The 144179-nt window shown below is 42.0% G+C and overlaps 3 protein-coding genes and 1 non-coding gene across 8 annotated transcripts; 2 read left to right on the top strand and 2 right to left on the bottom strand.

The window, feature by feature from the left end:
- Positions 1-42833: 42833 nt before the first annotated feature.
- CDS2 (CDP-diacylglycerol synthase 2) lies at positions 42834-101207 on the bottom strand. The gene is made up of 13 exons (XM_061126634.1): positions 100980-101207; positions 59336-59472; positions 57928-58024; positions 57074-57171; positions 54928-55067; positions 53068-53126; positions 52352-52434; positions 49387-49474; positions 48823-48891; positions 47767-47919; positions 46150-46269; positions 45613-45716; positions 42834-45371 (listed from the first exon to the last, which is right to left on the bottom strand). The coding sequence occupies exons 1-13, from the start codon at positions 101034-101036 to the stop codon at positions 45239-45241; spliced, it is 1338 nt and encodes a 445-aa protein (XP_060982617.1). The 5' UTR covers positions 101037-101207; the 3' UTR covers positions 42834-45238.
- LOC133045339 (small nucleolar RNA U6-53/MBII-28) lies at positions 53446-53547 on the bottom strand. Its single transcript, XR_009690212.1, has one exon. It is a non-coding gene; the product is annotated as a small nucleolar RNA U6-53/MBII-28 (small nucleolar RNA).
- Positions 101208-107107: 5900 nt separating the features above from the next.
- Positions 107108-112085, top strand: PCNA (proliferating cell nuclear antigen). Its single transcript, XM_061126633.1, has 6 exons — positions 107108-107536; positions 108661-108758; positions 108897-108964; positions 109660-109854; positions 111477-111600; positions 111691-112085. Exons 1-6 carry the CDS (start codon positions 107316-107318, stop codon positions 111768-111770), a joined length of 786 nt encoding a protein of 261 aa, XP_060982616.1. The 5' UTR covers positions 107108-107315; the 3' UTR covers positions 111771-112085.
- A 1305-nt stretch (positions 112086-113390) lies between these two features.
- Positions 113391-121238, top strand: TMEM230 (transmembrane protein 230). 5 transcript variants are annotated; one of them, XM_061126628.1, is made up of 5 exons: positions 113552-113844; positions 115443-115556; positions 115910-115988; positions 116861-116983; positions 120168-121238. In XM_061126628.1, the coding sequence occupies exons 2-5, from the start codon at positions 115534-115536 to the stop codon at positions 120306-120308; spliced, it is 366 nt and encodes a 121-aa protein (XP_060982611.1). In that variant the 5' UTR covers positions 113552-113844; positions 115443-115533; the 3' UTR covers positions 120309-121238. The 5 variants fall into 5 exon arrangements, with proteins under 5 accessions (XP_060982615.1, XP_060982614.1, XP_060982611.1 ...); XM_061126629.1 differs by having other exon boundaries at positions 113643-113666; XM_061126632.1 differs by lacking the exon at positions 115910-115988 and having other exon boundaries at positions 113391-113691.
- The last annotated feature ends 22941 nt before the right edge of the window (positions 121239-144179 follow it).

Genomic DNA, 144179 nt, shown 5'->3' with positions numbered 1-144179 from the left:
GCAGGGGGTTCCATCCCTGGCTGGGGAATTAAGATTCCTCAGGTTTCACAGTACAGCTAAAAGAATACAAAAAAAAAAAAAAAGATGAAGCCACAGGATTCTGCATCTCAGCAAGCTACCAGCTTTCTGGTGAGAAGCCAAGTGGAAGAATGTGGAATATCCATGAAGAGAAGCAAGGAAACACCTAGAAATGAGCAGAAGCCCTTGGCTGAACTCTTCTTTCCCAATGACTCCCAATAATCACATCAAATGATTTACAAGATGGTCTTATAAAGACTGAAGGTAGAAGAAAGTATTGATGGCCACTGAACTTATTCTAATGTTTTCTGCTAAGTCTGGCATAGGTATGTGTAGCATCTAACTTTGTAATGCAGATAAACACATGTTGCATCATCTATTCTGCTGGTGTGAATGTGCGTGCTCAGTCATGTCCAACTCTTTGCGACCCCATGGACTGTCAGCCAGCCAGGCTCCTCTGCCCATGGGGTTTCCCAGGCAAGTATATTGGAGTGGGTTGGCATTTCCTCTTCCAGCAGATCTTCCCGACTGAGGGACTGAACCCACATCTCCTGCATCGGCAGGCAGATTCTTTACTGCTGAGCCATCAAGGAAGCACTCACCTATTCTAGTACCTCTTTTTGAGAAGTGAGGGTAACTTTCACCTATTATTCTCATCTTTATGGTTTCACTGAAATCCCATGATATCCAAAAAAGTCCCTTCCACTTCCTATTAAAATCATTTATTCATTCACTCATCCATCTATCTACTCATTCAGCATATTGTTAGAGTACATTATTGAGTGTAGCTGTGAGACACCTCACTTAAGGAATCTAGATGGAAGATCTCACAGGGAGAGGGCATCTGGATCCAAGATCAAACTGAACCGTCAGTAAAAGAAAGGGCTTTAAGTACTGCCTTGGTGGTCCAGTGGTTAAGAATCTGCCTGCCAATGCAGGGGATACTGGTTTGATCCCTGGTCTGGGAAGATGTCACATGCAACAAGGCAACTAAACTATTGAGCTCATGCATCACATCTATTGCAGCCCACACACCCTAGAGCCCTTGCTCTGCAACAAGAGAAACCACCACAATGAGAAGCCGATGCACTGCAACTAGAGAGTAGCCCCTGCTTGCTGCAACTAGCGAAAGCCCACGTGTAGCAATGAAGACCCAGCACAGTCAAAAATAAATATGAAACAAAACAATATAATCAATGGCCACATTAATATGTGTAAAATCTGACCCTAGGGACACAGTGACCAACCACCCTGCACTCTGAAACTCATACCCTCAGATGAATGGGATCCATTTGGAACACCACACTTCCCTGAAGGATGTAGACAAACTGGAGATGGCTGTCAAAAGCAGCTGCACAGGCCTGAAAACCATGCTCTAGGAAGAAGGAGCAAGAGAGTTTACTCAAGAAAACAGAAGGCCAACAGGAGAAGCAAAAGTAGCAGCTGCCTTCTTTGAAGGCTAGCGATGTTAATTGTAACCACACACAAAGAGTATGACCTCAAAGAGTAGATCTACAAACAATAATAGAAGGTTCTCCGAAACTAAGATTTCAGTTGTATATATTAAATCACTTCCTAATCAATCAGTTCAGTTCAGTTGCTCGGTGGTGCCCAACTCTTTTGCATTTGAAATAAACCCTGTGCACTTATGTAAATTATATATTGGTTTTGTTGTTGTTCAGTCACTAAGTCATGTCCAACTCTTTGCGACCCTACGAACTGCAGCATGCCAGGCTTCCCTGTCCTTCAATGTCTCCCTGAGTTTGCTCAAGCTCATGTCCTTTGAGTCAGACATGCCATTCAACTACCTCATCCTCTGTCATCCCCTTCTCCTCCTGAGTTCAATCTTTCCCAGCATCAGGATATTTTCTAATGAGTTGGCTCTTCGCATCAGGTGGCCAAAGTATTGGAGCTTCAGCTTCAGCACCAGTCCTTCCAATGAATATTCAGGACTGATTTCCTTTAGGATGGACTGGTTTGATCTCCTTGCAGTCCAGGGGACTCTCAAGAGTCTTTTCCAACACCACAGTTCAAAAGCATCAATTCTTCAGCACTCAGCTTTCTTTATGGCCCAACTCTCACAACCATTCATGACTACTGGAAAAACCATAGCTTTTACTAGACAGACCTTTGTCAGCAAAGTAACGTCTCTGCTTTTCAATATGCTGTCTAGGTTTGTCATAGCTTTTCTTCCAAGGAGCAAGCATCTTTTAATTTCATGGCTGCAGTCACCATCTGCTGTGATTTTGAAGCCCAAGAAAATAAATTCTGTCACTGTTTCCATTGTTTCCCTATCTATTTGTCATGAAGTGATCGGACCAGATGTCATGATCTTAGTTTTTTGAATGTTGAGTTTTAAGCCAGTTTTTTCACTCTACTCTTTCACCTACATCAAGAGACTTTTTAGTTGCTCTTTGATTTCTTCCATAAGGGTGATGTCGTCTGCATATCTGAGTTTATTGATATTTCTCTTGGCAATCTTGATTCCAGCTTGTGCTTCATCCAGCCTGGCATTTCGCATGATGTACTCTGCATAGAAGTTAAATAAGCAGGGTGACAATATACAGCCTTGACATACTCCTTTCCCAATTTGAACCAGTCCATTGTTCCATATCCAGTTCTAACTGTTGCTTCTTGACCTGCTTACAGGTTTCTCAGGAGGCAGGTAAGGTGGTCTAGTAGTCCCATCTCTTAAAGAATTTTCCACAGTTTGTTGTGATCCACACAGTCAAAGTCACTTCCTAATAGTCAGATTCATTTAATTACTTGCACAGCCTGTCAATGAAGATGTAAACTAGGAACTGATTGACCATCTGTTGAGGAACTCTTTGACAGAAATTTTCTCTACTGCAATGGCCTTCAATCAGCATTAGAAGAATATGCTAAAATAAAGATTTCTAATTCCCACTCCAGGCTTGAAATCAGAATTCTTGGGAGTGGGGCTTAGGTGTCTACATAGTTCAATAAGCTCCACAGGTGATTCTAAAGAGCCAACCAGGACCGAGAACCAGTGCTCTGTGGGGTAGAGAGATACACTATGGCCATTGCCAGCTCCCGGACTGGACAATTTTAAGAAATATTTGGTAAGAAGTGAGTTGGACTTCCCAGGTGGTGCTAGTGGTAAAGAACCCGCTTGCCAATGCAGGAGACATAAGAGATGAGGGTTCAATCCCTGGGTCAGGAAGATTCCCCCAGAGAAAGGCATGGCAACCCACTTCAGTCTTCTTGCCTGGAGAACCCATGGACAGATGAATGGTAAAGACGTTGTGGTACATATACACAAAAGAATATTACCCAGCCATAAAATTAAACACATTTGAGTCAGTTCTAGTGAGGTAGATAAATCTAGACCCTGTTATACAGAGTGAAGTAAATCAGAAAGAGAAAAGCAAATATTGTATATTAACACATATATATGGAATCTAGAAAAATGGTACTGATGAACCTGTTTGCAGGGCAGCAATGGAGGCGCAGACATAAAGAATAGGCTTTGGACACAGTGGGTGGGGGGAGAGTGTGGGAAGAATTGAAAGCATAGCATTGAAACATGTATTACCATATGTAAAATAGATAGCTAATGAAAAGTTTCTGTATAACACAGGGAGCTCGGCGTGGTACTCTGTGACAGCCTGGAGGGGTGGGCTGGGGTGGGGGTGGGGGGACAAATATTTACTTATGGCTGATTCACGTTGCTATACGGCAGAAACCAACACAACATTGTAAAGCAATTATCCTCCAATTAAAAATAAATTTTAAAAAAGTTAATGCCATGAATTTTAAATTTACTGAGATTGATTTTTGTGGGGAGAGAGCAAATTAGCCAAGATGGACCATCCAGGCTTTCTTGCCCCACGTTTTGTAAATAATGACTATGTAACAACTGAGATTTATAGCACTGCACATGCATGTCACGAGGTACTCGCTGGGTCACGGGTTGTATGCTGTAGGGATACGTGAGCTCCACCTAGATAAGCAGCGGCATTTACTGCTGTGCCACAGTTGTATCTGTTGGGTCAGCCAAGGGAGGAGAGACTAAAGCGTGTCTGCTGCTGCAGCTGCTGCGTCAGCCAGGAGAGAACAAACCTGTCTGTAGTTCCTATGGCTCCTTGAGTCTCCTTCCAGTCCCTTAGCTTGCACCTTGCCTACCCTGGGTTCAGTGAACAGTGTGAACAGTGCGACAATTGGCCTCACAAACAGGATGAAGAGCAATACAATTTTTATATATGATGCTTTTGTGTAACTATCACCAGATAAGTTGTAAGATATTTCCAGCATTCCAGAAAGCTCTCACATGCCACTTCCCGGGACTCTCCTCCTCTGCTCAAGGATAGCACTATTTTAATATCTATAACCATAGAGTATTACTACCTTTCTTAAATGTCAAAAAAATAGAATTATACAGCACATGTTATTTTATATGTAAATCTTTCATTCATCCATAGATCTCGAGAAGATTTTTTAAAGGTATAATATAAACCCAAAACAAAATGAAGACAGCAGGAGAGGAAATGACAGCCACCATATTTTGAAAGCTGGGTCACAGTAGGATGTGTGGTAATTGAGTTGGTAGACGTGAGAAAGTGGAGTCCAAAATCAACAGTGGGAAAACCCAAAATGCCGTCTGCTTTGCTCAACAGAAGCCCTAAAAATTTCAGGATTGAGGGTGACACTGAAAACAGAATGAAGTTAAGAGAGTAGTCATGAGAAAACAGATTCTCCTTCTTGGTACCATCCAAAGACAGAAGGACTGTTTTTCCTGGAGAGAAAACAGTACAGACACCAGGCACAGGTGAGGGCAGGAAGTGTTACATTGGAAACTGGAAAATAGGCAAAAATCTGCCTATATACTGAGTGTTGACACTCCAACCCTATTTCTCCTCTAGTTACCTGAATTCTGGCGGCCAAGGTAATACTGCTAGAACTGGGCAGAGAAGTTTTCTCCTCTAAAGTCTGGCCCAGTCCAAAGGGGAAAGACCTAAAGATAATGACACAGAATTTTTCTAACAAAATGGCCCAGCCAGGCACTCTACAAGACCCACAGGTCAACAAAGGTCACTCATGAGTACAGAAATCCCCATCAATATTAGTGACCTGCAATTCAATGTGAGCAGACAAGCAGACATCTGAGGGAATCCAATTATAGAGATGAAAATAATAACTAGAAGGAAGTAACTTAGAGGGAACAAATACACACATATATATCTGATATATATTATATACCAATATGTAAATTTATTAAAATATACAATTTATATATTTAATACATAAATATTAATCCAAGTCATCTGTAACGCTGATGTACTCCTTTTAATTACTGAACAATATTTCATGTGTGTGTGTTAGTCACTCAGTCATGCCAACTCTTCACAATCCCACTGACTGTAGCCCACCAGGCTCCTCTGTCCATGGGATTTCCCAGGCAAGAATACTGGAGTGGGTTGCTATTTCCTTATCCAGGGGATCTTCCCAACCCAGAGACTGAACCTGGGGGTCTCTGGCATTGCAGGCAGGTTCTTTACTGTTTGAGCCATAAGGGAAGCTCAAGAATACCAGAGTGGGTAGCCTATCCCTTCTCCAGCAGATCTTCCTGACCCAGGAATCGAACCAGGATCTCCTGCATTGAAGGCATATTCTTTACCAACTGAGCTATGAGGGAAGCCCAATAATAACCAAGCAATACCCCTAGGGGGGCCAAATTACCCTAGTCATTTAGTTTTTTATTTAAATTGGAGGATAATTACAATATTGTGATGGTTTTTGTCATACATCAGCATGAATTGGCCATAGGCATACATGTGTCTCTTCTCTCCTGAACCCCTCTCCTACCTCCCTCTCCAACCCATCCCTCTAGGTTGTTACAGAGCACCGACTTTTGGTGCCCTGCTTCATGCATCAAGCTCCCACTGGCTATCTATTTTACATATGGTAATGTATATGTTTTGATGCTATTCTCTCAAATCATTCCACCTTCTTCTTCTCCTAAAAATTCCATAGCTCAGAGCTTCATGCACTCCAACCACTGATTTCAGTTTGTTCCTCCTATCTAGCACTAGACACAGTGATGATAACACCTGAAAATATGGTTCTTCTTCATCTTCAGTACATACTTCCAAAGAACTTTTGCCACCAGCATCTGCTTTTTATGGAACCAATGTCGTCTTTTCTTCTATCATTCTATCCCTCACAAAGAAGGAGATGAGGGTCTCCTCAATATACTGATTGACCTTTCCTTGGCATGTGTAAGTTTCTTATATTATGTGAGGTAGTATCTCTATTATAAGCCTTTTGTCTCTAACTGGAGAGCAAACAACTTCACTTGCTGTTAGAGGAATTTTATGTCAGCATTTGAGGATACTTTTTGGAGGAGAAGACTTAACAAGGTAGAAGAGAGAAGTTGAAATCTAGCGGCCACGTACAGTCCAGAGGAGAAAAAGTCTGAGGCTGTCCCACTTGTATTAATGAAAAATAAGCCTAGAGTATGGGATGCACATACTCATAGGAAGACTCAAAAAGAGGTATGCACATCTTCCTGCCTGTAACTTCTGAAAGGAAAAGTAACTTGAAACTATGAAATATAATAACAAACTTACCAAAGTGTATTGCATATACCTTTTGTAGGCATGTAAATTGTGAAACATAAGTTACATTTCTCTTCTACAACAAAATAGAAATTATAAATCTTCCATCAAGGTAGAAAAGAAAATATAAGATCACTTTGATATAACTCAGCCAACTACCTTGTTCAGATCATGCAATCTCTATATCCATGCACCGACTTACTTCTTCATGTGCAGTTCTCTTCACTTCAGGTGCAGTTCATGTTGCTTAGTTCACACATTTCATATTTTCCTCAGTCACTAGACATTTGTGGTATGTTTGGCTATGATTTCTTTCTAACACTGTCTAGTACAGTAGCCACTAGTCACATATGGCTATTTAAATAATTAAATTAAGCAAAATTTAAAATTCCGTTCCTTAATTACACAAGCCACATTTTAAGTGCACACACAGTGGCTACTATGTCAGACAGCACAGCTACAGAACATTTTCTTTTCTACTGTACAGTGCTGTTCTTGAGAATTAGAAAAACTTGAAAGCCATATTAGAACAAAAGTCTTTCTCTTTCCTCTCTGACACCTCTCCTCTCTCCTCCCTTTCTACAACAGCCTCTTCTTATATCTGGTTCAGAATTCCTACAGGAGAATTCTGATAAGATTCTCTGAGGTTTGTGGGTGACGACCTAGAGGGGTGAGATGGGAGTGGGAGGGCTGAGGAGGGAGAGGATATATATAGATAGTTGTGACTGATTCACATTGTTGTATGGCAGAAACCAACACAACATTCTAAGCAATTATCCTCCAATTAAAGAGAAAGAAATTAAAAATAAATCCCTGAATTCTACAACAATGACCCCAAACTTCTTATAAAGCACCCCAGCGATAAAAATACTTGAATTGCAATCAAAGAAAAATTTAAAAGGATGAACTGTGTCAGAGAACGTTTAACAGGAGGGTTCCTGTGTGCTGTTTTCTGTCTCTCATAAATCCTCTGTTCCTTATCAGTTCCTGGTAACAGGAATGAGTGGAACGGCATGCTGCTCCCAGGACTGAGGTCATAGGATGAGACACATACATGGATTTCCTTCAGGAAACATTCTCCTTACGACAAAACTGCTTAGTCACGACCCTCTTTCTTGAGATATAGATCGTCTTCTGACCTTATGACCATTGTTAATTCCTTGTTCCCTTGATAATGGTTGCTGTAGGTTTGGTTTTCTGATCTTTATCATTGTCAAAAGAAATTCCTTGTACAACAGCCTATGTATACTCACAAAAGGATCATTAAAACACCCTTGCTCCACCAGACTTGGGTCCCCGTGTCTGTCTTTCTCTCTCTATCTCTCTCTCTTTCTCCGGCTAATTCTCTGGAGCGTGGAAACCTGCCGGGGCTTTCAAGTCTTCCTCAAGAGGGCGCCCTGTGCCTCCGTGAGCGGTACAAGCCCTGTCCTAGGGCTTTATTGGTTCTCTGCCTAACCCAGGGAATATTAGCTTCTTTGTCTCTTTCATTTTCTTATCGTCGACTCCGGACCACCAGGTTCTAGTACGTTAAAGGACCCCAACAGAACTGCATATGAAATAAATATTTAATAAATAGTTCTATAAATTCATTCATTAATAGTTTATTATAATAAATAGTTCTGATTAAGATAGCGTTAAAATATGCCTATTGTTAGTATTTTGAATTAAAACTAATTTAATCTACTTTTTAAAATGCTGATTTAACATTTTGTGATAATACAGGTCTATTTCTTTCAACACTTGCATTTGATTATTGTCATAGCTGAAAAAACTTCTCATGAATAGTAAATATAGTAATGACATCATTGGATGGACTCTCCCAAATTGCAATACTTATTTTTCCATTAGTGTAATTTCCACTAATTAGGTAAAAATTCTTGTTGACACTTGGCAATTAAATCACCATATTCCTTGATGCTCTTGCAGACTAGCCAAAGGGTGCTGTATTCTTACGTATTTAGCAAAATGGTTCAGTACAAAACCTACCAAAACACTTCATTTTGAAGCTTTTAAATGGCTCAATGGTTCTGTTTCTGTTTCCCCACCCCATTTTTATTGTGGTAAAAAAAAAACACAAGTAAAACATCATCTTAACCATTTTTAAATGTACATACAGTTTGTGTATGTATGTATACACAAACTACTACTGTTATGTATATTCATGTTATTGTGAGTGTATATTCAGAACTTTTCGTCTTATACATTTGAAACTATATCCATTAAACAACTCCTCTTTCCCCCTCTATCTTGCCCCTCGTAATCACCGTTCTACTTTCTATTTCTATGATTTTAACTGCTTTAGATACCTCATGTAAGATCCTCAGGGTTTATCCATGTTGTAACATATGATGGAATTTTCTTCCTTTCTAAAGCTAAACAATATTCTACTGTCTATACACCCCACATTTTGTTTACGCATTCAACTGTTGATGGACATTTGGGTTATCTCTGTCTTTAGTTACTGTGAATAGTGCTGCTGTGAACAAGAATGTGCAAATATCTCTTTGAGATTCTGATTTCAATTCTTTTGAATATATATACTTAGAAGTGGAATTGCTGAATCATAAGATAATTCTATTTTTAATTTTTTTCATTTCATTTTTCCATAGCAATTGAACCAGTTGCACCCAACAGCATATTTGAGTTCTAATTTTTCCACATCCTTACCAACAATCATTATTTTCTGTTGTTTTTGTTTTCTTGTTTTTAATAGTTGGCATCCTAATGAGCATGAGGTAATATCACATTGTGGTTTTGATTTACATTTCTCTGATGGTCAGTGAGCATCTTCCAATATGCTTTTCAGCCATTACTATACTATCTTTAGAAAAATATCTATTCAAGTCCTTTGTTCATTTTTAATTCATTTGAATTTTTGTTGTTGAGTTGTGAGCATTGTTTATCCATGCTGGATATTAACCCTTTATCAGCTACATGATTTACAGATATTTTCTCCCAATCCATAGATTACTTTTTCAGTTTGTTGATTGTGCCCTTTGATTGACAAAGTTCTTTTCTTAAGTTTGATGTAGTTTCCTTTGTTTTTGCTTTTGTTGCCTCTATTTTGGTATCATATCCAAGAAATCTATGCCAAGTCTAATGTCATGAGTTTTCCTCTAGGTTTCCTTCTAGGAGTTTAATAGTTTTAGGTGTTAAGTTTAAATCTTCAACGATTTTGAGTTAATTTTTGTATATGGTATAAGATAAGGGCCTAACTTCACTATTTTGCATATGAATATTCAATTTTCCCAACATCATTTGTTGAAAAGGCTTTTCTTTCCCTGAGGTATTGACGCCTTTGTAAACATCCTATGACTATGAACACAAGGGTTTATTTCTGGGCTCTCTGTTCTATGCTGTTATTCTGCTTGTCTATCTTTATGCCAGCACCACACTTTTTTGATTACTGTAGCTTTGTAATATGTTTTTTAATTTTTTTGTTGAACAATGATTGATGTCATATCAATATTGTGTTAATTTCTGCTACATGACAAAGTGATTCAGTTATACATATATATACATTCTTTTTGATATTCTTTTCCACTATGATTTATCACATGATATTGAATATAATTCCCAGTCCTATACAGCAGGAGCTTACTGTTAATCCCTTCTTTTTTAAATTTTTATTTTGTATTGGAGCATAGTTGATTAGTAATGTTGTGTTAGTTTTAAGTGTACTGAGGTGTACAGCAAAGAGATTCAGTTATGCATATACATGTATCTATTCTTTTTCAAATTCTTTTCCCATTTAGGTTACTGAAGAATATTGAAGGACTTCCCTGGCAATCCAATGGTTAAAATTCTGCACTTCCAATGCAGGGGGTGTAGTTTTGATTCCTGCTTGGGAAATTAAGATCCCACATGCCACACAATTTCATTGCAGTACTATTTATGATAGCCAGGACATGGAAGCAACATAGATGTCCATTGACAGATAAATGGATAAAAAAGATGTGGTACATATACACAATGGAATATTGCTCTGCCATAAAAGAGAACGAATTTAAGCAAGTTCTAGTGAGATGGATAAACCTAGAGCCTGTTATACAAAGTGAAGTCAGAAAGAGAAAAGCAAATATAGTATATATATATATATACACACACACATATATAGAGAGAGAGAGAATCTAGGAAATTGGTATTGATGAACCTATTTGCAGGGAAGGAGTGGAGACACAATGTAGAGAATGGACACAGTGGGGTATGAGGGAGGGAGATGAATGGAGAAAGCAGAATCAACACACATAATACACTATCATGTGTAAAATGGATAGGTGGTGAGAAGCTGCTATATAACACAAGGAGCCCAGTTTGGCACTCTGTGATGGCCTTGGAGGGGGGCTTGGAGGTAGAGAGGGAGGCTCAAGAGGGAAGATATATATATGTATAATTGTGGCTGATTCATGTTGTTATATGGCAGAAACCAACACAACATTGAAAAACTTAAAAAACAAAAATAATAAAAGAAAATGAAATTTGAGATGATCCCACATGCTGTGTAGGGCAGCAAAAGAAAAAAATAATATTGAGCATTGTTTCTGTGCTATACAGTAGGTCTTTGTTGGTTATCTGTTTTAAATACAGTACTGTGCACATGTCAATCCCAAACTCCCAATCTATACCTCCCAATAACCCATCCCCTCTGATAACCATAAATTCATTCTCGAAGCCTATTTATGTTTTGTAAATAAGTTAATTTGTATCATTTTTTAGATTCCACATATAGAAATATCATATGATATTTGTCTTTCTGTCTGACTTACTTTGCTTAGTATGTTAACCTCCAGGTGCATCCATTTTGCTGCAAATGCCATTATTTCATTTTCTTAATGGTAGAGTATGTGTATTACATCTTCTTTATCCATTCATCTGCAGATGGACATTTAGGTTGATCTCATGTCTTACCTATTGTAAATCACACTGTAACGAATATTGGAATGCATGTATCTTTTCAAACTATGTTTTTCTCTAGACATATGCCCAGGAGTGGGATTATAGGATCATATGGTAGCTCTATTTTTAGTTTCTTAAGAAACCTCCATACTTTTCTTCATATTGACTGTACCAATTTACATTCCTACTAACAGTGTAGGAGGGCTCTATTTTCTCCACACCCTCTCCAGCATTTATTGTTTGTAGCTTTTTTGAAGATGGAAATTATGGCTGGTGTGAGGTGATATCCCTTTGTAGTTTTTATTTGCATTTCTCTAATAACTAGAGATTTTTAGCATCTTTTAATGAGCCTCTTAGTCATCTATATATCTTTGGAGAATTGTTTGTTCAGGTCTTCTGCTTATCTTCTGGTTGGGTTGATTTTTTCTTTTCTATGGAGTCTCATGAGCTGTTCATAAATTTTGGAGACTAGTCCCTGTTGGTCACGTCATTTTAAAATATTTTCTCCCATTCTGTGAGTTGTCCTTTTTATTTTGTTTATGGTTTCCTTTGCCATGAAAAAGTTTAGTTTAATGAGGTCCCATTTATTTTTGTTTTTATTTCCATTCCTCTAGGAGATGGCTTGGAAAAGATATTGCTGCAATTTATGTCAAAGAGTGCTCACCTATGTTTTCCTCTTAGAGTTTTATAGTATCTGGTCTTACATCTAGGTCTTTAATCCATTTAGAGTTTATTTTTGTTTACAGTGTTATAATGTTCTAAGTTCATTTTTTTTTATGTATTGTTTTTCAGTTGTTGTGTCTGACTCCTTGCAATCCCATGGACTGCAGCATGCCAGTCTTCCATGTCCTTCACTATCTCCTGAAGTTTGCTCAAACTCACTCCATTGAGGCAGTGATGCCATCCAATCATCTCATTTTCTGTTGCCCCCTTCTCCTCCTACCCTCAATCTTTCCCAGCAGCAGGATCTTTTTGAATGAGTCTGCTCTTCACATCAGATGGCCAAAATATTGGAGTTTCAGCTTCAGCATCAGTCCTTCCAATGAATATTCAGGGTTGATTTCCTTCAGAATTGACAGGTTCAATCTTTTTGCAGTCCTAGGGACTCCAGCACCACAGCTCAAAAGCATTAATTCTTCAGCACTCAGATGATGGACAGGGAAGCCTGGCGTGCTGCAGTCCATGGGGCTGCAAAGAGTCAGACATGACTGAGCCACTGAACTGAACTGAACAGCCTTCTTTATGGTCCAACTGTCACATCCATACATGATTACTGAAAAAAATCATAGTTTTGACTATATGGACCTTTGTCAGCAAAGTAAAGTTTCTGCTTTTTAATGCGCTGTCTAGGTTTGTCATCAGAGAAGGCAATGGCACCCCACTCCAGTACTCTTGCCTAAATAAACCTCATGGACGGAGGAGCCTGGTAGGCTGCAGTCCATAGGGTCGCTACGAGTCCGACATGACTGAGCGACTTCACTTTCATTTTTCACTTTCATGCATTGGAGAAGGAAATGGCAAACCACTCCAGTACTCTTGCCTGGAGAATCCCAGGGACAGGGGAGCCTGATGGGCTGCTGTCTGTGGGGTCGCACAGAGTGGGACACGACTGAAGCGACTTAGCAGCAGCAGCAGGTTTGTCATAGCTTTTCTTCCAAGGAGCAAGAGTCTTTTAATTTCATGGCTGCAATCACAGTCCACAGTGATTTTGGAGTCCAAGAAAATAAAATCTGCCACTATTTTCATTGTTTCCCCATTTATTTGCCATGAAGTGATGGGACCAGATGCCATGATCTTGGTTTTTTTGAATGCTAAATTTTAAGCCAACTTTTTCAGTCTACTCTTTCACCTTCATCAAGAAGCTCTTTAGTTCCTCTTTGCTTTCTGCCATGATGGTGGTGTCATCTGCATATCTGAGGTTACTAATATTTCTCCTAGCAATCTTGATTCCAACTTGTGATTCATCCAGCCTGGCATTTTGCATGATATACTATGCATAGAAGTTAAATAAGCAGGGTGACGATATATAGCCTTGACATACTCCTTCCCCAATTTTGAACCAATCCCTTGTTCTATGTACAGTTCTGTTACTTCTTGACCTGTTTCCTAGGAGGGAGGTAAGATAGTCTGGTACTCCCATCTCTTTAAGAATTTTTCACAGTTTGTTGTGATCCACACAGTCAAAGGCTTTAGTGTAGTCAATAAAGCAGAAGTAGATGTTTTTCTGGATTCCCTTGCTTTATCTATGATCTAGTGGATGTTGACAATTTGATCTCTGGTTCCTCTGCTTTTTTGAAGTCCAGGTTGTACATCTGGAATTTCTCGGTTCACGTAATGTTGAAGTCTAGCTTGAAGGATTTTGAGCATTACCTTGCTACCATGTGAAATGAGCGCAATTTTGATGACCCTTTTTTGGCATTGCCCTTCTCTAGGATTGGGCCTCCCTGATAGCTCAGTTGGCAAAGAATCCGCCTGCAATGCAGGAGACCCCAGTTCAATTCCTGGGTCGGGAAGATCCCCTGGAGAAGGGAAAGGCTACCCACTTCAGTATTCTGGCCTGGAGAATTCCATGGACTGTATAGCCCATGGGGTCACAAAGAGTCGGACATGACTGAGCGACTTTCACTTTCACTTCTCTGGGATTGGAATGAAAATTGACCTCTTCCAGTTGTGTGGCCATTGCTGAATTTTCCAAATTTGCTGGTATATTGAGTGCAGCACTTTAAGAGCATCCTCTTTTAGGGTTTGAAATAGCTCGTGTAGAATTCCATCATCTCCACTAGCTTTGTTCATAATAATACTTCCTAAAATCCACTTTACATTCCAGGATGTCTGGCTCTATGTGAGAGACCACTAGCACCACCTGAGAAGCCCTTTTTACATGTAGCCTCCAGTTTTCTCACTATCATTTATTGAAGAGACTGTCTTGCCTTCTTTGTTACAGATTGTTGTTGTTCAGTCACTAAGTCATGTCCAACTCTTTAGGACCACATGGACTGCAGCACGCCAGGCTCCCTTGACCTTCACTACCTCTTAAAGTTTGCTCAGACTCATGTCCACTGAGTCATAATGCCATCCAACAATCTTATTCTCTGTTACTGCCGTCTCCTCCTGCCCTCAATCTTTCCCAGCATCAAGATCTTTTCCAGTGAGTTGTTTCTTTGCATCAGGTGGCCAAAGTATTGGAGCTTCAGCTTTAGCAATGAATATTCAGTCCTCCCAATGAATATTCAAGGTATTTAGATTTCCTTTGGGATTGATTGGTTTGATCTCCTTGCTGTCTGAGAGACTCTCAAGAGTCTTCTCCAGCACCACAGTTCAAAAGCATCAGTTCTTCTGTGCTTAGCCTTCTTTATGGTCCAACTCTCACATCCGTACATGACTACTGGAAAAATCATAGTGTTGACTATATGGACCTTTGTCAGAAAAGTGATGTCAGATCACTTTGTTGTTACAGATTAATTGGCCATTGGTGCATGGACTTATTTCTGGTTTTCTAGAAATAAATTTGTTCCTGTTCCTTTGATCTATGTATCTGTTTTAGTGTCAGTACCATACTGTTTTGATAACTGTAGCTTTGTAGTATAGTGTGAGATCAGGAAGCCTGATTTCTTCAGCTCCATTTTTTTTTTTTTTTCCTCAATATTACTTTGACTATTAAGGGTCTTTTTGTTTCTCAATATAAATTGTAAGATTTTGTTTCTATTTCTGTGAAAAATGCCATTGATAATTTGAAAGGGATTGCATTGAATCTATAGATTGCTTTGTGCAGTGTAGTATTTTGACAATGTTGATTCTTCCAATCCAAGAACATGGTATATCTTTTCTTCTGTTGGTATCATCATTGATTTTGCTCATCAGTGTCTTATAGTTTTTGCAGTACAAGTCTTTTGCCTCCTTAGGCAGACTTTTTCCCAGGTATTTTGTTCTTTTTGATATGATGATAAATGAGATTCTTTTTCTTTCTGATCTTTTACTGTTAGTGTATAGAAATCTAACAGATTTCTGTGTATTGATTTTGTATCCTACAAATTTACCAAATTCATTGATGAAGTCTAATAGTTTTTTGGTAGCATCTTTAGGATTTTCTTTGTGCAGTATCAATATGAAACTGGTTCTGATGTGGTGTAGCCATGCAATGTAGGCTGTACCCAAGCTCACAGGTCTTGTGAGGAGAAAAATTCACTGAGCCAGGAAAATAAAAGAAACCACTGAGTCTTGCAGTGAGGAAATAGAGTTTATTGAATGGAAACAGAAAAGGCTTCTGACATAGACATCAGAAGAGGGTAAAGGAGAATACCCCTTCCCTAACTTGAGCAGAGCTTTATATACCTTCTAGTGGGCTACTACAATAAGTTAAAGAAACATTTCAAGGCTGTAAAAGTTTTACCAAAGCTCTTTTCCAGGGTATACATCTTGAGATAACATTAGCACAAGATTGACCAAAAGGTACAAGTTCCTGTGAAGGAGGAAAGAACATGCCTTTGGTCAATATATATTGTTGCCATTTAATCATCAGCACAAGAGCAGCAAAACATGCTTTTGAGCAAAATATATTGTTGCTATTTGTTCACAATACCTACGTGACATAAGGCCTAAGGAAAAACATGTCTGTGCGAAAGATGTATTACTGTTATTTAGTAATAGACGTATTTTGTTATTTAGTAATTATCATGGAGCCTATGTGACTAAGGCAAAGAATGTATACCTCCTCCTTAAGGACTCCTTAACAACCTGCTTGAAGTTAACTAAAGTAATGCTCAAAATTCTCCAAGCCAGGCTTCAGCAAAATGTGAACCATGAACTTCCAGATGTTCAAGCTGGTTTTAGAAAAGGCAGAGGAACCAGAGATCAACTTGCCAACATCCGCTGGATCATCAAAAAAGCAAGAGAGTTCCAGAAAAACATCTATTTCTGCCTTACTGACTATGCCAAAGCCTTTGACTGTGTGGATCACAATAAACTGTGGAAAATTCTGAAAGAGATGGGAATACCAGACCACCTGACCTGCCTCTTAAGAATCCTGTATGCAGGTCAGGAAGCAACAGTTAGAACTGGACCTAAAACAACAGACTGGTTCCAAATAGGAAAAGGAGTACGTCAAGGCTGTATATTGTCACCCTGCTTATTTAACTTATATGCAGAGTACATCACAAGAAACACTGGGCTGGAGGAAGCACAAGTTGGAATCAAGATTGCTGGGAGAAATATCAATAACCTCAGATATGCAGATGACACCACCCTTATGGCAGAAAGTGAAGAACTAAAGAGCCTCTTGATGAAAGTGAAAGAGGAGAGTGAAAGTTGGCTTAAAGCTCAACATTCAGAAAACTAAGATCATGGCATCCTGTCCCATCACTTCATGGCACATAGATGGGGAAACAATGGAAACAGTGACAGACTTTATTATGGGGGGGCTGCAAAATCACTGCAGAAGGTGATTGCAGCCATGAAATTAAAAGATGCTTACTCCTTGGAAGCAAAGTTATGACCACCCTAGAAATCATATTAAAAAGTAGAGACATTACTTTGCCAACAAAGGTCCATCTAGTCAACGCTATGGTTTTTCCAGTGGTCATGTATGGATGTGAGAGTTGGACTGTGAAGAAAGCTGAGCACTGAAAAATTGATGCTTTTGAACTCTGGTGTTGGAGAAGACTCTTGAGAGTCCCTGGGACTGAAAGGAGATCCAACCAATCTATCCTAAAGGAAATCAGTCCTGAATATTCATTGGAAGGACTGGTGCTGAAGCTGAAACTTCAATACTTTGGCCACCTGATGTGAAGAACTGACTCACTGGAAAAGACCCTGATACTGGGAAAGATTGAAGGCAGGAAGAGAAGGGGATGACAGAAGATGAGATGGTTGGATGGCATCACCGGCTTGATTAAGTTTGAGCAAGCTCCAGGAGTTGGTGATAGTCAGGGAAGCCTGGAATGCTGCAATCCATGGGGTCACAAAGAGTTGGACATGACTGAGCAACCGAACTTATTTTGTCTAATATGAGTTTTGCTACTCCAGCTTTCTTTCGATTTCTATTTTCATGGAAGACCTTTTACCATCCTCTCACTTTCAGTCTGTATGTGTCCCTAATCTGAAATGGGTCTCTTGTAGACAGCATATATATGTTTTTTGTTTTTGTACCAATTCAACCAGTCTATGTCTTTTGACTGGAGCATTTAATTGATTAACATTTATGGTAATTATCAATATGCATGTTCCTGCTGCCATTTTCTTATTTGTTTTAGATTTGTTTTTGTAGGTCTTTTTTCTTCCCTTCCTACTTGTTTCTCTTCTTTTGTAATTTGATGACTAACTTTAGTGTTGTGTTTGGATTCTTTTTTCCTTATGTATGTGTATCCATTGTAGATTTTCAGTTTATGATTACCATGAAGTTTTGATATAGCAAAAACAATTGTTTTAAGTTGCTGGTCTTTTCATTTCAAATCCACTTATAATATCATGCATTTGTGCTCTCCTCTTCTCACAATTGCTGATTTTGCTATCTTATTTGTGTGCAGATAATTTCCTACCTTTACTTTGTGTTTGCCTTTTGTGCTTCCTGTGGACTCAGTTGTGTTCAACTCTTTGCAACCCCATGGGCTATAGCCCACCAGACTTTTCTGTCCATGGGATTTCCCAGGCAAGAATACTGAGTGGGTTGCGATTTCCTCTCCCACAAGATCTTCCCAACCAGGGATCAAACCATGTCTCCTGTGTCTTCTGAATTGGCAGGTGGATTCTTTACCACCGTCCCACCTGAGAAAGCTGTGCTTGACTTTACCAGTGAGCTTCTCCTTTGCAATTTTCTTGTTTCTAGTAGTGGTCTTTTCTTTTCCACTTAAAGAAGTTCTGTTAGCATTTGTTGTAAGGCTGGTCTGGTGTTGCTGAGTTATCTTAACTTTTGCTTGTTTGCAAAGCTTTTGATTTTCTCTGTTGAATCTGAATGAGAGCTTTTCTGGGTAGAAGATTCTTGGTTGTAGTTTCTTTTATTCCATCATTTTAAATACATTGTGCCATTCCCTCCTGGCCCACAGAATTTTTGCTGAAAAATCAGGTGATAATCTTAGGGGAGTTCCTTTGTATGCTATTTGTTGCTTTTTTCCTTGTTGCCTTTAATATCAGAGAAGGCAACCCACTCCAGTACTCTTGCCTGGAAAATCCCATGGAAGGAGGAGCCTGGTAGGCTGCAGTCCATGGGGTCGCTAAGAGTCGGCACGACTGAGCGACTTCACTTTCACTTATCACTTTCATGCATTGGAGAAGGAAATGGCAACCCACTCCAGTGTTCTTGCCTGGAGAATCCCAGGGACGGTGGAGCCTGGTGGGCTGCCGTCTATGCGGTTGCACAGAGTCAGACAGGACTGAAGCAACTTAGCAGCAGCAGCAGCCTTGAATATTTTTTCTTTGCCTTTAATTTTTATCATTTTGTTTACTATGGATCTCAGAATGTTCTTCCTTGGGCTTATCCTGCTGGGACTCTGCACTACCTGGGTTTGGGTGACTGTTTCCTTTCCCATGTTAGGGAAGTTTTCATTTATTATGTCTTCAAATATTTTCTCAGGTCCATTCTCTTTCTCTTCTCTTTCTGGGACCCCTATAATGCAAAAGTTTCATGTATTTAATATTGTCCCAGAGGTTTCTTAGACTGTCTTCTTTTCCATGTTTTTTTATTTATTCTTTTCCATGGCAATGATTAACATCATCTTGTCTTCCAGCTCGCTTATGTGTTCTTCTCTCTCAGTTACTCCGCTATTGATTTCTTCTCATGTGTTTTTCATTTCAGTTATTGTGTAATTCATCTCTTCTTCTTCTTTTTTTTTTTTTCTAGATCTTTGTTAAACATTTCTTGCATGTTCTCAATCTCTGCCTCCATTCTTCTCTTTTTCTGAGATATTGAGTCATCTTCACTATCATTTCTCTGAATTCTTTTTCTGGTAGATTGACTATCTCTACTTATTACTTGTTCTGGGGTTTTATCTTATTCCTTCATCTGCCACCTCATTTTGTCTGACTTTCTGCAATTGCAGTTTCCATTTCACAGGCCACAGGATTGTAGCTTTTCTTGCTTCTACTGTCTGCCCTCTCTGGTGGATGAGGCTATCTAAGAGATTTGCAGGTTTCCTGGTGGGAAAGTCTGAATCCTGTTTCCTGGTGGGTGGAGCTGGGCTTTGGCCCTTTGGTGATCAGGGCCTTGCTTGAAGATTTCAGGCACCCTGTCTGCTGATGGGTGGGCCTGTGCTCCCACTCTGTTGGTGTTGTTTGACCTGAGGCATCCCAGCGTTGGAGTCTACAGGCTGCTGAGTGGGGCTAGTTCTTGGGAGGAGTGGCAGCCTCTCAGGGTGGAGCCCACAAAAACGAGTACTCACAAGAGCTTCCACTGCTGGTGAATCTGTCACCAGAGTGTGACACAGTCACCCCTGCCTCCACAGGAGACCTTCCAATGCTGGCAGGTAGATCTGGCTCAGTCTCTTAGAAGGTCAATACTTTTCCCACTGGATCCTGGTGTGCACAGGACCTTGTGTGTGCCTCCCAAGAGTGGAGTTTCTACTTCCCCTAGCCTGTGGAATTCCTGCTATCAAACCCTGCTGGCCTTCAAAGCCAGATTCTCTGGGGGCTTCTCCCATTGCCAGACCCCCAAGCTGGGAACCTGATGTGGGGCTCAGGACTTTGACTCCTGTGGGAGAACTTCTGTGGTATAATTATTTTCCAGTTTGTGGGTCACCCACCTAGTAGGTATGGATTTTATTATGATTGCACCCCTCCTACCATCTCATTGTGGCTTCTTTGTCTTTGGATGTAGGGTACCTTTTTCGGTAGGTCCAATATTTTTTTTGCCAATAGTTATTCAACAGTTAGTTGTTATTTTGACATTTTTGTAAGAAGGGGTAAGGTCACATTCTTCTACTCTGCCATCTTGCAGGGAAATATTCATTTAGACTCCATTTTAGATTGTGATTTCAGGGTATTAGGCTATCTATTAGCTTAACAAGGTAATGCTCAGTGCACCAAGCTAGGCTTCAGTAGTATGTGAACTGAGAACTTCCAGAGGTACAAACTAGATTTAGAAAAGGCAGAGGAAACAGAGATCAACATCCACTGGATCATAGAAAAAGCAAGAGAATTCCAGAAAAAAAAATCTACTTCTGCTTCATTGACTATGCTAAAGCTTTTGATTGTGGGGATCACAACAAACTGTGGGAAATTCTTAAAGAGATGGGAATGTCAGACCACCTTACCTCCATCCTGAAAAACCTATATGCAGGTCTAACAAAGTGGACATGGAACAACAGAATGGTCCCAAACTGGTAAAAGAGTACATCAAGGCTGTATATTGTCACCCTACTTATTTAATTTCTATGCAGAGTACATCATGCAAAATGCTGGGCTGGATGAAGCACAAGATGGAATCAAGTTTCCTGAGAGAAGTATCAATAACCTCATATATGCAGATTACACCACCCTAATGGCAGAAGGTGAAGAGAAACTAAAGACCCTCTTGATGAAAGAGGAGAGTGAAAAAGCTGGCTTAAAGCTCAACATTCAAAAAACTAAAATCATGGTATCTTAGTCATAGCTTGGATCTTAGATCATAGTCATGATGTCATAGTTAGTCATAGTTATTCATAACTTAGTCATAGTTATGATCATGGCATCTTAGTCATAGTCCCATCACTTTATGGCAAATGATAGATGTGGAAACAATGGAAACAGTGAGAGACTTTGTTTTCTTGGGGCCCAAAGTCACTGGCTATGGTCTTTTCAGTAGTCACATATGATTGTGAGAGCTGGACCATAAAGAAGGCAGAGGGCTGAAAAATTGATGCTTTCAAACTGTGGTGCTGGAGAAGACTTTTGAGAGTCCCTTGGACAGCAAGATCAAGCCAGTCAATATTAAAGGAAATCAATCCTGAATACTCATTAGAAGGACTGATGCTGAAGCTGAAACTCCAATACTTTGGCCACATGATGTGAACAGCTGACTCATTTGAAAAGACCCTGATGCTGGGAAAGATTGAAGGCAAAAGGAGAAGAGGGTGACAGAGGATGAAGATGGTTGGATGGCATCATTGATGCAATGGACATGAACTTGGGCAAACTCCAGGAGATGGGGAGGAACAGGGAGACCTGGCATACTGTAGTCTATGGAGTCCTGAAGAGTCAGACATGATTGGCAACTGAACGACAAGAACATTAGTGTCAATATTCATGGGAATAGGAGGAAAGACAATATTATTTTTCTTGATATATTTTTCTACTTACAAAAAGTATATGTAAAATACCGTAAAAACACACAAATAGCATATTTCCCCCAAAATAGGGATGTTTTTGGCCATTCAGTGGTCAAGACTCCCCTCTTCCACTGCACAGGGCACAGGTTCCATCTCTGGTCAGGGAACTAAGATTCTACATCCCACACGGTATAGTAAAAAAATTAAATAAATAAAGTGAGTTTTTAAAAAATATATGTATATATTTAAATAAATGTATGATTTATAAATACATTGAAGTGAAGTCACTCAGTCGTGTCTGACTCTTTGCAACCCCATGGACTGTAGCCTACCAGGATCCTCAGTCCATGGGATTTTCCAGGCAAGAATACTGGAGTGGGTTGCCATTTCCTTCTCCAGGAGATCTTCCCGACTCAGGGATCAAACCTGGGTCTCCCACGTTGTAGGCAGACACTTTACTGTCTGAGCTACCAGGGAACCCAAGAATACTGGAATAGGTTGCCATTTCCTTCTCCAGGGGATCTTCCTGACCCAGGAATTGAACCCGGGTCTCCTGCATTGCAGGCAGATTGTTTCCCAACTGAGCTATAAGGGAAGCCCATAAATACATCACACAGTATAAATTGTATATTGCAAGCATGTGTCATGTGTGTGGAATAATTTATAAGTGCATTTATAATTTATATCTGCCTTTAAAATCTAACAAAATCAGGACCACCTGAACATTCTGCTTTGCAATCTGCAATCTATTGTGAATATTTACCCTGGAAGTGAATACTCTTCATCAATCATATTGTCACACCTTGATCATGTAGCTTGATCCTAGGGTTGGATGTTTAGGTGCACAGACTTGCAGTTAGCTGAGTTTGGAGATTTCTTTCCCTTATCTTTGAGGCAAAGAGTTGGTCTGGGGTGGCTGAAAGAAGATGAGGACTGAGAGGAAGGCAAAAACCTCTGTGGCTTGTGCCTTCCTCCTCAAACCTTCTTTTCCCTGGAGCCCTCACAGGGGCCCAAGGTCTTTGAGCTAATTAGAAATGCTAAGGGAGCATGGAGGGACTGTGGAAGATTATCTCTCACGGGTCCATGGAACATGAGGTTGCATGGGATTGTGCCTTTGTCTCTAGGCACACAATTCAGCATTTCCACGGTCTGTCTGTGCTGTGGGATTAATTAGAACATGGAGACTAATATTCGTATGCTAGATATTCAAGGAAAATTATAAATGCAAGTTTATGCTTGAGGCTGATTGGCCATTAGAGGCTATATGACAATTTTTAAAACAATAAGAGTGAGAGTCCTCATTCTTTCTCTTTTAGAAAAATTCCAGGAAGAAGGAACATCAGTTTTTTGTACAATTTGCCTGTATCTCTGCTTGGCATCATTCATATTGCCAAAATATACAGTGTGTCTTACCCCAGATGCTCTGAAGAATGAATAGCACTTTCTAGCTATGACTTTAAGACTTCTTAGTACACCTGGAGCTCACTTTTGCTCATTGTGTCAGATTTAATGAGGAAAATACATTTTTAAACTGCTTGCAGTTTGAACAACAACTCAAATTCAGAAAACTAAGCAAACTGTGCAGGGTGAGATCTATTTTGTTTAACCAGGTGTCTTGATAGGTGAGGTTGGTAGAGAGGGTAAAGATCCCTGAGGGCACAACTTAAGTGAGAGAGGTGAAGATAAGGAATGCTAAATCACTCTACATAATAATTTTAAGAGTTGCATACTGGGGTCTGAGGGAAAAAAAGAATGGAGATTGTGAGAGGGTGGGGTCAGTACTGCAATTAATCCCAGAGAAAGAGGGACCTGTGCAGGAAATTCATAAGATACTCAGTTCCCAGGAGGTCACAGGCGTAATGAATGACTGACCAGAAGTCAGAGAGCAGCATCTCAGGTGGGTCCTTCAGAAGCTGATTCTGAAACAAGAATCTGAGTGCAAGCAAATAAACTAGACTTACCACTGTGATAATTCTGCAATATATACAAATAGTTATTCTATGTTGTACTCCTAAAACTAATATGTCAATTATAATTCAATTTTTTTTTAATAAAAGAAGATCTTTGGGCATAAAGGCACAACAACTTGCAGTAGAATGCAGTCAGCATGTCTTGGGATGGTGAGTGCCAAGTTGGGCTGGTCACTGATGGTGTCTGCTATAAGCAGCTGAGCCTGGGACTCACCAAAGGAACTCAGTTATTACTTACCCTGATAATACAGTCTCACTGAAGACTGGTCACATGAAAACAAAAATGGAAAGAGGAAAAAAAATTAAGATTTAGAAGATTAGGATTTAAGAGCCCCAGATCATCCAGTTCAAAACCCACTATTTTACAGGAAACCACAACCCAGAGGCTTTCATGATATCTTTTGTCCATATAGCCAGATAATTATATGTACAGCAAGAGATTGCAAGGGAAAACCAAAATAGTTAACCTTCCATGCACCAGGAAATCCATGAGAGAAGTGATTTCAGTGACCATTTGGGATGGTTGCTGATAAATTCATAGAATGAGCCCCACTGGGTTCCCATTCTTCATATTTAATCTGTATTTTCAGGGCTCTTATTATGGCCCAGGCACTGCTCTAGGTGATGAGGACACAACAGTGAGCAAAGCAGGCAAAATCCTTGCTCTCAGCAATCTTAGCTTCCACAGGGAGAGATGGGCAATAAACAAAGAATTAAGTAGAATTTGTAGTGTGTTAGATAGTGACAAGAATTTAGGAAGAATTTAATCAGGAGAGCATACTGTTGGATAGGCAGCTTGATGAAACACTGTAAGCAGACATTTGAATGAAGACCAAAAGGAGGTGAGAGAGTGAGTCATGTGGATATATGGGGTAGGGCAATCCCAGCAGAGGGAACAGCAGATGCAGACCTTGAGGTGGGATGTGCCCAGAGCAGCATGCTATTCTGGGGGCCAGCTTGGTGGGCATATGGTGAATGAAGGGAATGTGAAAAGGAAATGAAGCCAGGTCACAGAAGCATTATAAGGACTCTGGCATTTACGGAGTGAATGGAGAGTCCCTGTAGAGCTCTGAGAAGAAGAGAGACAGGGTCTGAAGGAACTGGGTCACTGGCAGCTAACTCAATAATAGAGTGAAGATAGGGACAGAGAAGAGATACCAGTTAGGAGGGTGGCTAATCTAGATATGAGATGAGAGGAGCATGTTCCAAAGTAATACCAAGAGATATGAAGAGATCAGATGAAAAATGCATCATTTTTAAGAGAAAGTGTAAGTAAAGTGTGCATTTGTGCCAGAAGTGATATTTTAGATGTGTGAAAGTGTCTCAGTCGTGTCTGACTCTTTGCGACCCCATGGACTGTAGCCCACCAGGCTCCTCTGTCCATGGATTCTCCAGGCCAGAATACTGGAGTGGGTAGCCGTTCCCTTCTCCAGGGGATCTTCACAACCCAGGGATCCAACCCATGTCTCCCACATTGCAGGCGGGTTCTTTACTGTCTGAGCCACCAGGGAAGCTAGGTATTCTTATTCATACCGTAAAACCGTAATTGGCAAAAAGATAGCCAGCCATGGACACTGCCTCTGTGTGAAGGAGGAAGGGAACAGGCCGAGCTGACTCCATCTTGAAAAAGAAGGAAACTCCATCTTGCACTTTCAGTGACTGTTGACTATGTGCCTGGTAGCAATGGGCATAACATACCTGCAGCCGAACTGGCCTCCTGGACTGATAAACACCAGATTCCATACCAAGATTTCCCATCGCCAAGAATGTAGTGATCCCCAATGTAGTCAATCACCTTTGTATCTTTATGGCAACCACTGGTGTAGGCTACAAAGTATAACCAGCTGAACTTCTGATTATGAATCATGGCTGTAATCTGACTGTATCTCCCTTTAACACTTTCCAGGTTAGGTTTAAGGAATTTGGGGATGTGGGCTTGAGAAATACACTTAAGGTATATAAGGTTTTCACAAAAGTCAGTCGGGGTCCTTGGCTAAGAGGAAACTCTGCCTTGGGCCGCTGGTATAATAAACTGCACTCCACTATCTGCATTGTCCTTCTGAATGAGTTTGTTTCCCAGAACGTGTGGCTACATGTGAAGTGTGGGCTTGGAGAGTCGAGGAGTAGTGTCAATTCTTTCCTACTAGTTCCTTTTCTCACTGTAAAGACCCGAATGCATTTTCACTGTTTTATCCATGTAAGGGTCCATTCCCTTAAAGTGCCCAAAGTTGGAGTTCAGATTGTAACTTTCCTATTGCATTATTTCAGGCCACCAAATCATTCATGTCACAGGATATTGAATTGCAAGGGGCTTGGTGTTAGCATGATCTTAGTGCTTCCACACACCTTCAGAAGCTGGACAGACTTTCTAGAAGCCGCCTGTGTTTCCTTTTGCTTTTATTTGTAGAATGGAGTGACTGGTTATTTAGTACCTGATATTATGTGTTGAAGTAGAAGGTATTCTTTAAGGCAACTGACATGATTTTCCACTTAGTCCCTTCCCAAGTTAACAGATAAATATTCTCAAAAGGGTCAGGGGGTATTTGGACTGATAGGGGAAAAAATATGGCAGCTCCCAGAACTAATTATGACTCATCTTCAGGTCCACACTGAACACTAATGCTATGTCTTTATTATTCAATATATGCAACAGTTGCCCTGAAGACATACCACGGTTATAAATGATTGCTTTCTAAACTCATTTTTCCTATTTGGTGCTTCCATTAACTGATATGGGAACTTGGTGCAAATTAGAAAAGGATACATCCTTCAAACTGGCTGTAGACTCCTCGCAACCAGATGTACCCAGATTGGATACATCTCCTGGCTGAATGTAGGACTAGGAGCTTTAAGTTGTTCTGCCTGTTGGGCCCCATCACCCTGCAGTCCCTGTGATGTTGACTGGAGACAGAAACACACATACAACCTAAAAGTTGAGAATTATGTTATATTTAGCAGACAGAACTGAGGATTTAAGCCTGTCACAGCCTCTTAGCTCTGAAAGACTGCTTCAAAGAGGTAAAGGAGGAGCCTTTATATATCCTATAATGGATATACAGGAGTTTTTGCAACAAAAGCCAGGCAGTTGGAATTTGAAAAGATTACTGTTAAAGAGAAGGAAATGGCAACCCCCTCCAGTATTCTTGCCTGGAAAATCCCATGGACTGAGGATCCTGGTAGGCTACAGTCCATGGGGTCGCAAAGAGTCAGACATGACTGAGTGACTTCACTTCACTTCACTGTTAAAGAAAATTAGACATCTCAAGTTAAGGAACTTAGCTCTTTTCTATGTATGGGAAGATGCCAGAGTCTGGGCTCATGGAAATCATCCCTTTGATAAGCATCTTGACTATATGGGGCCAGGATACTACTTCTCTCCATCCTGAATTCCCTTGGGGTGCACAGTTGGGGGTGACTGCAGTGCTGAGAGCTTGGCAGTGGGCAGCCCCTGTCTCCATCCTGAGTTTCCTCCAGGGCTCACTGTCTGGGATGGCTATAGTGACTTGAGAGTTACAATACCCTTTGTTCACTGATAGGGCAGGCAACATTTTTCATTTCACAGTAGTTTGCAATCTGCTCCATACCCAGCAAACTGAGCCCAAATGAGCCGGTATTGGAACAGTGTCCCACAGGATTAACAAAAGCTGGTGACTATCAGAAATCCTTGAGTTTATCTCACAGAAAAGCAGATACGGGAACAGTTTGTTTTTAAAAAAACAAAAACAAAAGCCTCTGCTTGTAACCTGTCTTTACTGATTAAGCTCACTTTAGTTTTTCTAGGGGCGGATAGGTTAGGGGGTGTTTTTGGTTTTGGGTTTTTTTTTCCTTTAACTAAATAACTGCATACACGCCAAGCTTCACATAGTTTAGGTAATATATCACAAAACTCCTCAACCACCCATAAAGATAATACCTTTGATGTATAGGTTACTGTTAGGTAGTTAGAATAGGGAAAAAGAGTCCAAAATGGCGGTGGCTAAAAGACCTGGAAGGGGAAAGCCTGTGAAAATAGAACAAAGGAAGGTCCGAGGACCAGAGTGAGAACCTCAGGTAAAACAAACAATGCTCCTGCCTAGGCCCAATTTACATAAGACAGGCCCAGGGACAGAGAAACATATAAAAAGAGGAGCCAAAGCCCTCTCTCTCTCCCACGCGATGGGGCGCGCTTCTCTTAGCGTCTTTGGATCGACGTGCCCTCACGCCTCAAAGATGGATTTTCCTGCTATTATCTAAATAAACAGAGCTGTAACACTGAGCTGTAACACTGATTTATTTAAGAGCTATAACACAGTCTATCCTCCAAGAGCTGTGACCCGCCGAGGGGGCTTCAATGTCCATCACCCCAAATTTTTGTTGTGACGAGACAAAGAACCGAGGAGCATACACTCGCGTGACATTACTTTAGTAACAAAGGGCATAAGTTTTTTCCCTAGAACTTGGAGTCAGTTCCAAATCAGCTCAAGCCAGCTAAGACTGGTTGGGACCACTGACCCTAAAACTGGGCCTGCCCAGGTATCCAATGAATGACCTTTTGATATCAGAGGGCCAAAAACTCTAACCTTAGATCATGCTACGTGCCTCAATTATTGAATACGCATCCCATGAAGAAGGATGTAGCCCAGATAAGCCTGTGTAGAGCACAGATTACCTCACCTCTTCGCTACCTTCAACCACCTTTTCCCACCCTAAGACCACCCTGTTTATCCCATAAATGCTCCAACTCTCTCACTATCAGAGAGGTGAAACTGAGACTTCTCCAGGCTTGGCTGCCTTAGTCTGCTGCAGATCTCAGGATCTAAGGATTTGCCTTGCTGTGCATCATGAAAAACAAGCTGTTTCAGCAACAGTATCAATAAATTAAAGCCAGTCCATTATCCTAATAACTTATACAATGAACTCCTGGAAAAGACCTGCCACCCCCAGCCCATATCTTCTGCAGATCTTGCATGGGCTAGGTACAAACTGACCATTTAAAAGGACAGAATAGTTGGATGAAATATCAGGAATTAATGGAATATTTTGGAGATGGAATTATCATGGAAATTATTTTGCTACTGTTTATAAGTTGTTGTGAAGATCTCAAACCATGATATCACCACAAGTGATAGTGGCATCCTTCATGTCATGCTTGGAAAACTCATCTGCATGCCCTCCCAAGCCTTGGATCCAGCAACCCATATATTCCCTAAAAGCTATTGTAGCAGGTGATGTCATTTCACCACCCATCTCTCCCGGGCCTTCACCATTCCTATGCATACAATGGCTTCCCAGAGTAAGCAATTGTGACTCCTTGCCTGAGAGCTACCTCTGGCTGCAAGAATGTTCACAGCCCACTGGCACAGCCGGTAGGATGTGATGGAAGATTTGTGCTCCCAGAAGCTCTCCTCAGCCAGTGACAAAGCAGGTTGGAGGAACTTCCTCACCTGTTAGTAGTGACAACTCTGACCAATATGCTTTCCATAATCTCCTAAATTTCTGCAGCTGGATTAAACACTAGTAGCCCCCAGCAGCAATCTGCTCATTAATACACACTTTTCTGTCTTACTTCACTGTGCCACTAGAGGTTTGTCCTGAGCTCATTTCCAGGACAGACTCGTCTCAGGGTCTGCTTATGGAGAAAACCCAACCTAAAGCAGCAGCTTAATGGATTAGTTTAGCTGATTCTTCCTTTAAGTCTTCAAGTCTAGTTCTTCAGACTCCAAGACAGATAGGAAGTAATTTTCTTTTTCTTTTTTTTTTTTAGGAAGTAATTTTCACAGAAGAACTTTACATCCACAAATGACATTCACATCAATTCCACTCGATGGGCAGAATAAGTAGTTATTTTGGCAAAACTAATTATGCTGACACCCACCTAATGCCAGAAAAAGAGATGCCGTCAAAACACAGGTAACAGAAACAAATGCTGCAAAGCAATTTGCTAGTGTAAGTCGCTAGTTTAAGCAACTCCCAGATGAATAAGAGGAGTTCTGATTTCCAAAGTGGGAAAGGGAAAGTGAGAGCTATTTCAGATGTCTGCACTCTGAAACATCCACCACCTTCACCCAGTTATGGTCCCACTCCCTCAAATTTCGGATGTCTGCACTCTGAAACATCCACCACCTTCACCCAGTTATGGTCCCACTCCCTCAAATTTCTCTCCATCTCCGTAACAACCTCTGTTCTAAACTAAATAGTGAGATCTTACAGAGCAACGATAACACCCTAACCACCTGTTATTGGGTCTCACAGCTAAGACTCATTCCTTATTCCTCTTTCCCTCACCACCTTGCATCCAACTTGTCAGCAAACCCCAGTAGTCCTACCTTTAAAATCTATACCAAGGGTCCCATGCCTCCCACAATCCAGTCCTACCACCCAAGTCCAAGTTGCCATCAGCACTCCCACTTGAATTACTGCATTAGCCTCTTACCTGGCAACGTCTGCCTCAGGAGTCAGTTTTGGTATTTTTTGTCTTTCTAGGAATTTGTCCATTTTATTTACTTAATTTGCTAGCATAAAGTTATTCACAATTTTCTCTTTATAGTCTTTTTTATTTCTATAAAGTTGGTAGTGATATTTTCTCTTCATTCCTGATTTTAGTAATCTGGGTCTTCTTTTTCTTGGTCAGTCAAGATAAAGTTTTGTCAATTTTGTTGACTTGAGTTTGTTGATTTTCTCCATTGTTCTTTTATTCTCTATTTCACTCATTTCCTCTCTAATCTTTATTATTTCCTTCCTTCTATCTGTTTTAGCTTTAGTTTGCTCTTGTTTTTCTAATATCTTAAGGTGGAATCCTTTTTAAATGTAGGCATTTACAATTATAAATTTTCCTCTTTGTTGTTGTTGTTCTAATTGGCAAGTCATATCCAATTCTTTGCAACCCCATGGACTGCAGCATGCCAGGCTTCCCTGTCCCTCACCATTTCCCGAAGTCTGCCTAAGTTCATGTCCATTGAATTGGTGATGCCATCCTGTCCAAGCTCACTCTGCTCACCAGAAGATAAGTCAGTGAATTCAAGATGAGGTGTTGGGATGCGGAAGGGACTTTATTTGGGAGCCAGCTGACCAAGAAGATGGCAGGCTAGTGCCTCAAAATAACCATCTTGTTGGGGCCTGGATGTCAGATTCCCTTACAGATCAGAGATAGGGGGAGGTGAGGAAACAAAGTAAAAAAACCATTTAATTCCTGCAAATATCTGCTAGAATGGCAAGCCTCAGGTAGGGGGATGTGTTAGTTTCATGTCTTTACAGTCATTTCATAGGTGGTGAGAAATGGAATACTGCTGCTGCTTAGTCGCTTCCATCGTGTTTGACGCTATGGACTGTAACCCGCCAGGCTCCTCTGTTCATGGGTTTCTCATGCCCTCCTCCAGGGGATCTTCCTGACCCAGGGATCAAACCTGGGTCTCCTGCATTGCAGGTGGATTCCCTACCACTGAGTCATCAGGGAAGCCCATGAAATGCAATCTCTCCTGTCATATCAACAAACAAAAATGTCACATCTATCTGTGATTCCCTCAGCTTTCAAATAATTGGGGAGATAGTTTGATAACAAAGTAAGAGTTGTTGCCAAGCAGCATCTGATTGAGGGGCCAGGACTTGTAAAGAGGATTGTCCTGGGATCCTTGATAATACCCTTGACCAAGTTACTATAGCTTTATGAGTCTCAACCTCACAAACTATTAAATAAGTAAAATATTATTTAGCTCACAGGGATACCATGAGGATTAAATGAAATAGTACAAAGAAAGTGCCAGGTACAATGTTTGGTCCATGGAAAACTTTCATAAATGTCACTGATGATTAACTACTAATAATCCTCCCCCCAGTGTTGTAATGGTCCATTTTAAATGTCTATCTCTTATAATAACAAAGGCAGAGAATTATTTACTTGCTTTCACATTTTTTTGGTGGATAAATAGAATGATAATTCCAAGCAACTGAATTTTCTCTGACTCCTTTAAGTACTAGAGGTCCAGAGCCCACAGGATTAAAAAAAAGGGAAGGGAGAGGAGGGGGATAAAGAAAAGGAAATATCTCTGAGTTCAGTGAATGATCAGATGGAGGCTCTGTACAGCAAATTTTCTATTTCCCTAAATGCCTCTGGTTATATTCTGAAAGCTACCACACCTGCCCTCACAGTGTCTTATCAGAATCTTAATCATCACCAATTGCCAATTTCACAATCTTAACACTTAGACAACAGAAATCAGCCGTCAGTGATGCAGAGGAGACCTGTTTTCCTCTCTAATCCCATCCCTCAACCATCATACCACCTCTCCAAATCCAGGTGACATAGGCAAGACAAAGGAAAAATATCACTCAGTGAGGAGACAGGTTTTCTGGGAACACTTAGCAGGGCAAATGAGGGTGGTAGCCCACCACACAGGAAGAGCTTGACACAGAGAGAGAGAGGAAGAAAAGAAGGAAAGGAGGAAGGAAGGCAAGAAGGAAAGGAGGAAGGAGGAAAGAAAGGAGGGAGGGAGGAGAAACAGAAAGGAAGAGAAAGGGGAGAGGGAGGGAGAAAGAAGGGAAGGAAGGAAAAAGGGAGAAAGAAAGTAGAGAGAGAGGGAAGGAATGGAGAAAGAAAGGAAGAAAGAAAAAACTATGGACGGGCTTAATCATAAACTTTAGTAGGACTCGAACTAGGTCTTGCTGTCATTGCCTCCCTCTAGGTACCTAACACAGTAGTCTTTTAGTCTTTCTTTTCTTTTCTTTCTTTTATAGTTAGCCCTTTCATATTCTGTTCAAGAAATCTTTTCCTCTCCAAGTCATGAGGCTGTCTCCTATGTTTTACTCAACAGCTTTATTATTTTACCTTCACATTTAGACTTACAACCATCTGGAACTGATCTACAACCCAACTAGAACAGTCTAATGTGAGGTAATTTTTTCCCATGGTTATCCAATTGATGTAGCCTATTTATTGAAAAACCACCCTTTTTCCACTGTAACTTTGTCATAAATAAAGTGACCATATATGTGTGAGTCTATTTCCCAGATTTTAAGTCTTTAATTTACCAATTTAAAAATTGCTACCTATGTTGCTAGTTGTTTCATCTTTATGCTGCAGGTCCGTGATACCAGTGGTATGGTTTAGTTTTAAAAGGCAGGGTAAATGCTTGGTTTTTCCTCTTTGTTTACTATTCTTAGAAATAGATTGGGGTTATTAGCATCATTCAGTGTGATCAACTGCATTTTTAAAGTATTGTTATGAATTTATATATTTAAAACGTAATTAATGTTTCAATCAACTGTGGTTATCCTCATTGATGTTCAAAATGTCCCATCTTTGGGAATATCTTTTTGTTGGCCCTGAGGCATTTTGATATGACCCTGTTGTGGGGGATTTATTGTTTTGACCATGCAGTGGGGTCTTATGGGGACCAGGGATTGAACCTGGGCCACAGTACTGAAAGCCCAGAATTGTAACCACTAGACCACCAGGGAACTCCCAGACCTGTTCTTTTTTAATAACTCCCTTGCTCTGTGGTATGTTTGTGGCAATAGATAATGGACAGGTAGTGACCCTTTGGGTGGGTGAAAATTCTATGAGGTAGACTGGTGGCCTTGGAAAATTCAGTGTGAGCAGCTGCTTGTGTATAACAGATGTGCTCAGGGCAGGTAGCTCCAGGCCTAGAGTAATGTCCCACCCACAATGGGACCATCTCAGGAGTGATCAGGAAGAGGGAGGGAACACTGAAATAATAACTAACACTTACAAAAATGTACTATGTACCAGAAGCTAATCTTAACTCTCTAGAAGTGCTAACACATTTTATCCTCACAATCCATGGGGTGTTAAGTATTATTAGCCCCACGTTGCAGATGAGGAAACTAAAGCACAGAAAATAATTTTCCCAAAGCCACAACATCAAACAAGTAAATGATAGTCACGAGCTGAACTTGGGTGCTCTCCCAACCAAGATAGCAAACAAGAAAAACCATTCCTCCTTCCTAAGATTTGGTGAGAATGGCTGTGGAGGGCGGTTCCAGCAACAGGAGAGCCTGGACAATGCCATGAAATGTTTAGACAGAGTTAATTTTCATTCCAACTGGCCTTGGGGTGCTGAGGTCATTAGACTCAGTTCCCTCCCCTTCCTCCCCAACAGGTTTCCTTTCCCTGCGACCCTGCCTTCACTGGAGTGTTTGTGCCAGCTCCTTCCCCTGCATCCCCCAGAAATTCACTTACCAAGGTGGCAATTTACAAATAAAATTTCTGATGAGTGATTAGTATGTGCTGGGTGCTGGTCAAGTGCTTTCTATATTTTCTCAATTATCTCCATTATATAAAACTAGACAGCATATTAAAAAGCAGAGACACTACTTTACCGACAAAGGTCCATCTAGTCAAAGCTATGGTTCTTCCAGTAGCCATGTATGGATGTGAGAGTTGGACTATAAAGAAAGCTAAGCACCAAAGAATTGATCCTTTGGAACTGTGATGTTGCAGAATCTCTCCTGTTGTACTGCAAGAAGGTCAAACCAGTGAATCCTAAAGGAAATCAGTCCTGAATATTCATTGGAAGGACTGATGCTGAAGCTGAAACTCCAATACTCTGGCCCCCTGATGCGAAGAACTGGCTCATTGGAAGAGACCCTGATGCTGGGAAAGATTGAGGGCAGGAGGTGAAGGGGATGACAGAGAATGAGATGGTTGGATAGCATCACCAATTCAATGGACATGAGTTTGAGCAAGCTCCAGGAGTTGGTGATGGACAGGAAAGTCTGGCATGCTGCAGTCCATGAGGTTGCAAAGAGTCAGACATGACTGAGCGACTGAACTGATAGAGAGGGGCAGGCTGAGTGCTTTGTTCAAGGTCACAGTCAGTGACACCTGAGCCAGGATTCCACCCAAACGTGTCTTACTCCAAAGCCTTGAGCCTCTTGTGACCCACTGCTGCCCTCCGCTTGGCCTGGGACAGCACTGCCCTGCTGGGCTGGGTACCAAGTTTTAACTACAGCACACAGCATGCTGAGCAGGTTCCATCTAATGAAGGACAGGTTGGGGGTGGGGAGGGGGGAAGCAGGAAGGGTAGTTCTGGTTCTCAAAGCCACTACAGAGCCCCTCAAATTGCATCAGCCAAAACTGTATGTATTATTTTGATATGAAGAACACTATTGGGATAATTGGTAACATTTGAATAAGGTATGTGTTCTTAGTTGTTCAGTTGTGTCTGACTCTTTGTGACCCCATGGACTGTAATCTGCCAGACTCCTTTGTTCATGGGATTCTCTAGGCAAGAATACTGGAGTGAGTAGCCATTCCCTTCTCTAAGGGATCTTCCCAACCCAGGAAGTTAAACCCAGTCTCCTGCATTGCAGGAGGATTTTTCACTGTTTGAGCCACCAGAAAGCCCTTGAATAAGGTTACATAACAGTAAAGGCACATGATGTCTGCAACTTTCGATTTTTAAAAGTGTCTGCATGTGTGTGCATTGAGAGAGAAAGGAGACTAATTAAGCAGACATAGTAAAATGTTAACATTTGGCAAATTTGGGGGAAATATGTAGGGATTTCTTTATACTGTCTTATAACATTTCTGTGTATGAAATTACTTCAAATAAAAAGATAAATAATTGTACCTTCAGAAAGCCACCCACCATAGCACCCTAGGTTCCTAGAACTTTCTCTTATAACTGATATAGTCCATGAAAGTGAAAGTCGCTCAGTCCTGTCTCTTTGTGATCCCATGGACTATACAGTCCATGGAATTCTCCAGGCCAGTGGAGTGGGTAGCCTTTCCCTTCTCCAGGGGATCTTCACAACCCAGGGATCAAACCCAGGTCTCCCACACTGCAGGTGCATTCTTTACCAGCTGCGCCACAAGGGAAGCCCTATCGTTCATAGGAGATTGCAATCTACTATCCACAGGGCTCCCTCCCTGGTTCCTCTTCAGGATGACAATCATGACCTTGGTAGGTAGGGGCAACTAGAGACAGAAGCCCAGGCATCGGTCCATTCTCTGGGGCTTTCCGCCCAACTGCCTCCCCTGAATAACCAAATACAGAAGTCACTCCTGCTTTCCCACCCCCAACGTCCCCTGCAAGAAATCAAAAAGATGATATACTTCCTCCTCTACAACTGCAGCCTCCTTCCCCAGGAGGTAGCAGGTCTGCTGTCAGATGGGATTGGAGCCACCAGAAGACAAGCTCCACCCAGGTCCATGTCCTGGCTTAAGAGCTGGATTGTCTGAGTTCCTGAGATAAGAAACTCTCTTTAAGGGGATGGAGGGAGTGGCCCAAGCTGCAAAGAATTGGATCCTCAAGTCAAGAAAAGGTGGCAGGAGGTTGGGGGCTCAGCTGTGGACCTCAGCTCTTCAATGATTTCATCCAGTATCCCGGCTCTTACAGAATAATATCCATACTGTGACCACGCCCCTGGCCTGGACATCCCCAAATGGATATTTCACAGGCACGTCAGACCTACTGCATCCAAAACCAAAATCTTGATCTTCCCTCTGGTCCACCTCACACCCCAATTCTGTCTTCCCACCACAGCCTTCTTCAGCCCAGAAAAACAGTAATTCTATTCTTTAAGTTACCAAGGTCAACAATGTCACAGCCATCCTTGACTACCTCTCTACTCTCCCCAGCCACGTATCCTTCAGCACATTCTGAGGATCTGACAATTTCTCACAGCATCACCGGAGCTCAGCCAGCATCCTCTCTTGCCCGGATTGCTGTTGCTCCCTGCCCCTGCCCTTGCCCATCTGAAATCTAGTCTGAGAACAGCAGTCAAGTGACCCTTTGAAAACAAACATCGGATCAAGTCATTCCTTGGCTCTTAACTCTCCAACAGCTTTTCATGCTGCTTAGAGTACAAGCCAGTGGCCTTGGCCCTGCATAATTACTCACTCTTTGGGACCTCATTCCTTGCCACCACTCCCTCCCTACTCACCCTGTTTCATCCACCACTGCTGCTCCTGAGGGCGAAAGTGTCTGCATTTGTCCTGCACCTGCCTGGGACACCCTCCCCCACCTCCCCAGGCGTGTGTCCACCTGCACAAACACCACCATGGTACAGCAAGGCCCTTCCTGAGGGCCCTGTTTGCAACTGCAGCCTCTTCTCAGCATCATCTCCTATTCCCCTCTCCCAGCTACAGTTTCTCCATCTACACACCTTTTTCACATGCTCGCCACCTTCTCCAAAATGAGCCCCATGAGAGTAGTGATTGTGTCGGCTTTATTTTTTGCTGCTTCCCCAAGATCCAGCCAGGGTCTAGCACAGGGGAGGCACCCCACCAATGTTTGTTGAATGCATGGAGGGCATCAAGATCTGGTTGTGGGGGCCCTCAGGTGGCAGGATACCAGATGCAGACAGTTACAAGGGTGCCCTGGGAGGTGGATGCTGACAGCACTGGCTCAGGAGTGAGTAGACGGACCTCACAGGCCTGGACAAGGAGAACCTTCAGTCAATGGACTGAAGACCAGGGACCTGCTTGGCTCCAGCACCACAAGAGCCCATGAGAGCAAGGTAGTAAAGGAAGACTGCTAACGCTGGGGTTCTCATCAATCATGGAAACTGGGGGTTTGGAGTCAGCTTTAGTTGGATTTAGGAAAGTAAACGCTGTATCTTTTAAACCTTGTGTGCTGGGAATCAATTCATTGCAGAAATCCCACCATTTAGGGTACATATAGGTGAGAAAACAGAGGTCCCTCTCCAAAAGGCAAGCAACCCTGTCCTACTGGCCCAAGGCATTAGCCCCAGGACTTCAGACCCAGGGCAGCCCTTACCCTCCCACCAGGAAAGCAGTCCTGGGGTGGGGAGCACATAAACCTCCCAGGTCAGGTGCTGCTGCTGATGGGACAGTAAGATGAGCAGGAATCAGGCAGCCGAGGGGAGCCAGGGAGGGAGGGACAAGGAATCAGGCAGGGGAAACATCATGTGCAAAGGCTAGAAGACAGAGCAACTGGGACAAAGAGGGGACAGCAGGAGTGTGGCTGTGAGAGGCGAGACCTGAGCATGGGTTCAGATGGGGAGGGGGCGGACTCAGCAGCAAGCCTCAGTTAAGGTCACAGAAAGGCACCAAACAGATAAATCTCACCCCACTATTGTGTAAGGATGTAATGAGCAAAGGCGACTAGGCAGCAGGGAGCCAGCTGGCAGTCAGGATGAATCCGAAGAATACTTAGAAGGCAGAACGGGGCAGGCCTTGGTCACTGACGAGATCACTCCTAGAACAGAACTGATGGTGGTCAAGTAATACTGGACTGGGGCAGGTCCTAGGTTTGGCCATGCAAAGTCCACATGAAGAGATCTCACAGGCCCATGAGGTTAGGGATGTAGACTTGGGAATTGCAGGACGGTGATGACTAGAGCCCTGAGAGTGGGCAAGAACACCTAGGAGAGCATTCAGTGGGGGGTGGGGGGGTTGGGGAGAGAGTCTCTGGCAGAATCTACCATCTCAGGGCAGTACTGGTGGGAGGAGAGATGCCCAGAAAAGCAACTGAGGAGGAGCAGCCAAGGCAGGAGGAGGAAAGGCAGAAAGCTGGAGAGCAAGCGGTGAAGGTCAAGGGCAGAGGATGTCTCTAGAAGCAGGGATTGGTTGGCAGCATCCTGGAAAGTGACACTGGTTCCATACAAACAACCCCCATATCTCATAGCAAGTCAGCACTCCCCCCAACAGATACCACAAACAATCTAGAATTTAACAGGTGTTTATTTGTGTAGTGGGAAGATACAGATATATAAATACGATTACTTTCCAAGGTACAGTTTATCATGATCTGACACTGCACTGAAAGAGAATGAGTTCAATACTATCAGACAGTGCACAAAGAAAGGTCAGCTGTGGCAAAAACACACAGATTTAGTGAAATGCCAGAGGCAGGGCCAGGACCAAAAAAAGTGAAAGTGTTTGTCGCTCAGTCAGATCCAACTCTATGCGACCCCACGGACTGTAGCCCACAGGCTCCTCTGTCCATGGAATTCTCCAGGCAAGAATAATGGAGTGGGTAACCATTCCCTTCTCCAGGGGATCTTCTTGACTCAGGGATTGAATCCAGGTCTCATGGACTGCAGGTGGATTCTTTACTGTCTGAGACACTGCAGTGGGCTTCATTTGACTACAAGGCACTTCCAAGTGGGGCCAGGGAGATCATTTCCATGTTTGGGGAAACCTTCTGATTAAACAGACCTTCAGGGTGAACAAAACTGAGAAAGTGCCTGACTCACCCCACACCACTAGGCTTCCCAACAATCTTCAGTAGAGGGGCCTCTTCTATCACTTTTGTCTCCCTTCCTGTTTTTAGAAAGTATTAAACATCAATAAAAATTAAAACTTGGTATCGTCATCAACTCCAGAAGAGAATCCACAATCCATGAGCACTGAGTCTCCATGGACGGCCTTCTGAGCACAGTTCCTGGTCCCCACACCCGCAAGACACACCAGACTGGTCTCCTCTACCCGTGCTTTTCTTGCCCCCACCCCTTGGGGCTTCTCAACAGTGCTCTGGCTGAACAACAACAAACCACTGTACCCTGCCCCTGCCTTTTTTTCTCTTGGCTCCAAGTCCTTTGATTATACTGGCCCTGATGCCTGCTCAGCTCTTTCCCTTTGTAATCATATCCCAGATACCCAGCCATTGTGACATAAGGCAGTCACACAGAGCTGTGTCTGTGGATCTAAATGCAATAGTACACAAAGGACATCCTTATAAGAAGACGTATGTACCTTCTCAACCCCCTTCCTGTTCTGGCACTCCCTGGCACAAAGCCAGCAAAACCAGCACATGAACTTAATGGAGGTAAGAAATGGGTACTCCAGCAGCCGAGGACAGGGGCTGCACTATGGGTCATGTCAGCAAAGGATTTCAGCAGCTGCTAAACCAACTACAGCCTCTGAGCACTACATAAAGAAAGTGCTCAGGAGGTTTCAAAGAGCTCGGCCCTGCCCGATACCTGGGAGACCACAGCAGAAGCAACTTTAGCCCAAGGCCCAGAGGGTCACTGCCCCCAGTTTGGAGCCATTTTTTTCTCTACAGATAAAAAGCTGCCTGGGTCCATTAGATTTAACAATGAGTAAGGAAGTGCCAGTGCCAGGCCTTGCAAGCACGCATCCAGAAGAGTGGGAGGGCAGGCCCCGGATAAGTCCATCACAGCAGCTCCTCACCATCCCTCCACAACCATGTTCCTGCTTCCTGTCATAATCATTACTTCATCAATTAACTGAAAGGGAGAGACTATCACTTAAACACAATGGGCCCTTGGGCCTGGTCTTCATTCCCACACTAACACTCAGGAAACAGGCCAGTCAAGCCAGTGGTTCTAGGTCATTGTTCTTCTATCCACTCAAGAACTTCATGGATCCCTCCTGTCAATGCCATTTCTTCAATGAAGAATGGTCTACTTCACACATATCCTCTCCCACTCCTCTGTCTGCATTCAGTAAACTAAAAGAAATAGTTTTCATTCAATGTAGTGCCTAGTCTCCATTCATGAATCACTCCTGTGATCCTTTGCTAACCTAGAATCCAAGAGAAACAACCGCCATCATCTATCCCCAAGTGGCCGCCTGCCATCTAACCCTATTATCACTCTAAAGAAAGCAAGAAACACAAAGCCCCTGACTTGTTATATGTAAGGACATAAGTGAAAACTTTTAGGCCTTCCCTCTCTACTGTCATCTGCTACAGAGAAGGTCTTTCTCCCACTCCTCTTGGCCCCCAGCACGTCTACTTGCCCAGAGGAGTGCTGCAGGTTCCTGAGCTGTGTGCACAGGGCAGAGGGGAACAGAGTCAAGTCACAGGGAGGGCGGCACTAGTGGGCGAGAGGAAAGGGCGTCCTTCCCCATGGAAATCAGACCAAGGGCAGCAGGAGGTGAGCAAGACCTCAGGCAAACCATTCCTACTAGGAAGGGAGAATTCAGGAACCTGTCTACATCCTCGTTTCATCAGGCTGGCTTTCTAAATGAAGTGGGAAGCACTCAGATGCTGTAGGCAGGTATTAAGGTCGGACTGTTTCTCTCTGAAGGAGAATGTGGTCACTGTCTAGACTTTGAACACTCAGGCTGTGTACAGGGTAGGGGCAGTGTAGTGCCTGAGAACCAGTCTCCAGAATTACACAATTCTGGGTTCAAGTTACCAGCAGGATTCAATAAAAACTATGTGCCAGGCACTGTGCTAAATGCTTACATGCATTATTTCAAAATCCTCACAACAATCCAGAAAGGGAGGTGCCATGATCAGAGCCAAGTGAGTTGGAATTGTACCTAGTAACCTGCCCAAACCCAGGGCTATTTGAGCCCAAAGTCTATCTTCATAACCACTGCACTTAGCCTGTCATGATGCCTCATTTTCCTCGTGTATAAAATGGAGATAATACCAAATCAAAGGTGTTTTCTGGATTAAAAGAGATAATATATCGTTAGCACTGTGCCTGGCACTTCTAAGCACTATTATTGCAATTATTAATAAACACACTGCCAGTAACTTAATGACTCAAGTAAAAAGGAGCCTCAACAGATAGGCATTTGGTAAGAGGGGAAGCAGAGGCTTCTTTTCAAGAGCCAATGGATGTGAAAGCCACTGGCCATGAAATTCTAGACTTCATCTATTCTGGCATTCTATTCTCATAAATTATCTACATGTCCTAAAACACCAACACTTCAGCACCCAAAGTATACCTCCCAAGCCACCCTCACAGCTGAAATCTCTTTGCCTTTGAAAACATGGTGACACATGTGGACAGGTGAAAGCCTTACTCTGTCAAGAGGCAGTCACAGGTAAGAAGAGCAGCCTCTAGCCCACCTGAGAGCCCAGGTGAATAAGGTCATTGCTGGTCAACCTGAAAGGGTTAAGGGATAGGGCTGGGAGGAACAGAAAGATGGAACCACCTTCAAATAGAAATAGGCAGTCAGCAGCTGGGACTACACTCCTTGCTGAGAATGGGCCCATCTTCTGCAGGGAATATGGGTAAGCAGGGTCCAGGACCAAGAGGAGGTAGGCCTGGATGAGCCCTTAAATTAGGCTCATTATCCCTACTTGGTCCAAGTCCAGCACCCTGTGTAGGTTGTGCCACAAGGCCCCCATCCAACAAGGGGAAACAAGCCAGGAGGTGGGAGTGGGTAATCTCTTTCATAAGCAAAAGCTGGGTAACTGCATGGAGAGTGATCAAGGGAAAAGGAAGTTTGTTTTGACCAAGACAAGGGCAGAATAGTGCCCAAGAGTCAGACTCTCTCTTCAGAGCTGATGGTTTTTTCCAGACACTCTTTCAGAGCCCCTGCTGCAGAGAAGCACAGTAGGTTGGCCCATGGTTTGCTGTCTTGTTATGTGTGTACACGTCACCTAGACAACCTCCTCGTAGCCTTTTCTTCCTACCTTGACTGTGGAAGAATAGGAACCCTAGGCCTAAGGGAAACTATCCCCTCCACACTACCCCCTTTCCTCAGCACATAATCACAATGCACAAGAAAGGTGGGCACAACTTGAGTAACTTCCAAAACAAAAGGCAATGGTGCCTAAGATATCAGTGACCCAAGAAGAAGTTTCAGGTGTGCCACATCTATTAGAATAATGCAAATCTACTTCCTTGGAAACCAACCTTGGGCAGGTTTCTTATGGAGCAAGGCCACTGCTTTCCAGTTTTCTAAGCAATGACGCTCTTTGCCCTGAGTCAGTCACACACCCTGACCCCTGGCAATGTCAGGGATACTCCTGAGCCTGGTAGGGTCTCGCTGACAGTCTGAGGATCTGAACTTAAGGATCCAGTCTCCAGCTAACTCAGCAACTAGTTCACTCAAATCAAAGGGTCTGTTTAGTCTCTCTTCAAATATATTTTTGGAATCTCCTTATACAATATAAGTTACAGGATAAAAAACCCAGTGGGGAAAAAATAAAATACCATAAACTGTTTCAAAGTCTACCTGTGTAAGGTTAAAAATTACATTTTGCCCCTTCTGAAAGAGACATTAGATTTCAAACCTACTAGTTTCAAGTTCCCCCCAATTTCAAGTTCCCCCCAAGCCTTCAGCTTCCTCATCAGCAAAGTGCTCATGCCTTTCACCTGAGATAACTCAGAAGGCTATTGTGAGAATGCATTGAATTCAAACTGGAAAACAAAACAAAACAAAAATCTCTAAATAAGGGCTGCACAAAATCAAGTGGGAAACATAAAACCATACAGGGAAGAAACTGAATTCATGACAAGAGAGGGCATACAATTTGTCACTTTTATTTCTCACACACACACAAAAATGGATCTAGAGCAAGTTATGCCACTCATTAAGATGTGCACAGCTGTGTGTTACAACAGTCTCTGGAAACTTGTCTGTTTGGTGAAAGATTTTCAATAAATGGGAGAAAGAAAACCAATGTGCTAGAAAGACACAAGGTGGTGTCTGTCTCCTGGCTACTTCCCACGAAATTCCCCTATTTCACCAGAAAGCATGTGGGAAATCAGAAGAAGAAAAAGTCCTAGCTGACCCTCGGGCTCTCTGGATGGCAGCTCTGTTGAGCTTCCAGCTGCCATTTCCTGGAACCCTCATCAGCAGCCATGTCCACAGGTACGTGCCAGGCTCCCTGATCCCCAAGGTGGCCCTATTCAAAGGTGGCTCTCTGCTGCTAGGTCCCAGCTGAGATTTCCTGTCCCTAAGGACCCACCTATCTGCCCACAGTGGGGCACCATGAGACAAATGAAGTGCTATTCTATCTTTGGTTTGGGGAACCAAGTTCATTCTTCATTCAGAAAACTAGATTCATTACTGTACTCCACTCTAAGATTTACTGCTGAGGACAAGCATTTTAAGGAAAAGTATTTAGAAAAGGCCTGTAAGCACTTAATTTTTGCATGCCCAGGACATGACTCAATACCTGTAAGCAGCCTCTGATACGTATACTTGCTCAGCCAGAATCATGGAATATGGGAATTAGAAGACAGCTCAGAAAATGAGAACCCACAGAATGGTGTGTTCTGCCCAGTGTCACATGGCGAGCACTGAAAACACATTCTGTTTTTCAGGGGGCCTTAGACTTAAAAAAGAAAAGCCATTTACTGAAACGGAAATAAAAGTTCAGAAGAAGCTGCTGTATGTAGAAGGTCACACAGTGATTGTGAACAGAGACATCAAGAGGGGTCTGGCCTGTGCTGGACACTTCAGTGATTTGGGCTGGGCTGCGAGCGTCCACAGATACAGTAAGGTTGAGATAAACACAAACAAAGAAAAGCAGCTCCAGCCCAAGGTGCTGAAACAAGCTGTTACACCCCCGTTTGGCAATGAGAACCACCATGGCACAGAATAATGACACACATTCGGGCACCAAGCTGTCTCTCCTCTACCCCCTTGCTTATTATCCTGACAAAGAATGTATATTCCAAAAGTCAACCTCACTCTTCTAATTAAAAGGAAAAAATAAATAAATCACAATTTAAAAAGAAAAAGGTCCCCCTGTAAAATACAAACTACATTTAAACTGGTCACATTATACAAGTGCACATTTAACCTTCAGAAGCTTCAAACCTCTGGATTGGGTTATGCAGAGTTGTAAGCAGGACTTTGTGGTTTCAGTGAAGAAGTCATGGTACAATTGAAATCACTGTAAGAAATAAGTGATTTTTAAAGCACACACACAGATATACACTTGCCTTAAGAGTAATATATATATATATATATATATATATATATACAACACAGCAGCTACATGGGTGGTCAGCCAGGTCAAGGGCATGGGTGTGTGAACGAGAAGCCCTCTGCTCCCTGCCTCATGAGGAAGCCCCCAGAAAGGATTCAGCAGCAACAAGTCTATAGCACAAATGTGAACAGCATCATCCCTGAAAAGACCCAGTTAGCCGACTGCCCTATAGGAGCCACTTGAGCCTAAACCCTGTGGGAAAAGACCTAGTTACAGTACATCCTACTGCATACACTTGAAATAGAACAGTGTGGCTTTTTTCCAGACTATTATAATTTTTCATGCTTTTTGAAAAAAATTAAAACTGAAGACTGCTTCAGTCTGTGATGAAGTGAGGTGAATCCATATCAAAAAGCAGAGCTCATAGTCCACAGGATTTCGTGAACAGAATGCTTATCTGATTAATAAGCCTTCATCCTTCTTCCCTCAGAAGGCAACCCTCCTGTAGCTCCAAGGCAGGGATCATTGAGAAGTCCAGGAAAAGCACTCCAGTGGTAAAGACATCCAAGCTGTGCACCTCTTCCCTGTTGGGGGTCAGCTACGAAGACAGTTGGTGGTGGGGGGCCTAAACTAGACAAACACAGATGAGTGTCCACTCTAATCAGGCCCAGAAATGGAAGCTCCAGCTTAGGAGCTAGAAGCCCCAAGCAGGCACTCCAGAGCTGGGCAACACTGTCTTCCAGGATGTTAAAAGCTTTGGTTTTAAAAACAAAAATTGACTTCTTTCCAACTCAAAGCTATAATAGGTTACTCACAACCCAGATCATAAGCATATGGACTGTATACACAGATTTTTTTTTTTTAAATCCACAAATAGAAATACTGGTTTAAAAAAAAAAGTGAGTTGAAGCTTGTCTTTGTCCAGCTAGGCTTGCCTGGGAGCCCTGCCCCTCACTCAGCCCTGTTTCTGCTCTCCTGGCCCTGGGTGGCCCCTATTTGTCCTCCGTGGCAGCTGTCAGCATCCCCTTGTCGGTCAGGTGAGACTTGAGCGTGTTGAAGATATGCAGCTGCTGATCTGGCCTCAAGGTCAGGAACTGCTGAACCAGCTTACTTGGGTTTGGGCCTCTGCAAGAGGATGAAGAAACAACAGTGAGCAAAGCAGGAGCCAAGCAACTTCAAGGGCCTGATTATTTTAGTGGTTGTTCCCTTCCTGGATTCTCTACTAATGGAGGGTAGGGGACCTCAGAGAATCCATAACTAATAGCAACTGAAAACTGCATTCATATTTGGGATTTTTTTCACTTAAACTGAGAAGTAGATGAAATTCTAAAATCTGCCAATTTGGTTCAGAGGAAAGGTACTATACCTGATAAAACTAGCAATATACACATTGACAAAGGTGGCCATCAGATACTGGCAGTCAAAGCGATCCATGATGCCTCCATGGCCAGGAATGGTATTGGCAAAGTCCTGTTAGAGGAAGGAAAGGATTGGTAAGCCTGGCTTCATCCAAGTCAAAACCTTGTCTATGGTCACACCTCAGTGTCCACCTACTGTACTCAATAGCTAAGGGCAACAGAAAGTGAAAAATATTGATTCAGGTGCTGAAGCTATAGTATACAATCTTATTAAATTATAAATATCTCTTCTGAAGAAAGATTAACATAAAAGAGTATCATAAAACTGAAACCCAACCACGGAATTTTCTTAGAAACAATGTATCTTCCTTTATCCTACTTAAATTCCATGCATGGGTGAAGAGCACACATTAACAGTCAGGGTTCACAGCCTGGTATTTTGAAGGGGGTGGTAGTTGATGAGGTGAGACAGGAGGAGGAAGGCAGAAGATGGTGAGAAGGGGCCTGGCTGGGAGACAACGAGAGAACAAAAAGCGTTTTCCTACTTTGATTTTAAAGGCTCGTTTGAATCCACTAGCGAAGAACCCTCCGAAGGGGCCGATGAGCGAGGCAAAAGTAGAGAGGGCAATGCTGTGAATCTGGAAGGGGTACATCCGGACTGTTTTCTAAAAAGAATAAATGAAATCAATTCAGATGCCTGCAAGCCCAGGCTTATTACTTGTTACCATTAAAAAAAAAAAAAAAAAACACCTCTTTATGAATTATATCTACCCCCCCCCAAAATTAGAAAAAAGACTGGTTTAGGAGTTCTGTTTCTGCTAAATCTCTAATACACTGCTTAACAGAGGACATTAATATATTATGCATTCAGACTACAGCAATATGTTTTGTTTGAAGTATATGAAGAAAATCCAGTCCTATAAGGATACATCGTTGAAAAAAGGAAGATTATTTTAGCAGTCTTTTCAGATAATTACAGGGATTCTTTTTTGATACTACACCAAAACTTGACAAGTGATAGGTTTCTAAAAAATTGGTGCAATGTGAAATCTGAAATCCTATCAATAATTTTTTTGTACTCTCACATTAAAATCCATTGGTCTATATCGCACTTTGAATAGATCATTTTATCCATGTATGACTGTGTAACACCATGCATTGGCCATTTCAAAAATACTGGTTCAATGAGTTACATAAATCTGCCATATGTAGACACATTTGCCATACAATGTCAAAATGTCATATGTTAAAATCACCACAGATCCCATGAGAAAAGCCTTCAAGTATTACAAAGTTATCAAACTTACGTGGCAGGTATATACTTTCCAAAATTCTAATTTTTACTTGAAAACCAAATTTTATCATTGGTAACAATTACTGTCAGTTGTTTTCTGGAAGTGACAAATCTCACTTCATTTCTTTTTAAGAAAAATGTCTGCCAAAAACCCATATATGAAAAACTATAGTTTCTCAGTTCTTTTCAATTAAAATTTATGTCCCCATAAAAAAGCCACCAGTACAGCTCAGAACTCAAACAGGTGCACACAAACTCTTCCTTTAGGTAAGCACTGTCCTGCAGCATTCAGCAGAAGTATTTTATGTATACTTTCCATTTTGGCACCAGAGTATTAGGAGATGTATAGTCAAGGGTCAAGATTTAATAAAATTAATAATTTTACTATTTCATCAAAGACACTGTTAAGATAAGCTGGGCAGGTCTTCTTGTGAGTGTGTGGCATAATGAACCCAATGACAGTCCAGTTTGGTGCCACTGCCTTCACTCATGCTAAGGTGTCAGCAGGCTTGCCCACCACTGCTTTTGCACCACCATGGCAAATGATGACAAAATGAAAAGCAAATGATTTCATTATGTTATGAAAAAAAAACAACTCTGATCTCACAGATACCCTCAAAGCATCTCAGGGTGCCCCAGGAACCAAAAGCACATTTTCGGAACTCTGGTCTTAATAATTTGAGGTAGGAGGAAACATCTCCTCCTGTCCTCACCCTGAACTCACTTAAGCAATTCTCTTCCATCCTGGGGTTTACAGCTTTGGGGAGGAAAGAAGCTAGGTTCTGGGGGGAAGGCAGTGGTAGAGAGGGGGCTCTCTTTGTAGTCACTAACCAGCCGAGGATCATTCGCCCATGTGAGCAGCACATACCCATCCAATGATCGACTGGATCACCCCAGGAATGTTGTACTCCTGCAGCCGAAACAGGCCCGAGGGCTCACAGTCCACAGTGAAGCTGTTGGTATCATTGTTGTACTCCACAGGGCAGACGAAACATCTGTACCCGGACATCACATAGGACAGCTGAGGATAAGAACAGACAGACAAAGGAGACAAGTTCCAGCCATCTTGCCTGGGCAGTAGGCACCTGGTTAGGCCATGCTCCTCATAGTACCTAGCACCCTAATTGCAATAAATCAGAGGTTCATGTGTCACCATATGTGTTATTTTACCTGAATTCTGGAAAAAAATGAAAAAGAGACTTATGGTCTACTGAGGCCTCACATGTACTTGCTCCAACATCCAGGTCCTGAATAAATCCAGGAAAGACCTAAAGGTATCTGGGCAAGAACTATAAGAAGTTTTGTTCTATTTGGAGGACCTATGGTTCATTTTTCTCAGGATCTCTTAATTCGAAATGACAAGTGGTGAGGGGAGCGGTATAGTGAGAGGGCGACAACGAGGAGGAAAGAAGCAGAAGACCACTAAAGAGGGGAGTGAGTCTTAAAGGATAGCTAGACAGCTCTGAAAAGGGGAGAGACTGGCTTGAAGGTCAGAGGCAGGGAATGGTGCTCTAGAAACGGGTGGTAAGTCACTTCCCTCCAGGCAAGGCACACGCAGGAGAAAATCTGGGTTAGGATGGCATGTCCCACCTCACCCCTTAATCTCAGGCCAAGTAACAAACGCCTGGACACGAACGCCATCTCCTGAGTGTCACCAGACCTCAGCATGAGAGGAGTGCAAGTTGTACATGGCCTCTGCTCCTCTACCGCCAAGACCCTGCTTGAAGACTGGCAAATAGAGGTTTACAGCTCTGCTGTATGCTGTACAGCTGATGCTGCCCATGCCATGTTCACGCCCTGCTACAGGGCAAGGTTACCATTCAGCAGGACAGAGTCCTTGGCCTTGGGAGACAAGCTCATTAACCCGGGATGGGCTCTGAAGGTGGGTGGGAGGCCTCTACCCAACCCTCACCCAGCTACCTACCAGAAGGCCAAAGACCACAGTAGCAAAGAAGCCTCCAATGAAGCCTTCCCAAGTCTTCTTCGGGGACAGCTGTGGACAGAGAGCAAGTTCTTAACAAAATGCATTTTGATAACTCTGGCTTTGGGAATAATGATTATTTAAAGTCTTTCTACTATTAAAAAAACCTCATTCAATTAACCACTTCACTTTCTAAAATACCCCATTCTTGGTTTCCTTGTATAGCCTGACAGCCCTCAGTTTCCTTTCTATTTCAATTGGTCAAATAATTTAATTATAAAACAGTAAACTAATTAAATGACAACATTCAAATTCAGATCAAGGCCCTAAAAGTGTACCTACACGGTCTATAAAATATTTTCTCTATCAGCTCTTTATTTTTTAACACATGAGTAACTGTTCAGTCTTCCTTTGGCTTTTCTCTTGAATCTAATTTATTACTAGCCTTTCTCCAGGACGACATGAAGATGTACACACCATGCAGATCTCTTCTGTCTCCAAGCTGATCTACTTGAAAGCACTACCCCGGCCTCACGGTAATGGTCCATGTTAGGGTGATCCGTTTACCTTGATGAGTGGGGTCCGACCAAAGAAGAAGCCAAACATATAGGCCATGATGTCATTACAGATCACACAAGAAATGGGGACAATGAACCTAGGAAATTAAACCAAAGTAAGAATCAACTCTACCAAGATGATACCTCCAAAGTCCACAAAACAATGCTATTCATAAATTTCCGTACCAAAATAACCAAACAGTACTTATTACCCATTAACGAATAAGTTTAAAAGAACAAAAATGCTACCGAGTACCTGGCAGCAGACTGAGCGACTTCACTTCACTTTCACCTTGCACACAGCAGCATGCGAATGTTTACTGAATGACTACTGAATAAATGGAGGTGGTATTCTATATAAAATGCCATGTTCTTTTTCACTACAAAGTAATATAAAATTTTTAAGTATACAGAAAAGAAAAAATTAAAAATTGTCCTTGTTTCCCCTATTCCTATCTCCATTCTCCAAAATAACTACTTTTAATCATTTCTGACTCTTCTTCTTCTAGTAGTTACCTCCATTATTCTGTTACATTTATTATCTATTTCATAATTGATTTGTTTTGTTTTGTTTTTTACTGTTTATTACTAGCTCTTATGAGCCCAATTTTCCCCCAGGACTACACAGACAGCAAGACCAAGATTTGATACATAAGTGCATATAGCCAGATTTCTCCTCTGCCTCCTTCTGCTAGTGGTCTGACCATCTCTACCACAAAAAAAGAGGGGGGACAATTTCCACACTTGTACCATCTCTCTCTTCTCCTCACTCTCTATTCTCTGACAGTCACTTCTTAAAATTTTTAAAATTTCCTCTATAGTTGAACATAATATACATAAATCCTAGCCCCTAAACTACAGGCTTTATTTTTCTGACTCCCTGTTTGTTAAGGGAGAGATTTAAAGCACCTGTATCCACCCAATCACCCATATTATTTACTTTGTTGAGGCTTCCACATATTCTCTGCTCTACAACTGTAATCAAGTCTTGAAGGTTCCATCTAAAAACCAATAATTAAGAGATTTTAATATGATTCACTCTAGAACAAAATCTATGTCTAGCCCTAAAGATAAGAACTTAGCATGAGCCTCTCTTTGGAATTATTTAACAAACACTCTGAAAGAGAGGAAGAATATGCCTTCCCACTGTTTTAAACATAATAATGCCCTCACAGTATGCCATTATCATTGTTTTAAACATGATAATGCCCTAAGGCTCTAAAGAACCTCTTGATGAGGGTGAAGGAGGAGAGTGAAAAAACCGGCTTAAAACTCAATATTAACATTTAGATGAGCTAGTCTTTATATATTCTAAGCTCTTTATATATTTTCACTAATTTATTCCTCAGGCAGTAGGTATGACAGCATCTTCATTCTGAGAACAGGAAACAAAGGCATGGTCCGGGATCTTAATCACAGTACTTTAGTATCTCTGTTGTTGTTGTTCAGTGGCTAAGTCATGACCAACTCTTTGCGACTGCAACATGCTAGGCTTCCCTGTTCTTCACTATCTCCTGGAGTTTGCTCAAACTCATGTCCATTGAGTCGGTGATGCCATCCAACCATCTCATCCTCTGTCGTCCCCTTCTCCTCCTGTCCCCAATCCCTCCCAGCATCAGAGTCTTTTCAAATGAGTCAGCTCTTCACATCAGGTGGCCAAAGTATTGGAATTTCAGCTTCAGCATCAGTCCTTCCAGTGAACACCCAGGACTGATCTCCTTTAGGATGGACTGGTTGGATCTCCTTGCAGTCCCAGGGACTCTCAAGAGTCTTCTCCAACACCGCAGTTCAAAAGCATCAATTCATCTGCACTCAGCCTTCTTTGTAGTCCAACTCTCACATCCATACAGGACCACTGGAAAAACCAGAACCTTGACTAGACGGACCTTTGTTGGCAAAGTAATGTCTCTGCTTTTTAATATGCTATCTAGGGTGGTCATAACTTTCCTTCCAAGGAGCAAGCATCTTTTAATTTCATGGCTGCAGTCCACCATCTGCAGTGATTTTGCAGCCCAAAAAAATAAAGTCTGACACTGTTTCCACTGTCTTCCCATCTATTTCCCATGAGGTGATGGGACCAGATGCCATGATCCTAGTTTTCTGAATGTTAAGCTTTAAGCCAACTTTTTCACTCTCCTCTTTCACTTTCATCAAGAGGCTTTTTAGTTCCTCTTAACTTTCTGCCATAAGGGTGGTGTCATCTGCATATCTGAGGTTATTGATATTTCTCCCGGCAATCTTGATTCCAGCTTGTCCTTCTTCCAGCCCAGCATTTCTCATGATGTACTCTGCACATAAGTTAAATAAGCAGGGTGACAATATACAGCCTTGACGTACTCCTTTTCCTATTTAGAACCAGTCTGTTGTTCCATGTCCAGTTCTAACTGTTGCTTCCTGACCTGCATACAAGTTTCTCAAGAGGCAGGTCATAAGACTCGCCAAAACTAGAGAAAGCCTGTGTACAGTCAAAAGTAAATAAATAAATACTCAGTTGCTATCACTGCTCATTTTTTCCAGGTGTGGATTCTTATGGAATTTTCAAAGCTCTTTTATAATTATTGATCTGTTCAAGTTTTCTTCTTTGTGACTTTTACTCGGTGTCCTCTTGCCAGGAAATGATTTTTTCCTTCTTGATTTCCATATTTGTTGCCATACAGTTGCACTGTCCTGGACTCTTTAAATATCCCTATAGCTGTTGGTTTAGAACAGCGGTTCTCAAAGTGTAGGTCCTGACCAGCAGCATCAGCATCACCTGAGAATGTACTAGAAATGGAGTTCTCAGGCTTCACCCCATAGCTACTGAGGCAGAAAATCAAAAGTGGGGCCCAGCAATCTGTGTTGTAACTAAGCCTGCAGGTGCTGCTGATATGCTCAGGTGAGAACTGCCAACTTAGCAAATGGGGTTTCTCAGTTCTCCTATACATAAGAACACCCACAAAATAAAAGGAAAAATGCCCCTCACTAACATCACTCACCAGATCATTCCTTCAAATAGGTTGTGGATAACAAGATGTGACTGTGTTACAACAATCAGTAATGTTACATGGGTCCAGCCAAACTGCAAAAGAAGATAAAGGATAAATGTTACCTATCAGTTTACCTTGAAAGAAACTTCAAATAATAGCTAATACCAAACAGAAAATTGTTGAGAAACAGGTAGGAAAGATATCTGCTTCTGTATCTGTCTTATTGGAAATGAAAAGCTACAGAACAGGCCTCGAGAAGAACTATGTTTCCCAGTTACAGTTCCCAACAAAAGGAGGGTGCACGTGGCCCACTAGTTAGTCCTTTTATGCTCCAAAAGCCTGGGTACTTCTTGTTTTCTTAGCATTTACTGAGAGATTAGGACACTCAGAGAGGGGGTGTTTTTAAGTTGAGGGAGCAATACAGCAGGTAGGCTATCTATGGTCTATGTCTAAGGTGTCACCTAGAGCCTTACCTAGAGGCCACACTCAGATCCAGATGGGAGAGACTGCTTACGGTATATAACAGTGATTAGGTCTAGGTGGATAAGAAGCCACCAAACTTCACAAGGGATGCCTCTTTCACCCTCCAGGTTTCAGATGCACAAGAACAGACTACATTCCAAAGTTCTGATTTATCACCGAAAGGTGATAGGCCTGTGGGGTTTCCGCAGAATTTCACTTATATCAAGAGTTTTGACACTGACACATTTTGACACTACCCTTACCATGTAGAACTGCAATCGATAATGCTTCTTGACCAGACTCAGCACAAACATGCAGAATCCTAGTTTGAGAAGGAAGGAAGAGAAAGGGCAAAATGAATCACATTCTGCATTTATCTTTGTCCTAGTCATTTCCTTTAGCTGTGTCATATGGTCCTTTGCTAATTTTCTGGCAACAGCTAGCCAGGGCACAAATCCATTGTCCTAGGGAATAAAATCAGTTATTCAGATAGACAGTCAGAAGGGAAAAATGACTACTTCAAGACAATCAAAGGAAGACAATATTTTAAAATTTTACAGATTACACTCAACTTAGGATACTGTTCACCAGACAGAAATGTTTTGATTCTAGAACAGGGGCTGATAATGGTCAGGCCGGCTGCCATTGTTTTGTTGTTGTTGTTAAACTCACTGGCACCCAAAGCACGGCAACACTGCCCTAGCTGGTAGCTCAGTTATTAGCATGGCAACTCATCATCGAGGTTAGCTGCCTGTTTTTATAAACAAACTCGTATGAGAACACAGCCATAACTATTTGTTTACGTGTTATCCAGGGTTTCTTTTGTGCTACAATAGCAGAACTAAGGAGCTGCAGGAGAGACTCCATAGCCACCAAAACCTGTAATATTATTATCTGGACCTTAAGAAACCAATCTCTATCCTAAAGAACAGGTCTGGCAGAATGGGGATCCGCATGGTATAAGGCTAAGGTCATCCTTGCATTGCTTTCCTACTGACCCACATGACTAAAACCTCTAGCAAGAGAATGGATTTTACCCACAAGTGTGCTGGGTCCCTCAAAAGCCCTGCCCAGAAGAGAGCATATCACTGTTCTAGACCTCTGGCCTCCCTTTGTGGGGCTGCTTCCAGGCTCTGAGGCATGCTTTCTGACTATCCTCAACACATCAGACCTCTCAGCAGTAGACTTAATATTCAGTAGCCAGGTATCATTCAGAAAGCCAAGTATCACTATCAAGTTGATGAAAAAATAGGTCAAATTGAAATTTAGGTCAGAGTCAGAACAAATTTCCCATATGCCTCAAACTGGTTTTCAGGGTAACCATGAAGAACATTAGCATTATTTGAATTCCTGTATTGTCTCAACTGAGTTTAGATTGACGGAGCAGTTTACCGTTTGTCAAATTTCAATATAGCTTATCAAATCCTCATAGTAACTCTGCCATTTTAGCTCTAGGTTACAGGAGAGCTAACTGAGACTCAAAGTAAGTTCCTGGCTCTTCTGAAGTCACAGGTCTTTTTAAATCCAAATCAATAAAATTTCTAATGCACTACAGTGTCCCTTTTTTAAAATTAATTTTTATTGGAATATACTTGATTTACAACGCTGTGTCAGTTTCAGGTGTCCAGCAAAGTGAATCAGTTATACATATACATACATCCACCTTTTAGATCCTTTTCCCTTATAGGTCATTACAGAGTTCCCTATGCTAGACAGTAAGTTCTTATTAGTTATCTGTTTTATATACAATAGTATGTATATGTCAATGAAAAGTCTTTTTTTAAATACAAGTTTCTGGATGGTTTTGTTCTGGTCACCCTGCAGAGTCTCTGCCAACAAGAGAGTCAGGACACAACAATGCTATGGGGTCCTTCAACAGAGGCTGAAACACATGGACAGGTGGCACAGACTACAGCTCCCGCAACCACACAAGCCCCTCAGCCTCATTTCTTTTAGTAGAGAGCTCCTACAGCTCATGGAAGGCAGAGTCCTTAGTTCTGCTTCCCTGTGTGGTCAGTTAAGTCATCAAAACTTTATATGAACCAAGAAAAGTCCCAACTCCAACTCAGCGGATATGCAAAAACAAGACATATGCAACAACTGGCAAGCCGCTTAGCACATACCTGTTAGATAGAGAGTGAAGGAAATGAACCGGTGGTATTTACTGAGAATCCGCAGAGGCTCCTCTCTCTGGACCAGAGTGAAGAAGTAATCTGTCACTGTTTCGCCATAGAAGAAATAATTTACACACAGCAGAAAGTACCTGTTAAGAAGACAGATCACTGCCGAAGGGAGCACACGTGGCCCCTCCCTTACAGCAAGGCTGTTAGGACCAGAGCAGCAGTCCACCCAACCCCTAGGAACCCCCCAGGCAGCCCACAGCAGGACAAGCAGACCACAGATCCCTGTCCTCTAGTGACCCTGAAGGTGAGGTATTTATCTAGAAATTTGTGGCTTTCATTCACTCTCCATTTATCACAAACTTGGGACCCAGTTTATGCCCCTTCTATAGCACTGCCAGGTCTAACAACACTCAGTCTATAAGACAACCCCCAGAAAAGTACCTCATTCCACTCTTCCTGATAGGAACTCTGCATGCTTATCAAAATGAAATTTCTCTGGCTTTCTGTCTGTCTGCTTGGTTCCTTTCTTCTCCCTGCCTGGAACATCCTCTTCATTTACCCACTTTATCACTCATTGCTCAAATACCACTGTCTTCATAAAACCCTGCATGATGGAATGTGGTATCTGCCTCCCCTGCCTTTATTTCTATAGTGCGAAATACTTGCTCTTTTCACTAAGCAATTAATTATGCTTCATCTCAGACTGTCTTCCTCTCTGATGCCTGGCTCTGACACACAAATCTTTCACTAGCATTAACTCATCACTTGTTTACAACCCCTCTCCTCAACTAGAGGGTGCTCCAAGGAGGGAGAAGCCATGGTCCATATACATGTGCAGCCTCACTAGTGTTTCTGAGTATGAGAATGAGCAACCCAACTCTAAACACTTAATAAATATCCAGACATCAAAGAAAGGGGAGAGCTTCTCTTATCTCTTCCATTTTTTTTTTAAATTGTGGAAGTTTAAGAACTCCCAAACAAGCTTTGTTTACATGAAAAACACTTCCTTTGAACAGTGACCACAGTCAGGGGTCAAACATCCTGAATGTGTTAATAAAATTCCTAACATTGCTTTCCAGCTATAGGAGACCCACAAGAGAAACCTACATCTTAACCCAGGGGGGCAGGCACAGGCCCTGTGGTGACTGCAAGGCAGCTTATGCTGCTGGGTGACAAGGAAGCATCTCTGAGAAGGATGTGTCCAGCCCAAATATGAGCATGTCAGCTCCCTTGGCCATAACCAAGTTGCTGGGGCCCAAAACACTACTTTCTGGCCTGGTAAGTTATGAAATCAATGCCCAAGACCCAGCACAGCAGAGTGAGAGGAGTCTCTATCTGCCCTAAGTCTTCTCAGGACTACACAATGCTCTGTTCACACATCACCACCTCGGAAGAGTGTGGTCAATACAGCAAAGGTTTCAGATCAGGAAGGTGTCTTGGACATCATCTGCACTACAGGTTTTGTTTTGGCTTCAAGATAGACAAGCCCAGAATTCTTTGGCAGTCCAATGGTTAGGACTTGCTCTCACTGGCCAGGCCCAGGTTCAATCCCTAGGCAGGGAACTAAGATCCTACATGCCACATAACACAGCCAAAAAAAAAAAACCTAAGGACATCCAAGCCCTTTCTTAGGAGGAGAAAGCTGAGCTCCTCTGAGGAGCCCAGATCCCTTGCATTCAGTCTCATGCCTGCCCACTGGCACCCAAGGAACCTCCAAGGAACTAGGACTCCAAAACCACAGGTTGAAAAGCACTGACTAGGTCACTACTATCTGTTTTAAGGATGAGCAAGCCAAATTCTAGAAACAGCAACACCAGCGTTGACAACTCCCAGATGACTATTGTGGGATGCTGGGATACCAGAGCACAAAAAATGTACTGATTTAGAAAACAGGGGCCATTGTGCAGTCTAAGGAATCCAAATATTGATGCAAATATGGTCACAGATGCAGCTGGTCTGGATTCTTCTAAGGAAGAACCACTCCTTCCAAGCCAGCCACTCAGTCTGGCCTAGGCAATACTTTGGTCTCAAAGGTGCTATGAAAGTCCATGGCCATCAACCCCTCCCTCCAACCACAACTGTAACTACCTACCACAAAACCTTTGTCCAAACCAGTTAAAGGTCTCTGTGGGGCTAGAGAGCTTACCAGCTGAGGGTTCTGAACCAGGGCAGGTCATAGGAGTGGTACACATTGTAGCCAATAGTGATAATCTCATGGAAACACTTAATCTGAACACACATCACCTGCAGGACACAAAAGAATTAAAACACTTGCTATCTCCTCAGTTCTTATCATCTGTGGAAACAGAAACCAACAGGTCAAAGGCCTTCAAGAAAAACCATTATATTTAAGAACAATGTCAGTCCTCCAGTGATTTCTGCTCCCCTCCTTTCTCTCACATCACTCAACAGGGTTGGGAGGCCCTTTATGTCACACAGAGCAGATCCAATTTCTCACAATAAATACATGCTTCTGAAACTCTGATTAACTTTTTATCGTAGAATCCCCCAGGACTCAGTCTCTTCCATTTTTGACTCTGAATAAAAATACATACTTGAAAAGTCCCAAACTGCTCTGCTCAGTCGTCAGTTGTATAGTCATTTGATGCTGTCTATGACAATGGGAAGACTCAGAACAAAGTACTGTGGACTGGAATTTTGTATCAAAAGTCCCAAACTTATGAGGGAGGCCCCAGGAAAACAAGAAACAAAATCAAGAGTCACACCAAATCATAGCCAGGTTCCCAGTTTGACCAAAGAGCTGAAGTAATAAAATCAAATTTTAAAGTGATCTTTAATCACCTACAACTGGCCCGTGCCAATGACCCTCCAGTTGGCTGTTGGAAGGTGAGAAATCATAGCTATTCTAAGGCGGATGTGGTCTGAGCAGCCAGGACCCCAAGTGATTCCCAGAACCAACCCAACACCTGGCACTTAAAATGACTAGACGTGCAGGGAAAACTGAAGGTAAAACTAAAATAGCAAGTAAATGGCACTTACAATCATCATTAAAACCATTGGTCCCAAGTAAATGATAATGAAGAAAAATGCAATCATCGCCAAGGTCAGGATGCCTCTCACCCACCAGTTCTTCCATCTAAGTTAGAGAGGAAGGGAAGGAGAAAACATGTTAGGAGCCCGAAAGAACTGAAGCACAAACTCAAGGTGGGTGATAAGAGGGCTCTTTCACTCTTATCTTTTTTTTCACTCTTATCTTTCTGGGATAAGAGGGCTCTGAGGTCAATGCTTTCCAGGAGTATGTCTTTCATCTTGACAGAGGCAGTAGCTATATGCTGGAAGAAGCAGATCACCTCACCTCATCAGAGCCATGACCTTATCTACACTAAACTCAGCAAGTGCTCAAGGCTTGCAATAAAAATACACCCAACTTGTTTTTTAATGAAGGAATCAGGCAAAAATCCCAAGGGAAATGTAATGTCTGCCTGCACCCCCCTTATGTATCTATTTACATGGCTTCTATGGGTGTCTCTGAGAAAAAACTATTAACATTTTTGCTGCAGCAGAATCCTACATTTCTCTGCTCCTGCATCACTATGGTAATAGAAGTATCAAACACAGTGGTAATAACAGCTATCACACCTGGCACATATGCACCTGGCACTTCTACAAGGACTTTCATGTGTATTAACTGATTCAACCCTCAATACTACTAGCTCTTACAGATGAGGAAGTGGATGTACAGATGATACCCTGTGAAGTGCTTAAGCTGGGAATTGAATCCTGGGAGCCAATCTGGCTCCAGAACCCGTAATCCTAATCACTGCACGATACAGCCTTTCAAAAGGACAAATGTGTGGGAGGCATGCCCAGGCACACTTTTATATAATGTTTTGGGGTCTTAGAGTTTGCCCACTTGGCTGGAATTAGAAGGACCAGAATCTCAAGGGACCAAAATTTTAACTCTGAATTCACCAAAGTTGAGATGTTTCTTAATTCCTACAGGGGAATCAAAGGACTGTCCAAAACAGACGTGTGGGGAGAAGGAAAACTGAATTCTGAACTAGAGATTTAGGCTCCACAGTGGAAAGCAGCCTGCCCAATAGTCACAGACCCCAAGGACCATTTATCTTCATGTGCTCTATCAGTGACTACTCCTATGGCCATGTATTCCTGCTCTTTGGACAGTACCTCCCAGCCAGCCTAGGGTACCCTTCAAGGGCCAGATCCACTCAGGCTGTGCTTGTAGTCACTGCTAAGTACTCAATAACACTCAGTGGAGCCTTAAGCAGAGGCAGGGGAGACTATAACCAATCAAAGTGGCAGGTCTGGGCCTCACAGATGTGGGCTCCTGCTACAAGACTGTGGGCTCTCTAAGGGCTTCAGGTCTTCCATGACACTTGGAGACCCAGAGCCCTCAGCAAGCACTTGCATGAGTAAGCCAAGCTACCTTGAAGACAAGCTGGAAAGCGCCCTGTTGAGAACCTCTGGGGTATCATCTGCAGAGGGTGGTAGGGAGACAGCTTCCACTCTGCTTTCACTGTCCGATGCAGTCTCTCCATCTACCTTCGCTTCTGACTCTGACTCCTGCACAGCAGAGAAACAGAAGAGGGAAAGATCAAAAACGCTGAGTAGGATACTGGGTGTAAACATCCAAAAGGACCCATCTACCTTTGAAAAAGCCTCTCCACCAACACCTAAGTCACACAGGGAATAGCTCCTGCTCTGCCACAAACCACAATAAGCTGGGGACTCTTGGAGCCACAGGACAACTAGTAGCTCTGGACAGGCTCTCTCAGGGGAAGCTGGGTGTGCAGGCTACTGTCCCCTGCAACAGAGCTCCCGAAAACCCATGGTGTTACTTCCAGGCTTCACAAGACCACCACGTGAGGAGGCCAGCCCCAGTCAGGTATGGAAGCCCTATGGGATCACTAACTCTAGTCAACACTTCACCAGGACTGGTGTGTACCACTGCCCTCCCCCTGCCACCAGGCCTGGGTGTCAGCAGACACTTCAAGGTCACTCACAGAGTTGCCACCAGGTCACAGTCATGTAAGGAAATGCCTGCAGGAACTCACCCTGCTCCCCAGCCTGTATGAATGGACCAGAGCATGCCAGCAACAGGTCCTCCATCCAAAGTACCAAGCTTTTATTTCTTAGGGGAATTTAGAATAGATGCCGTGAGAAGAGGTGCAGGAGAAATCAAATCACTTGAAATCAAAGTCATGATACTACACAGTATTTGAGTAGCCCTTCAGAATTTTGAGAGTATTTCCCGTACCTGTGAACATTTGAGCAGTTATGGAAGGAAGGAAAGGCAGATAGAAAGATCACTATTTATAAACGAAGGAACAGGAGCTCTGAGAAATTCAATAGTTGGCCCCAAATCTCCTATAACAGGTCTCTGACGGTAATGTGTTCATTCCACTACATTTCCTTTTATTTAAGCATCTCAGAATCCATTTTATTCTTCAGTTAAGTGATTCAGAACAAAGTAAACTGGTAATGGCAGCAGGATGTTTCACCAAATCATCCAAGATTTCATTACATACACGAAAAAACAAAAAGTTGTATCTTTTTTTCAAATTGAACAATGTGAATTTCTTTAGTGACTAATAAATATATGAAATTGAGCACCATTTCACACATTTCTTGGCCATTTTGACGTCTTCTTTTGTGAAGTGCCTGTCAAGTCACTGGTCAGTTTTCTACTGGGTTTCCTTGCTTTTTTTTATGTGTAGGAGTTTTTTTAATATGTCCCAAATTTAAGTACTTTGTATCACTAACATGTCCCCCCAGTTTCCTCTAAACCCTAACAACCCACCTCAGTCCTCCTCTCACCCACAATCAGACCTCTTCCCTCTCACTCAGCACTGGCCACAATGGGGAGTTGGTGGGAGATTTTGTAATTGTCTGCTGCCCCAACTGACCATAAGGCCCCTAAAGACAAGATATCCTCATGCCTGGCACACAGATGCTGACAAATACATGGAAGATGGTGGAGAAAGAGAGGAATTTTTTCCAGCTATGGTAAAGCAGCCCTGCTCTCATAGAGACAGCTGTTTCTAAATTAACTTACAACTGAGATAACACCACAAAACAGAAGGCTTAACTACTACAGGATTGCTGATACAGAAATGGGGGGCTTTGGTAAAGAACTTAGGGAGTCACTCTGCTGTACAGTAGAAATTAACATAACACTGTAAATCAACTATACTTCAATTTAAAAAAACAAAACAAAAAAAAAACGACATTATGGAGGTGTCCGCATCAGTAGCACCTGAGGGAAAGAGCCACAGCTGCTGCTGATGAGGTCAATGCTCCTTCCTCCACCAGGCTGAGCCAGTGGACAAGTCACGCAAGTGCTGTATTCCACTTCCTTACCTAATAAGAGGAGACCAGAAAGGACCCTCCTCATCTGTGTAAGGGTTCTCCGGAAAGACATAACCAGACACACACCCAGAGCTGTGTCCTATTCCACTGCCCCACAAGGTTCTGAAATGCAGCAATGCCCCGAAGTGTAACTGAGATTCTCTCTCTCCAGTCACACTTAGTGAAGACGGAGGCATTCAGAACAGATTTCCATGCTGCAGGCTAACATTATCATCCTTTTCCCATCAGCGACCATCAGGGATATGAGGTAATGATGCTATGGGATTATCTAGATCTGACCTCTAAACCAAAGAATTGCAAAGAGCAAGTAACAGGGCCCCACCAAGGCCTCCCACAGATGTTCTCCACGAGTATGTAGAAGCCACAGAGACTGAGTTAACAACAGCAGGCAAAAGGGTATGTATGTAGGCACAAATGCTTGCGAATGCGTGCCCATGCGTGCGCGCGCGCACACACACACACACACATACACACACAGAAGCTCTAGCACCAGCTATTTTTAACTTATCCATCTTGTTGTCAAGGAAACTCACAAAGGCTGCGCGTTCCCCAAGCTAGGAAGGGCAGGAAGGAGCCCTGGCAGAGCCCCTGCAGGGGAGGGGCAGGGAGCTCTGGCTTGGGACTAAGTCTCTGGACCTTGCAGACCCTTTTACAAACGTCAGCCCAAAGAACGCTGTATCTGACTCCTCTCCTTCCTTACTAGGAAGAGGTGCAGTAAAGAGAGGTATCCTGAAGCAGAAAGCAGTAAAGGGACATAGAGAAATGTCACAAAGACACAGTGACTGTTGTTATTGTCAAGACATAAGGCCTGGGATGAACAACTAAGAAATGAAGTAAACTAAAGAAATAAGCCTGAAGGAGATTAACTTTCCAGTTGTCACCTGCCTTTAAAGCAAGTAAGGGCTTCCATGGTGGCTCAGATGGTAAAGCGTCTGTCTGAAACGTGGGAGACCCAGGTTCAATCCCTTAGTTGGGAAGATCCCCTGGAGAAGGAAATGGCAACCCACTCCAGCACCCTTGCCTGGAAAATCCCATGGAAAGAGGATCCTGGTAGGCTACAGTCCACAGGGTCGCAAAGAGTCGGACACGACTGAGCAACTTCACTTTTAAAAGCAAGTAAGTAATGCCAGGGTCCTGGGCCTCAGCCCAGGCCACTGAATAAGATCCTCAGAGCCCTTCACTGGAGGTGTCCTTGGAGAAGGAGACAAACACCTGCACAGATAACCTCTCTCCCATAAGCTGAAACAGAGTCGAAAAAGGCAGAAGGGCAAACCCCTGCGCAGGAGGAAAGGGCACAACCTGGGAAAACATGGATCAGGGTGAGGTAAGTCAGCCAGCTCTCAGGGCTCCAGGTGTGGCTGCCAAGAGAGCAGACGAAGGAACAGAAGCCTCAGAGAACCTGGAAACCCTGCGCTGTTCTGGCTACTCCCTGTGTGGGGGCAGGGCCTTCCACTTGGGCTGCTTAGGCCTCAGTGAGGAGGTGAACGCTGGCAGCAGCTTCTGTCGTGGACCCAGGAGGAGTCAAAAACCTGGAGCCCAAGGTTTTGCCCAGGAGAAAGTGGCACGTGTGAGGACCAAGAATCAGAGATGTCAAGCGTTTCACTGGTTTGCTCCTCCAGGGGATGGAAAGACAGACAGATGCCAAGAAAGACCTTCTGCAGGAGGCAGAGGCAGCCAGTCAATTCCCAGCCCTGGTGTTCATTACACTCAGCACAGGCCTCCCATCCCTGGTCTTCCCCCTGAGGAAAGCGCCCCCTACCTCACTTGGTTGCTGGAATGATCAAATGCAACAGCAGTGAAAGTCTATTAAAACTATAAAGGGACTGAAGAGCAACAGGGACCTGCTGAATTCCATCCTACCCCCATTCTCCAGTACGCTGACCACAGCACACAGCACAGGAGCCCAAGAACCTTAAACACCCATCCCAGGCAACCTGGGCATCCTTGCCAAGGACGGTGGAGTGAGAAAGAACAGTGCTTATCAAGTCTTGCTGCGGCCCGTGTGCTAATCAATTCTGGGAACTCAGCATCTGCCTGCCTTGCTTCCTCTTTCCTGTCTTCCATTCCAACAGGTGGTCCCAACTCAGAAATGATCCACTTTTCAACGTTCCCATAAAGGTGGAAGTCTGAAACACAGGCAGCAGACCTACCAACACTTCCTGACATGGGATGTGTACAGCACAGTTCACTGAGCTGTGGAAGGAAACATTAGAACTTACTTCTATTTACCTCGTTCATCTTTTCTTTCCTGTGCCTGCTTTATGAGGAACCTATCAAAACATGTATATAACTGAGGCTGTGCCAGCTGGGGAACGTGGTAAAAACGTCACATACATGTCAGACACAGTGGTGGGTCAGTGACCCTGGAATTCTTGATTCCCACCACACTAAGCTGTGCCTGGGACACAGTCGAACCCAAAGATTTACTGGACTAATAAGCGAATTAATTCTTCTTAACCTACCACAGTGTCTGGACTGCACTGAGCATATGACAAAATCAGCTCAGATCTCCAGTTCGTGTGCCAGGTCTGACAGGCCCCTGCCTCGGCAGCAACCCTTGTAACAAAGCCAGAGCAGTGCCCACTCTCATCCCCTCTCTCTGCTACCTGAGGGTCTAAGGATCCAGCTCAGGAGCTCTGGGACCAGCACACGGTAGCGGGGAAAGGCTGCCTTGCTGCTGCAAGCTCAGCTCAGCTCCCAAGCATCCCCTCCTCCTCCCTTTCTTTTCAACCAAGAAGCCAGATCAGAGGTTGAATAGAGCAGACCCTATCTCTCAGATTCTATCTCAATCACCGCCCATCCTCCCACAGTCCTGCAGCCATTTCCCAAGTGGGCTGTGGTGCTGGTGTAAACAGGAAATAAGAGCATTGCTTTAAAAGGAGAAGAAAAAAAAAAGTTACCTCTGAGGCCTCCTTCCTTCTGGTTCACTTAAGACTCTAAGGGAGAAACACTTAGGTGATATGATAGACACATGGAGAGTCTTGCGTACCAAGGGTTCAGATAAGACCTGCTAACATTTTTAGAGGAACTCGTGCATAAAAAGCTTCCCCTACCAGCCTTCCAGGTCCCTTCTACCTCCCACAACTGCCCAGACACCAATGAACCAGGGCTCAGATAGCACAGAAGCCTTCCTTCAACAGAAGCAAGAGATGCCAGTGAGGGAGGGCCAGGGAGCAGTAATAAGGGGAGGAGGGAGGTCCGTGTGCTCAAGGCCAGGCTTTCTGGCCTGAGAAGGGACCTGGCTTGGCCCAGTATAGCATATGTAGGACTCATTTTCTCTGCTATAATCTAGGTAGGAAACCCAGGAGAGAACCCTAGCAGTTTAGGGCATATTAAGCTGCATTAAAATTTGTAAGTTTCATTTACTGAGTGTCTTCACACCTTACATAAACTATTTTTCCCACTGCTTTAGATGGAAATTATAAATCTTGTGTTGGAGGAAAATCAGCAGGCTGAGCCTAATCTTTCTATTAAGTATCATGCCAGCCATCTTTTTTGCTTTTTTGGATGTGCTGGGTCTCCACTGTACAGCACAGGGCTTCTCTGGTTGCAGCACGCCGGCTTAGTTGCTCCACAGTATGTGGGATCTCAGTTCCGCAACCAGCGGTCAAACCTGCGTCCCTTGCACTGGAAGGCAGATTCTTAACTACTGGACCACCAGGGAAGTCCCACCTGCCATCCTCTTAACCAAGCTGTGTGGCCAGATACCAGGGCAATCAACTCCCCCACTTACACACACACCTCCATGAAAGAAATTACCAGAGACAGGTTTATCCCTAACGAGTGTAGGAGACCTCTGTGTCCCTGTCACTGAAAAAAGCCAAGTAAGCTTTCATCTGAGTTCCTATTGGAGGGAGAAAAAAGTGTACGTGTGCATGTGCATGGTGATTGAAACAGCAAAGAAAATATTTCTAGCTTTTTCTAATGCTCACCTCATCTGACAAATTCAGTTGTCTGAACAAAGGATCAAAGGGGAGGAGCCTGGCTCTGAAAGTTTAGAATCATTCCCCAAATGTCCACACCCTGCCTTCAAAAGCCTCATATCAATAATGTGGTCCACAGAATATGCATTCAATTACTCCAGATGGACTGCTTCCTTAAAGTACCTCCATGGGTAACTGCTCTCCACACCAAAGAGCTCCAGAGAAAGGACGTGGAAAGATGCCCGTGCAAAAGGTTCGGGTTTTAAAACCCAGCTCTGCCTCTGAACTATTTTACCTCCAGACAATACTATTTCCAAGGAGCCACAGGGTTCTTTGCAGAGAATCTACCACTGCCAGTCTTGGGCCTAGAGAGGGTTCCTGTGGGAAGACAACTGTTTCCAGAAGAGCCACAGTGGGAACAGCTCACATGCAGCCAACCCCCATCCTGCCCCCTCCTCAGCATCTTGCTCCATTGATCTCCCCTCCCTCCCCTCTGTCCTCCAGCCTCCCCCTCACCCCAGGCCCTCATATTACACCACTTAAGCAGGCTCATCCAAAGAAAGCACTTTTTTCTCCACTTCACAGGTGAACCTTTGGGAAGAGTTTTGAACACCCCATCCCTTTCCCTTAACTGACCTTCACCCTTGACTGACCTTCATTCCTCAGGCCACACCAAGCCACCTTCATCCCTGGGCATTCCCAGTTCTCTGCTGCCAGCACGGCCTTGCAGCAACTTTTGATGTTATTAGCGAGAAATACTCCTCTCTTGGTTTCCAAGCAGCACATCCTCCTGGTTTCCCACCTGCCTATCTAGCCAGGCCTTCTTTAGCCAGTTTCTCCTTGGCAGCTTCCTCTTCTTCAGCTTGCCCTTTAAATTGAGGGGCTCCGAGAGGTTCCGTGCTGGGTGCTCCTTCTGTTCTACTACACACTCTCCTGAGTAATCTCATTCATTCTGATGCCTCCAACAGCCTCTTCTTGAGCTTCAGACCCACATATCCAATCATACTTGATGTCCCCCCCTTGGATGTCCCACAGATACCTAAAATTCTCTAGGTACTAAAAAAAAAAAAAACAAATTCATTCCCTTTCCCCTGAATACTCAAGTGAAAAGGTGGTCAATCAGCCTTCGTGGTTCCTCCCTCGGCTCCTATCACCTGGTCTCTGATCACTACCTCTGAAACAGACTCCTGAGAGTCTCTTGGACTGCAAGGAGATCCAACCAGTCCATCCTAAAGGAAATCAGTCCTGAATACTCACTGCAAGGACTGATGCTGAAGCTGAAACTCCAAAACTCTGGCCACCTGATGCAAAGAACTGATTCACTTGAAAAGACCCTGCTGGGAAGACTGAAGGCAGGAGGAGAAGGGGATGACAGAGGATGAGATGGTTGGATGGCATCACTGACTCAGTGGACATGAATTTGAGTAAGCTTTGGGAGTTGGTGATGGACAGGGAGACCTGGCGTGCTGCAGTCCATGGGGTCGCAAAGAGTTGGACACCACTGAGCGACTGAACTGAACTGAACCCGTCCCCACTGCCTCTAGAACTCCTAAGCAAACACTGTTCCCTCCAGGTAACTGTAACGCCCAACTGGCCACCTTATCTCCAGCCCTGAGTCTGTTCCTACCTCCACTCTACTCTTTACATTGCACCAGGAAGGTCTTTCTGGAAAGAAAACCTGACCGTATCACTCCTTGTCCAGTACTCCTCCTGGAGCTCCCTAGACTAAACAGAGGTGATTCTTCCTCCTCTTGCCATCTAAAGGCTAGATCTCGACTTTTAAAATGATCTACAAGCCCCTTTGGGATCAGAGTCCTGTCTACCCTTCCAGCCTCCTGTCTCTCCGCCATTCTGACCTACAGTCAGTTCCTAGAACAGACTGTACTTTCTTACTTTAGGCTTTTTGCTCATTCTGTTCCTTCCTAGCACAGTCTATGCAGATTGCCCTCTTTAGAAACTCATCTCTCCTCTGGCCAATTATAATTTACTTCAGATCTCAGCTAACAGATCTCCAAACCTTTCCCAGCTGCCCTGTGTCCCAGTGGCCCCCGCCTTCCCTCAAGAATGCACTCCACACTGTATGGTCTCCTCCTGCAGACACAATCTCGGTGGGGGAAAGGGGGATATGCCGACTTCCTCCCAACATCTGGCACGGTGCATACAGAAAGGACACTAAATCTCATCACATATGCCTAAGTAGCCACAGTCAATCATTCAGAGAGGATCCTGGGTTTACTAGATTTGCAGAGCTGGGCAACAGGTAGCATTTCAACATCTTCCACACTCTTAAAAGCACCATATGAGGCATTATAGGGTTGCAGTCCATTGCCCCACTGTTGAGCTCCCCTTCTTTCTTAGAACAGAAGCCCTGATTTTTAGCTGGGCTTAGAACCAAGAGTACATTTTCCAAATCTGGTCAATGAGATATTAGCAGAACTGTTGTGAGCAATTACACCTTTTTTCCTCCATGTCGACTGAATTGTAGAAAGGCTAGTTGGAGCTCCAGCAACCATCTTGGCCTATGAGGTGAAAACCATCTATTACCAATGTCTAAGCAACCAGATAAGAAGAGGAGACCATCAGGAAAAACTACCTACAGAGGACAACTATGTAGCAAGAACAAAGTTGTATGGATCCTGGACTGCTTATTACATGAGAAATAAGGGCAATTCTATCTTGGAAAACTACTGTTATCTGGGTTTTCTGTCATTTGTGGCCAAATAAATAATAAGTGATACAGGGGATTAAAAAAAAAAAAAACACAGGTATGTCTGAGAAAGAGGTCAGAAAAGTAAGCAGCAGCCTACCTGAATACAAGCCTTTCTAATCCAGATGGACACTGTTGGTTTAGGTCCCAACCTCCTCAAAACTGCTACTCCCATACATTAAACCAAGAGTTTGGATGACACAGAACAAACAGGTATTATCCTTTCTTCACCTTCCCCGTTAAAGCCTCCCTCTGGAGTAAACACATCTGTTTACTAAAAGAACAAGCATACAAGTCTAACCTAGTACCAGTCATCATCAGAAGACATTATTTAATTCAGGACAGAGACTCCCAGAGCTCAAAAAATCACCTGTTTCTTGGGAGGCTCTGCCCACAGTTCTGTTCTAATGATACCACTTGTTTTCTACTGTCCTCCAGAGTCAAACACCAAAAATCAGAAGCCCTGCTGGAATCCAATAGGTCCTCTTATCATCAGATTGTCAGGCATCTCTATTAGTATTTAAGAAAAAAAATGAGTCCATCCTTACTGGGGGAGAAAGTAATTTTAAGTTTCTTCATTATTAGAACAAAGCTCATGCAAAGAAGAAAGTTTATCAAATATTACCAAGAGTTAATAAGATGGGAAATAAGTTAATAAAAAATAATAAGTAAGAAATAAAAAGAGTTAATAAGATAAGAAATATATTTGCAATCTCAAAACTGGGCTCAAATGTACTCCCTGGACCTTAGGAAGAAAATGGAACCAGGACGAGCTACTGGATTCATCCGATGAGCCCCTAAATCATAAATCAATATCCAGTACTTGCCTCAGTGTCACACATCTCCAACAGCTCCTACTACAAAGATTACTAGACAAAGTAAATGGTTAAGAATCTGCTCTTGCAATGCAGGGATCACGGATTCCATCCCTGGTCAGGGAACTAAGATCCCACATGTCTTGGGGCAACTAAGCCAGTGTGCCACAACTAGGGAGTCTGTGCACCACAATGAAAGGTCCTATGTGACACAAGTAAGACCCAACAGCCAAATAAGTATTTTTTTACAAAAAGGAAAAATGTGTTTTTTTCACACCCCTTGTGGCTCAGCTGGTAAAGAATCGTTCTATAATGTGGGAGTCCTGGGTTCAATCCCTGGGTTGGGAAGATCCCCTGGAGAAGGGAAAGGCTACCCACTCCAGTACTCTGGCCTGGAGAATTCCACGGACTGTATAGTCCATGGGGTTACAAAGAGTCGGACACAACTGAGCAACTTTCACTTTCTGTACAATGGGTACAAAGAAACTGACTAAACTATTCTCTTTTGTGTTCGAAAAGTTCCTTTAATACAAAGGTTTAAAAAAAAAAAGAGTGCCTGGTCAGCTGAAATTCATGTGACTTTCAGATACCCCGAACCTCAGCAGAGAAAAACCACTGGGGCCTCAGTCTGATGTCCCAGGCTCTGAGCACAAAAATGAACTTAAAATTTCTTAACATGAAGTAAACAAAACAGCCTCGAAGACACAAAACCAAATGCATGTTCCAGTCTTCATCTTATGGTACCTCTTAGCAGTATCAGATCTAGTTGAACACGTCTTTCCTGAAACACTGTTCTCTTGGCATGCATGATATATACTTTCCAGGTTCTCATTCTACCTGACCAGCTGCTCTTAGTTCCTGTGCTATCTTCCCTCTACCTGTCTTCTAAATGTTGGACTGGCTTTAGGCTCAATTCTGGACCCACTACACTCACTCCCTTAAGTATTACCATCCAGCACCTTGGCTTTAATTACCAACTCCATGCCAATGACTCTGATGATTGTATCACCAACCCCAACCTCTCCTCCAGCTCCAGACCCAAATGCTCTATTTCTAACTGCTTACTGACATCTCCACCAGAAAGTTCTCGCAGACATCTCAAACATATCTAAACAGAACTACTGACATTGCCCACAAAACCCTTGATCCTCAAGTGCCTAGCTAGCCAGTTGATGGCACCACAATCTGTATCCAGCATAAGCCAGAAACCTGGGTGCCGTGTGTGCTCAGCCGCTTCAGTCATGTCCAACTCTTTGTCCAACCCTATGGACCATAGCCCACCAGGCTCCTCTGCCCATGAGATTCTCCAGGTAAGAATACTGGAGTGGGTTGTCATCCCTCCTCCAGGGGATCTCCCTGACCCAGGGATCGAACTTGCATCTCTTACGTCTCCTGCATTGGCAGGCAGGTTCTTTACCACGAGCACCACCCAGGAAACCCAGGAGTCATGCTTAATTTGCTTAATTCCTCTCTCATCTTTCCCCAAGTACTGGACATGCAGCTGACTCCCTTCTAAAATCTACCCCCTTATTTTAATCCCATGCCCTTTCCCACAATGACAAGTTCATGAACAGGCATTTTAACCCCAGTATAACTCAATGTGGCGGGGTTGGGTGGGGGGCCGCATAACTGTTCTGGAGTAAGTACTTGGCCCAAGATGGCAAATTAGAACTCTAGAATCCAATTATATGACTGTGGGACAAGACACTTGAGCTCTCTTTCCCCCAACATCCTGAGGAAAAAGGGAACAGGTGGAGAGGCAGAGCCCCAGCTGCTAAGGCACTGGCCTGCATCTTCATGGGAGTCTTCAGATGATGCCAACACCTGAAAGGCGCAGCAGCGTGAGGACAGAGGATGGTTTTAAAGCCAATGAATGGCATGAATTCATTCATTCATACAAAATGAATTTGCAGTAAATTTACTTTGATTTGCAGTAAATCAAACTGCAAATGATTCATAGTTGAAAAACAATTCAAGTTTTGTTGGTTCTATGCCCAAAAATATATCTCAAATCTATCCTTTCTATCTTCACAGTCACTAGGCTCATACCAGGCTTCCCAGGCGGTGCAGTGGTAAAGAAGCTGCCTGCCAAAGCAGGAGACGTGGGTTCGATTCCTGGCTTGGGAAGATCCCCTGGAGGATGAAATGGTAACCAACTCCACTATTCTTGCCTGGGAAATCCCACGGACAGAGGAGCCTGGCGGGCTACAATCCATAGGGTCACAAAGAGTTGGACACAACTGAGCACACACACATGCACGCACGCAGGCTCATCCCAGCCCCCATCATCTCTCGCCTGCAATGGTCTCCTAATTGCTCCTTTCACCATCCATTCTCCTCACAAATAACCAGTGATCTTCCTAAAATATGTATCAGTGCATTCAATTCCCCATTTAAAATCCTTTAATGACCTCTCACTACCTTAGCATAACTTCCCAGCCTACCTCTCATATTTCTTTCCTATACCAGTGATTTCCAGGGAGGACAAACTCACAGCCTTTCTGCTGTCCCTCTGTACACTGAACTAATTCCTCATTCAGAGCCTTCACATTAACTCTGTAATGTTCTCATTGCTCAATCATCCCACCTTACTCAATCTTCATTTAATGTCCTCAAAGAGGGCTTTCCTGACCACCCTACTTAAAAAAATGGCCCACCTCCATCTCCATCTCCATCATTCTCTATCTCCTTAGAATGCTTTCTTTAAAAAAAAAAAAATTTATTTTTATTTTTATTTTGGTCATATGGCATGCAGGATCCTAGTTTCTGGACCAGGGATCAAACCTGTACCCCCTGCAATGGAAGCACAGAGTTTTAACCACTGGACCGCCAAGAAGACCCAGAATGCTTTCTTTTCTTTATAGCACTTACCAATGCCTGAAATTTATTATCAATATCAACTCTGTAGGCACTAGGGATATGTACCACTTCAACCCTTAATAAAATATTTTTCCTGAAGTAATATATATTCCTTAAAGATAACTGAGATACACACCTTTAGAATGCCCAGATTACCAAAATGCAGTGATATATTTCACACTAGTCTTTTTCTATAAATACATGTATTGCGGGAGGATAACAGCTGTAATCATCCTGAACACCCAATTTCTGTTTTGCTTCCTAGTCACCTCTGTCATTAATGACTTAAATAAAACCACTGATGGTAGACTGATAAAACAGGCAAGTGACACAAAGCTCAGAAAGACAGATAAACACTTAAAAATATTAATGTGGGACTTCCCTGGTAGTCCAGTGGTTAAGAATCCACTTGCCAATGCAGGGGACACAAGTATCAGTTGATCCCTGGTCCGGAAAGATCCCACGTGCTGTGGGGCAACTAAAGCCCATGCGTCACAACTACTGAGCCCGAGTGCTCTAGAGCCTGTGCTTTGCAACAAGAGACACCACTGCAACGAGAAGCCCGTGCACCACAACTAGAGAGTAGCTCCTGCTTGCCGCAACTACAAAAAAAACTGTATGTAGCACCGAAGTGCCCATGAACTGCAATGAAGACTCAGTGCAAACAAAAATAAATTAAAAGTAACTATTAAAAACAAAAAAAATCAAAGTGCTAGAAACATGAGCTAAGTAGACAAATATAAAAATAGCAGTTAACACAAGAGTTTAACCACTAGTCTCTCTTCTGTGGACCTACCTTCCATAACACTAGTTATACCCTCTCTCCCTAGCTACAGCTCTACATTTCAACCTGCCAACAAGATACCTCCCTGTCTAACCAGCATTTCAAAACTCAGTATGTCCAAAATGAATCAACCCCTTTACCACCCACACTAGCTCTTCTGTTTTCCAACAAGAACCCAAGCTACCTGAGATGTGCTCCACAGGGAACACTGACCTCATCACCATCTCCAAATCCCCCTCATCAGTACTCCAACTGTATGATACTAACATTCCAGGGTCTCTCATTCCATTCTCACCCCCGGTATACTTGCTAGTGTCTGCATGTCAACACTTCTCTACGATACTGGCCTCCCAACTGATTTCTCCACTAATCTCTCCCTTTTCAAACATATTCCCCAGATTAATCTTCATAAAGCACAGCTCTGATGACACCCCTCTTCCACTCATTTTCACCTAGTCTGCTGCTGCTGCTGCTAAGTCACTTCAGTTGAGCCCAACTCTGCGTGACCCCATAGACAGCAGCCCACCAGGCTCCCCCGTCCCTGGGATTCTCCAAAGCAAGAATACTGGAGTGGGTTGCCATTTCCGTCTCCAATGCATGAAAGTGAAAAGTGAAAGTGAAGTCGCTCAGTCGTGTCCGACTCTTAGCGACCCCATGGACTGCAGCCTACCAGGCTCCTCCGTCCATGGGCTTTTCCAGGCAAAAGTGCTGGAGTGGGGTGCCATTGCCTTCTCCGTTCACCCAGTGTATTAATGACAAATAGTCTCCCACTTCAGGTCCTCCAATATTTGTCCTCTACACCCTGCACAAACCTCATGCTCCAACTAAGCATAGCTACTCATTGACCCTGATGACCTCCCCCCTTGCTCTCTTCTCCCACTTTGTTCCCAGCCATTTTTCCTTCCTGCTCATTCATCAAGTCCCATCTTAGGAGCACTAAGACTCCTTAAGGAATGTCGTCTCTGATTTCCATCTACAGTAAACAGGAAAAAAAAAAAACAAACACGCCTCTCCAAAATAAATTGACTTCCTAGAAATCTGTGAATATTACATGGCAAAAGAGTAAATATTACCTGACATGGCAAAAAATGTGTTAAGGATCTTGAAAGGGGGTGTTTATCCTGATTATCCAGTTGGGCCCTAAGTGAAATCACACGTACCTATAAGAGAGAGGCAGGGACTTCCCTGGTGGTCCAGTGGCTAAGACTCAAGTTCCCAATGCAGGGGGCCTGGGTTCAGCTCCTTAGATCCCACATGCCGCAAATAAGACCCAGCACAGCCAAATAAATAAAATAAATATTTTTTTAAAAATAAGAGAGAAACAGAGGGAGATATGATGCAGAAACAAAAGAGAAGACAACATGAAGACAGGCCAGAGAGAGAAATGTGGCCACAAGCCAAGAGATGCCAAGAGTCACCCAGAAGCTGGAAAGGGGCCTAGAATGGATTCTCCCCTAGAGCCTCTGAAAGGAATGGTCCTCTGAATGGTATGGTCCTGCCAATACCTTGACTTCAGCCTTCCAGTCTCCAAAAATTGTGAGAGAAAAATTTCCCATTGTTTTAAGCCTCTGGGTTTATGGCAATTTGTTAGAACAGTTCCAGGAAACTAACACCCCACGCTTCTCACCAGTTTTCTTTTCCAATAAAGTTCCCACAGCACATTATGCATCCCTCCTCCTACTCTTCACTGCACTTTGTAGTTATGTTAAGAGGCACTTTCCATAATCTAATTTAGATTTCAAGCTCATCAAAAGCAAGGACTGCCCTATTCATCTTTCTTTACCTTGAGTGCTCCTTGCCTAGAATCTGGTAAAAGCTCAATGAGTGTTTTTAAAATTACTAAATTTTAATCAAATTCATCAACCTTTATCTACAAAACCGAGAATAATGGCTACCACCATTTGGGTAGGAAAGATAACTCTAGAACTATAGTTACACAATTGTAACTAATGACAAAAAGGACTACATTTTCAGCCCTTCCCAAAGATTAAAACTATTTGGGGAGGGACACTGATAAAAACTCAAGTGATAATGAGCTGTATTCTGGACAGCAACTAATGTGTTGCCAAGGAATAAAGAATAAGTTGGCAAAGTGAAACCTTTAGACTCAAAATGTTTCAATGCTGCCCCAAAGAATGTATAGGTCTGTGTACATTTCCACTCATTTCCCTTGAATGACAGGAAATATTCCAGGCAGAATCAGAACACATCTATCCTTTAAGCCAACTAGACTGCATACTGGAAGGTCCCTTTGAATGCTCAAACTCTGAAATGCTACTTCATATTAAGAAACACCTGCTTTATTCTTCTTTGTAAAATCATTACCACCTGAAATTATTACACATTTGTCTGTCTCCTCCACTAGAACATGAACTCCATGTGGAAGGGACTTTGTTTATTTACTGCTATATCCCCTTGGTCTACAATACTGCCTGGCAGAAGGTCCTCCATAAATGTCTCTGTACAAAGGGAGGAAGGGAAGAAAGAAGACAGTTTAAGGAATGACTAAGAAATTATCCACTTCTGAGTCTGTAGGTTAAAATGGCAGGCATAAACATCACCCTGCAACAGTCAACCACTTTGCACAAAATATCCCCATCTCAATGTATTTACATAGATTTGCAGTTTCTATGTGGAAGGAATGTGAAATTCTTGAGAATGTCATAAGGATGAGCTATCAAACAAGAGAACAGAGGTGTGTAGTAAAACCCAGAAGACAATTTTAAACAGCTGCTTACTGTTTTCCCCTCCACGTATTCTTGCAAAAAGAAAATACCTGCCTCCTGCAGCTTGGGCTTCCAGAAGTTGAACTCTCCAAGCTAGTTTCTGCTCTAAGCACAGACAGACAGATGCATCAACCAAAAAAGAAATTACTCACCACCTTAACAACACAGGCAATAGTGCTGGCCACTCAATCTTCACACTGAACAGTCTGGCTATCACCTCTACCCAACTCCAACTCAACTGAGGACTGAGGTTGATGAACAGAATAAACTAACATTTCTGTTACCTGGTATTAAGGAAAGATCTGCTAGTCCACAGTGAAATTTCTAGATAACAAAATATACCTGTTTGATCAATTAAAAAAATAGCCTTCTTTTAAAGCCATTTAAAAGCACATCTACCCAAAAATGATTACGCACTTCACAACACAGATGCTTAACCTGATAATTATTCTACATTTCCCTTATTAAAAAAAAAAAAACTAAAGTATACTTTAAAGATCTTTTGGGGTTTCAATCATGATCAGGCAACATCTAACCTAGCAGAAAGAAATGAGTTCCAGGAGTTGCACAAAATGAAAGACTTTGATACACAGAAAGGAGTAGGAACAAGGAAATTATACTAGCAAAAAAGTAGACTGGGAGAATGCCCTGGTAGTCCAGTGGTTAGGACTCTGCGCTTCTACTGTAGGGGGCATGGGTTCAATCCCTGTTCCAGAACGAAGACCCTGCATGCTGCACACGGTACGGCAAAAAAAAAAAAAGAAGTAGATTGGTGATTGAAATATTACTTTCCTTCAGGGAATGGCAGGAGTCCATCAGGCAGATTACCCTAAGTAGTGCTGATTAGGTGACTCCTGAGTGAGTGCTCTAAGATTCAGTTTCTGGAAGAGTAACTAAGTCTTGGTTTGGTGATGTGGAACTTAGAATAAGTGACTCCATTTGGGGCCTGTTGTCTTGTTTTTAACACCTTGAATCTCCACTGCTTTTCCCCCTGTGCAGACCTCAGGAGCTAATGAATGAAGAGAGGCTATCTTCCCCAATAATACAGACCCTGTGCTTTTATGCTCAGGTTAATGTGGTCCACTAGAGAAGGGAATGGCAAACCACTTCAGTATTCTTGCCTTGAGAACCCCATGAACAGTATGAAAAGGCACAAAGAGAGGACACTGAAAGAGGAACTCCCCAGGTCGGTAGATGCCCAATATGCTACTGGAGATCAATCGAGAAATAACTCCAGAAAGAATGAAGAGAGGGAGCCAAAGCAAAAACAACACCCAGATGTGGATGTGACTGGTGACAGAAGTAAAGTCCAATACTGTAAAGAGCAATATTGCATAGGAACCTGGAATGTTAGGTCCATGAATCAAGGCAAATTGGAAGTGGTCAAACAGGAGATTGCAAGAGTGAATGTCGACATTCTAGGAATCAGAGAACTAAAATGGACTGGAATGGATGAATTTAACTCAGATGACCATCATATCTACTACTGTGGGCAGGAATCCCTTAGAAAAAATGGAGTAGCCCTCATAGTCAACAAAAGAGTCCGAAATGCAGTACTTGGATGCAATCTCAAAAACGACAGAATGATCTCTGTTTGTTTCCAAGGCAAACCATTCAATATCACGGTAATCCAAGTCTATGCCCTGATCAGTAATGCTGAAGAAGCTGAAGTTGAACGGTTCTAATGAAGACCTACAAGACCTTCTAGAACTAACACCCAAAAAAGATGTCTTTTCATTATAGGGGACTGGAATGTAAAAGTAGGAAGTCAAGAAACACCTGGATTAACAGACAAATTTGGCCTTGGAGTACAGAATGAAGCAGGGCAAAGGCTAATAGAGTTTTGCCAAGAGAACGCATTGGTCATAGCAAACACCCTCTTCTAACAACACAAGAGATGACTCTACACATGGCCATCACCAGATGGTCAACAGTGAAATGAGACTGATTATATTCTTTGCAGCCAAAGATGGAAAAGCTCTATACAGTCAGCAAAAACAAGACTGGGAGCGGACTGTGGCTCAGATCATGAACTCCTTATTGCCAAATTCTGACTTAAATTGAAGGAAGTAGGGAAAACCACTAGACCACTCAGCTACGACCTAAATCAAATCCCTTATGATTATACAGTGGAAGTAAGAAATAGATTCAAGGGACTAGATCTGACAGACAGACTGCCTGATGAACTATGGACAGAGATTCATGACATTGTAGAGGAGACAGGGATCAAGACCATCCCCAAGAAAAATAAATGCAAAAAAGCAAAATGGCTGTCTGAGGAGGCCTTACAAATAGCTGAGAAAAGAAGAGAAGCAAAAAGCAAAGGAGAAAAGGAAAGATATACCCATTTGAATGCAGCATTCCAAAGAATAGCAAGGAGAGATAAGAAAGCCTTTCTCAGTGATTAGTGCAAAGAAATAGAGGAAAACAACAGAATGGGAAAGACTAGAGATCTCTTCAAGAAAAGTAGAGATACCAAGGAAACATTTCAAGCAAAGACGGGTTCAATAAAGGACAGAAATGGTATGGACCTAACAGAAACAGAAGGTATTAAAAGAAGAGGTGGCAAGAATACACAGAAGAACTATACAAAAAAGATTTTTATAACCCAGATAATCAAGATGGCATGATCACTCACCGGGAGCCAGACATGCTGGAATGTGAAGTCAAGTGGGCCTTAGGAAGCATTACTACAAACAAAGCTAATAGAGGTGATGAAATTCCAGTTGAGCTATTTCAAATCCTAAAAGATGATGCTATGAAACTGCTGCACTCAATAAGTCAGCAAATTTGGAAAACTCAGGAGTGGTCACGGAACTGGAAAAGGTCAGTTTTCATTCCAATCCCAAAGAAAGGCAATGCCAAAGAATGCTCAAACTACCACACAATTGCATTCATCTCACACGTTAGTAAAGTAATGCTCAAAATTCTCCAAGCCAGGCTTCAACAGTACGTGAACCGTGAACTTCCAGATGTTCAAGCTGCTTTTAGAAAAGGCACAGGACCAGAGATAAAATTGCCAAAATCCGTTGGGTCATAGAAAAAGCAAGAGAGTTCCAGAAAAACATCTATTTCTGCTTTATTGACTATGCCAAAGCCAAAGTTAAACTGTGTGGATCACCACAAACTGTGGAAAATTCTTAAAGAGATGGGAATACCAGACCACCTGACCTGCCTCTTAAGAATCCTGTATGCAGGTCAGGAAGCAACAGTTAGAACTGGACATGAAACAACAGACTGGTTCCAAATAGGAAAAGGAGTACATCAAGGCTGTAAATTGTCACTCTGCCTATTTAACTTACATGCAGAGTACATCATGAGAAACACTGGGCTGGAGGAAGCACAAGTTGGAATCGGGATTGTCAGGAGAATCAATAACCTCAGATATGCAGATGACACCACCCTTATGGCAGAAAGTGAAGAACTAAAGAGCCTCTTGATGAAAGTGAAAGAGGAGAGTGAAAAAGTTGGCTTAAAGCTCAACATTCAGAAAACTAAGATCATAGCATCTGGTCCCATCACTTCATGGCACATAGATGGGGAAACAATGGAAACAGTGACAGACTTTATTTTGGGGGACTACAAAATCACTGCAGATGGTGATTGCAGCCATGAAATTAAAAGATGCTTACTCCTTGGAATAAAAGTTATGACCACCCTAGAAATCATATTAAAAAGTAGAGGCATTACTTTGCCAACAAAGGTCCATCTAGTCAAGGCTATTGTTTTTCCAGTAGTCATGTATGGATGTGAGAGTTGGACTATAAACAAAGCTAAGCTCAGTAGAATTGATGCTTTTGAACTATGATGTTGGAGAAGACTCAGTCATCCTAAAGGAAATCAGTCCTGAGTATTCATTGGAAGGACTGATGTTGAAGCTGAAAACTCCAATACTTTGGCCATCTGATGCAAAGTACTGACTCGTTTGAAAAGACCCTGATGCTGGGAAATATTGAAGGCTGGAGGAGAAGGGGATGACAGAGGATGAGATGATTGGATGGCATCACCGACTCAATGGACATGAGTTTGAGTAAACTATGGGAGTTGGTAATGGACAATGAGGCCTGGCGTGCTGCAGTCCATGGGGTCGCAAAGAGTCAGACACGACTGAGCGACTGAACTGAACTGAACTTGAATCCTAGAGTTCATCCTCCCTACCAATCAGTTCTTGCCTTGAGATCATTTCCAAGCTGCATCTCTTCCGGAGAACTCAATCATGGGTGGAGCCTCTATCCAAGGCTCTTAGAACTGGGCCTGAGCTAAGAATGGACAGAGCCAGTAAACTTTTACAGCCTGAGAGAGCCCTCAGGCTCGGTGCCCAATGAAGAACTTCTGGGCATAGACTGTGGACATCAGTTCCAGCTATTCCAGAGCATTTATTCTGAGAGGTCCTGGCTGGGAGCAACAATCTCTTAACCAGAAAGGCTTGGCCAATGACAAGACAGCTCAGTATTCAGGCCTTACAGGTAGGTATTTCAGAGCCTGAGAAAGACATGGGAAGGGAAGAAATCCATCCACAGGCTTCCTTAGGCAGGGAGGAAAATCACCACAGTGTTCTGTTGCATAGTGAGAATGAAGCCGTGTTCAGTCTAAGCCATTTGTCACACCTGCATGCCATTACTGAAACTCAGGCAGGCCACCCTAAAATATGCCACAACAGTATACTAATTATTTTGAATTAGTTATTTAAGAAACGGCCAATGGAAAAGGGACACTCCAACCCTTTTTTCTGTCTCCCTGAAAGTAAGAAATAAATCTCTCATGTGAAAGATGTACTCCCTGCACCCGGAGCTTTAAGAGAACACCCTTATATCCAAGAGACAGGGAATGTATCCAAGAAGCCTACATAAACTAACCTTATCACTTCTTTAATTTACTACGCCAAGGCCAAGCTCCATTTAGATTCTTCACTAATTGGGCATCCAAAACCTAAGTTTCTTCATCCTGTCAATTCTTCACAAATAGTCTGAAAAGCATAAAGCTACCTGCTGTGGCCACTTTTTAGGTCCCGTTCCTATGGGGGCTCCATGCGCTTGAGTTAAAATGCTTCTTTTTCTCCTGTTAATCTGTCCTCCATCAATTTTATTATTAGTGCAGCCATCAGAATTTAAGAGGAGTAGAGGGGAAAATTTCCTCCTCCCCAACAATAATTTTTAGTTTAGCCTTTTTATGCATTTAAATTGTACTTTATATTCTGTGGCAAGTCCAAATTTTGTGCATGTGAACCGTTTAGTTTTACTATTTTTTAACTTAAAAAATTCCAAACACTTTTCAACAAACATTGGGATTGATACTAAGCACATCATATGTTAATGCAGCATGGTACTTCAATACTAAAAATAAACACTCATCTGCCAATGTTTTCTTTTTGTTCCACAACCCTAATCACTAAGCTCAACAAATTCCTCCTGAAACCAGAGGCCTGGTTCAGACTGCTCAGCCAGTTGCTAAACTTCACAGCTGACTCAGCACCACTCAACCTCCCAGTCACTTTAGGTCCACGAACAGCCAAGTCCAATAGCAACTGGGAGTTTACGACCAAGACATAAAGGAAAGCTGTGCCTTCAGGCTCACCAGCAACACCCATGGTAGATCAACCTTCCTTGACCGAGCTCATAGGAACTGCAGAAATCCAAGACAAGGAGCCCAACTCCAAAGATTTCATCTGCTGAGGAGATAGGACCTAACCAGGATTTGGACAATTTCCACAGAAAACTGGAGAAGGGAGGAGAATGAAGAAATAGGGTGTAGTAGTCAAAAGGGTTCCACAGAGGAGACTGGGGCAGAGCTGGGCCTCAGGGGACGAGGGCTCCATGCCTCACAGGCCTCATACCAGTGTAGCCTCCAGTCTGCTTGCAGTCTCCAGGGCCTGTGCTGGCTGAGATGTCCCTGCTTCCAGTCTGCAGGCCCCAAGGAACTCAACGGCCACTGTCACCAGCTCCTCTCTCACAGACTGGTGAAGAGTGAGGCATACGCTCCCCCACTGCCTTCCCCTGGGCCCGCTGGCAAACCCTGAGATACTCATAGGTCCTCCTGTGTTAGGGATTTTCTGGACACACGATGGAAGAAAAATGACTAGGGAAACAAAGAGGCCCAGGGGACAGAAGGCTAAGGCAAAGACAGAGAAACTAACATTTAGCCCTGCACAGTTCAGACTATAACTTGAATTTTAGGCCTTTTTGCTCATCCCTATAAAATAGGAGCCAAAGCTTCTGATAATCCAGTAAGCACACCTCTAGAAATATATACAAGTCACCAGCTGGTCATGGCATGACAGGCCATGTAATAATATCACAGCCCTACTGAACACCCCACTGCCCCAAATCTCCTCTAGACTATCCTAGTGGCATGTCTGTGAAAAATGGATAATCATTTCCAAAAATCCTTTAAGAACAATACCACAGTTTAGATCTTTCAACTTCATTACTTAAAAAAAACAAACAAAAAAAACCTTATAATCAGTAAGAAAAATGTGAATATGCCAATAGAAAAATCAGCAAAAGAGAAAGACAATTTGTTAAATACAAATAACCTGTATTTATAAATGACATAAATAAAATGGCCACAAAAAAACATTTTTCTCACATCAGACTGAACGAATAGATAAAAAGAATATTCACTATAGACCAAGGTTGGCAAAAAACAGTACACTCATTCAGTACTCCTGGAAATGTATATCAGTACCACCTTTCTGAAAGGCAATTTGGAAATATGTACAAACAGCCTTTTAAAGGTTCATATCTCTGATCTAGTCATTCCATATTAAGACACTATCCTTAGTGAATATCCAGAGAGACCCAATTTATGAGGATGTTCATCATAGCATTAATTATAGGAAGAAATAAGCTATATGTCCAACAATAGAAGATTCTGCCATTACCTGTTTAACAAAGATAGGAAAGAATGCCAAACAGCCATTTTAAAACCACGGGGAAAAGATTAACAGGACAAGATGAGAATGTTAACAGCAGTTATATTCTGGGTAGTTTACACACAGTTATAGTTTCCTGTCACCTCCACATTTGCCACAAGTATTGCTTCCATAATTTAAAAATTATAGGGCTTCCCTAGTGGGCCAGTGGTTAAAAATCTGCCTTGCAATGCAAGAGACACTGGCTCAATCCCTGGTCCATGAAGATCCCACGTGCTGTGGAGCAACCAAGCCTGTGCACTGCAACTTCTGAGCCCATCGCTGCAGCTACTGAAGCCGACGTACCTTAGAGCCCGTGCTGGGCAACAAGAGAAGCCACCGCAGAGAAGCCCACACACATCGCAACAGAGTAGCCCCTGCTCACCACAACTAGAGAAAAGCCCAAGTACAGCAACAAAGAGTCACCATAGCCAAAAAACAAAATAAATAAAAATTAAAAGTACAAAATGAATATATCTAAGCCTCTCACTCCCCTGTGCTGACACCTTTACTGCCTTTCCCTAGGCTCTATGGCAGGGCACTCAAGGCCTCCCCGTTGTACTTTGGGACCCCTGACTCATTCTTGCTCCTGCAGAGCAAATGTAACCCTGTAACAAGGTCTTTCCTCTGCCCCTGACCAGATGGTGCTAAACACCTCAGAATGATGAATGATCCCCAGAATCACACACAGATGAACACATGAGGCAATAAGAGAATCTTTGAAGCAATCAGAAGAATCAGTCCTAAGATCAGCTTCCACAACCACATTACCTGTGCCCAACTCGTCAAAGTCAAGAGATATTAGTGGACAACAAACGCTGGAAATGCTAGGCCAATTTCCCTGAAAAATCTCAAACCATCCTGGCTTTCTATGCCCTGTTTGATTGCTGGGACAATTAAAATCTGTTTTTTCAATTTCAAGTGGTGGTTCATTCTAGTGTTTTGGATATCCTAAGACCAATAAGAAATGTAACAGCCATGTTAGAACACCAAACTAAATAATCAGGATAATTCTTCCCTGAGATCTAGGAAACAAGATGTCTAACCAAAGCTCCTAGGGCTCAAGCAGGACCCTACAAAAATATGAGGTGTCACCTGTCTGATGAAAAGTTCCTAGAAGAGCCCATACCTGAGGAAGAAATGGTTCTTTTGTCAGAAGTTCTCAAAACTGCTATCCCCCCGGGGGCTCCTTTTCCCTAGACCACTATGTGCAAACTGAAAAGTCTCTGGACAAAGAAATCTGCGGAACAAACAAGAGTTAGTAATAGCAACTGTTCAAGAGAAATTGGAAAAAAAAAAAAAAAAAAAAGAGAAACTGGGTGTTTGACTGACAACCTCATGAGAAGATAAAACTCATGTGGGATTTGCTCTCCCAAAACTACAGGAGGGCACAGACCTGGGCCCAAACAGCACAGACAGGACCATGGTGGGAGATTCTATTCAAAGTAGCCAAAGATCAGCAATGAAGGAAGGAGCTTCTAAAAACACCTTCACCTCAAAGCAGGATGAGACACTATAAACCTGCAACTGAAGGGAAAAGAGAGTGTTAAGCCCATGGCAAAAAAAAAAAAAAGGCCAGAGGCAATGAGAACTTGAGCCAGCCAGTCTTCACATGCAATATAAGACTATTTCTTAATCTCATCCTTTAGTTATTTTTCCACCAAGGACTTCTCACTTTGAACACATTCTAATATTATTTTGAAGACTGTACTTATTAAAAACTGATTTGTTTCCTCAAAGATAACTGCCACATTGCACATCGTTGTTAGGCTCTTCAGGCAACAGGACAGCTGGGTTTCAATGGCAGCCCTGCCAGTAGCCCTGTCTAGCAAGTTACTGTTCCAACATCTAGGAAATACACATTTCTGCTGCAATAGTGGGAAGGGGGTACATGGGCAATAACCTCTATCCAAAGTCATCTCATTAAAGCCGCACCATTTCTGGCTATTTCCACCACACCAATTTGTGAGAATTTAAGCACATCATTTAAAACAACAATTACTGCTCCATCCTATGGAGAGATCAAAAGATATACATTAGATGATGATGGACAGGAACTGAGGGCCTGGATTTTCCTCTATTTTTAACAAAGCGGTACTAGACATCCATCTTGGGAGATTCAAGGATGCAGGGACTTTTCTACATGTTATTCCTTTGTTTGCCAAACATTTATGTACTGCACCATCCAAAAGATGCTCAAAGGCCTGTGCCTCAATAGCTCTCCCACTGAGGAGCAGGCAGCTCTCAGCCGCCTTCTTTCAGCCCCTTCCTTCCCATCCCCAAACCTGCAAAACAGTCCCCCCTTCTTTGCTGCCTCACTGTCCATGAAATCAGCTGCCTGCCACCACTGGAGAAGACCCTCAGCCATCAGGAATCTCTTCTACGCTCTGCCCTCATCTTCCCCCACCTTTTCTTTTTCTTTGCTTAGCAGATCTCCTGCCCATTTTTAACAGGCATTTTCAGGCCTTTGGAAGTGCTTAGAGATCACTAGTTGCCCCAACGTCTATTCTCATTTTTTCCCCATTGTAATAGAACCCCAATGCTTAGCCAAGTGCATGGCCATTTCCCAGCTTCTCTTACAACCAAAGGAAGACATGTGACAAAGTCTGGCCAATAAGCTGTAAGCAGAAACAGTAAGTTTTTCAAAGAAACAGTGACCATTTTCAAAGAAACAGTGAGTTTTTCAAGGAAACAAAGAAACAGTGAGCATTTTCAAGGAAATGGCCTTACAGGAAAGCAGTAGCCCTCTTCTTCTGCCCTTCTTCCTTCTGAAATATGGATGCAATGGTTGGAACTGCAGCAGCCATCCTTTATTAGAGGCAGAAGTCACATACTCAGGATGGCTGAAGAGCAAGAGTAGGAAACTGAACCCTTGACATTATGAAGCTGCTGGTCTACTGACCTCTAACCTTCCTTTATGTAAAGGAAATACATTTCCATTGTGTTTAATCCTCTATCATTTTTGGTTTTCAGTCACTTGGAGTTAAACAGGGCAAGGGCTACTTTTTGGCAAAGAAGCCTGAGATTTTGCTATGTTTAAAGAAATAGGTTATAAATATACATTGCTAGTTGTTTTGAAAAGCTATATAAGGGCTAAAAAAAAAATCACCAAAAGAGCTTAGCAAAATCCATAAAATGGCAAATGTATGTATAAAGAGTTACTGTTCAAAAAAACTTAGGTCCCATTACCTTCTGAGATAGCATCTTCCATAAGTTGATTTGGGGGTCATTCCAGGAAAATATAGGGGCAGAAGATAAACCACGTTTCACTTCTTATTCTACTTGACATCTCCAAGGCACCTGACACTGACCTTTTCTTTCTTCTCAAAAACTTGTTCTCTCAGATGCTGGCAGCACATCACATTCTCCTTCATTGGCCTCTACCCTGTCTCCTCTCCTCCATCAGAAAACTCCGACCAAACTTCCCAGGGTCAGTCATTAGCTCTCTGTCCTTCTTGTGTGTCAAAAGCAGAAGCCCAGAATTCAGTTTTCACCAGTCAGGAGGAACCATTTTTATTTTCACTACACGCATCAAACAGCAACAAGAACAGTGTTGCAACTACCTGCTTCTCATGTTGTAAGATGAGCTTGGTCTCTCAAAACTCAAAACTACTGAAAAGTGCAGACAGGGCCCATTCCCTTTAACCTCAATATCCCTCTGAAATGCCAATGGGTACAATAAGTAATAAAACCATGACCTCAGACAGAAAAACGAGGGGACAGAAATCATCAGTGGATGAGATTTCAACAAATTTCTGGATGACAAAGTAGACTGAAGAGCTAAGATGGATGGAATAAAACAAGGGAAAAAAAAAAAAAAACCACATACACAACCAAGAATATATACAGAAGAAAGGTTCCAGGAAAAGTAGGAGCCCTCTGCCCTCTGAAACCCTGGAAGAGCTCTGGGCTGAGATCTGATATATGAGATGGTAGATGAGATTTAGGAGGCTGTGCTCCCTAACCACTCAACCTAAAATGAAGCCTTTCAGGCAAAAGACTCCAGCTAACCACATAGAAGTCAGGCCAATTCCAACTCAGGACAGAGATGAACCAAGACACTGCTATGTGTCTACCCCATTCTTTCCATGCCAGAATGGGGTCTGTCCTGCCCACCTTCATCCTGTCACTTTTTCACAACTGTACTTGAAGGGGCAAGAGATGACAGATAATAACTCTTTCATATGTAAGTTGTCAGACCCAGTGAGGAGACCACTGGACATCAAAGTGTGATGCGGACTATCAGTCACACATAACTGGTGACTAGACGGAGCTTTGTGTTGTCTGCCTTGGGAGGAGGCGATGAGTTCTGCAAGCCAGAAGAGAAGCCCAGATCAAGCAACACATACTGCCATCCCTCCCCAGCTAATGCTTTCCTGTAAAGACATATGAGGAGTAATACACACTTCATAGAATGCACATGATCCTCAACATGATGTTACCAACGTTTATAGAAGGAAAAAATGTCCCCCAAATATCTTATGTCCCAAAGATCCATTCAGCATTTTCAATAGGACAATGGAGAACTTTTTTTTTGCGGGGGGGGGGAGGGAGATGCGCTGACTCTGCGTTGTTGGGCATGGACTTTTCTCTAGTTGCAGCAAGCAGGGGCTACTCTCCAGCTGCAGTGCATGGGCTTCTCCCTGTGGGGGCTTCTCTTCTTGTGGAGCACAGGCTCCAGGGTGTGAGGACTCAGTAGCTGCATTGCACAGCTTAGCTGCTCCATGGCATGTGGCATCTTCCAGCACCAGGGATCGACGCCGTGTCCCCTGCACTAGTTGGTGGGTTCTTAACCACAGGATCACCAGGGAAATCCAAGGGGAGGAATTTTTGAGTTACATTTCAAATAGTACTGGGAGAACATCAGAATTTTTAAATAGTATATTAAATTTCTAAAGATGTGTGGTCTCCAAAGGTACTTTTGAGAGTCATATTGTCAACACATGCCTTGTGAAGATATTATAATGAGAAGTTTCCTTTTATTTTTTGTGACCATGCCACAGAGTTTGCAGGATCTTAGTTCCCCAAGCAGGGATTGAACCCAGGCCCTCAGCAGTGAGAATGTGGAGTCCTAACCATGGCAATTCTAGGGAATTCCCAAGAAGCTTCTTTTAAAAAATGGCCTGACACATATCATATAGCACCACACAAAGAAAAATTTAATCTAACTACCAAGAATATAACACAATTTCATTCTGCAGTTTTTCCATCGTAAAGCATGGTCCAACATAGTCCACAGGAAGATGAAAGCAGTTCAGCAAGATTTACAGCAGCACAAAAACAAGATACTTGATTCCTGAACCTGATAATTCACTTGATGTGAACCCCATCATTAGGATGACCTAATGTATCCTCCAAACTGAGACACTTGAGAGCAAAAAGAGTGTCTCACCCTTTCCATCACCCAACTCATCGACACCTATCAACAATGACTGCTTCAACCCTCGCTGACCATCTGAAGTACCCATTTTCCTACTGAGTTATCTTTTTTATATTTGTTTTGTAGGAATTACTTATAGATTCTTAATAAGTCCTATATCAGAAGTGTTTTTTATAAGTATCTTCTCATTGTGGGCTTCCTTTCTATTCTCTTAACAGCTCAATTATCAGAATTTCTTAATTTTAATGTAGCTCAATTTGTCAACTGTTTCCTTCATAGTGACTGGTTTTTCACAGGGACGTTTAGACATTACTAACATTATATCACATCTGAAAAATTAACAAATCCTTTAAATATCCAATATTCAAACTTACCCAATAATTTCATTTTTTTCTTAATAGCAGTTTGATTGAATCAGGATCCAAATAAGGTCCAGAAATCATTAATATGTCTTAAGTCTTTTAATTCATAGGTTTAATCCTCCATATGTCTATCTCCATTGCTTTCCTCTTGATTTTTTTTTTAAGTGGGGGAGGTCGGTTTCCTTGCCACTTATTTTCTAAAGCAACCAGGGCACTTGTCCAGCGCTGTTTCTCACTATTCCTTGGATTTCCTGTAAACTAGAAGTTAGCCTAGAGTCTTGAATAGTCTTAGGTATGATTTTTTTTTGAGAAGATTTCTCCATCAGTAGTACTGTACAATATACTTTTATCAAGAAATACACAATATCTGGTTGTGTGGTGGTAGTAGCCCTGATGGTTATTGCTTCGTTCTAGTTAACCCAATGGTTGTAAAAATATTAATATTCTATCACTCCTTTCTCAATTATTCTATACAGAGAAACTTCCAGTCAACTATTTGGTTACTCTAAGGTACAGTGCACGCAAGAAAGGCACAATAATGCCTCAGAACAACACCATGGCCTCAATAAAATCACACACAGCCACTAAAAATGATAACGGGTTAAAAAGTTTAGACCCGAACAATGTTTAGGGCATATTCTTCACTTATTTACTTATATTTATTTTTAATGCACACAGGAGCTACTCTTCTTGTAGTACACAGCTTCTCATTGCGATGGCTTCTCTCGTTGCAACTCACGGACTCTAGAGCATGGGCTCAGCAGTTGTGTTGTACAGGCTTAGTTGCCCCACCACATATAAGATCTTCCAGGACCACAGACGGAATCATATAAGATTTTCCCGGACCAGGGATGGAATCTGTGTCCCCTGCATGGCAGGAGGATTCTTAACCACTGGACCACCAGCAAAGTTCCTAGAGCATATTCTTATAAGTTACAATAGTACATTGTAAGTTACATTGTAAGTTACAATTGTACATTGTTAAGTTACAATAGTACACATAATGCAGGAATGTGCAATGTGTATAAAAAGAAATATTAAAAATGGTTATCTCTAAGTAGCAGGATTAAGGTGATTTCTTTTTCGTGCTTTTAAAATGAATATATTTTCATCTATGTCATAATTTTAAAAAAAAGTTTGAAATACTATTTACAAAAAACTTTTATAAACCTTAACAATGTGGGAAAATGCTCCTGACAGCATAAGGTTACCATCTAGGAGTATCATTTTAGGTGTCATGTCTTATATTTAAGTCTTTAAGCCATTTTGAGTTTATTTTTGTTTATGGTGTGAGTATGTGTGTGTGTGTTTGCTTTGTCGCTCAATTGTGTCCGACTCTTGCGATCCCATAGACCATAGACTGCCAGGCTCCTCCGTCCATGGGATTCTCCACGCAAGAATACTGGAGTAGATTGCCATTTCCTTCTCCAGGGGATCTTCCCCATGCAGCAATTAAACCCAGGTCTCTTGCATTGCAGGCAGACTCTCTACTGACTGAGCTATGAGGGAAGCCCTATGGTGTGAGAGAGTGTTCTAATTTTATACCACTTGCTGAAGAGACTGTCTTTTCTCCATTGTAAATCCTTGCCTCTTTCCTTGAAGGTTAAATGACTACAGGTGTGTGGGTTTATTTCTGAGCTCTTGATTCTGTTCCACTGATTTATGTGTCTGTTTTTGTGCTAATTCGTGCTGTTGCATTATAGTGGCTTTGTAGTCTAAAGTCTGGGATGGTTATGCCTCCAACTTTGTTCTTTTTCTCCAGGATTGCTTCAGCAATTCCAGGTCTTTTATGTTTCCACACAAATTTTATGATTATTTGGGCCTACTTCTGTGAAAAATGTCATGGGTAATTTGATGGAGAACATAGGCAAAAATTCTCTAACACAAATCACAGAAATACTTTCTTAAATCAGTCTCCCAAGGTAAAAGAAATAAAAGCAAAAATAAACAAATCAAACTTAAAAGTTTTTGCACAACAAAGAAAACCATAAACAAAAAGACAACCTACAGAATGAGAGAAAATATTTGCAAACAATACAACTGACAAGGGCTTAATTTCCAAAATACTCAATCTCAAAAGATGGCAATATCAAAAATATTAGCTTGATATCAAAACACAAACAGCTCAGTCAAAAAATGGACAGAAGACCTAAATAGACATTCTTCCAAAGAACACAAACAGATGACCAACAGGCACATGAAAAAAGTGCTTAACACTGCTAATTATTAAAGAAAAGGAAATCAAACTACAATAAGGTATTACCTCACACCAGTCAGAATGGCCATCATCAAAAAGTCTAAAAATAGTGCAGTTGTTGAAAATCTGTCATGCAATGCAGGGGTTCAATCCCTTGTCAGGGAGCTAAGATCTCACATGCCTTGGAGCAACTAGGCCCATGTGCCACAATGAGAGAGTCCTTGCACCACAGTGAAAGATCCCACATGACACAGAGATCCTGAGTGCCGCAACTAAGACCTGACGCAGCCAAATAAATAAACCAACCAGTGGCTCATTTTTTTATATACAAAAAAATGATATAAACGAATTTATTTATAGCAGAAACAGGCTATTTAAAGCAAAAACTATTCTATTTAAAACAGAACAGACTCACAGATATAGAAAATAAACTTATGGTTACCAAAGGGGAGGAGGAGGGAAGAGGGATAAATTAGGAACTGAGGATTAACAGATATACACTGTTATAACAGATATCAAATCCCTTATGATTATACAATGGAAGTGATAAATAGATTCAAGGGATTAGATTTGATAGAGTGCCTGAAGAACTATGGATGGAGGTTCGTGACACTGCAGGAAGCAGTGATCATGACCATCCCCAAGAAAAAGAAATACAAAAAGGCAAAAAGGTTGTCTGAGGAGGCCTTACAAATAGCTGAGAAAAGAAGAGAAGCTAAAGGCAAAGGAGAAAAGGAAAGGTATACCCATCTGAATGCAGAGTTCCAAAGAACAGCAAGGAGAGATAAGAAAGCCTTCCTCAGTGATCAATGCAAAGAAATAGAGGAGAACAATAGAATGGGAAAGACTAGAAATCTCTTCAAGAAAATTAGACACCAAGGGAACATTTCATGCAAAGATGGGCTCAATAAAGGACAGAAATGGTATGGACCTAACAGAAGCAGAAGGTATTAAGAAGAGATGGCAAGAATACACAGAAGAACTATACAAAAAAGATCTTCACAACCCAGATAAGCAGGATGGTGTGATCACTCACACTCACCTAGAGCCAGACATCCTGGAATTTGAAGGCAAGTGGGCCTTAGGAAGCATCACTATGAACAGAGCGAGTGGAAGTGATGGAATTCCAGCTGAGCTATTTCAAATCCTAAAAGATGTGCTAATCCTAAAAGAAATCCTAAAATCCTAAAAGAAAGTGCTGCACTCAATATACCAGCAAATATGGAAAACTCAGCAGTGGCCACAGGACTGGAAAAGGTCAGTTTTCATCCCAATCCCAAAGAAGGGCAATGCCAAAGAATGCTCAAACTACCACACAATTGCACGCATCTCACACTCTAGCAAAGTAATGCTCAAAATCCTCCAAACCAGGCTTCAACAGTACATGAACCATGAACTCCCAGATGTTCAAGCTGGATTTAGAAAACACAGAGGAGCTAGAGATCAAATTGCCAACATCCGTTGGATCATAAAAAAAGCGAGAGTTCCAGAAAAATATGTCCTTCTGCTTTGTTGACAATCTCAAGCCTTTGACTGTGTGGATCACCACAAACTGTGGAAAATTCTTAAAGAGATGGGAATACCAGACCACCTGACCTGCCTCTTGAGAAACCTGTATGCGGGTTTCAAGAAGCAACAGTTAGAACTAGACATGGAACAACAGACTGGTTCCAAATCGGGAAAGGAGTACATCAAGGCTGTATATTGTCACCCTGCTTATTTAACTTCTATGCAGAGTACATAATGCAAAATGCCAGGCTGGATGAAGCACAAGCTGGAATCAAGATTGCTGGGAGAAGTATCAATAACCTCAGATGTGCAAATGACACCACTGTTATGGCAGAAAGCGAAGAAGAACTAAAGAACCTTTTGATGAAAGTGAAAGAGGAGAGTGAAAAAGTTGGCTTAAAGCTAAACATTCAGAAAACTAAGATCATGGCATCCAGTCCCATCAATTCCTAGACAGCAAATTAAAAAACAGAGACATTACTTTGTCAACATAGGTCTGTCTAGTCAAGGCTACGGTTTTCCCAGTAGTCATGTATGGATGTGAGAGTTGGACTATAAAGAAAGCAGAGTGCAGAAGAATTGATACTTTTGAACTGTGGTGTTGGAGAAGACTCTTGAGAGTCCCTTGGACTGCAAGGAGATCCAACCAGTCCATCCTAAAGGAAATCAGTCCTGAATATTCATTGGAAGGACTGATGTTGAAACTGAAACTCCAACACTTTGGCCACCTGATGCGAAGAACTGACTCATTTGAAAAGACCCTGATGCTGGGAAAGACTGAGGGCAGGAGGAGAAGGGGATGACAGAGAATGAGATGGTCGGATGGCAACACTGACTCAATGGACATGAGTCTGGGTAAACTTCGGGAGTTGGTGATGGACAGGGAGGCCTGGCATGCTGCAGTTCACGGGGTCGCAAAGAGTGGGACACAACTGAGCAGCTGAACTGGACTGATACAGCACAGGGAACTCTATGACATATCTTGTAATAACCTATAATGGAAAAGAATCTTAAAAAGCATATTATATATGTGTGTGTATATATATATATATATAAAAAACTGAATCACTAAAACGGACACATTATAAATGAACTACACGCATGCTAAGTCGCTTCAGTTGTGTCCGACTCTGAGCGACCCTATGGACTGCAAGAGACTGCCAAGTTCCTCTGTCCATAGAATTCTCCAGGCAAGAATACTGGAGTGGGTTGCCACACCCTCCTTCAGGGGATCTTCCCAACTCAACTACATTTGTATTAAAAGAAAAAAAAAAAAAGGACAAGCGACCAGACCATGAGTGGCAGCATTACAGCCACATGTAGCAATATGCACAGGAGGAAAAGGCATTTGAACAATGGTTGCTTTCCTGCACGATGAGATTATAGGTGGATTTCATCCCCATTTGCATACATTCCTGTGATTTCTATAATACATACATGCCTGATGAAGTATTGAGATGTTGTTCAGTCACTTAGTCATGTTCGACTCTGTGACCCTATGGACTGCAGCATGCCAGGCTTCCCTGTCCTTCACCATCTCCTGGAATTTGCTCAAACTCATGTCCATTGAGTCAGGGATGCCATCCAACCACTTCATTCTCTGTCATCCCCTTCACCTCCTGCCTTCAATCTTTCCCAGCAGCAGGGTCTTTTGAAATGAGTTAGCACTTTGCAACAGTTGGCCAAAGTGTTAAAGCTTCATCTTCAGCATCAGTCCTTCCAATAAACATTCAAGGTTGATTTTCTTTAGTACTGACTTGTTTGATATCCTTTAGGATTCACTGGTTTGGTTTGCTGTCCAAGGAACTCTAAAGAGTCTTCTCCAACACCACAACTTGAAGGCATCAATTCTTCAGAACTCAGCCTTTTTTACTGTCCAGCTCTCACATCCATACATGACTCCTGGAAAAACCATAGCTTTGACTATTTGAACATTTGTCGGCAAAGTATGTATGCATGCATGCATGCTAGGTCACTTCAGTCATGTCCGACTCTTTGCGACCCCATGGACTGTAGCCCTCCAGGCTCCTCTGTCCATGGTACTCTCCAGGCAAGAATATGGGATTGGGTTGCTATTTCCTTCTCCATGTCGGCAAAGCAATGTCCCTGCTTTTTAATATGCTGTCTAGGTTTGTCACCGATTTTCTTCCACGGAGCGTCTTTTAATTTCATGGCTGCAGTCACCATCCATAGTGATTTTGGAGCCCAAGGAAATAAAGTCTGTCACTGTTTCCATTGTTTCCCCATCCACTTGTCATGAAGTGATGGGATCAGATGCCACGATCTTAGTTTTTTGGAAGTAGAGTTTTAAGCCAGCTTTTTCACTTTCATCAAGAGGCTCTTTAATTTCCCTTCGCTTTCTGCCATAAGGGTGGTGTTATCTGTATTTATGAGGTTATTGATATTTCTCCCAGCCACCTTGATTCCAACTTGTGGTTCATCCAGCCCAACATTTCGCATGATGTACTCTGCACAGAAGTTAAATAAGCAGGGTGATAATATACAGCCTTGACGTACTCCTTTCCCAATTTTGAACATCAGCTGTTCCATGTTCAGTTTTAACTGATGCTTCTTGACCTGCAAACAGGTTTCACAGGACGCAGGTAAGGTGGTCTGGTATTCCCATCTCTTTAAGAATTTTCCACAGTTTGTTGTGATCTACATAGTCAAAGGCTTTCACATATGAAAGCAGAAGTCAATGAAGCAGAAGCAGAGGTTTTTCTGGAATTCTGTAGTGTTTTCTATGATCCAACCCATGCTGGAGATTTAATGTTTCCTCTGCCTCTTCTAAATCCAGTTAGCACATCCAAAAGTTCTTGGTTCACATACTGTTGAAGCCTAGTTTGAGAAAGAAGAGAATCGAAAGGCAAAGGAAAAAAGGAAAGACAAACCCATCTGAATGCAGTTCCAGAGACTAGCAAGGAGCATACTGAGATGAGGGAAGATCTTAAATGGATTTTGAGAAAACAGGACTTCAACAGGTAGAGGTGGAAAGAGGGGTGACAGAAAACAAGCATATTTCCTAGGGTTAGAAATAACAAGAGGAAAGATCCATGTCACAGAGGCCCCAAGCAGGAAGGGGGTTGCTTAAGAGACAGGGTCATAAAGGACCAAATTTAAGAGATCTGAAAAGATGGTCAGAATTTTTTTCTTCCCTTCTGTAACTCACAGAGTAGTTTCAGAGCTGTTCAAAGAAAGGTCAGGAGGACTAGAAGTGGCTGACAGTAAATCCTGAAGGAAGGAAACTCAATTAGAAGGATTTACAACTAGTTCAGGCATCAAGTCCTGAACTATCTTACATAAACAAAAGCAATAGATAAGGAATCCAGGTATCATCTGATGTGAACATCTGGCCTGGAGTAGATGAGGGAGCAGAGACATGGAGACTAATGGATTCCCAGCTGGAGCAGAGCAGACAGGAGAAGGAAGGTCAATGTCTAAAAGGAAAAAATCAGACTTGAGACAAAGTAAGTTTGTGCTGAGGTATACATATACCTAGGAATTTCATGCAGATCACTAAAATCACAGGACTAGCAGGACACAGACTGTGGGTACAAGGCTTTGAGAGTCACCCACTGAGGGATTCAGGTCAGTGACACATATCCTCTCAATGTCAGAGACCCAAGAGCAGAGAATGCTGCCAGTAAATCTCAAATCTCAAGGGCTCTTTCAAAAACGCAGCAAGGTCTTCACAGAGAAGTCCCAGGCTGGTCCTGGGGTGACTCTAATACAAAAGAGCTGCTGCCAAAGAGCAACAAATTCAAAGGACAGTTGGGGTCCTTCCAGGCCAGCAGCAGGGGCTCACGAGCACCACTTCCTGGCAGGGGTAGGCTGCTGCTGGGGAAGAGAATCAGGGAGGTAGGAGGGAGGCACTCCCAGTGTACACCATCACCTTTCAAATTCTGAGACATGCACACACTGTCTAGTCAAAATAACAAAGTTTAACCTTCCTTAAAAGGTCACTCTAAATAAATAAATAAAAGGTCACTCAACTGAGTGGGCCCTATGCCATCCCCACCGCTGAGGCAAACTTGAGCAGAAGAACAAAGACCAGGCAGTGGAAGGGTGAACTGTCTAAAGGGGGCCAGGTCTGCCCTGGCTGGCGCCGCACCACCGCCCCAACCAGGCCACTACTGCGCAGCAAGGCTTGGAAGGCAGGAACTCAACCCAACCCTAGGAACAAATCAGCATTCTTCCAAGGAGAGGCTGGCAAAATTAAGTCAAGAGTCTCTTTTCCAAACCAGACACAGTCTGTTAAGTGGAAAGCTGTGTTTTGTTACCCCCACAGCCTCCAGCACCAGGCAGGAAGGCAAAGCACAGACAGCACGCTAAAATCCTGTGTGCAGGAGAGATGCTTGGCAAGCCCTCCGCCACACTAACAAGTTCAACACACTCCATCTGTGTGGACCTTAGAAAAGATAGCAGAGTGCACAAATCAGAAATAATGACGCGCTATTTTTTTCAAACAGCTTAAAGGCTGATTATGTGCACTGTGAAATTAGGAGAGTCATTTCAAAAGCTTCCCAGATACATTCAAAATTATAACTTCCTTGAAATCAGTGGAGAAAGAATGGATTATTTGGAGCCACAAGTGATATAAAATCCTGGATGTTTTCCCCAGGAGCACAGACACCAGCCCTCTCTCAGAGCTAGTGAGACTGTATAACAGCAGACCTTGGGTTCAGTGAACATTCTAAAAGAAAATGTGTAAATGGTGAATGACATTGTTGCTAGGACAAATAGTTCTAATACTAAGAGCCACCAACCAGAAAGCATTTATTCTGAGTAGGTTCCCATGAAGCTCAGAGTGAGGAGCTGACAACCTGCTAGGAGTTCCTTTCAAGGATACCGGAGTGGGTGCTCCCAGGGGTGAACTTAAAATATATAAATCACCACTTTTCTAATAACCAGGAAAACAGGACCTAATCAACTTTTTCTACCAAAAAAAAAAAAAAAAGTTTTCTCAGAGTTTCAACGTTCACTCAGGAACACATACATACGTTTATATACATATATATATATTTGGCATTTTGAAAGATTTTGCTATTTTTGTGAAAAAACAGGAGATACTGGGGTTTTTTTTTAATCAAAGTCAATCAGTGCAGAAACTTTTAAAGTCTATAAATTAAGTCTGTATCCTAAAAGGCAACATTATGCAACATAATGAGTAAAAAGGAATCAGAAAACCTTCACACTATTAACAACTCTGCATCTAACCAGCTGTGAGACATTGAGCAAGTAACAAGCTCTCTGGGCTACTCTGCTATAAAATAACTAACCCTAAAATCCCTTCTAGTTCTAACATCTGATAAGAGCAATTTAATATTTTTTAAAATGTTAAAGGCTAACGAAATATCACATAAATGTACACAAAACATTTTAAACAAAATGTTTTTTGAAAAGAACTAATTTTAAGTAGCCATAAGTTGGAACGTAACTGAGTTTTTAAAATAAAATTATACTGTTTGATCAGCAACTTAAAATACTGGGTTATATGACAAACTAATCTTTCATCTTCTCTTTCTATTTAAGTCTGGGAGCCATAGTTAAGGTTTACTGATTATTCAAAACCTAAATTATTTCTCAATGTAAAAAAAAAAAAAAAATAGACTGAAAGAATAAAGCATTTCTCCTGCATCTGAAGTAGTCAGAGATCCAAAAATAAGATTTTATTATTTCAGTAGTTCACTTTTGAAGTCTAGCAGAAAACCATGTTTAATTATTTACCACTATTCTAAAATATGCTATGAAAGTGAAAGTCTTTCAGTCATGTCCGACTCTTTGCGACCCCATGGATTATACAGTCCATGAAATTCTCCAGGCCAGAATACTGGAGTGGGTAGCCTTTCCCTTCTCCAGGAGATATTCCCAACCCAGGAATCGAACCCAGGTCTCCCAAATTGCAGGCACATTCTTTACCAGCTGAGCCACGAGGGAGGTCTGAAAAAGCTATTAGGGAAAGACAATTGCATGAAGCAATATTCCTTCTACAGCTGAAGTTTGACTGTGATTCTGAGCAATGAAAAATTCAGTAAGAAAATGAACTGAAAAGGTGGGTCATAGAAGGCCAAGCTCTGTCTATAAAATTTTCTTTAAAAGGTGATAAATAGGAAAAGACTACTCTGAACACTTATAACTTGAAGATTGAATCATCTTCCAAGAGTAGAAGGTGAATATTAGTTTTTTCCTGTAAAACTACATTTCAACCAGAAACAATTGCTTAACACAGTACTATGTGACAACTTCTGCTCTACATATGTAACATGCATACTCATTTAATCCACATGAATATCCTCTGAAGCACATGCTACTTTTTATCACCCCTCATTTTAGAGATGGACAAGCTGAGGCTTTTATGCAAGTTAAGTGATTTGCTCAAAGTTACACAGCTGGTATGGAGTAGGAAAATGGCAACCCACTCCAGTATTCTTGCCTGGAAAATTCCACGGACAGAGGAGGACATGACCGAGCAACATGGACTGAGTGACATCACACACACACACACACACACACACACATACACACCCCTAGTAAGTGTACACACACACACACACACACACCTAGTAAGTGTACTGTCCAGGCTGATGATAGCTCTAGCTGACTGTTATGCCCCTGCTCTTAAAACCACCATCTTCAGTTAAAATCTAAACTCCTCTTTCTAAATGCTGCCTTTATTTCATCTTTATGCTGGTTTCATTGATGTAGAAAGAAAGCCTTGAATGAGTAAAACTCTAGTTTAAACAGCACTCTAGCACCTAAGGACAGTAGACAACTCCACATCCTTCCTTCTAACCTCCAAAACAAAGTCTCCTGAAATGCCAACCCAATCATAAATATTAAGATGCCAATGTTTTGGCCCAAGTTCCATTCTCTCCTTTCCCAAGCACCAATGGAAAAACATGCAACTATGGGAGGAAGATCATTTCCAAACCTTAAACTCCAAGTTTCTTACTTTGGCAACAATACTGTGCTTTGGGACTTTAAAATTTTGAGCACGGTTCCCAGAGGAAAAATTTCCTTTATTAGCAACTGGTTTGACAATTCCATTCTAGGATGCTAAATATAATACATTCTGACTTTTATAATAATAAACACATTCCCCAGATTATTTTGAAATGACTATTTAAATTTTGTCACACCAGTTAGGCAACTGTAGCACTTTTTCCTAAATCTTTCTAATTTGTTTCAGTTCTTTTGATGAATTGACCTGACACTGTTTTCTGAATTCTACTACAAAATAAGAAAGCTGGAATTTAGCCATTTATTTCCCTTAAAAGATATCCTTGTTTTACTATTTATTTTCTTAAATTTTAACCCAAGAATATCAGCAAAGTCAGAATCATGGGAGTAAGTTTTATGAACCATGAAATAAAATAAACCTAATTTTAATACTTTATATACATTCATGTGATGGCTCAGATGGCGGTGAATCCACCTGCAAGGCGGGAGACCCCGGTTTGATCCCTGGGTTGGGAAGATCCCTTGGAGGAGGGCATGGCAACCCACTCCAGTATTCTTGCCTGCAGAATCCCCATGGATAGTAGAGTCTGGCAGGCTACAGTCCATGGGGTTGCAAAGAGTCAGATATGACTGAGTGACTAAGCACAGCATACATTCATCAAAGACAAATAAAGCATTTCACAGTTTTTAAAAGGAATCTTTATTATTAAAAACCCCATGCATGGTAATCCAGAAATATTGGCAACGGAGCAACTGCCTTGTTCTGAGCTAATGGACTAAGTGTTTGTGGAGCAACAAGCGTTCAGTGAACCTCAAAGCCCCAGGCATTCTCTCATCATAGGAGCAGTTTAAGCCAAGTTGTAAAAAAATGTAAGTACCTTTAGCTGACTAGTTCTTCATACCCTCCCTACCTAAAACAGGGGATGGGAAAGTACTTAATCAGCTGGTACTTTTGTCTGGGAAATGGATCCAAGCAGTTGGATGGGAAGGGTAGAAATTTTGTTTTACCTCATAACCTCATGGTTTTGGGGTATGTGGGTTTGCTTGTTTTTACCATTAAGTCTAATTCTTACAAGTAGCTTTTTAACATACAGACCACTAGGTATCATGCTTTCTTTTTTGACTGCTCTTTTCGCACCTAAAACCACAAAGTCCCATTAACATCAAGACTGATCTCTCACCCTATACAGGGCTATACAGCCTCAAAACATACTTCCCAACAGGCAAATGCATGGTGGCAACAGAGCTCTTCCAGGCCAAACTAGGGTATTTAATGGGAAGATTAGAAACTTCAAAGTACCTTGTCTCTGTAAGCGACTCCTCAACTTGCAACCAAATTTTTCTCCAAAACATATTCTAGAAATCAAATTTCATTATCTTTCACCCTTCTAGTGTAACTGCTGTTGCCAAATCTTGGCTTCCTTCCTTCCTGATATCTCCCTAACGTTCCTTTCCTCCAGTTTTCTAAAATGGAAAGCTACATAAATGGGTATTGAGGGCCTGGTGTAGGGGCAACAGGGATTGGTGAGAGCAGCTGTTCCTCAGTTCCAGCCAAACATTAATCAGCTGGGAATATGATGGCAGATCTTCCAATGATCCAAAATAGGTAATAAATTCAAATGGCTGGGAGAAACATTCTGGTTTCTTAAAGCAACACAGGGACCAAAGAAAACAACTGCAGGTCACCAGTTGGCAACCCGCGAGTCAGACACTCTCTTTCATTCTGGTCCAGGCTCCCTCAGTCCAGTTTACACATCACTGTCATCAATCCACCCAATAACACTGCTCCTGACCACGACTAACTCCAGGCTTGAAATACTACCACGAAGTTTGCGCTGTCATTTAGCGTCCACAGTAACAAGGCCACGCATCACCTTCCTCAACTTTCCCACACAGACCTTTCACTTCAACCAAATAAGTCTACTCACCTCATCCCTCACCCCCCCAAGATGGCCTCTGTTCTACCCTCCTCTCTACCCCAACAAAGCCCACATCTGAAGCAGGAAACAAGTCCATCTTTGGGGAATATACCTTTCAACACCTAATGATTGCATGACTTCTCTGCTTAAAGCCAACAGATTTAACTTTCGAGAAGGGGTTTAAATCTCCTAACAGGCAAATCTCATGGCCTTGTCTTGATACACCTTCAGCCCTCAACAAATAACGGGAGATCGGAAAGGCTAAGTCACGCTCTGAGGAATCTTTGCTGGGTCTCGACGTCTTCACACCCGGGAACGACTGGGGAGGTGGACTAGAGTGGGACACCCCCCCGCCCCAATCAGCCCTGCGAGGCTGGCGGACGTGCGCAACCTCCCGCGCTTTCCTTCCTGCGCCGCGGAGATACCACCCCAACCGGACCCCAGAGCCGTGTCCTCGGGACCTCGACCTGCTGAACCCTGCCGCGAGCTCGGCGGGACCCCGCACCCAAGGACCCTCTGCCCTAGTCAGGCCCGATGCTGCCGGCGACCGGGCCAGAGTCAAATGGCGAGACGACCCCTCTGTGCGCGCCCCCCATGGACTTCTGGAGAACGCCGCTTCCGCAGCCGCGCCCACCCGGTGCCGCCGCTACCTTGTCCTCGGGCGGAGCTTCCGGCTCGCGGGCCACCCTCTGCCTCAGCTCCGTCATGCTGGAGACACCAGCGCTTAGTCGCCGCTGCCGCGTAGCGCAGACGCCGGGGCCGGCGCGCGGACTCTGCTCGGCCAGCCCCGAGTCGCCAAAGCAGGGCGCAACTACGCAGCGCCTCGCTAGCCCCACCGCAGCCTAGCCGCCAAGCCTGGAACTCAGCCCCGCCCGGCGCAGCCGCCGCCCTTTCACCCGGGCGGAGCTTGACCAGCCTTCTCCAGCCTCTGCCTGCTAGCTCCTTTTCTGGTAAAGGCCAGGAGGGAGGGCGCAGGCGCACCACCGCCATCACGGCCCGGGAGATCCACCAATGGCGCGAACCCGTTAGGGAGGCGGGGCGGAGGCGGGGCAAGTGAAACGTAAAGGGGAGGCGTGTATTTTAGCTAGTAGCGTGAGGGGGTCGGGAAAAGGCGTGCGTTTCGGAAGGAGACTAGCCAATGGGAACTCGAGCACTGGCGCCCAGGGTCTTACAGGTTAACAATTTGCTGGAGATAATAGACTACCTCCCCAGTCTCCAGCCTACCTAGTCAGTCCTTTCCCTCACACGGAAAAGTATCCGCTTAGTAGGCCCTGAGCGGAAAGGCCTGGGGGGCCCACCTGTGTAAAGGAGATTACTGATAAGGAAGTGAAAGTCAAACTTCAGTCTGTATCGTCTGCTTTATGTGCTGGTCACTCAACTATGTAATCTAATTTCTCTCATTTAAACTGCACAACACTTGGAAGTGGATATGACTTTCATTTTACACGTAGGGTTTTCCACGATTATTCAGATTTCTTTTCTGCCTTCTGAACTACTGGAAGACCTTTTAGGTGGGGAGGAATGCTGCCTACTTTGTTCGCAGCTGTATCCCCTCTGTACCTGACACATCCCAAGTCCCTAATGAATGAAGTTTCTCCTAAAAGAAAATGATTTAGCCAAGGTCTCACGGCTAAAAAGTGCCCACTAAGAATTAGAACATAAATCTGTTTGCCACCAACGCCCGCTCTAACATACTCCCGGCCTTCTTAAATTCATTGTTAATATCTGTGTTACTCAGCATTGCCTTCAGCAGTTCCTGTTCGCTGCCTTTTAAGTGATGTAAAACAAGTATAAAATGGGGCCCCTTCCCTTAGCATCTTGTAATTTAACAAGGAGAGAAATTTGCACACATAGGAGATGCAATTTTGTGTTAGCAATTTTGACCTGAACTGTGAGGTTTGGGGAAAATAGTGAGAATTCTGAAAAGGATGTTTTATTTTCTTGATTTCTGTGAAACTAGATCCCCAAATGCCTGTAACATTGCTTACAGTCTACAGTAAAGTAGACATGACATCCGTGCTAGGTCGCCTCAGTGGTATCCAACTCTTTGTGACCCAGTGGACTGTAGCCCACCAGGCTCCTGTGTCCACCGGATTCTCCAAGTAAGAATACTGGAGTGGGTTGCCATGCCCTCTTCCAGGGGATCTTCCTGACCCAGGGATAGAACCCACGTCTCCCTCCTGCATTGCAGGCGGATTCTTTACCGATGAGCCACCAGGGAAGCCCAAAATAGGTGTGGAGGAACACTGAATTCAGGGTATGCTTTGCTCCCTATTAACAACATTGCACAAATACTTGGTTTTGTTTTTTGAGAGAAACAGACCACTCCATTCAGGCCATTATTTATTTAGAGAAAGCCTTGCTTTTGTGTTTTATTTTGTCTTAATCTTATTTATAAAAGTAAATAACACACTGATTGTAATTTTTAAACTCTTTTAATCTGTTGGGGGCTGTGTGACCACTATTTTGACTGTTAGTGATCACCTCTTGAACTGAAGACTAGACACTTCTTGGACAAATTATACAAGGTTTATTAGCTGTAGGATGTAAAAGGATGTCAACAGACAGCCACAAGTTCATCCTTTAAGACAAGTGGAAGTGTTAGTAACTAGATTCTCACCTTTGGGAAACATGTGAGAGGTCACATCCAAGTAAGCAATACATCAGTCCTCCTGGAAGCTCAGCCGTTTGCTTTGAAACCCAGCCTAACTGGAGAACCAGTGCACACAGTTTCAGAATGCAAACCATTTTTCATACATTTACGAAGACTGGACCTTAGACACTGAAAGCCAGAGACCTTTGATTTTTATTCAGATACATTGAATTGGGTTTCTCTATTGTGGAAACTTCAAATATATTAACCAACACAAGTTTTTAGACATATGGAAGTTTTGAAACTTATGTAGTCATTCCTTATGTTTTATGGGGTATTTTTTCCTTTTATGCTTAGAAGTCCACAGCAAGCTCTGTTAAATATTTACCAATATATTTTTCCATTTCTTGAGTTTACACGTATTTGAATTTTAATTAATCATCAAATTTATTTCAATAAACAATTAGGAAGAGTCTATAGCTTTATTCTTTCCTAAAAGTTTAATGCATTTTTTATCATAATTTAATTCATTTTTCTCACTGTTTGGAATAGCACCTTTACTAGATGTTAAAGTAATCCTCTTAAAATAGAAGTCTCATGTCAAAGCTCTCTTTGATAACTTTTTCACTTATAGAAGGCTTGCAAAGTGCTGTAAGATCTCAGCCCTGCCTCTCTTTGCAACTTCTCTCTCCTATGTTCAGTGTGCTCCAGACATATCAATCTTTGAGTTCTATCATGTCAATTGTTGTTGTTCAGTCCCTAAGTCTCGTCCAAACCTTTGCAACCCCATGAACCACAGTCCAGCAGGATCCTCTGTAGCCTTTTACACAGAGATTTTTTGATGGGATTTTTCCTGGCGAGAATACTGGAGTGGGTGCCATTTCCTTCTCCAGGGAATCTTCCCAAACCAGGGATCAAACTCGTATCTCCTGCATTGGCAGGCTGATTCTTTACCACTAAGCCACTAGGGAAGCCTATATGTCAATTATATCTCAATAAAACTGGGGGGAAATATTTATTAAAAGGCTTTGAAGTTTTTCAAATTTATTTACTTATTTTTGGCTGCACTGGGTCTTCGTTGCTTTTCTTGGGCTTTCTCTAGTTGCAGTGAGCAGGGGCTACTGTCCATTGCAGGGTATAGGCTTTTCATTGTGGTGGCCTCTCTTGCAGTGTACAGGCTTCTCAATGTGGTGGCTTCCCTTATTGCCCAGCGCAGGCTTTAGGTGCTCAGGCTCAGTAGCTGCAGCTCGTGGGCTCTAGAGTATGGGCTCAGTAGTTGTGGCACATGGGCTTAGTTGCTCATGGCATGTGGAATCTTCCTTCCTGAACCACAGATCAAACCCGAATCCCCTGCATTGGCAGTGAATTCTTATCCACTGTGCCACTAGGGAAGTCCAAAAAGCTTTGAATTTTAAAACAAACTACTATCTGAACACCTTCTAAGCATGCTGACCTTTTAAACATGTTATTTTTTTAGCCAACAATACTCTTTCTCCCACTCTCCAAACAGCTAGTTTCTCTGGTAAAATGCTAACTACTCAGAAAGGCCATATCTGACCACAGTTCATGCTGCTGCTGCTGCTGCTAAGTCACTTCAGTCGTGTCTGACTCTGTGTGACCCCATAGACGGCAGCCCACCAGGCTCCGCCATCCCTGGGATTCTCCAGGCAAGAACACTGGAGTGGGTTGCCATTTCCCTCTCCAATGCATGAAAGTGAAAAGTGAAAGTGAAGTTGCTCAGTCGTGTCCGACTCTTCACGACCCCATGGACTGCAGCCTACCAGGCTCCTCCATCCATGGGATTTTCCCGCCAAGAGTACTGGGTTGCCATTGCCTTCTCTGACCACAGTTCATAGCCATTCTTAAATCATGAGTGGAGTTTAATTGCCATTTAAAATACCTTCAAATTAATAACACTTTGATTTGGCATTAAACCAAAATGCGATTAAGTAAGCAGAAAGCACAGAAACAGAGTAACAGAGTATACATGTTATTAGTGAAGCAAATATTTCTCACTGGAAGAATAAATGCATTCCACACTTTGCAAAGGAACTCAGACACCAAAATGACCTAGAAAGAAAAATACCCACAAAAGATGAAACTGTTGTGTTTTGATATAAAGATATATGCAAAAGGATAGTTGATCATACATAAAGGAAGTTAGTGCTAGCATCAAAATGTACAAATGCGTGACTGAGTCTTGGAATAAATTCCAGAAACAACCAAGTAGCACTCTTTTTAACATCATTTTATTTATTTATTTGTGGCCATGCTGGATCTTTGTTACTTTGTGCACTTTGTTACTTTCTCTCAGTGCAGCTAGTAGGGGCTACTCTTGGCTTCAGTCTCAGTGCAGCTGGCTTCTCACTGTGATAGCTTCTCTTGTTTTGGAGCATGGGATATAGGGCACTCAGGCTTCAGTAGTTGCGGCTCCCTGGCTCTAGAGCACAGGCTCAATAGTTGTAGTGCATAGATCATTGTTCCAAGGCATGTGGGATCTTCCAGGATTAGGCTCGAACCCAGAGGTCCTACACCAGTAGGTGACTGCATCACTGAGCCACCAGAGAAGCCCAGTATCACTCTTAAGAATGCTGCATCATTCACAGCCTTGACAACAGTGATATATGGAAAAACAGCAGTTATCAGCAACTGACTGAGAAACTGAATGTTAAGATATATTACAAGAGCTTTTATATATGTGTGCATCACATGCACAAGAGTGATATATGATACAAATGTTTGGAAAAGTCAAAGTTCTATGATAATAACAAAACAGAAAATCTAAATGATAAATCAGGATAGTCTCATATTTTATTTTCTTGTGCTACAGCTTACAATTGAAGGTATCTTAAATTCAATTAAAGACACATCTAATAGAAATACTAGAGGGAGAGCATTGAGTAGGGAAAGGCAATTTTTGAAACCATAATGGTTGACAATATTCTAGACTTGATGAAATGCGTGAATCTTTTGGCTGAGGAATACAAAAATTCCATGAACAGGATAAATAAAACCAAATCCACACCATACATGGTAGAAAGACTAAAGAATTCTACAGACCAAGGTAAAACATAAGAAGCAACTAAAAAGAAATGCTGTAAACAAAGGAAAAAACAAAGGGAATATTTATAATAGGGAGATGGTTAATATATGAAATGCTTTTAATCAATAAAAAAAGTTTAATAGAAAAAATATAAACATGCAATGGTCAAGAATTGTATGAAAGATATCCAATTTGCGCCAGTCTTTTAATATGCAAATTGAAATTTCCACACAAATGAGCCCAGATTTAAAAATTAGATTGCTAATAACTAAAGTTAGAAAAATTAGGGGCAAGGAGCATGCTCATAGTCTTGGCTGGAATGTAATTTACAATCTTTTAGAAGTCAACTTAGTGAACATTTATCAAAAATTTAATGCGTATGCTCCTCTATCCAGCAATACTACTTCAAGGAGTTGCCCGAATTACAAGAGATTGGCAATTAGGTTAGGTTACATTTGTAGGATATGATGCCATCTTTTTAAGAGGTGCTGATAAACAAAACATGAACCTAGCATAAAATTAAACATACTTTAGTAAGCACTTTGCTCTATTCTTTATGGCATGAACTCATTTTTGTTTTTTTAAATATATAAACTTGTAGAGGAAAAAAAACTTATAAAGTTACATACAATAAATGATATCAATTTGTGTGTAGGTGGCGGAAGAGGTTTAAGAGCTGGTGGTGAGGAGCTAACTGTCGGTTTTTTCAATCATTAACTGTACCTCCCTTAAAGCACCTACACTCTTCAGGCTACAAGGTGGCTTTTCTTCCTAAAGAGTCAGACAAACTGATAAGACTGAGCACACAGGCTGGATTTACGTTTCACTCACGGCTGTAAATTTTCTACCCCTCAAGCGGGAGGCTGAGGAGGCACCAGAGTCGCCGCTCATCGACCATTCCCGCCAAGTCTAGGACTGATTTTCACACTCACAGGGACTCCTCTAACGGGTGCCGTAACAAGACAAAAAGGCCCGGACTCCAGCGCACGCCTATCTGCGGGGCCTCCGAAACGCTCCGCCCCTGCCCCGCCCCCATACCCGCATCCTCCAATGGATGTTCGGGGTGGGGCGGGTTTCGTGCAGTGCAGGGACAGGACTGGCTCTACAGTCTCTCCGCCCAGGCAGCGGGAGGGCAGCGTGATGACGTATCAACAAGGGGCGCGGGGGCGTAGCGCGCTAGCAGACGCGGCAGTATTAAACGGCTGCAGGCGCGGCGAGTTGTTAGTGGCTTCCTTCGTCTTAGGCGCTCGTAGTCGTGTTCCGCCTCTCGCTCTCATCCTGTGAAGCCTAAGCCGGCTACACCTTCCTCACTCCTTCTACCTGTAGCCGTGTCATTGCGACTCCGCCACCATGTTCGAGGCGCGCCTGGTCCAGGGCTCCATCTTGAAGAAGGTGCTGGAAGCGCTTAAGGATCTCATCAACGAGGCCTGCTGGGACATCAGCTCAAGTGGCGTGAACCTGCAGAGCATGGACTCGTCTCATGTCTCCTTGGTGCAGCTAACCCTTCGCTCCGAGGGCTTCGACACTTACCGCTGCGACCGCAACTTGGCCATGGGCGTGAACCTCACCAGGTGAGCTCCAAAGCCTCGGGCGTCCGGGCCTTGGTCCACTCCTACGTCTGGCTCTTGGCGGGAGCTCCTACGAGCCGGGCCCCCATTGGCTGGCGTGGGCCATCTGCGTCTTCTCATTGGCCTGCTGCGGAGTGAGGGTGGTGGCGGGACCCAGCAGAGCGCGCGGTTTGCAAAGCCCGCGCTGGCTGCAGCGCAAACAGCGAACCGGCTGTTTTCCGCGCCAAAGTCACAAAGCGGGTGGTGGCGGGAAAATGATGGACTTTGCGGTGCCAGGAAAAGACTGTTGCAGAACGCTTTGGTCATTAAGTGCAGGCGACTTGGACGAGAAACCTTGGTCCTGGTTGACTTTATAGTGTATCCTAGTTCTGTCACCCTATCTAGGGACCAGAGTATTTCTTTTTTTACTGCAAAGTTGCGGTGAGCACCCTAAGATCCTGGACTTGAAAACTTTCTCCAGGGCAGTGGCGTTCAACTTTTGAAATACACATATTTAAATCTTAAAGCTTATGATAAATACCATGTTGACAGCTTAAAGCTTATGATAAATACCCATAGTACATGCAGTGTACTTTAATAGGTGTATTAGGTCATTTTTAAAGATAGTTGGCCCGATAATTTACTTCACCCACCATAAGGGATTTGAAATTCATAAAATATTGTTCTTTTATTTATATCCAGAAGTGAAATTGCTCTCGGTATGTTGTGGGCCTTTGGGATATAAATACTGCCAGATTGCATTCCAAAATGCCTGGACCGGCTTGCATATCCCCCCTGCAGTACGTTTTCCTAACTCCCCAGTCTGACAGATGGCGTACTGGTTAAGGGTTTCCCTGGTGGCTTACTGGTAAAGCATCCCTTTGCCAATGCAGGAGATGAGGTAGAGAAGATCCCCTGGAGAAAGAAATGGCAACCCACTCCAGTATTCTTGCCTGGGAAATCTCATGGACAGAGGACCCTGATAGGCTACAATCCAGGAGGTTGCAAAAGGGTCGAACACCACTTGGGGTCTAAACTACAGCAGCTAAATGGTTAAAAATGGTAACTCCTGATTTTAATTCCATTAGAAAACTAACAATCTTGAGAAGCTGGTGTTGATTTAAAACCCTTTGTCTTCTCTGTTCTAGCATGTCCAAAATACTAAAATGTGCTGGCAATGAAGACATCATTACCTTACGGGCTGAAGATAATGCAGACACCTTGGCACTAGTATTTGAAGCTCCAAGTAAGTTTACCCTTCTACTGAGTTATGGTAGAGGAAACTAAAATGCAGTGTCAGTATTTCCCAAGTCTGATGATTGTAAAATATACCTCTTAGTTTTAAACTTACATGTTTTTCTTCAAATTTGCTTTCTTTTGGTAGATCAGGAAAAGGTTTCAGACTATGAAATGAAGTTAATGGATTTAGATGTTGAACAACTTGGAATTCCAGTGAGTATCAGAAGTTTCTAATTGAGCATGCTGTACACAGTCATGATAGTTATATAACATATATCTATATAATAACTTAAAGCCTACTTCCTAACAGAACTTTTCTATATATCTGCTCATGAATATTCCAGAATAGGGTATTTAGACTGACATATTTGTCATTTTATTAAATTATGGTATTCTACAGTGGCTCATTGCTTTGAATTCATTGCTGCCAAGGACATATTTGCATTAGCCCCTGCATCTTTTAAAAAAATTATTATTCTTAGAGTGCTTGATTTTTATTGAGGGGAGATTTATCAACATCAAAAGATGTGTTCAGATGTTTACAATGCCTAACATGCTCTTGTTTTGGAAAGCAAACCTATTTGCGCTGTTAGCATTTGTATGCCATATCCTAATGTCTTCTTGATTTAGACCTCCTATAGAGTGATAGGTGGAGGCTCTTGTTCCCTGGATAGTGCATTTACTTTTAAAAGTTTTAAGTTCTAATTGGTTTCTTAGTGTGATTATTCTTATACTTTTTTATATCTGCATTTTTTTTTAGTAGAATGTTAAGAAATTGCACAATGAGTGATATTTCAGAGTAATCAGAAAATCTTGAATTCTGAGTTCTTGGTTAGATGTTGAATCTTCAGGAAGTGAGGGTGCCAAATCTTTCATTTCCATGACCTTTACATTTCTTTGTTTTATAGGAACAGGAGTATAGCTGTGTAGTAAAGATGCCTTCTGGTGAATTTGCACGTATATGCCGAGATCTCAGTCATATTGGAGATGCTGTTGTAATTTCCTGTGCAAAAGATGGAGTGAAATTTTCTGCAAGTGGAGAACTTGGAAATGGAAATATTAAGTTGTCACAGACAAGTAATGTTGATAAAGAGGAGGAAGCTGTAAGTAGTTTTTAAGTAAATAAAATACTTTGAAGAATTAAACTAGATTATGTCCTGGTCTGCTAAGGCTACTATAACAAAATACCATAGACTGAGTGGCTTATAAACAACAAAAGTTTATTATTCACAGTTCTGAAGCTGGCAGATTTGGTGTCTGACGAGGGCCTGCTTCTTGGTTTAAGAAATCAGCAGCCTCCTTACCTGGTGAAAGGGGTGGGGAAGTTCTCTGGGGTCTCTAAATGGCACTAATCCCATTCATGAGGGCTCTACCTTCCTAACCTAAGCATCTCCCAAAGTCCCCTCCAATACCATCGTACTGGAAATTTGGTTTTAATGTGAATTTGATGTGGGGTGGACACAAACATTCAGTCCATAGCAAGGTAATTGCTAAGATTAAAGAAAGCTCTAAAGAAAAACAATTTTCATTTTCTTTTTTTTTACAATTTGCATTTCAAGTAACTGATTTGTGAGAATTAAAAGACACTTTTGAAATCTGCAACTGATCTATAAATGCCATCTTACTTAAATTTGTGAGAAGGGAATGCAAATTCAGTGCAGCCTTTATAAACTACAGAACAATGTGTTTGTGTATCAGTCCCACACATACTCTTAAGAATATGATTGGAAGGCTACCTTTGACTTTCTGCGGGTATTTACTATGTTTTTACCAAATAATTGAGCAACTCAATAAAGGGATCAATAAAAGGAAAATCTAGCTCTTAAGTAATCCTTATATATTAACTTTTAAATAAAGAGTTTAAATATATATATGTAATAAATATGTATTAGTAACAAAATTCCAGGAGCTAATTCTTTTATTCTAAATTACATCTCATTTCCTTGCCAATCTTGATTTTTCTTTTTCTCTCAATAGTTCAGTAGTTAGGACTCCATGTTTTCACTGATGAGGGTATGTGTTCAATCCCTGGTCTGGGAACAAAGATCTTGCAAGCTGTGAGGCACAGCCAGAAATTTAAAAAGTTCACACATGAATATCTTACTGTTGCTATAGTATAAACATTTTATGACATCTAAGAAAATTAATGTTAAGGAATTTTTCAGTGTTCCTGCTTCCCTTGTTATTTGTTTATTTGAATCAAGATTTTTAATACGGTCCATACATTACAGTTCACTGGGATGTGCTCTTCAGGTTTTTTTTAATCCATTGTTAATCCAGTTTGTTTCCCTTTCTCCATTATAATTTCATTTGTTGAAGAAACTAAGTCATTTGTTGTCAAATTTCCCAAAGTCTGGATTTTGCTCACTGAGTTCCTTATGTCAGTTAATATGTTTTTCAGATCCTTATTCTGATAGATACAGCTCTAGGGGCTTGATGATTTTCAAGGTGTTGTGTTTGGAGGTGGGAGAAGGAGAATATTTTATAGATAGTGGTGTGTCCCTCTATAGGAGACATGAGGTATTTGGATATCTTTGTGATTTATCAGCCATAGTAAATTTTGTCTATAATCATTAAGTCATTAGGGTTTGCAGAATTGTAATATATTAATATATTTTATTCCTTTATTTATTAGCTGATTATTTGTTAATGTATACTATAAATGAATGGATTGCAGTTTTCTTAATGTCGTTCAGTATAATGAATCTTGTGTTTTCTCCCTAAGGTTACCATAGAGATGAATGAACCAGTTCAGCTAACTTTTGCACTGAGGTACCTGAACTTCTTTACAAAAGCCACTCCACTCTCTCCTACAGTAACACTCAGTATGTCTGCAGATGTACCCCTTGGTAAGATAATAAACTTGTTGAATCTTGGTTTTGTAGGTAGTGTATGTGGTACTTCTCAATAATTAACTATGTTCTCCTGTTTTCTTTCAGTTGTAGAGTATAAAATTGCTGATATGGGACATTTAAAGTACTATTTGGCTCCCAAGATCGAGGATGAAGAAGGATCTTAGACATTCTTAAAATTCAAAGAAATAAAACTAAGCTCTTTGAGAACTGCTTCTAAGATGCCAGCACACACTTAAGTCTTTTTTGTCTTTGTACCTCTGAATACATATTGTAGATACTGTTTTCTGTAAATAATTTTTTTTTCTCCATCATCTACAACTTGTTTAAAGAAAAGTCCAAAGTCAAATCTGGTCTTGTTAACCGAGTAATACTTCTGCGTTACCTAGGAATAATCCTTATAGTTTTTATAAACAAGAGTTTTGATCCTAAATGTGTTTTAAGTATCATTTTCAATTTAAATAAAAGTCATTTGAATTTAAGCATCACAGGACAGTGCCTTCATTTGGACTACAATGATTGCAGGTATCCTAAACAAGTTACAATTCAAGCAACTCTTTCATGTAACAGCTCTATTTTTTCAGTCTAAAGTATTCCGAATACAGCGAGTATTTTGGGGTGATTCATTTGCCAAACTAACTTTGGTATTCTGACTTGAGCTCAAGAAATGAAAAGAGAGTAGAACACATATAATACTTAGTATTAGCAGAAACTAACACTTTACAGAAGCTTAATGTTTGTAAAGTTCAGTGGTATAGCATTGTGGTAGGGAAGTGTTTTTTTAGCCTAGGGAGCCTTGTACAGGAGTCTTGGAAGTGTTAGCAGATCTGTGATAGGTCCCAAGAAGTATGTTTGTGCAAAAATAGTTTTTCTAGTGTAAGTAGACTTTTGGGAGGGGCAAGGGGGACTTATTCCCCTGAAGGATGAAAATAGTTTCCATGGGTGTCGGGAGTCAACCAAGAAAGTGAAAAAGGCCCAGCAGTAATTGTGCTACAAAGTCACATATTACATTCTAGTTATCCGGTGGTAGAACTCACTGTATCCAGTAGATAAATTATCTTCCGGGCGTGTTGGGGAAGGAGACTGACAGCAGAGGGCCTGGTGGAAGTTTTTGGAGTGAAAAAAATATTTTATCTACACTGTGGGGATGTCTCCACTGCATTTGTCAAAAAAACTAACCCAATTGTACTTTATTATATGTAAATTATACTTTAATAAAGCTTGACATTTTAAGCTTTATGTATTGCAAAATGTCCCTTGTGGGCAGGCCTCTTAATGGAGCATGGTCTGAAGATGTGCAGGAAACAAGCACGAGAATGCAGGGTGCTACTCGAGAGCAGTGGGTGAGGTAGACGGCGGCAGAGACTGCTGCGCAGACCCCGGGTAAGGCGGCCTTCCCTGGGCATACGGAGACCTGACAGCGCCAGCTTTCTGGAGCTTCATCAGCTCGGCTTCCGCGTTTCGCAGCGCCACTGAGCTCTCTACACTGCCCGGGCGGCCGGAAAGAAACACGTGGCCGGGCAGCCCTGGGCCTGACTGTGACCCAGGCGGCGCCGCTGCCTAGGAACCCACCGGCCCAGGCGGAAGTGGCGGACAGCCAGCCCGGACCGCAGAGCCTTAGAAAACCGCACGGGGCGCGCTCCGCTTGCGGAGCCCTAAGACCCGACGCCTTCTGCGGGCCGCTGGAAAGAAGGCGGGCTTGAAACCGGAGCAAGTAGAATGAGAAGGCGTCGCCCCATTGACGCCACATCCGGCCCGTAGCCTCCTAAACACACGCCATTTCCGGCGTCCAGCCGGTCGAGGAAGGGTGGCAGTTGGGGGAGGCCTCGGGCGCTCCAGCTGCCAACCGTGAGCGAGCTGTCGGCGCTCGGGCCTCGGATAAGGCGTGTGTGCTCGCTGGGCGGGAGCGGAAGCGGAAGCGGAAGCGCTCGCCTCAGGCTTGCGGCGCGGCCCAGACTGCGTTCTCCGCCGGTCAAGGCTGGAGTCCTCGGTGTGGAGCATTTACCCTCCCCGGGCACGGCTGGCCGCTTTCCTGAAACCAGATTTTTTCCATCTAAATTCACGTCGGTTCTTATTTCTCCTGGCTGGGTCTGTAAGCGGACGGGGAGGTAGTGTGGAGAGGCCCGTAGTGCGAAGCTGTGTGCTAAGTGCTTTTCTGATGCTTTAAAAATTCTTGCAACATTCAAGTGCTGAAGAAATTTTGGGATTCCGGTGAGGCTGGTAAAAAAGCCTGTTGGGCAGGTACTCAGAAAACATTGCTTTACGTTTTTCCTTTTCCCTGTTTTAGAATTCTTACTCAGCTACCAATAAGCAGTCGTCTGGTGTTCCTCACGCCATGCCCATTTTTATATTTTGATGCAGTGTATGAATAGTTAATGACAGTATGTAAACTTTTTTAAAGACTGATACAAATCACAGGTGATTAAATGCTCTCAAAACTCCCCACTAATTGGTAGTTTGGACTTAAAGTTTTGTAGAATTAAATTTAGATTATCGTGTAATCAGGATCACAACACTTAAAAACATAATTTTTGACATAATTTGATCTAACCATTCTTGAAAAGCTTATAAGAAAGCACACTCATTATTTTTTCAGTACTTGATTTCTGCATCATTACAAAATTACTAAAACGGAACAGGAGCGTTTAGCACCAGTTCCTTTATAATGCTAATTAGGTTGACTGCAGGCCACTTAAAACAGCTTATTAATATTCAGAATTAAGTATATATAAAGCGCTTAGATATGTTTCACTTCTAGAAATCAAGTAACTTCATGATCAAAATAGGTTTACTTGTTTCATTCGCATAACTTTGTGATTTTATGGAGGAAAAGTACACGAATTACAAATGTTTTTCAATTTAATCTTATCTACTGTCTTTTAAGCTGGTGAGGTAGTAGCCACGATTTCATTATGGGAGTCAACTTTGACTAGTTTGAACAAAAACCAGAGTTTTTTTGTTTTGTTTTTGATGTAGCTGAAGAAGTAACCTGGAAAGTGAAATTGCTACTTTCAGTGCTTGGGGTGAAGCAGTGCATTCATGCTCAGTCATTTCAGTCATATTGGACTCTTTGCGAACCCATGAACTGTAGCCTGCCAGGCTCCTCTGTTCATGAGAGTCTCCAGGCAAGAATACTGGAGTGGGTTGCCGTGCCCTCTTCCAAGGGAATCTTACCAACCCAGGGACTGAACCTGGGTCTCCTCCATTGGACTCTACCACTGAGCCAACTGGGAAGCCCTCTGGGGTGGAGCAGAGAGACAGGCAAATCAGAGGACACTGGTATAATACTGGTAGCCAGTAGCTTATCCAAATGTACAAGAACTTTTACAGAACTTTAGTGTTAAACGGATGATATCCATCAGAGGGAAATAGGCAAAATGCTGATGTGAATGTATTTCATTTCCCACCCTCTCTCCTCTGCCCTAGTGAAATAAGAGAATCACTTGAGTATATGCTTCTCTTGCTTTTTCTGGAAGCCGGGACAGGGGGACAGGCAGTACTGTAGCAGAATGGTTGAAAAGTCAGATGGATCTAAGTGACCACTGTTTCACCTACTCTCTTGTGACTTTGAAAAACTAGGAAACAGAGAAACATTAATGGAAAAATAAATATGAAGTCTGGTTCTTGGCAAATGTCTTGATTCTTATTCTACCAGGAGAAACTAGAGGAGAGGCATAATGAGAATGTTTTCATGTCAAAGGAATATCAGGCTCTAAGAGCAATGGAGCTTCAGTCGCCAATTGCTAGTATAACATGGCAGCCCGGAACTCCAGTGTGTATAACAAACACATTGTTGTAGCCTGCAAACAATAATACTTTTCTTTGTTTTCATACTGTAGCTGTGTCAGCGTGTTATGATGCCGTCTCGTACCAACCTGGCTACTGGAATTCCCAGTAGCAAAGTGAAATACTCAAGACTCTCTAGTACAGATGATGGCTACATTGACCTTCAGGTAAATGCAGAAAGAACCTAATGACATTAGCTGGCTCTGTTGATGCTGAGTTAGCAGGGAGACCTTCCAGGTTTTGCTGATTGTTCCTAGGGATTAGAGGGAGAGGCAGGAAAGAAACTGCTGACTCTTTCAGCCATAGCCTGCAGAAAAAGGGACCTTGGCAGATTAGTTTCAAACCAATATAAATATTGTCCATTTCTGAGAAATTTTAGTTGTGATGCCAGAGTCCAATAGTTGCAAATTTTATTTAGTTTATCTGGAAATAATCAGATTATTTTTTGTTAAGTAGAATTTTTTAAAGACTATGTTACCAGTTTGTTTACACTTCAGTCAAAACCAGTTCATCTTTTAAGGGAGAAACTCACTGCTAAAGCCAGCAGATTGTGGGAATCTTCCTTCTTTCCTGATGTCATGAGATCCAATTTATTAAAGGTATTCTTTGTGGCAAACAGTAAGTAAAACAGAGAATATTTTTTAAATGTGTGTCCTTCCTGATCATTGTTTATAAAGTACTTAAGGGTGTAGCATCTCCTTTTGCCCACTTCCCTTTAGACTAGACTATTTTAGGTGGAACTAGGATCAAAGAAGTAGCAGGAACCCATCCTTTTAAATAAGTAACAGTATAAAGAAATCAATTATTCTTTGTACTTTTGGGACCCACACTTGAAGGAGAGAGATTTTTTTTATAAAACAGGTTGGAAAAGCTTCCAGTCAGTTTGGTCATACACAAACAGGAGCCAAACCTTAGAAATTTGTCTTTGAATGTTAACCTTGAGTTGAACTTGTTAATAAGGCAGGTTACTTGCTCTGTGGGGCAGCAACTAATGCTTCAGAAAAAATTGTTTTTAAAACCTTTGACCAGATGCCAACTTAACTTTGAATGCCAGAAATCATTTTTTTCTTTCTTACTTTTCCAGAGCTTAATGTTCACTCTTAATCCCTGTAGATTAGTACAGCCTTCCATGTGCAAAGGCATGTTTATTAAAAACATGTGTAACATGAAGTGTCCTGTTTTTGTAAGAAAATGATTTTTTTAGCAGTACAATGAGTGGTCTGTGGAATGAGACTAGAACTAGAAAAAATAACATTCTGCTGGGATTTCCTTACTCGAGTTATTGTTAGAGCAGTAACTGGAACTTCATCTCCTGCAGTCCTTTTCCTTTCTTTCCCAGAGCTGCACTGGGTGGTAGGGCTTATTCAAGACACACTTAGATTGATTCTTCATATCCTCCCTGCCTTAAAGTATCAGTCCTGGTATATTCATAACGCTCTTCCTTGTCTTTTTTTGTTTGTTTCTCTTCCAGTTTAAGAAAAGCCCTCCTAAGATCCCATATAAGGCCATTGCGCTTGCTACAGTGCTGTTTTTGATTGGCGCCTTTCTCATTATCATAGGCTCCCTCCTGCTGGCAGGCTATATCAGCAAAGGGGTAAGCTGAGGGGCTTGTGGGATTTCCATAAGGTGTTTAAAATGTGAGCCACTCTGTTGTCTTGTATCTAGTAGAGCATATTTCACCAGAAAGAGGAAAAGGTTGTTTTTGTTTTGTTTTTAAGATTTTGTTCTCAGATAACAAGATGTTTCTTCCTTTGAGCCTCAACAAACTTTTCCCACAGTTCCTATGAGGTGGGTATGGCAGGTGGGCAAATTTTCCCTTTGAGATGTGGGCAGTTTTCCTACCATCATAGTTTGGAACAGCACAGCTGAGTCTAGCACTGAGGATTCCTGAGTGGTAAAGTTTATAACTGGAGTGGGATGCTATTATTGTAACTTTGCAATGCCACAGACATACAACTGTAGTTAGTGTTTGGGCAAAAGCAGTGAGGCTTGTATAGGTCTGGGGCCACTGACCAAGCCAAGACTTTTGGCTCATGGACCAGATCTTTCTTAAATTGGATTTGAAGTTCCTGTTGAGCTTCAGTATGATACCTTAGAAACCTAAAGTGGATTTTGGTGATTCTCTCTCTTGGATTGTATAGTAGTGGTAGTGTTAGTCGCTCAGTCGTGTCCAACTCTTTGTGATCTCATGGACTGTAGCCCTCCAGGCTGTTCTGTCTGGGGATTTCTCCAGGCAAGAATACTGGAGGATATTCTTCTCCAGGGGATTTTCCCAACCCAGAGATTGAACCGGGGTTTCCTTCATTGTAGGCAGATTCTCTACCATCTGAACCACCAGGGAAGCCCAAGACAGATGCTTATACACAACATGTAAACTAATATTGACCATAGTTCACATCTGATCTTCAACACACACCAGACCAGGGGATGATGGTCATATTGCTTTGTATAGGGAACACAGCAAAGAGCTAAAACTCTGGGCATCTTGGAATTAGGAATAGTAGACTGTCACAATAAAATGGCTGCATATGGCTTTTGAGATGTATATAAATTTGCTTTAGCTGTGTAGCAATTTGTCTTTAGCTATTTTAAAAGTATTATGTGGCTACCAGAGGCTTACTTAGTGCTGTCTAAATTTGAACATTGAACTTCAGGACTGCCTTCAGTTAACTTTATTAATGATGTAAAAGTTGAGAATGGAGGTGAGATCACACCTTGTGTGATTTATAAAAGACTACTTTATAAGTAAAGATAAAGGTATTAACTAAGAAAATCAGTTATTAGATTGTTTTGGTTTTTGGTTTGGTTTGGGGTTTTTTCACTTCTTATTGCAGACATTTCAAATAAAACAGAAGCAGATGAAATAACATAATGAACCCACAGTACATATCCACAGCTGAACATCAACAGTTAGTGACCTTTTGTTTCATCTATACCCCCAACTTTTTTTCCTGTGTATACTAAAGCAAATACCAGATTTACATTTGCTGGTAAATTATTATAAGTGTGCATCGTCAGTATGCATCTCTAACAGTTTTTACCTAAATCTAGGGGTATTGTCTTAACACAATTTACCTTGTTTTTCTAGTCCCCTTTTTCTTGCGCACTGATAAATTTAGGAACTTGCTTAGATTTAGATCTACTTTAGTTTTGTTTTAGAAAGAATATTTCATAGGGATGCTGTGTGTTTGCTATTACACATGGGTTCTCAAAGCCTTTAATAGTTTTCTTGCCTTCTGGCTCAGTACATTATCCCAGGCCCATCTGTATATTCCCTGTCCCACAACTTGTCAACAGCCATTTCACTAAGGAGCTCTGGTTTCTTTATGGGAAGTAGATTTAGAACTCATAAACTGGGCATTAATGATGCCGTTACTATTGGTTTTCATTTTTTCCAGGCTTTTTCAGAGACAGAATTAGGAAATAAGTACCCTTTAGAAAACAAGGAAATATTGTATAGACATTGACCTGACCAAAAAGTTCTTTTGGGGTTTTCCAAAACATCTTACAAAAAACCTAAATGAACTTTTTGGCCAATCCAATATGTCATAATAGCTGTAGTATTAGATATTTCCCATACAAGTTTAAGATTACAGTTTGAACTTAATTTCTTTGCTTGTAGGTATGTATGTGTATCCCAATGATATTGAAATAATTTCTTCATGCCTTATTTGACATTAAATAGTTTAAAAGTAATTGGAGAAGGAAATGGCAACCCACTCCAGTATTCTTGCCTGGAGAATCCCAGGGACAGAGACGCCTGGTGGGCTGCCATCTATGGGGTCGCACAGAGTTGGATGCAACTTAGCAGCAGCAGCAGCAGTTTAAAAGTAATAGCAGTTTAATGCTAAGTAAAAGAAGGCTGAATGCACTGTAAGTTTTCTTAGCAACTCTTTTAATCCTTAGGATATATCTCCTTAGGGATGTACAGTCGAAATCCAGAAAAAAATAAACAGAAAAGTAGAAAATGTAAAATAAGATAATAGAAATAGCACCAAGTATGTCAGTTGTGAAAGTTGTAGACCATCATTTTTAATGTTCAAATAATCCCCTTCAAGTTCTCTTCGTTTGGTTTTAAGCTTGCTTTTATTGTCATTGTGTGCCAGCTGAGGCTACTTGCTTTACATGTATCAATCACCTCATTTAATTTCCACTATAACCATGTGAGGTAAATAATCCTATTTCAGTTTTGAATGAAGCAGCCTGTCAGTATATCAATACATTGCATGTATAGCTCTGTTAAAAGCAGATCTTTATAGATTGTGTTGTGGTGGTTTAGTCGTTCAGTTGTGTCCGACTATTGTGACCCAATGGACAGTAGCCTGCCAGAATCCATGGGATTCTCCAGGCAAGAATACTGGAGTGGGTTGCCATTTTCTTCTCCAGGGGATCTTCCCAACCCAGGAATCAAACCTGGGTCTCCTGCATTGCAGGCAGATTCTTTACCAACTGAGCTATGAGGGAAGCCCAGATTGTGTCATAATAAGGGACAAAAAACAAGGCACAGAGTTTGGTATATTCACAACTAAAAACTTTAAAGGAGTAAAAGTTAGCCAAAATATCTGTGAATGAACATGAATAATTTCTTTATAATTTTAGTACTTTGCAATTTTTCTGCAATTGTTAAAGAGACAAAGAGATGTAAACCTTTTCTCTTGGTAGTGTACTTCCCAAAGCTCTGAAAAGTATATGATAACTGATTTATGAATTGGACCCATGACTTTATTTTAAATTTTAATAATTTGCATGTAGTAATATTTGCTTCCTTCTGCCACCAGGGGGCAGACCGGGCTGTTCCTGTCCTGATCATTGGCATCCTGGTGTTCCTGCCAGGATTTTACCACCTGCGCATTGCCTACTATGCATCCAAAGGCTACCGGGGATACTCCTACGATGACATTCCAGACTTTGATGACTAGCACCCACCCCAGCCCTGAAGAAAAGAGTCACAGATGGAACTGAGCCCAGCTTTAAGACATTGAGCAGAAACTATGACTACGGGCTAAGGAGTTCTGCAGTTTGCAGATGTTAACAAAACTGGCCAAATTTTATGGGTCCATCCTGAAAGATGTTAACTAAGCTCACAAGTAACTGTCATTCGGGCATTCTCTTATTTTTCATTTTCTGGCCCTGGCAAAAAGCTCCTGACAAAAGTTTTTCTGTATGAATATGCATCATGGGAGAGTAGCAGTATTAATTGTATGGGAAAGTGGGAGGTTGTTCTGTAGTGGAAAGTGTTCTGCCACCACCCTTTTTAGAGTTGAGGATTCTTTTAAATAGTCCTCATGGTCAGAATGTTCTTATGGCAAATGGAAAAATGTGATATGTCAGATTTCTTATTACTAAGAAATTTATTTTGAAAATATCTTAAGTGTTTTCTCCCCATACTGTTTAACTTTGTGTTCTAGTGGAAGACCTTGGCACAATCAAATATCATTGTGGTGCATCTATATTTTTCACTTGGTTTCTTATTAACAACAACCAGAAATTTTTTAAACCTCAAAGCAAATTTTCAAAATGTAAACACTTTTCTCTGTACACCAATCCTTGGCCAGCTCTGATCTGGCTCACTGATAGGTTGGCCAGCATATGATTTGGATCATTCTGTCCTGTGTAGATCAAGATGTTCTTATATCATACCTTTTGGTTGTTTCCTAAGGAAAAAATGTAGACGAATGGTTATTATTTAGAGTTTATAACCCTGTTAGCACTTTGTATTAATGTCATTCTGCTGAAGATATTAAGAATTGGCCTGGATCTCAGAGGACTGAACTGCCTTAGCTTGATCTGCCTCCTAGCTTGCAAAAAATGACTTGTATTCAAAAGAAATTAAAATGTCAAAATCTAAATCCTATACTTAAAAATTAATTTTAACCTATTTTAGAAAACAGTTTAATGATTATATGTCTTTGATCCCAATCCCCAGGGCAACCTTCAGTTTCGGTTAACTAGCATTGTGGTTACTTTGCTTTCTAGTCATTGTTTTATTCTGAAGTCAGAGCTATGGTTTTTCCAGTAGTCATGTATGGATGTGAGAGTTGAACTGTAAAGAAAGCTGAGCACTGAAGAATTGATGTTTTTGAACTGTGGTGTTGGAGAAGACTCTTGAGAATCCCTTGGACTGCAAGGAGATCCAACCAGTCAATCTTACAGGAAATCAGCCTGAATGTTTATTGGACTGATGCTGAAGCTGAAACTCCAGTATTTTGGCCACCTGATGCGAAGAACCAACTCATTGGAAAAGACCCTGATGCTGGGAAAGATTGAAGGTGGGAGGAGAAGGGGTTGACAGAGGATGAGTTGGTTGGATGGCATCACTAATGTGATAGACACGAGTTTGAGTAGGCTCCAGGAGTTGGTGATGGACAGGGAAGCCTGGCATGCTGCAGTCCATGGAGTCGCAAAGAGTGGGACACGACTGAGCGACTGAACTGAATGAATGGATTTGGATGATTATAAGGCTGGAAGTGCCATTGGCTGAGATTTGAAGGGCTATAGGTAGAGTGGTGTTATTGGGGAGGATGAGTTCAGCTTCAGATGTATTAAATTTAGATGTCTACTTGACATCCAAGTGGAAATACTGAGTAGGCAATTGCAATATGTAGTTTGGAGTTTGGGAAGGAAGTCAAAACTATAGTTAGAAATTTGGGAATCAGTATTGGGGTGGTATCTAAAAGCTGTTACACCCTCACAGTGGGCACAAATGGGGAAAAATATCTAGTCTAAGACTCAGGAAATGAGGGACAGTGAGAGGGTGACCTGAAGCAGCCACCAAGGTTAGGTGCATTTGGTAATTGGAGAATAGGTTGGGGAGTATAGTAGTCTAAAGTTCCTGGGCTGTGACAGTGAAAAGGTGAGGAAATATATAAAGCTTAGTATCCTTGGCAGTGTTTGCAAAGCTAAGAACCAGAAGGCTTTGGCCAGACTAAATTATTTGGCCATTTTTTAAGGGTAATGATAACTACTAATAAGGGGGAAAAAATTAAAATGGAATGGTGGGGGGAGTAAATAGCCAGTTCCCAAGGTTGTCTAGGTAAGTTTCTTGTATCCCTTTCTAGAAATGTTCTAAGCACTATCTGTATCTGTTTTTCAAAAAAAAAACTGACTCACATTCTATAGTTCTATAACTTTTTTCCCTACATACTCAGTTTTGTGTATCTTTCTATATCCCAGAGATTAGCCACATTTCTTTTTAATGCACATCATATGTATAGTTTCCCAAGTTGTGCATGTAGTCATAGGGTCCTAAGAACAGAGACCATAAAAATCAGATTCCTGGAATGGTAGTCATATCTTCAATCCCCTGAGGAGTGGCCTTTGCTATTGTATTTGAACAGTCAGGTTCATAATCTCATACTGTAGTTGAAATTGTTAACAGAAGTATTTTTTATTAAGCCAAAATCATACTTTATGTAACTATGCAATGACAGTAGTGGTATATTCTTGTGCTTTCTAGAAAACGTATAAACCTCCATAATAATGGTCAGTGTTTCTTGAACGCTTTGCCAAATGTTGTGCCAGGCAATTTCATTACATGTTTCTACTATATTTTAATATTTAGGAAAACCCTGAATTGAGAAAGATTCTTAGATAAAAAGTTAATATTTGGGACTCATGTTTAAGCAAAGTGTGCCCTAGATTTATAAGGATTTTCTTATTTGCAACAGCAATTATGCCTCTCATTAGTCATTTCCAAGGCTAAAAATCTTCCCCAGTTGTGTCAGCTGTTCTGTTAATACATATGATGGCAGTTTCAGGCCCATTCTCTCTGGATAAGCGCTACCTGGTCTGTGTGCCAGAAGCATGTTGGTTGCTTCCTTTCTGCCAAGAATTTTTAGGTGCTGAGTATTATAGGAAAAGATAAGTCTTAGTCAGTGAGAAGCAGAGGTTGGCCAGAATTGTTTTAAAAATGGAAAAGTTCAGCTGAACCTAATTTGGGGCTTTTCTTGGAAAAAAAAAATCAATAGATTTTTATTGCTCAGAGACAACCAATTGGAGCAAAATAGTAAGTGAAGCAGCTTTGAGCAGAATTGTCCAATTCACTGCAGTCCCCACCATTGCTTGGTTCCTTTTGTATCAGACCTGTTAGTTTTCTTCATTAAGGGCAAAAAGTGTATCTTACAGTTTCACAAAGTCTAATACAGTGCTTGTGGGCATTTAGGTTTATTGAATGAAGAACCAGTGCATTTCTGCACTAGGGTGCAGTGTTTTGAGGTACAAACAGATGGGCTGGTATTGTTTCGTTCAGTTACCTAAATGACCCTCTTCAGCTGCCGGCGAGGCCGGCTGCTCTGTAGACAAGATTTGATACTACCTGGTGAGTCAAGTCTGCCTGACACCCTCTGCTCAGGCCAGTGAGCCCAGTTCACAACCACCTCCAAGTCGCCACCTCCAGGTTGTGCACAGAGGAGCCTCCATTACTGGTCCAGTGAGGGAGGCAGGTAAGGGACAAGAGCGGCTTTGACTGCTGACCTTCAGAGGGTCATGAACCGAGTCAGTTCAGCTTACTTGGTTTGCTCTGTCATCTAAATTCCTATCCTAAGGCTTCTTTCCTGGATTCAGTCCCACAGGCTCTTAGCCTCACAGTGTGTAGTTCAATTATGGTTGAATGCCAGCGTGGGATGGGTATAGACTGTGTCTTATTTGCCGCAAGGTATTGCACAAGTTTTTTCTGGACCCTGGGTTTCCTTATAATGTAGGGATAAACCAGTTCCTACCCCATAGGGTAATTGTGTTGCCGTTTAGTTGCTAAGTCCTGTCCACCTCTTTTGCGACCCCGTGTACTGTAGCTTGCCAGGCTCTTCTGTCCAAGGGATTTCCCAGACAATACTGGAGTGGGTTGCCATTTCCTACTCCATGGGATCTTCCCAACCCAGGGATCAAACCTGTGTCTCCTGCATTGACAGGTGGGTTCTTTGTCGCCAAACCACCAGGGAAGCCCAGGGTAATTGTGAGGGTTAAATAAAACAATGTAGAAGGGTGTTTCACACAGCCTGGCACCCAGTAAGTGGAAGCTGCTGTTTGAGAGTGAAGACGTTCACTCCTTTGGCTTCAGGGAGTAGTGCTGGGAATGAAGCAGAGAGGAGAGAGCCTATCTGTTATCCCTGAGGCCAGCCTGGGAAAACTGCCTTTCCGTGGTGGAGTGAACCCACAGCCAGGGGGCAAAGCCAGCATGGCAGTCCTGCCTCCTTCCCTGACAGCTGCCTGTGGGAGGGGGTGAGGAGGTCTCCAGCCCCTACCCTTCTCCAACATATAGCTGCTCTGGTCCTGCTCTCGTTGAACACAAGGGGAAGGGAAGGACCATGGCATCCCACTGTAACCAACACACGGACCGCCAGAGGCCCCGCAAGGAAGGCTGTGCAGCTGAGGTGATGCGGCTGGAGAGCACCATCGAACCACCTCTCCCTAGAGCCTGTGGCCTCTTCCTCCCATGGTCCCTGTTGGACCTCGTTTCTTCCTGCACTTTCACTTCTCAGTCTTGCCCCCTTGTTATTCCAAGTGGGCTCTGTGGACCAGCAGCATCAGCAGTGTCCTAGAGCTTGTTGAGTATAAAGAATCTTGGGCCTGCCCCAGACTTCTAAATCAGAACCTGCATTCCAACAAGACCTCTGGGGAGTCATTGCCTTGTCAGTGCCTGAGGACCACTGATCTGGGGTGTCCCGTGCCCCAGTCCATTCCCTCCCTTTAGGACTGGACCTCCTCTGGTAGTGCCAATAGTTAGCAATAGAGGGTACCCAGGAGGGTAGCCCCTCCTCCATCCACCATTATTCTGTAGCCAAACAGTAACCCCCAGGGTCTTGGGAAAGCTTCACAGAAGTGGTACAGAAAAAATGCAGGACAGCTTTGTGAAGATTCGTTTTTGTGAGCAGTGAGAAATCGAAACAGAAAAATTCCCACAGATGGGGAAGGTCCATGGCAGGAGTGGAAGCACACTTTGGTGCTCTGAAGGCCAGGAGACGGGACAACATATACTTTATGACCTAATTAGAGACAGGATGTTTTGTCTTGATGTCTGGGGGAGGCTGACCTGGTGGTTAAGAAATTTACCCTGGGGAAAAAAAAGAATAAATAAACAAAATAAGAAATTTACCCTGAACACTGAGTTGCTGGCTTTCCTCCCTGTCTCCCTGGGTCTCTGATGCCTCCAGTCTTTTCATTGCTGTCACTAACTTGGAAAGAGCCAACTAGAAAATGCTCCAGTCTGGGAGATGAAAGTTCTTGGCCAAGATGCTAATCCTTCAAGAGGGTTTTCTCTTAGATTGATGTCCACTGAGTTTGCTCTGAGATCACCACCCACAGGACCACCATCCCCAAACAACTGAAAAGATGGCAGCAGCAAACTCACCATCACAGCCTAGGAGGGTTTATGGCCTGGCTAAGCTGAGACAATAACTCATCGTGGGTGGGAGGGATGACCTTGTGGAGCTGGTGGTTAGTTAGATCTCTCTGGACATAGATCCCTGCTCCTGCCCCTGGACCATGATCTGAACATTTTAGCTGAGAGCTCTAAGTTTTTGCTTGATGGAGATGTCAGAAAATGACAAGTATTTTCCCTATCTAATGGAGAGTGAAACCACAGTGAGACCAAAAGAGCCATGGAATGATGCTGGCACTAAGTCAAGCTCATTCTGAATACTGACTCAAGGTGGTATTCCATTGTGTTGCTCTCCCGGGTGTTTGCATCCTGCCTCCAAAAAGGAGCCAGAGAGTCTTCTCGTCTCATCTCATTAATTGGCAATAAAGGAAGTTAACTCCTCAAAATACAGAGATATAGATTTTGCAATCTAGAAAAACAAGGCAGGCACAACGTCTGTGAAAGTCACATACAGTGTTGGCAGAGTGAAACCACATTTACTAAGTAAGTCTCAGGTCACCAAAACTTGAAACTTAAAGAGTACTTTGGAGGCAAAATATGTCATTACTAAAACAACTCTAACGTTAGCCAGAAAAGTAGACCACAAGCTTTGAAAACAAATCTATCATTTTTTTTTTTTTCTTGGCTGCACCATGTGACTTACAGGATCTTAGTTCCCCAACCAGAGATTGAACCTGGGCCATGGAAGTGAAAGCACTGAGTCTTAACCACTGGACCTCCAGGGAACTCCCAAGTCCACCTTGATACAATTAGGTCTTCCATGAGTCTTATTGGTTAGGGTTAACCTTCATTTTATCTCCAGACTTTGATTTAAATTTGCCTATTAATTCACCATGAATTCTAATTTTAAGTTTATCCATGAAATATTTGGGGACATCTACTATTAACAACCTAGATAGCATATTAAAAAGCAGAGACATTACTTTGCCAACAAAGGGCCGTCTGGTCAAGGTTATGGTTTTTCCAGTGGTCGTGTATGGATGTGAGAGTTGGACTGTGAAGAAAGCTGAGCACCAAAAAATCGATGCTTTTGAACTATGGTGTTGGAGAAGACTCTTGAGAGTCCCTTGGACTGCAAGGAGATCCAACTAGTCCATCCTAAAGGAGATTAGTCCTGGGTGTTCATTGGAAGGACTGATGCTGAAGCTGAAACTCCAGTACTTTGGCCACCTGATGCGAAGAGTTGACTCATTGGAAAAGACACTGATGCTGGGATGGATTGGGGGCAGGAGGAGAAGGGGACGACCGAGGATGAGATGGTTGGATGGCATCACTGACTCGATGGACATGGGTTTGAGTAAACTCTGAGAGTTGGTGATGCACAGGGAGGCCTGGCGTGCTGTGATTTGTGGGGTCGCAAAGAGTCGGACACGACTGAGTAACTGAACTGAACTGAACTGAACTATTAACATTTGCCTAGACAAACTAGGAATGTCCACTTCCTCCAGAAGTTTTCAGCTTACTGAGGGAGAAAGAGATCCATACCTGAACTGGCTAAATGCAATAAGTACTACTAATGAGTAATTTAGAAAATGTTTGCTCTTCTAAGTAGATCGGAGAAGAAAGGAGGCTCAACAGTCTCTGAAGAACGTCTGGCTGAGATAAGCCTCAAGGGCGGGTGGGAGGGAAATTTGGGCTGGTCCCAAACTGATGATGGGTACTGTGGTCTGGGTACCCAGGCTGAGCATTGGGAAAGTTGGGAATTAAGGTAGCCAGAGTGACACAGGTTGTGACCACTAGGTTGTGACCAGCTAAGGAATGAAGAGCTGACAATTTTCTTTTTAAATTTTGTTTTCTTTTTCTCAAAATTATCAGTGTATATATCTGACAAAGTCGTGTGGTCGCATCAGGCTGGTCATGAAAATCAGTAGTCTTCTGCAAGGGGAAAGGAGCCCTTTTCCCTTGCTCCCCTCGAAACACTCACCTTCAGTTCTTCTAGCTTTAACTTTTTATACTGACTTCAATATCACCACATGAAATATTTATATTACCATTTAACAGTGTTTCAGTATTAGGCCAAGTCAATTGATTTTCTCCAGTGGAAGATGGAGATTTTGCTCTGTTCCCTCATCATCCCCTGTGATACATACTTCCAGGCCCTCCATTTTCTCCATAAAATTGTGTCACTGTGATCAGATCAATATTAAATGTTGACATTACCAAGAATATATACGCCCTATTTTACAGATAAGCCAGGACAGATATTTATGACTTCGGCTTTAAAAGGAAACAATTTTGAGCTTTTCATGGAATTAACCATCTTGTTTTGTTTGTTTGCATAATTTTCCATATCAGTTAGGTTCAGTTCAGTCACTCAATCATGATTGCAAACTCTTTGCAAATCCAACTCTTTGCAAACCCATGGACTGCAGTACTCCAGGCCTCCCTGTCCATCACCAACTCCCGGAGCTTACTCAAACTCATGTCCATCATGATATCCATGGTGATGTCATCCAACCATCTCATCCTGTGTCGTCCCCTTCTCCTCCTGCCTTCAATCTTGCCCAGCATCAGGATCTTTTCCAGTGAGTCAGCTCTTTGTATCAGGTGGCCAAAGTATCAGAGTTTCAGCTTGAGAATAAATTCTTCCAATGAATATTCAGGACTGATTTCCTTTAGGATTGACTGATTGGAGTTCCTTGCAGTCCAAGGGACTCTTAAGAGTCTTCTCCAACACCACAGCTCAAAAACAACAATTCTTCGGTGCTCAGCTTTCTTTATAGTCCAACTCTCACATCTATATATGACTACTGGAAAAACCATATCTCTGACTAGATTGACCTTTGTTGACAGAGTAATGTCTCTGCTTTTTAATATGTACTCTAGGTTAGTCATAACTTTTCTTCCAAGGAGCAAGCATCTTTTAATTTCATGGCTGCAGTCACCATCTGCAGTGATTTTGGAGCCCCAAAAAATAAAGTCTGACACTGTTTCCACTGTTTCCCCATGTATTTGCCATGAAGTGATGGGACCAGATGCCATGATCTTAGTCTTCTGAAGTTGAGCTTTAAGCCAACTTTTTCACTCTCCTCTTTCATTTTCATCAACAGGCGCTTTAGTTTTTCTTCGCTTTCTGCCATAACAGTGGTGTCATCTGCATATCTGAGGTTATTGATATTTCTCCCAGCAATCTTGATTCGAGCTTCTGCTTCATCCAGCCCAGCTTTTCTCATGATTTACTCTGCATAAATGTTAAATAAGCAGGGTGACAATATACAGCTTTGACATACTCCTTTCCCGATTTAGAACCAGTCTGTTGTTCCATGTCCAGTTCTAACTGTTGCTTCTCTTTTTTAAATTAATTTATTTTTTATTGGAGGATAATTGCTTTATAGAGTTTTGCTGTTTTCTGTCAAACCTCAACATGAATCAGCCACAGGTATACATATATCCCCTCCCTTTTGAAAGTCCCTCCCATCTCCCTCCCCATCCCATCCCTCTAGGTTGATACAGAGCCCCTGTTTGAGTTTCTTGAGCCATATAGCAAATTCCCATTGGCTATCTATTTTACATATGGTAATATAAATTTCCATGTTACTCTTTCATATATTTCACCCTCTCCTCCCCTCTCCCCATGTCCATAAGTCTGTTCTCTATGTCTGTTTCTCCATGCTGCCCTCTAAATAAATTCTTCAGTACCATTTTTCTAGATTCCATATATATGTGTTAGAATATGGTATTTATCTTTCTCTTTCTGACTCACTTCACTCTGTATAATAGGCTCTAGGTTCATCCACCTCATCAAAACTGACTCAAATGTGTTCCTTTTAATGGCTGAGTAATATTCCATTGTGTATATATACCACACTTCTTTATCCATTCATCCGTCGATGGACATCTAGGTTGCTTCCATGTCCTAGCTATTGTAAATAGTGCTGCAATGACAATGGGATACATGTGTCTCTTTTAATTTTGGTTTCCTCAGGATATATGTCTAGGAGTGGGATTGCTGGGTCATCTGGTGGTTTTATTCCTAGTTTATTAAGGAATCTCCATACCGTCTTCCATAGTGGCTGTATCAATTTACATTCCCACCAAAGGTGCAAGAGTGTTCCTTTTTCTCCATACCCTTTCCAGCATTTATTGTTTGTAGACTTTTTGATGAGGGCCATTCTGACTGGTATGAGGTGATATCTCATTGTAGTTTTGATTTGCATTGCTCTATTAATGAGCAATGTTGAGCATCTTTTCATGTGTTTGTTAGCCTTCAGTATGTCTTCTTTGGAGAAATGTCTGTTTAGGTCTTTTTCCCACTTTTTGATTGGGTTGTTTGTTTTTCTGGTATTGAGTTGTATGAGCTGCCTTTATATTTTGGAAATTAATCCTTTGTCAGTTGTTTCATTTGCTATTATTTTCTCTCATTCTGAGGGTTGTCTTTTCACCTTGCTTATACTGTCCTTTGGTGTGCAAAAGGTTTTAAGTTTAATCAGGTCCCACTTGTTTATTTTTGTTTTTATTTCCATTACTCTAGGAGGTGGTTCATAGAGGATCTTGCTTTGATTTATATCATCCAGTGTTCTGCCTATGTTTTCCTCTAAGAGTTTTATAGTTTCTGGTCTTACATTTAGATCTTTAATCCATTTTGTGGATTAATCCATACACAATCCATCTTTGTGTATGGTGTTAGGAAGTGCTCTAATTTCATTCTTTTACATGTAGATGTCCAGTTTCCCAGCACCATTTATTGAAGAGGCTGTCTTTGCCCCGTTGTATATTCTTGCCTCCTTTGTCAAAAATAAGGTACCCATAGGTACATGGGTTTATTTCTGGGCTTTCTATCTTGTTTCATCTATCTGTATTTCTGTTTTTGTGCCAGTACCATACTGTCTTGATGACTGTAGCTTTGTAGTATACTCTGAAGTCAGGAAGCTTGATTCCTCCAGTTCCATTCTTCTTTCTCAAAACTGCTTTGGCTATTCAGGGTCTTTTTTGTTTCCATATGAATTGTGAAATTTTTTGTTCTAGTTCTGTGAAAAATGCCATTGGTAATTTGATATAGATTGCATTAAATCTGTAGATTGCTTTTGGTAGTATAGTCATTTTCACAATATTGATTCTTCCTACCCAGGAACATGGAATATCATTCGGTCTGTTTATATCAGCCTTGATTTCTTTCATTAGTGTCTTATAATTTTCTGTATACAGTTCTTTTGTCTCCTTAGGTAAGTTTTTTCCTAGATATTTAATTCTTTTTGTTGCAGTGGTGAATAGGATTGATTCCTTAATCGCTCTTTCTGATTTTTTTTTCTTTTCTTTTTTTTTTTTTTTTATTAGTTGGAGGCTAATTACTTCACAACATTTCAGTGGATTTTGTCATACATTGATACGAATCAGCCATAGAGTTACACGTATTCCCCATCCTGATCCCCCCTCCCACCTCCCTCTCCACCCGATTCCTCTGGGTCTTCCCAGTGCACCAGGCCCAAGCACTTATCTCATGCATCCCACCTGGGCTGGTGATCTGTTTCACCATAGATAATATACATGCTGTTCTTTCGAAACATCCTACCCTCACCTTCTCCCACAGAGTTCAAAAGTCTGTTCTGTACTTCTGTGTCTCTTTTTCTGTTTTGCATATAGGGTTATCGTTACCATCTTTCTAAATTCCATATATATGTGTTAGTATGCTGTAATGTTCTTTATCTTTCTGGCTTACTTCACTCTGTATAATGGGCTCCAGTTTCATCCATCTCATTAGAACTGATTCAAATGAATTCTTTTTAATGGCTGAGTAATATTCCATGGTGTATATGTACCACAGCTTTCTTATCTATTCATCTGCTGATGGGCATCTAGGTTGCTTCCATGTTCTTTCTGATTTTTTATTGTTAGTATATAGAAATGCAAGTGATTTCTGTGTACTGATGTTGTATCCTGCAACTTTGCTAAATTCACTGATTAGCTCTAGTAATTTTCTGATAACTATCTTTAGGGTTTTCTATGTACAGTATCATGTCATCTGCAAACAATGAGAGCTTTACTTCTTCCTTTCATTTCTTTTTCTTCTCTGATTGCTGTCTCTAGGACTTCCAGAACTATGTTGAATAATAGTGGTGAAAGTGAACACCCTTGTCTTGTTCCTGATCTTAGGGAGAATGCTTTCAGTTTTTCACCATTGAGAATAATATTTGCTGTAGGCTTATCATATATGGCCTTTACTATGTTGAGGTAGGTACCTTCTATGCCCATTTTTTGAAAAGTTTTAATCATAAATAGGTGCTGAATTTTGTCAAAGGCTTTTTTGCATCTATTGAGATGATCATATGGTTTTAATCTTTCAATTTGTTAATATAGTGTATCACATTGACTGATTTCTGTGTATTGAAGAATCCTTCCATCCCTCGAATAAACCCAACTTGATCATGGTGTATAAACTTTTTGATATGTTGCTAAATTCTGTTTGCTAAAATTTTGTTGAGGATTTTTGCATCTATGTTCATCAGTGATATTGACCTGTAGTTTTCTTCTTTTGTGTTTTCTTTGTCTGGTTTTGTTATCAGGGTGATGATGGCCTCATAGCATGAGTTTGTAAGTGTTCCTTCTTCTGCAATTGTTTGAAAGAGTTTTAGAAGGATAGGCATTAGCTCTTCTCTAAATGTTTGATAGAATTCTCCTGTGAAGCCATCTGGCCCTGGGCTTTTGTTTTTTGGGAGATTTTTGATCATAGCTTCAATTTCAGTGCTTGTAATTGGGTTGTTCATAATTTCTATTTCTTCCTGGTCAGACTTGGAAGATTGAACTTTTCTAAGAATCTGTCCATTTATTCCAGGTTATCTATTTTATTGCCATATAGTGTTCATAATAACCTTTTATAACCCTTTGTATTTCTGCATTGTCTGTTGTAACCTCTCCATTTACATTTCTACTTTTGTTGATTTGATTCTTCTCTCTTTTTTTCTTGATGAGTCTGGCTCAGGGTTTGTCAATTTTGTTTATCATCTCAAAGAACCAGCTTTTAGTTTTATTAATCTTTACTATTGTTTCTTTCATTTCTTTTTCATTTATTTCTGCTCAGATCTTTATGATTTCTTTCCTTCTACTAATTTTGGGGTTTTTTTCTTCTTCTTCCAGTTGCTTTAGGTGTAAAGTTAGGTTGTCTATTTGATGTTTTTCTTGTTTCTTGAGGTAGGATTGTATTGCTATAAACTTCCCTCTTAGAACTGCTTTTGCTATATCCCATAGGTTTTGAGTTGTCATGTTTTCATTGTCATTTGTTTTTAGAAATTGCTTGATTTCCCTTTTGGTTTCTTCAGTAACCTGTTGGTTATTTAGAAATGTGTTGTTTAATCTCCATGTGTTTGTGTTTCTTACAGTTTTTTGTTTTTTTTTTTTTCTTGTAATTGATATCAAGTCTCATAGCATTGTGGCTGGAGAAGATGCTTGATATGATTTCAATTTTCTTAAATTTACTGAGGTTTGATTTGTGACCCAAGATTTGGTCTATCCTGGAGAATATTCCCGGTGCACCTGAGAAGAAGGTATATTCTTCTGCATTTGGATGGAATGTCCTGAAGATTTCAATGAGATCCATCTCATCCAATGTATCATTTAAGACTTGTGTTTCCTTATTTTCTGTTTTGATGATCTGTCCATCAGTGTGAGTGGGGTGTTAGAGTATCCTACTATTATTGAGTTACTGTGAGTTTCTCCTTTTATGTCTGTTAGTGTTTGTCTTATGTATTGAGGTGCTCCTTTGTTGGGTGCATAGATATTTATAATTGTTATGTCTTCCTCTTGAATTCATCCTTTGATCATTATGTAGTGTCTTCCTTGTCTCTTGTAATCTTCTTTATTTTAAGGTCTATTTTGTCTGATACGAGGATTGCTACTCCAGCTTTTTTTTTTTTTGCTTCCCATTTCCATGGAATATATTTTTGCATCCTCTCACTTTCAGTCTATATCTTGAGGTCTGAAGTGGGTTTCTTGTAGACAGCATATATATGGGCCTTGTTTTTGTATCCATTCAGCCAATCTGTGACTATGCGAAAGCCTTTGTGTGGATCACAATATACTGTGGAAAATTCTGAAAGAGATGGGAATACCAGACCACCTGACCTGCCTCTTGAGAAACCTGTATGCAGGTCAGGAAGCAACAGTTAGAACTGGACATGGAACAACAGACTGGTTCCAAATAGGAAAAGGAGTACGTTAAGGCTGTATATTGTCACCCTGTTTATTTAATTTATATGCAGAGTATATCATGAGAAACTCTGGCCTGGAAGAAGCACAAGCTGGAATCAAGATTGCTGGGAGAAATATCAATAACCTCAGATATGCAGATGACACTTATGGCAGAAAGCAAAGAAGAACTAAAAGGCCTCTTGATGAAAGTGAAAGAGGAGAGTGAAAAAGTTGGCTTAAAGCTCAACATTCAGAAAACTAAGATCATGGCATCTGGTCCCATCACTTCATGGCAAATACATGGGGAAACAGTGGAAACAGTGTCAGACTTTATTTTTGGGGGCTCCAAAATCACTGCAGATGGTGATTGCAGCCATGAAATTAAAAGAGGCTTACTCCTTGGAAGGAAAGTTATGACCAACCTAGATAGCATATTAAACAGCAGAGACATTACTTTGCCAACAAAGGTCCATCTAGTCAAGGCTATGGTTTTTCCAGTGGTCATTTATGGATGTGAGAGTTGGACTGTGGAGAAAGCTGAGTGCCAAAAAATTGATGCTTTTGAACTGTGGCGTTGGAGAAGACTCTTGAGAGTCCCTTGGACTGCAAGGAGATCCAACCAGTCCATCCTAAAGGAGATCAGTCCTGGGTGTTCACTGGAAGGACTGATGCTGAAGCTGAAACTCTAATACTTTGGCCATGGGAAGTGTTGACTCATTGGAAAAGACCCTGATGCTGGGAGGGATTGTGGGCAGGAGGAGAAGGGGTCGACAGAGGATGAGATGGTTGGATGGCATCACTGACTCGATGGACATGTGTTTGAGTAAACTCCGGGAGTTTGTGATGGACAGGGAGGCCTGGTGTGCTGCGATTCATGGGGTCGCAAAGAGTCAGACACGACTGAGCGACTGAACTGAACTGAGCCAATCTGTGTCTTTTGGCTCGAGCACTTAATCTATTTACATTTAAAGTAATTATTGATCTATATGTTCCTATTGCCCTTTCTAATTGTTTGGGGTTGATTTTTTAGATCTTTTTTCTTCTGTTGTATTTCTTGACTATAGAAGTCCATTTAACATTTGTTGTAAAGGTGGTTTGGTGGTACTGCATTCTCTTAACTTTTGCTTGTCTGAAACGCTTTTTATTTCTGCATCAATTTTGAATGAGATCCTTGCTGCATACAGTAATCTTGGTTGTAGATTTTCCCCTTTCAGTACTTTAAATATATCCTGCCATTCCCTTCTGGCCTGCAGACTTTCTGCTGAAGGGTCAGCTGTTAAGAGCATGGCATTTCCCTTGTATGTTACTTGTTGCTTCTCCCTTGCTGATTTTAATATTCTTTCCTAGTGTTTAGTCTTTGTTAGTTTAATTAGTATGTGTCTTGGCATGTTTCTCCTTGGGTTTACTCTGTATGGGACTCTGTGCCTCTTGGACTTCATTGGCTATTTCCTTTTCCATGTTGGGGTAATTTTCAACTATAATCTCTTCAAAAATTTTCTCATACCCTTTCTTTTTCTCTTCTTCTTCTGGGACCCCTATAATTCAAATGTTGGTACATTTGATATGGTCCCAGAGGTCTCTGAGACCGTCCTCAGCTCTTTTCATTTTTCTTACTTTATTCTGCTCTTCACAACTTATTTCCACCATTTTACCTTCCAGCTCACTGATTCGTTCTTCTGTTTCAGATATTCTGCTATTGATTCCTTCTAGAGTATTTTTAATTTCAGTAATCGTGTTGTTTGTCTCTGTATGTTTATTCTTTAATTCCTCTAAGTCTTAGTTAATTGATTCTGGCATTTTCTCCATTTTGTTTTCAGGGTTTTGATCATCTTTACTATCATTATTATGAATTCTTTCTCAGGTAATTTTCCTATTTCCTCTTCATTTATTTGGACTTCTGTGTTTCTAGTTTGTTCCTTCGTTTGTGCAGTATTTCTCTGCCTTTTCATTTTTTTTTTTTTTTTTTGTAAAGTTATTGTGTTTGAGGTCTCCTTTTCTCAGGCTTCAAGGAAAGTTGAATTCTTTCCTTGAAGAAGGTTGAATTCTTTCTTCCTCCTTGTATCAGCCCTCCTGAGGTTGGTCCAGTGGTCTGTGTGAGCTTCATATAGGGTGAGACTTGTGCTGAGTTTTTGTTTGTTTATTTGTTTTTCCTCTGATGGGTAAGGCTGAATGAGGTGGTAATCCTGTCTACTGATGACTGGGTTTGTATTTTTGCTTTGTTTGTTGTTTAGATGAGGCACCCTCATAGGGTGCTAGTGGTGGTTGGGTAATGCCGGATCTTGTATTCAAGTGGTTTTCTTTGTGTGAGTTCTCACTATTTGATACTCCCTAGGGTTAATTCTCTGGTAGTCTAGGGTCTTGAAGTCAGTGCTCCCACTCCAAAGCCTCAGGGTTTGATCTCTGGCCAGGAGCGAAGATTCCACAAGTGGTTTGTTATGGCATTAAGGGAGAGTAAAACAAATATCCAAAAATGAGAAACCAAAGATGAATCCCAGACAAATGGCAGTTACAAAATCAGGCAAATAATAATTAAAATAATGGGATATACACATATGCATATACACCCTTGAGCAAAGTGAAAACAGTCCAACAAAAATAAAGTACAGTTGACTGATCTGGTGAACAAAGGAAATAAAAAATTATATTTGCCAGTTAAGAACAAAACTTACTTAAGCACAAACTGATAAACAAAACTAAAGCAAGGTGCCAAGTGGGGAATAAAGCAATGAAAACAAAAGTGACAAATATGTTGAGAGGAAAGGAAAGAAAGACAAGAAAGAATAGACATGCAAAGTTAAGTAGAGGTAAATGAAGAAGATTTATATACATTAAAGATTAACTGCAAGGGGAAAAGAACAGTAGGAGAGGCAAACAAAGGAACAATTGTAGAAAAAATATAATAGGTTTTAAAAAATTAAAAATTAAAATTATAAAAAGAGAAAGAAAAAAATAGAGAAAGAAAGAAAGAAGGGGGATAAAAGGGAAAGTCCACAGAACTGCGAAAGTCCAATGTAGAGGCAGAGGTCTATAACAACAATAGAAAGTGTGACTGGCTATATACATATACATATATACCCATAAGCAAAATCAAAACAGTTCAACAAAAATTAAGCACAATAGATTCACCCAGCAAACAAAGGAAACCAAAAATTATATCTACCAGAACAAAACGAATTAAAGCACAAAGTGGAAAACAAAATTAAAGCAAGGTGCTAATAAAGCAATGAAAATAAAACTGACAAATATGTTGAAAGGAAAGTAGAGAAAGAAAAGAAAGAAGGAATACATATGCGAAGTTAAATAGAGGTAGATAAAGATTTATATATGTTAAAGATTAACTGCAGGGTAGGAAGAGTAGGAAAAGCAAACAAAGGAAAAAATGTAGAAAAAATAATAATAGGTTTAAAACATTAAAATTAAAAAAAGAGAAAAGAAAAAAAAGAGGAAAACTCCAAGAACTGCAAAAGCCCAATGTAGAGGCAGAGGTTTATGTCAACAATAAAAAAAGTGACTGAGGAAAAAGAAAAAAAAATTCAAAAGCTTAATTGGATATCTTAGTGCCAATAAAATCGACAGCTAAAACAGAGGGGGAAATGAAGGAAGAAAGAAAAAGAAAAAAAAAAAAAAGAATTTGCAGAACAAGTCAAAAAATAAGAATAAATGTTTTTCTTGAGTCACTGCTGTCAGAGTCCTTTCCTGCGCTGGGAATCACAGTCCACCTCACTTCCCTAGGATGCCCTCCAACACTGTACTGATCTCTGGACCTGCTGTGGGGGCAGCTCAGATTCTAATCTGGCCCTACTCCTGTGTGTCCTTGCCTCCAATGTCCACAGCTATCAGAGCTAGTGCGTTTTCTTTTGTGGGAGCTCTCGATGGACTTTTATATATTTCATAGACACAGGGTCTGCTTAGTTGATTGTGTGGATTTAATCTGCAGCTTGTACAGCTGGTGGGAAGGTTTTGAGTCTTCTTCCTTAGTCACACTGCCCTGGGTTTCAACTGTTTTATTTCCACCTCTACATGTGGACTCTCCACTGGGGTTTAGCTCCTGAGGCTGCCCTGGAGGGCTTGGGTTTGCCCCTGTGAGGGCCAGGTGTGGTGGTGGTGCAGCTGCTTGGGTCTCAGGGGTTCTGGAAGCACCAGGTACTCAGGGGGGTTGGCGGCGAGGGTAGTAGGAAATATAGTGCTCTGGAAGGGTATGGCAACCAGCATTGGCCAGTATGTTCCAGTATTCTTGCCTGAAGAACCCCTTCTCTGACAGAGAAGCCTGGCAGGCCACAGTCTACATGGCCGCAAAAGAGTCAGACTGAACCGAAGCGAAGCGACCTTGCGAGCATAAACACAAGAATTTTTTTTTTTTTTTTTGCCTGTGGCAGCTCTGCCTCAGTGAGAGTTGAGCATGAAGATGGTGCAACTGCTTGGCTTGCGGGGACCCTGGCAGCACCAAGTGTTCAGGAACACAGACTGCCTCCGCGGCAGGAGTTATGGCCCTATCAGAGTCTTTTTTTGAGCCTGTTGTAGCTGGGGATCAGAAAGCCTCTTTGGCCAGTCTTTCTCCATAGCTCTGCCCGTTCAGGCACTTAAAGGGACACTCTGGGTGGGGTCCTACTCTGTAGTTTGGCACATCAGTCATTTAAAGGAGCACCCTGGGTGGGGTCCTACTCTGTAGTTCAGTGCATCATGCGTTTGATGGGTCAACCTCTCTATTGTTCAGCTGCTGATGCTGGCATGTGGAGAGAGAAAGGCTATGGTGATGGCTGCACCCTCTATGCCTGACTCAGCAGTATCGCCTTGCTTCCGTGGCTGCCTGGCTTTCCTCCACAGGCGTTTCCCACCATGATCTCCTCCCTCATATCCTCTCCATCCATCTCTTCACAGTCAACAGCAGCCCTCACACTGGGATTGCTCCACAATCCCTAAACCAGCCCCCGGCTGCTGCCCCTTCCAGGAGATCCACGTTCCTGCCCGGCATATGTATGGCTGCGGCAAGGACTGTCTGATTCTCATTCCATTTAGGCTGCCACAGATCAACTGTTTCACTCTCAGCCTTAGATGTTTCTCCTCTAAGTCAGACAATTTCCCCACTGTGGGGGTTGGACCCCTGCTTCAGTTCCCCCACCTGCTAAGGGCAGGTCCAGTCCTACTAACACTGCTGTTTTTCCCCCTAGTTCCTTCATCCTACCTGGTTGCACGTGGCTCTATATATTTTTTTCCGCTGCTCAGGTCCTCCTGTCTGCTCTCAGCTGGTGTTCTGTGTGCACTTCTGTGTCTGAAGGTGTATTCTTGGTGTATCCGTGGAGAGAGATGTAATCCATTCCACCTACTCCTCTGCCATTTTGTTCCCAATCTAACTGTTGCTTCTTGACCTACATTCAGATTTCTCAGGAGGCAGGTTAAGGTGGTCTGGTATTCCCATCTCTTTAAGAATTTTCCACAGTTTGTGGTGATCCACGCAGTCAAATGTTTTGGCATAGTCAATAAAATAGAAGTAGATGTTTTTCTGGAACTCTTGCTTTTTCAATGATCCAGTGGGTGTTGGCAATTTGATCTCTGATTCCTCTACCTTTTCTAAATCCAGCTTGAACATCTGGAAGTTCACCATTCATGTACTGTTGAAGCCTGGCTTGGAGAATTTTGAGCATTACTTTTCTAGCATGTGAGATGAGTGCAATTGTGCAGTAGCTTGAACATTCTTAGGCACTGCCTTTCTTTGGAATTGAAATGAAATCTGACCTTTTCCAGTCCTGTGGCCACTGCTGAGTTTTCCAAATTTGCTGGCATATTGAGTGCCACACCTTCAGAGCATCATCTTTTAGGATTTGAAATAGCTCAACTGGAATTCCATCACCTCCATTAGCTTTGTTCAAAGTGATGCTTCCCAAGGCCCACTTGACTTCGCATTCCAGGATGTCTCACTCTAGGTGGGTGATCACACCATCATGGTTATCTGGGTAATGAAGATCTTTTTCATATAGTTCTTCTGTGTATTCTTGCCACCTCTTCTGAGTATCTTCTGCTTCTGTTAGGTCCATACCATTTCTGTCCTTTATTGAGCCCATCTTTGCATGAAATGTTCCCTTGGTGTCTCTAATTTTCTTGAAGAAATCTCTAGTCTTTCCCATTCTATTGTTTTCCTCTATTTCCTTGCACTGATCACTGAGGAAGGCTTTCTTATCTTTCCTTGCTATTCTTTGGAATTCTGCATTCAAATAGGTATATCTTTCCTTTTCTCCTTTGACTTTAGTTTCTCTTCTTTTCTCAGCTATTTGTAAGGCCTCCTCAGACAACCCTTTTGCCTTTTTGCATTTCTTTTTCTTGGAGATGGTCTTGATCACTGCCTGCTGTGCAGTGTCACAAACCTCCATCCATAGTTCATCAGGCAGTCTATCAGATCTAATCCCTTGAATCTGTCACTTCCACTGTGTAATCATAAGGGATTTGATTTAGGTCATACCTGAATGGTCTAGTGGTTTTTCCCTACTTTCTTCAATTTAAGTCTGAATTTTGCAGTAAGGAATTCATGATCTGAGCCACAGTCCACTCCAAGGTTTTTTTTTTTTTTTTTTTTTTTTTTTTTTTCTGACTGTATAGAGCTTCTCCATCTTTGGCTGCAAAGTATATAATCAATCTGATGTTGGTATTGACCATCTGGTGATGTCCATGTGTAGAGTCTTCTCTTGTGCTGTGGGAAAAGGGTGTTTTCTATGACCAGTGCTTTCTCTTGGCAAAACTGTTAGCCTTTGCCCTGCTTCATTTTGATTTCCAAGGCCAAATTTGCCTGTTACTCCAAGTATCTCTTGACCTCCTACTTTTGCATTCCAGTCCCCTATAAATAAAAGGACATCTTTCTTGGGTGTTATGTCTAGAAGGTCTTGTAGGTCTTCATAGAACCATTCAACTTCAGCTTCTTCAGCATTACTGGTTGGAGCATTGACTTGGATTACTGTCATTTTGAATGATTTGCCTTGGAAACGAACAGAGATCATTCTGTTTTTGAGACTGCAACCAGGTACTGCATTTCAGACTCTTTTGTTGACTACGAGGGCTACTCCATTTCTTCTAAGGGATTCTTGCCCACAGTAGTAGATATAATGGTCATCTGGGTTAAATTCACCCATTCCAATACATTTTAGTTCACGATTTCTAAAATGCTAATGTTCACTCTTGCCATCTCCTGTTTGACCACTTCCAATTTGCCTTGATTCATGGACCTAACATTCCAGGTTCCTATGCAATAGTGTTCTTTACAGCATCAGACTTTGCTTCCATCACCAGTCACATCCACAACTGGGTGTTGTTTTTGCTTTGGCTCTGTCTCTTCATTCTTTCTGGATTTGTTTTTCCACTGTTCTCCAGTAGCATATTGGGCACCTACAGACCTGGGGAGTGGGGGGCTCATTTTTCAGTGTCCTATCTTTTTGCCTTTTCATACTGTTCACGGGGTTCTCAAGGCAAGAATACTGAAATGGTTTGCCATTCCCTTCTCCAGTGGAACATGTTTGCCCAGTAAATCTATAATCCAATTTTCTATTGACAGGTGGGGCTGTGTTCCCTTCCTGTTCTTTGGCCTGAGGCCAAACTAAGGTGGAGGTGATAAAGATTATGGTGACCTCCTTCAAAAGGTCCTGTGCATGCTCCACTGCACTCAGTGGCCCTGGCCCTGCCACAGGTCACCGCTGACCCATGCCTCTGCTGGAGACTCCTGGACACTCAACGGGTAAGCCTGGGTCAGTCTCTTGTGGCATCACTGCTCCCGTCTCCTGGTACCTGGTGTGCACAAAGTTTTGTTTATGCCCTCCAAGTGTCTGTTTCCCCAGTCCTGTGTAAGTTCTGGAGGCTCTCTGTTGGGGTTAATGACGACCTCCTCCAAGAATGCTTATGCCATACCCAGGTCTGCTGCACCCAGAGTCCCTGCCCCTGGCAGGCCACTGCTGACCTGTACCTCTGCAGGAGACACTCAAACACTCAAAGTCATGTCTGGTTCAGTCTCTGTGCGGTCTCCTGGTGCACACAAGGCTTTGTTTGAGCCCTCTGAGCATCTCTGGTGGGTATGGGGTTTGATTCTAAATGTATTTTTGCCCTTCCTACCATCTTGCTGGGGCTTCTCCTTTGCCCTTGGACATGGGATATCTTTTTTTGGTGGGATCCAACATTCTCCTGGTGACAGTTGTTCAGCAGCAAGTTGTAATTTTGGAGTTCTCACAGGAGAAGATGAGTGCATATCCTTCTACTCCGCCATCTTGTGGAATTCTGTATAATTTGTAGAGTTTTCTGTGTATCTATCACTAATTCAAATTGCTGCCATTTGTATTTATCTCCTAGTATTTTGTCCATTTCATCTTGAGGACTTCTGTCCAGAGTCTGCTGCCCTGTTCTCCTCCTGGTCGTGTTACCTCGGAGGTGAGGAACACTGCAGTGCCTTCAGGCATCCCATGTGATGTGTGTGGAGATGTCTGGTGCCATTATGATTCTAGGTTTTTTATTTTGCTATTATTTTTCTTTCTAGATACTTGTAGGATTGTGTTCAGCATTCTGAACTCTTACTATGATGTGTCTTGTTAGTGCATTTTTATCCAGCACTCATTATGCATGATACCGGGTGTTCTGGGTCCTTTTGTTGGGAAACCCCTGTCTTTCAGTGTAAAGGGATTTTCTGAAATCAATTCATCCTATAATTTCATTCACTCAGATGTTTCCTGTTTCTGGAATTGTTTCCTTAAATATTGGTCTTTATTTTTTCTCTCCAATTTTCCATACTTTTGCCTTTTTTCCATATTTTATCTTTTTGATCTCCATTATGGAAGATTTCCTCAGCTTTATCTTCCAGTTCTTCTACTTTTTATTTATTTATTTATTTTTTTTTTTGGCCACCCAGTCAAAAAAAGAAAAGACACAACTAAGATATGGGCTCTTAGTTCCCCCACCAGAGCTCAAACATGTGCCCCCTGCATTGGAAGCACAGAGTCATACCACTGGAGCACCAGGAAAGTTCCTGGGTGTTCTTTTTTTTATAGCAAGCAGCTTTTGTTTTGTGGCTTTAACATCTTTTCTTATCTCAATGTGAGCTCCTATCAACATAAAATCCTCACTCATCAGCACAGTAGTCAGAGTGATCCTTATAAAATATGTCACATCATGTCATTTCTCTTAAAATCTGCATCTGAATAAAGTCAGCTCTGCATCTGACTCACAGGAAAAGCCTGAATCCCTACAATAGGAGTGGGCCTGGCACGGTCCCTTCCTGACCTCCCTGTCATCAGCTACTCTACCTCTTGTTCACTCTGCTTCAGCCACACCAGCCTCCTCAGTGCTCCTTCACTTCACTGGGTCTGCTCCCACATAAGAGCCTTGATTTTAGCTGTTCCTTCTGCCTAGAATGCAGGAAAAAGTAAACAGTGAGTTGGAAAGTGACAATTTCTATAGAAAAAGAATTGCGCAGAAAGGAGACCAGGAATGCTGATGCTAGGGATGAATGCAATGGAATTGTGTGTAGGCTGCATTATTAAACAGAAAGGCCAGGGAAGATCTTACTGAGAATATGCAATTTGAGCAAAATGTTGAAGGAAGCTGCCCCATGTTAAAATCTCTCTGGACACAGTCAAGACCCTACTAGTGTCTGGTAATCTGGGTTTAGCCCAGGGTTTTTCTACAGCCTGACCAATTTTCAGGCTTTGAAAAATAATAATTTAATATATTTAAATATAGAATAGTATTAAAAGATTAAAGACTTTATAAGCAGTATGCCCTTGTATTCTTCCAGAAAAAATGCAAATATAAGAATATTTACAGATACTTTTAAAACTCCTTTCATTATGAAATATAATACATATACAGAAGAGTGCACAAAATATAAATGGATGGCTTAAATTGTTATCATAAAAGTGAAAACTCGAGGAAGTACCTCCCAGGCCAAGAAGTACAACAAGGGCATTCCAGAGAGACGGAGCAGCACAGACAATGTGGTTGTTGTTCACTTCCTAAGTTGTGTCCAACTCTTTGCGATCCCATGGATTGCAGCACACCAGGCTTCCTTGTCCTTCACTATCTTCCAGAGTATGCCCTGACTCATGTCCACTGAATCAATGATGCTATCTAACCATCTCATCCTCAGCTGCTCTGTTCTCCTTTTGCCTTCAATCTTTCCCAGCATCAGGATCTTTTCCAATGAGAGGCCAAAATATTGCTGCATCAGCTTTAGCATTAGTCCTTGCAGTGTATATTCAGGATTTATTTCCTGTAGGATTGACTGGCTTGATCTTGCAATCCAAGAGATTATCGAGTCTTTTCCAGCACC

Source organism: Dama dama, chromosome 23, assembly GCF_033118175.1.
Source record: "Dama dama isolate Ldn47 chromosome 23, ASM3311817v1, whole genome shotgun sequence".
In the NCBI taxonomy this organism is placed as follows: Eukaryota; Metazoa; Chordata; class Mammalia; order Artiodactyla; family Cervidae; genus Dama; species Dama dama.
This window is presented reverse-complemented; position numbering and strand designations above follow the sequence as displayed.

What these genes read in the sequence shown, in the direction of transcription:
- TMEM230 (XM_061126628.1), top strand. Translation starts at nt 115,534, where the DNA reads ATGATGGCTACATTGACCTTCAG. An exon ending in TGAGATCCAATTTATTAAAG is followed by an intron (nt 115,989 to 116,860) that starts GTATTCTTTGTG and finishes TTTCTCTTCCAG; the next exon opens with TTTAAGAAAAGCCCTCCTAA. An exon ending in CAGGCTATATCAGCAAAGGG is followed by an intron (nt 116,984 to 120,167) that starts GTAAGCTGAGGG and finishes TTCTGCCACCAG; the next exon opens with GGGGCAGACCGGGCTGTTCC.
- PCNA (XM_061126633.1), top strand. Translation starts at nt 107,316, where the DNA reads ATGTTCGAGGCGCGCCTGGTCCAGGGCTCCATCTTGAAGAAGGTGCTG. An exon ending in ATGGGCGTGAACCTCACCAG is followed by an intron (nt 107,537 to 108,660) that starts GTGAGCTCCAAA and finishes TCTCTGTTCTAG; the next exon opens with CATGTCCAAAATACTAAAAT. An exon ending in TTGAACAACTTGGAATTCCA is followed by an intron (nt 108,965 to 109,659) that starts GTGAGTATCAGA and finishes TTTGTTTTATAG; the next exon opens with GAACAGGAGTATAGCTGTGT.
- CDS2 (XM_061126634.1), bottom strand. Translation starts at nt 101,036, where the DNA reads ATGACGGAGCTGAGGCAGAGGGTGGCCCGCGAGCCGGAAGCTCCGCCC. An exon ending in CTGTGGTCTTTGGCCTTCTG is followed by an intron (nt 47,920 to 48,822) that starts GTAGGTAGCTGG and finishes TCTTATCCTCAG; the next exon opens with CTGTCCTATGTGATGTCCGG. An exon ending in TATATTGCTAGTTTTATCAG is followed by an intron (nt 45,372 to 45,612) that starts GTATAGTACCTT and finishes ATCCTCTTGCAG; the next exon opens with AGGCCCAAACCCAAGTAAGC.